This window comes from Bos mutus, chromosome 13 (genome assembly GCF_027580195.1).
Source record: "Bos mutus isolate GX-2022 chromosome 13, NWIPB_WYAK_1.1, whole genome shotgun sequence".
Taxonomy (NCBI): Eukaryota; Metazoa; Chordata; class Mammalia; order Artiodactyla; family Bovidae; genus Bos; species Bos mutus.
In genome coordinates this window covers 19,110,053-19,253,779 of record NC_091629.1, presented here as the reverse complement: position 1 = coordinate 19,253,779, position 143,727 = coordinate 19,110,053, and the positions used below count along the sequence as shown (strand labels likewise).

Sequence of the window (143,727 nt, the reverse complement as noted above, 5' to 3'; positions counted from 1 at the left end):
ATCTGTTGAATGATTTAGCATTAACTGCCCACTTACCTCACTTATTCACTTAGTCACTCACTCACTCTCTGAACATATTTAATGCATGCCGATTGTATATCAAATTTGTGTGCGCTGGGTGTTGGGATCACAGTGGAGGGCAAAAATGATCTTGCCCTCATGAAAGTTATGGTCAAACGTTGGAGGATCTGAAGGATAGATAGCCATTAATTAGGCAAAGAGGAAAGGGAAAAGCGTTGCGGGCAGAGGGAACAGTATGTGCTAAGGCCCTGGAGAGGGAGGGAGTGGGTGAGGCAGGAGTGATGCCTGAGATTCAGGTAGGCAGCGAAACGAGCAATTTACATCTGCTGCTTCAGTGGCAGGAGGGTTCTTTACTCCGTTCTTTACCATGGAGCCACCAGAGAAGCCCCAAGTGAGGACTTTTAAACTGTAATCATCAAGACAGCTCTCTCTCCACCTCCTCCATACTCCTTGCCTTGGCACCAGAAGGCACTGGGGAAGCATGGGCATTTGGGGGCAGGGTCAGTTAAAGAGAAGCTGGACTGGGGACATATTCAGTCAGGGTCCAGTAGATGTGATCACAGAGTTCAAAAGCTCTTCCTTGCAGAGAGAAAGTACTGCCAGCTGTCCTGGCATGGGAGTGGCTTCTAGAATATTCCCATTGCCCACACTCCTGATTCATCCGCTATCGAGACTCAAAAGTACAGGGCCAGAGGTCACACTGTCAAGGCCAGAGCAGAAAGAGGGAAAGAACCTAAATTCTTGGCAATATATTATTGATCCCTTAAATCAGTGGTTCCCAACATTTTTGGCACCAGGGATCAGTTTCATGGAAGACAATTTTTCCACGGAACGGTGAAGGAGGGAAATGGATTCAAGAGCATTATATCTATTGTGCACTTTATTTCTGATCTAATGCCTGATCTGAAAGGAGGTACTGGTCTGGACCTGGAGGTTGGGGATCCTAGCCTTAAAAGAACCAGCTTAAACACTGTTCTACATACATGTGTCTTCCAAGTAAATTGTATGCTTGTAGGCTGCATGTTTTGCGGCCCAAAGCATCTCAATAGGTACGATAATATACACTTATATATGTCTCAAGTTTACCTGGAAGGAGATCCGTAAGTGTGACTGTGAATGACTGTGGGGGAGGGACCAGGAGGCAGGCAGGGGGAAGAAGATGAAAGGAAGACTTGCTTTTTCTGGATATTTTCATTCTGCTTGAATGTTGTTTCTCTGGGGTCAGCTTTTAGCATTTCAAAAACTGGAAAATAAAACTTCAAAAGCCAGGGGAACAATTGAGTTTTACATTTCTTTTAAAGGCATGAAATAAATAAATTGGATCTGGCCAGCCCGGTCCTTACTAAAAACGGTAGGACAGCCAAAAAAGCGATGTTGACAGATTCAGCTACTGAAGGCCTGGAAGGTGATCTGGGACTCCCAGGGCAGAGCCTGAGGGGCGTTCAGAACGTCTCCTGCCTGCCTTCCTGCCGCCGAGCAGCGCCGCCAGCCCTGCCCCATGTTTCAGAGGGTTTTCAGGAACCAGGCACCAGTTGCACCCCCTTGAAGTTCTTTTTGAATATCTACTTCAAGTGCGTTAGCCTGCCTCTTCTTCAGTTCAGTTCAGTTCAGATCAGTCGTTCAGTTGTGTCCAACTCTTTGCGACCCCATGAATTGCAGCACGCCAGGCCTCCCTGTCCATCACCAACTCCCGGAGTTCACCCAGACTCATGTCCATCGAGTCGGTGATGCCATCCAGCCATCTCATCCTCTGTGGTCCCCTTCTCCTCCTGCCCCCAATCCCTCCCAGCATCAGGGTCTTTTCTAATGAGTCAACTCTAAAGACTACAAAATGCTGCTGGTGGAAAAAGAAAAAAGGGCTTCTCTGGCAGTCCAGAGGCTAAGATTGTGCGCTCCTGACACAGGTTGCAGGGGACGCAGGTTTGATCCCTAGTCCGGGAACTAAGATCCCACATGCTGAATGGCCCAGCCCCCCGCCACCCACCCCAGCAAAATGCTTCTGGTGGGCTGAGGAATCTCAAGACGGTTTCATCGTCTTTCATACAAGTCAGGACACGGAATTTTTTTTTCAAGGTCAAACACAGTCAGTTCGTGACAGAGTGGGAGTTGCCAAGGGTTCCCCTGCTGGTCTGAGTGCGCGAGGTTTGGCCCCTTCAAGATCCTGGCCAGCACAGGTTTCTTATCTCTTCTGAGGGAACTCCCTGGTTTGCAGTGTTAGCACTCTGGAGATCCCCTATGTGAAAATGACCTTGACATCCACATTCTATGAGTTTGGGGAATGCCGCCTTCTAGAAGCCCCACCTGGAGGCTTACAGAGCACGTTAGCAGGTTAAAGTCTCTGGAAAGTCCTGCGGTAAAGGAGACTACTATTTTAAAAAAATTTTCCCCAAACAGAAGCTCTGGAGTCAGCTGGCCTGGGTTCAAATCCTCACTCTTACTTCCTAGGCAGGTGGGCGGGGCAACACACACTGCGGGTCTGACCCTCAGGTTCCTCATCTATAAACTGAGACTGCTGATACTCACAGAGTTTTCATGGGGACTGAGAGCACGAGTCGACAAACCATTATCAGAAATCAGCGTTTCAAATTTTGGAAAGTTTTACATTTCAGAAAAGTAGTCAAACCCATTGATAGGACATTCCTGAATATTCACACCAAGTGGGTTCAACAAGCCTGTACATAACCTCAGATCACGTGAGGGTTTGTTTTCAGATGAGTTTTGGCACCAACCAGACTTTGGGAAGCAGCTGTTGGTTTTCATCGCTTTTTAAAAAAAAATTTCAGGATTGTGGCTAAGAGAATGAGGACTTGTGGTGAAAAGAATAGCTAATATTTATTGAGCATTTATTGAGCCAGGTCGTATTCCAAGCACTTCACATGAATTAACGTCACTGAATCCACAGAACCACCCACTGGGGTTGACACTGTCATACGTACCCATTAGGCAGATGTTCTCACTGAGGCACAGAGGCACTAAGTAACGCACTCAAGTGGCATAGCTGGGATTACACAAGGTAAGGAATATGCATTGTTTATCACACTGCCTGGCACATAATCACCACCCTGTAAATGTCACGTGTTGCTATATTAATCTCATCCTCATCAATGGTGTAAGAATTATGACTGATTTTTTAAAAACTTTGTGCATATGTGTTTAATTTCTAATTTTACCATAATGAAAATAGTCTATGTGTGGGGAAAAAATATTTTTCTAAAAAAACTCAATTTCTGAGCTGAGCTTAATCTCACAATTGTTCTGATTCCGTCTGTCAAGGCTGATGCTGATCTGGGCAAAAATAGATTTCTCACCTCAAAGTTGACTTTCTTATGATACAACCAGACCAGGTCCCAGGTGCCCTGGAGCAGTCCTGGAGGGACACAGCTTCAAGGAAGAGCACACTGCTCCCTTGTGAAGAGTGCAGTGAGCGGACAGCCTCCAGCGGCAGTGTCTTTGGGGTCGGTCTAAACTTCAAGCCAAGGCCAGTCTCTTCCTGAGTAGTCCCCAGGCAGTGATTGAGTACAGTGGGGAACTTGGGCTAGCCATCTCTCTCTCTCTCTTTTTAAAAAATATTTATCTATTTGGCTGCCTCGGGTCTTAGTCGCATCATACAGGCTCTTCCATCGCAGCACACGGGCTCCGTAGTTGTGGTGTGCATGAGTTTAGTTGCCCAGTGACATGTGGGATCTTAATGACCCACCAGGGATCGAGCCTGCGTCCTCTGCATTGCAAAGTGGATTCTTAACCACTGGACCCCCAGGGAAGTCCCCAGGCTGGCCATTTCTGTCCTACCTGGGGCTTTTCTAATCAACAGGCTTTGCTCTGGCGCTCCCCAAGGTGTTGACGAAGACTTTGTCAGATCTGCATTGGAGTCGGAAGCTCCCTCGATCAATTCTGCTGTCTCCCATACTCTGTCTTTCATAAGTACAATACTCCTCCCACTTAACTATAAACCTCTTGCCTTCTTACTCTGATTTATAAAAAAATTTTTTATATATTTTATTGAAGTATGGTTGACTTACAATGTTTCTGGTGCATAGCAAGTTGCTTCAGTTATACATACATACATATATTATTTTTCAGATTATTTTCCATTATAGATTATAACAAGATATTGACTATAGCTCCCTGTGCTGTACAATAAATCTGTGTTGCTTATTGCATATCTATTTTTTGAATTAGAAATATAACATTCTATTCATACTAAGTCAAACAAGTGGAATCAAAATGTGATGAATTTTTTAGTTAGGCAAAAATCCATAAGTTTTCTAAAATATGTGTATATTATACGTACTATTTATATTTGTTGTTGAAAAGCTTATGCCATTCTTTTAGAGGTTGCGCCCTACCCCTTTCCTATCTCACTGCCTCCTGGCTTCCCGGAGCAGATTCCTCATTCTGTGGCTCAATGATGCAAAGAAATGTAGCCCCTCAGAGAAGGCTCTGGGTGTCCTTTAATTTAAAATACAAAATAAGGCCCTCAACCTCTTGCCTTCTTAACTCCACTTGAGCATCTGCTTCACAGAGGACCTGAACAGATACAAATCCTCCCATGATCCACCTCTGCTCTTAGGACTGAGTTCAAATTCCTCATTATAAGGACCTGCAATCTGGCCCTGTCTTTGCTACCCCACAGGTATTTGCATTCCATTTCCACATCTTTCCTTCCCCAGAAATCTTGATTTGGGGCTTAGCTAAGGGACAGAAATCCCTTGATCTTTGAAAGATAGGTTGTTTTCCAGCCCCAGGTGATAAATCATGATCCGTCTTAAGTAATCCCATTCCCCGTTCAACAGTGATTGGTCCAGGATGGGCAATGACCTTAGCCAATGTAAGGTCAGGGGAAATCTGCGGGTTAACTTCATTAATAACACAGAATTCGGGGAGGTGAGAGTCTTTGGCCCCTGCCCCTTCCTTCCTGTTTTGATCAGTGTCCGGCAATCACTCGACACAGGGCACTGGAAGCAGCTGTTGTGGGCGATGAGTCTGAGGACAAAAGCCAACTGCTGGAGATGACAGAACAGAAAGATGAGAAGAGCCTGGGTCCCTGAGAACACCACCAAGCCACTGCAACAGCTTTGGAGCTGCCAACCTCCAGACATTTTGTTATAAAAGATAGTAACATTTGTTTCTTTACTTAAGCCACCATGAGTCAGGCATGCTGTAACTTGAAGTTGAAAATATCATAACCAACATGGTCACCTTCCCAATGTCTTATTGCCCACATTGCAAGGAAGGAAACCACAGCTAGCAAACCCTTGAAGATAAAGGGTTTTCAGAGTTCCAAGTGAAATATTTGGTCTTTTCCTAGAAAGGAGATGTTTAGAAAACCCTCCTGTCTCCAAATCGCCAGCGCTGAAATATAACACTTACCTCTCCCTTGCTACAAATCCTCCCATGACTCACCTTTGCTCTTAGGACAGAGTTTAAATTCCTCATTATAAGGACCTGCAATCTGGCCCCTGCTGGCCTCAAGCATGACCCCTAACCCTTCTTACTTCATACTTTGGTCCTAGCCAGATTAAATTACTTTTAGCTCTCTTATATCTTATCCTGGCTCTAGGCTCTTTCATGTGCTAATTCCTCTACTTCCCCTGCACCCCCCATTTCATCTGGTCCTCTCTTCATTCTTCAGGTCTTAGATCAAATGTTGTCTCCTCTAGGAAGATCTTCTTGATTTCTAGAGAGGATTCAGCAAGCCCTCAGGACTCCATTGCACCTTATGCTTTCCTCTGTTAAAGCACTTTTCAAACTAGATTGTAACTGTCAGTTTTTATGACTGGTGGACTTGTCCTTGCTCTCCACTATGGCGCTTCCAGCTCTTTTTCCTGACTGCTGGCCCTGCTGACCAAAAGGCTTAGGCCCATGGCCAGACTCGGCTACAGACTCAGAGGCAACTGTTTCCCATAGATCTCTCAATGAACTCCCCTGGTCTCTCAATTTGACTGATGACTCCTATTTGAACTGCTGAGTCCTCTGGCAAGCCTTCAGCCCCCTACTCCTCCCACACTTGTAGAAGACTTACTTCCTATACTAAATCTCTTATCCTATGGGATAGTCACTCACAGTGACTCTGTTCCCCTGATTGATACACAGTCGAGGACAGGCACTACCTTCTGGCTTTTGGGTGGAGTCATGATCCAGGCCCCCATCCAGGTAATCCTACTTTCCTGCCCTCAGTGATTGGTGCAGGTATGAGCTCATGACCCAATCCTGGCCAAAGAGAGCCCGCACCAGGATTTACGCTAGAACTGGAAGGTAGAAGCCATCTTTCCTTTTCTGTTACTGAGCTGGTTGTTTACAAATCTGGAGCTGCTGGCGACCATCTCCCCACAATGTGGAGAGAGCTCCCCAGAAAATGAAGCCAACAGAAAGAAAAGCAGGATGAAGACAAGGAGAGGCATAGATTCCATGTATTATCACCCAACTTTACCTGAAGCTAAACCTATCTCTGGAGAAGGAAATGGCAACCCACTCCAGTGTTCTTGCCTGGAGAATCCCATGGACGGAGAAGCCTGGTAGGCTGCAGTCCATGGGGTCGAACAGAGTCGGACACGACTGAAGCAACTTGACAGCAGCAGCAAACCTATCTCTGGACTTTTTCTGTTTATGGTTCAGACTAGTATGAATAAAGTTCCTTCCAACTGAGAGAGTCCTGGTCAACATGGGTAAACAGTAAATATTCATTGAATGAATGATTCCAAAATTGTCAGTGACTATTTACTTCTACTATTCTTTTTATTAATTTTTTTCCTGTTAGAAGAAAAGAAGGAAAGAATTGACAAGGTTGGTGTCATATGAAAAGTAATAGTAGAATCCTAGGAGGGGGTTCTAATCAACCCTCTTTTGTTACATATAAGGAAGCTGAGGCTCAAAGAGGAGTATAACTTGCTTAGGATAATACGGCCAGGTTCTATATTCCTGGGTTGGGAAGATCCCCTGGAGGAAAGCATGACAACCCACCCCAGTATTCTTGTCTGAGAATCCCATGGACAGAGGAGCCTAATGGGCTACAGTCCATAGGGTTGCAAAGAGTTGGACATGACTGAAGCGACTTAGCACAGAGGTAGATTTATTGGGATGCTTTGGGCTACAGATACTATATACTCTGTTAAGAGGGCCTTAAATTATGAAGATATTTTTTATCTTGGGTAACAATAAGCTAACAAGTAGGGTGTTTCAAGGTTGGATAATTCAGCATCTCAGTATTAGGACAATGAGTCACCTTTTGGAGGAGTCCTTTGATCTTTCCCTCATGATCTCAAAATGACTGCTGCAGCTCCAAATGTCACAACAACATCCAAAAGCTATAAGAAGACATCTGTGAAAGAAAAGAGACTGGGGGAGAAAGCTTCTCTTTCTTTTTTTTAAAATTAATTTTATTTATTTATTTTTGACTGTGCTGGGTCTTCGTTGCTGCTCAGGCTTTCCTTTAGTTGCAGAGAGCAGGGGCTATCTCTGGTTGCGGTGCACAGGCTTCTCATTGTGATGGCTTCCCTTCTTGCAGAGCATGGTCTCTAGGGCACGTGGGCTCAGCAGTTTCAACTCCTGGGCTCCAGAGCTCAGGCTCAGTAGTTGTGGCACATGGGCTTAGTGGCTCCTCGGCATGTGGGATCTTCCCAGACCAGGGATTGAACCTGTGTCTCCTGCATTGACAGGGCTTCTCTTTCTTTTAACAGGGGGGAAAATCCTTCCCAGAAGCCCTCAGCAGACTTCCCCTCCTGCCTCACTAACCAGGACTGGGTCCTAAGCTTACCCCAAGACCAAGACAAAGGGAGACAGGATAGTCGTGGCTGGCTTGGACCCATCAAAAACTAGGTTCTGTTGGCAAGGAAGAAGGGGAATAAAGAAATCCACAAAGCCTGCTTCATGCTCTGATGGTGTCCTGATTGGGCACCTTAGCTCTCTTTTCATGATCTGGACCAAAGGGCAGCTTGTACCCACCCTCGAGGGTGCCAAGAAGTCTAGAGTCCCTGGGCAGGTTGGGGAGGTATAGGACCTAGGACAGCGATTCTACACGGAAAACAATTGCCCTGCCTGTCCAGCATTCAACTCTTGTTTGCTCACAGCATCCAGTATTTCTTTGGTTAACTCCCCTCCCCCATGTCTAGTCCCTGCAATTCAGGTGAGGCTGTCTGTATCCCAACAGACATGTGACCAGACCTGGACAATCGAAGCACTGGCATCCTTGAGTGACAGGGATTCATTCTGAGATGGGCCATGACCTAAATCAATGCAATCAGAGTGAATGCTGGAACTTCAGTAGAGTTTCCAGGAAACGATCCTCTTTCCCACCAGACTTTTAACTGGCAAGATGAAGCTACTGGTTACCGTCTTGTCAAGTGGTGACTGAGAAGGGAGCCAATGTACCGAAGAGCGAAGCCAAGACATGGCAAGAGGCTGTAGCTGGCACCCTCACTTGGGCTCATGATCCAACCAGGCCTGAAAGCCAGAGCTCTTCTATTACTTAAGCCAGTCCTTTTTCGGTTACTAAGTCAATAAATTGCATTTTTCCATAAGCCAATATCAGATGGTTTTCTGTCATTTGCAAATAAAAGAATCCTAACTTTCTCAGCCTTCGGAGACACTTGTTCAAAAGGCGAATTCCAAAGTCCGATTCCCCAAAACTGTGAGTGGGTCACCTGCGCTGGGACCTGAGACTCCACTTTGGAACAAGCTCCTCCAGGCCCCTCAGTGTAGCCGGTTTTGCCCACCACAATCTGAGATCCTGACCTGGGGAAAGAATGGCCTGTAAATTCCATCCAGGGGCTAAAAAATATCCAGACCTTTCCATCACAAAATCCTGGCTACCTTCTGGGTCAAGAGTCAGGGAAATACCTTTCATTCTTTCCCAATGAACCCAGAGTTGGGGAAATGAAAAGCAGTTGATTTCTCATGTTATTTCTTCTTTAAGAATAATAGAAACCCCAGGTTTAGTTGTGCATGTGGACACTGGAATACAGACTACATTTCCCAGTCTCCCTTAGTAACTAGCTGTGACCATGTGACCATGATCTGACAAATGAGATGAAAGTAAGGATAGTGTGTGTAACTTTCAGAATATGTCCTCATAGATGGTGGTGAGCTTTTTTTTTTAACTGCTAGCAGGAATGGAAACATGATGGCTGGAGCTAAGGCAGACATTTTGGGCCATGAGGTGAATCCTTCACATTGTGAACCATGTTATTGTTCAGTTGCTAAGTCATGTCCAGCTTTTTGTGACCCCGTGGACTACAGCACACCAAGCTTCCCTGTTCTTCACCATCCCCCAGAGTTTGCTCAAACTCAGGTCCATTGAGTCGGTGATGCCATCCAACTATTTCATCTTCTGTTGTCCCCTTCTCCTCCTGCCTTCAATCTTTCTCAGCATCAGGGTCTTTTCCAATGTGCCAGCTCTTCACATCAGGTGGCCAAAGTATTGGAGCTTCAGCTTCAGCATCAGTCCTTCCAAGGACTATTCAGGGTTAATTTCCTTTAGGATTGACTAGTTTGATCTCCTTGCAGTCTAAGGGGCTCTCAACAGTTTTCTCCAGCACCATAGTTTGAAAGCATCAATTCTTTGGTGCTCAGCCTTCTTTATGGCCCAGCTCTCACATCCATGCATGACTACTGGGATAACCATGGCTTTGACTATACGGACCTTTGTCAGCAAAGTGATATCTTTGCTTTTTAATATGCTGTCTAGGTGAATGATGACTGAGGGGTAAACCAGCAACTTCAGAAAACAGAGTCACTTTCACTGAGCTGTAATACCACCTATGTATTAACCTTAAGCTTGCCACATAAGACAACCAGGAGTAAAGGCCTTGGCAACCCCTGGCGGGCAGCAGGCTTCTTCCAGTGGGTCACACACAGAGATTCTGGCACCACTGCCATCTCCCCACCAGCCTTTACACAGAATAAAAGAGCTCTCTCTAGCTCTCTGACCTTCTCCACGCCCCACTCTTAACTCTGTTTTACTAAACTGGGGAAGGTCTTCCCTGATAACTCAGCTGGTAAAGAATCCACCTGCAATTCAGGAGATCTGGGTTCAGTCCCTGGGTTGGGAAGATCCCCTGGAGGAGGGAAAGGCTACCCACTCCAGTATTCTGGCCTGAAGAATTCCATGGACTGTATAGTCCATGGGTTGCAAAGAGTCAGACTGAGCGACTTTCACTTTCGCTTTTCACTGAACTGGGGATGGCCTTTATGTTGTGGGCAGCTTTGTTGATGTGTGATAGTCGCTCAGTTGTGTCAGACTCTTGTTACCTCATGGACTATAGCCCACCAGGCTCCTCTGTCCATGGGACTCTCCAGGCAAGAATACTGGAATGGATTGTCATTCCCTTCTCCAGGGGATCTTCCTGACCCAGGGATTGAACCCAAGTGGCTTCTTTACCTTCTGAGCCACCAGGGTTGATGCTTTGTTTGTTCTAAGACAATTAAAAAGTCTCCTCGGGGGACTCCCCTGGCAATCCAGTGGTTAAGACTCGAATTCCAACGCAGAGGGTGTGGGTTCAATTCCTGATAGGGAACTAGGATCCCACATGCTGTGGGGCATGGCCAGTAAATAAATACATACACATTAAAAATAAATAAATACAATCCATCCATTAAAAAACTAGTCTCCTTAGTTTCACTGTCTGTAGAGCTCATGGTATGTTAATACACATACCATGGAGCTTCTCAGCCTCAGCACCATTGACATTTGGGACCAGACAGTTCTCTGCAGTGGAGGCCATGCTCTCACTGTAAGATGTTTAGCAGCATCTGTAGCCTCTGACCACTAGATACCAGTAGCACCATCCTTTCACAAACCCCCTCCCCGGGAATGACAACCAAAAATGTCTCTAGACAGCCACATGTCCTCTGGGGAACAAAGTCACCTCCATTTGGGAGCCACTGTTAACTCATTCTACAAACCACTTAGGCTGGTAATATCATTACTTTTTTACAGATGAGAAAACCAGGGCTTATGGAAGTAGGATGCCTTCCCCAGATGGTAAAGGGTAAAATCAGAGATTAGAATGAATCTCTAGAATCGGTGTTCCCCAGATTCTTCAACGGATTCAATTCTTGTTAACAGAAGCCCTAGCGCCATCCCAGACCCTAGCACATCTGGACCAATAGGGAGGGGGCCAGCCGTTCTGTATTTCCCACAGGCTGGCTTTCCAGACCCGGGCGATTTCCAGACACCCAGCAGATCTCCGTATTTCACAGCCCAAATCCTCCATCTTTAGAGTCTTTCTCCTCCTCAGTTCAGTTCAGTTGCTCAGTCGTGTCCAATTCTTTGTGACCTCATGGACTGCAGCACACCAGGCCTCCCTGTCCATCACCAACTCCTGGAGTTTACCCAAACTCATGTCCATCGAGTCGGTGATGCCATACAACCATCTCAACCTTTGTTGTCCCCTTCTCCTCCCGACCTCAATCTTTCCCAGCATCAGGGTCTTTCCCAGTGAGTCAGCTCTTTGCATCAGGTGGCCAAAGTAGTGGAGTTTCAGCTTCAACATCAGTCCTTCCAATGCATATTCAGGGTTGATTGCTTTTAGGATTGACTGGTTGGATCTCCTTGCTGTCCAAGGGACTCTCAAGAGTCTTCTCCAACACCACAGTTCAAAAGCATCAATTCTTTGGTGCTCAGCTTTCTTTATAGTCCAACCCACATCCATACATGACTACTGGAAAAACTGTAGCCTTTCTCCTCCTACCTACCCCTAATATTTTGAGATGAACTTGCTTATTGAAGAAAATGTGTTTATAACATGATAACTTATACATATTCCAAGTGGGAGTAGCAAATGGAGTTAATAAACTGATCGCCACACTGTTTCCTGTGAAAAGAACAAAGAAGCCCTCAAACAGGGCATTAAGTCAACAGGATTTGTCTGAGAACTGTTACTCTAACTCCTGCTGGATGCTGGGCCCTTGAGCTGGCTTACTTTTAAGGCCCACAGCAAACATTAGAATGCAAGGACTCTTCTCAATTTAAAGAAGAGACTCAGGCACCAAGAAATTAAGTGACTTGTCCAAAACCACACAGAAGAGAGTTATTACACCCTAACCCCATTACTACCAAGGGGATATTATGGAGTTAAATGATTCCCTTGGTGCTGCAATGAACACTGCGGTGCATGTGTCCTTCTGAATTATGGTTTTCTCAGGGTATATGCCCAGTAGTGGGATTGCTGAAACAATCTAAATGTCCATCAACAGATGAATGGATAAAGAAAATGTGGTACACACACACACACACACATATAGATATATAATGGAATGTTACTCAGCCATGAAAAGGAGATGTGGAGACGTGGGGTCATTTGTACAGATGTGGGTAGACCTAGAGTCTCTTATACAGAGTAAAGTAAGTCGGAAAGAGAAAAACAAATATCGTATATTCACGTATATATGTGGAATCTAGAAAAATGCTACAGATGAACTTATTTGCAGGGCAGGAATACAGCTGAGAAGTAAAGAACAGACGTGAGAACGCAGTGGGAGAAGGGGAGGGTGGGACACACTGGGAGGTTAGGATTGATGTGTATATACTGCCATGTGTCAGCTAGCTAGGAGGAGCCTTCTGTGACGCACAGGAAGCTCAGCTCAGTGATCTGTGGTGACCTAGCTGGGTGACACAGGGGATGGGATGGGAGCGAGGCTTAAGAAGGTGGATGTATGTATATGTATGACTGATTCACTCTGCTGTACAGCAGAAACTAACACAGCATTATAAAGCAGCTATACTGCAATAAGTGCATAAAATGATTCACTTGGACTACATAAGACGGGTGTGTACACAAAGATGCACACGTGTGTGTGCACACTCACTTGCACACAGAAACACTGGGAATGGGGAGAGGTCCAACCATCCCCTTAAACACATGGCAATCCAATTCCCCCCACCCCCCAGCCCCCACCACTGAGGTTTTGGAAACAAGGAGAAAGGGACAGGACAGTTACTAGACAGGCAACCACCAGTGTCTGCCACACCCGCCCCTCATTCTATGGATGGGAAAGACCCCACAGCAAGTTAATTGGCAGGACTGGATCTTGGGTTCACTGTCTGGGCCAGCAGTGTCTCCTTGCGGACTGTTACAACCAGGGATTGACAGTCCCCTGGAGGCTGATTGCTAGGGGACAGCATTCAGCCGCGGGTCACACAGGCACTCAGGAAGCCCCGTCCTTCACCAGCCATTTCTGAGACATCTACTCAGAACCCACCTGCTTGAGCAACAGGAGGTGACGCTCTGGTCACCAGGGGACTCTGTCCACAAAAATCCCCATGAGTCATTCTACGAGGCTCGGAGGGGAAAAGGACTCCCAGACAGGGCCCCAGTCTAAAAAGAAAGAAAACCTTGGCCCGAGGCCCAGCCTTTCAGGGAAGCCAGCTGGCCTCCTGGGGGCTGGCGGGGTAGGGGAGGTCACCTCGAATGGAGATCTCTCTGGGCCGGACTGTTCTCTTATTTAATCACTTGTTCATCAACTATTTTGGGTTGTGACATTTATTCCTTCATTCAACAAATATTTATTGGGAAGGGCAAGGTAATTTGCACTTTTAATAACTACACACTTTTGAATTGTTTGCGTTCGCTACTACAAAGAACATGAGCTGCTTTTGTTAGTTAAGCTTCGTTTTTCATTTTTGATAATAAGTGATACACAAGTACATTCTCCTTGTGACCGTCATGGAGCGAGGTAACTTATACCTTAATGCACAGGTGGGATCTTTCCAAAGATAACCTGTGCATTTCCATACAGACCTATAGAAAATTATAGATTCATTTTGTGTGTATCTGTGCATATGTTACTATGAATTAGTCTGTAATTTTTCTTTTTTTTGAGTAGCATATTACAGACACAATAAATATGAACTTCCTGGCTTTATCCCTTCTTGACTGCATCATTTTAAGAGATGTTAGCCGTAGTGGTCTTGATCCCCTAACTGGGAACTGGGCTTCTGCTTTCAAAAATGACCGTAATCAAATAGTTCCTAAAATGGTAAAAAAAAAAAAACAAAACTGTCATGTTTCTAAAATCTACAATGAGAGATAGAGGTTCTACAACCTCCCTTGGTTGGTATTTCCTTCTGATCTTCTCAAGCCCATTTGTTTTGGGCGGGTATTTTTTTTTAACGTATTTATTTATTTATTCCTGATCGTGTTGGGTCCTCATTGCCACACGAGCTTTTCTCCAGTTGCAGTCTGTGGGCTGCTCACTGTCGTGGCTTCTCCTGTTGAGGAGCACGGGCTCTGGGGCTCGCGGGCTTCAGTGTTTGCAGCACACGGCTTCAGTAGCTGCGGCTCCTGGGCTCAGGGCACAGGCTCAGTAGCTGGGGTGCTTGGGCTCAGCCGATCCGCAGCACGTGAGATCCTCTCAGATCAGGGGTCTAACCCATGTCTCCCACACCTGCAGGCAAATTCTCCACTTCTGAGCCACCAGGGCAACCCAAGCCCACTCATTTTCATTCTGTCCCTAGCAACAGACACACAAACAGGGTCCCACTTCCTGTTTACGAACAGTGCAGCCCCTTGCAGCTTCTCCAGACTGTCCCCTCCGGGGCACGTGGATGGTGTTTGGGAGGCCCTTCACTCAACATCTTTCTTGACTGAAGTGTTCTCAGAGTTCATGGCTGCACATTCTCATGTACAACGTCATGCTCTTCAGAGATTGGTTCACTGGGTCCCCATAACGCATTCCTCTCCAGAAGGATGGTCTAGTCTGGGAACTATGTCCCAAAGACTTTAACCTCTGGGTTTCTGGTGACCTTTCAAAATGCAGTTTGGAGAAGACTCTTGAGAGTCCCTTGAACAGCAAGGAGATCCAACCAGTCAATCCTAAAAGCAATCAACCCTGAATATTCATTGGAAGGACTGATGCTGAAGCTGAGGCTCCAATACTTTGGCCACCTGATGTGAAGAGCTGACTCACTGGAAAAGACCCTGATGCTGGGGAAGAAGAAGAGGGCGACAGAGGATGAGATGGTTGGATGGCATCACCGACTCAATGGACATGAGTTTGAGCAAACTCCAGGAGATGGTGAAGGACAGGGAGGCCTGGCGTGCTTCAGTCCATGGGGTCGCAGAGTCGGACACGACTGAGTGACTGAACAACAACAAAGGCCAGGATGATGAAACGCTATTCCCATCTGATGACTGGTGCCTTGGCTTAGTGGAAATCAATTTCTAGGGAGCAGAAAGTCAAATTCTTGGCCAGGCCCTCGGCAGGCATTCCATTCCATCGTGTTTACTAGCCCAGGAAACCTTCTTTCTGGGGTAGAGAGGACTCCTGTTGGGGCCCGTGTCCCCAGACCAGGAACAGAAGTTCCACAGACTTGTCACCTGTGCCCTGAACTCTTCCAGGCCTACCAGAGGTAGGAAAAAGTGAGCAGGTGGGAAGAACTTCCTGAAAAGGCTCTGGAACAGGCATGGGATCTTCAGCTAAGACATAAGCGTGGCTTGCTGTCTGACTCTGCTCAGTCATCTGTGGAGCCTTCTCTAAGGCGTGGTTTCTCCTCCGTGAAATGATCAGGGCAGGATCCGATCATCTTGATGGAAGGTCTCAAGACTGTTTTGCTTTCTCTCATTTTCAGAATTAGAGTGTTACCTTTTTATCCCAGGCTGCGATTGCAGCAGTACATTGATCATGATGATGGTTAACGAGTGTTTGCATATGAAAGTGATAGTGAAAGTTGCTCAGTCATGTCTGACTCTGAATTCTCCAGGCCAGAATACTGGAGCGGGTAGCCGTTCCCTTCTCCAGGGGATCTTCCCAGCCCAGGGACTGAACCCAGGTCTCCCACATTGCAGGCAGATTCTTTACCAGCCGAGCCACAAGAGAAGCCCCGTTTGCATATACCCAGACTCATCAAATTGTACACAGGCAGACTTAGAAGATACTGAGGGCTCGGTTATAGGCCACTTTTTTTTCTTTTGCTCTTATTCTAGTTTCACTGGCTCATTGGGTGCGGCGTGCAGAGACCTTGAGCCCAGCATCTTCTAGCGTAAAGTGACTGTGTGAAATCCCCAGGCTGTGGTTTTCTTTTTTTTTAAAGAAGCAATGAACACTGAATCTATTGCAGTGTTATCATGTGCTGGGCCTGGCTAGGTGCTCCAGATACAGCAGCAAACCAGGCACAGCGGCTCCTTGAGTCTCATGGGGGATACAGCCAAACAAAGAGATCATTAGAATGCAATCTAATAAATGCAAAGAAAATGGAGGAAATGGAGCTGTGTGAGAGCCCAGAAAGGGTATCCCAGCTGAAGGGTGTATATGGAATTGGGGAGAATTATTCACACGAAGAGTTGGACACGACTGAGTGACTTCACTTTCACTTTTCACGTTCATGCATTGGAGAAGGAAATGGCAACCCACTCCAGTGTTCTTGCCTGGAGAATCCCAAGGACAGGGGAGCCTAGTGGGCTGCCGTCTATGGGGTCGAACAGAGTCGGACACGACTGAAGTGACTTAGCAGCAGCAGCAGCAGCATTCAGGTGTGTCTATGTTGTAAGGCTTCCCAGGTGGCTCAGTGGGCAAAGAATCTGCCTGTAATGCAGGAGACTAAGGGGACACAAGTTCAATCCCTGGGTCGGAAAGATCCCTGGAAGAGGGCATGACAACTGACTCCAATATCCTTGCCTGGAGAAACTCATGAACAGAAGAGCCTGGTGGGCTACAGTCCATGCGGTCGCAAAGAGTCAGACATGACTGAAGCAACTGAGCACATACACACATATTTATGTTATAAGTGAAAGAATACCCACCGAACTAGTGAAATAAAAGTGGGAGAGGATTTTATACGAAATCAAGCTGCAAAACTGCCTGGAGGCATGACTCCAGGGACTCAAACGATGTCAAAAAATATATACCTCTGTCTCTTCTTTCATCTCTCCCTCCTCTTTTCGGCTTTGCTCTCCTCTGTTTTGGATTTACTCTCAGAGAGGCTTTCTGTAAGTGGCAAAGATAGCCAGCAGCAACTCCAAGCTTGCTAAATTCTTGTAACTGGCAACCCCAACAGTTGTCTTTCCCAACAATTCCAACAAGACTCCTGGGAAGGAGTCTCATTGGCCTCACTGGAATGATACACCCACCCAATTGGCTCCCACAGGAGCCAATCACTGTGGCCAGGGGAATCGGATATGCTCACTGGCCAGGCTCACCTATGGAGCCAGGGTCTCACGTCTGAACCCCACGCATGAGAGATGGGGCAGCAACGGCTCCCCAAAGAGAAATTGAGATGCCGTTTTCCGACCCAGAGGAAATAAGTGTTGCATAGGCAAGATGAAAGTGAAAGTGGAGAGTGAAAAAGTTGGCTTAAAGCTCAACATTCAGAAGACGAAGATCATGGCATCCGGTCCCATCACTTCATGGGAAATAGATGGGGAAACAGTGGAAACAGTGTCAGACCTTATTTTTCTGGGCTCCAAAATCACTACAGATGGTGACTGCAGCCATGAAATTAAAAGACTGCTTACTCCTTGGAAGGAAAGTTATGACCAACCTAGATAGCATATTGAAAAGCAGAGACACTACTTTGCCAACAAAGGTTCATCTAGTCAAGGCTATGGTTTTTCCAGTGGTCATGTATGGATGTGAGAGTTGGACTGTGAAGAAGGCTGAGCGTCGAAGAATTGATGCTTTTGAACTGTGGTGTTGGAGAAGACTCTTGAGAGTCCCTTGAACTGCAAGGAGATCCAACCAGTCCATTCTGAAGGAGATCAGCCCTGGGATTTCTTTGGAAGGAATGATAGTAAAGCTGAAACTCCAGTACTTTGGCCACCTCATGTGAAGAGTTGACTCATTGGAAAAGACTCTGATGCTGGGAGGGATTGGGGGCAGGAGGAGAAGGGGACGACAGAGGATGAGATGGCTGGATGGCATCACTGACTCGATGGATGTGAGTCTGAGTGAACTCCGGGAGTTGGTGATGGACAGGGAGGCCTGGCGTGCTTCGATTCATGGGGTCACAAAGAGTCGGACACGACTGAGTGACTAAACTGACTGACTGACTGAGGCAAGATGAAAGATTCCCACTGCAAAAAGTTTCATTCACACCATTTTTTTTAGATTCCACATATATGTGTTAATATAAGACGTTTGCTTTTCCTTGACCTACTTCACTATGTATAATAGACTCTAGCCTATCTAGACTCTAGAGCAGACATAGAGACGCAGACACAGAGAACAAACATGTGGACCCGGGAAAGGAAGAGGAGGGTGGGTTGAAATGGAAAATGAGGACTGACATAATATCCACTACCACGTGTGAAATGGATAGCTAGGGGGAAGCTGCTGTCCAGCACAGGGTGCTCTGTGATGACCTAGAGGGGCAGGTGGGATGGTAAGGGGGGACGGGAGGTCCAAGAGGGATGGGATAAATGTATACATATGGTTATATTACACAGCTTCATTATACTGCAGAAACCAACAATGCTGTAAAGCAATCATACTCCTATTTAAAAATTTGGGGGGGTAAAATATATGTAAACATAAAATTTGCTATTAAAAAAAGGAAAAAGATCCCCACTTCAGAGAGCTTCCTGGAGAAGTTCACCTCTAATTTGCAAACTCAAGGTTGAACCGGACTGTGCTAGGTAGCAGGGAGGAAAGGAGCAGAAAGGGCACTTCTGGGACAGGGAACAGCATGTAGGAAGGTCTGGAGAGCGTTGCTTCTTCCAGAAAAATGTGAATGATTTACTCTGACTGAAGGGCACTGTGGGAGGAATGAGAAGGAGAGGTGAGATCAGAGAGAAAGGAGGGATGCCTTCAGGGGACTGGGATTGTATCCAGCCCTCCCCCACCCCTTCCCCCACATCCCCACCCCCACCCCACTCACCAGTCATGAGGTTTCCACACTTTCCTGCTTCAAGCACAGTTTCTGTATCCAAAGGAGTGTGTCATTCATCAGCAGATCATGTCACCCCACTGAAACACTCTGTGTTCCTTAACGTCAGCTGATCACCAGAGATTAGGTCGCGAGTCTTCCAGGGTTTCGCAAGGCGAAAGAATTCCAACTTGCAAATCAAAGGAGCATTAATACGTACGATACAGTTTGGTGCATAGTACACAGATTCGCAGGCAAGTTTTGCTCAGCTGGAAAGAGGGAATCACGCTCTAAGTAGGTCTACCTATGCGTACTAAGTCGCTTCAGTTGTGTTTAACTCCTTGCATGCTATGTAGCCGGCCAGGCTCCTCTGTGCATGGGGATTCTCCAGGCAAGGAGTGAGTTGCCATGCCCTCCTCCAGGGGATCTTCCCATCTCAGGGATCGAACCCACGTCTTTTATGTTTCCTGTATTGGCAGGGGGGTTCTTTACCACTAACGCCACCTCATCTTGAGTCTTGCAGCTGAGTCCCCTTTCCTCCCCAGATGAACCCGATGAAGGAAATGCTTTTGCTATCCCCATTTCTGTGGTAAAATAAACATAAACATAAAATTTACTATTAAAAAAAAAAAGAAGAAGTCCAGAACTTAAGAGATTTGCCCTAAATCTCGTAGGCATGATCTCTTTTTAGTTGCCATATCACCCCGCCATGGGAAATCTTCGTTTCAAATGTGGGAAATCGAGGCAGGGAGAGCTGAAACGACTTGCTAGAGTTACACGGCAAGAGTCAGCTGGGGAAGCAGGGCGCTCACACGTTGCTGGTGGAGACGGTGAACAGTACAGGCATTTGGAAGACAGGATGACAGTTTCTCAAGAGGTTAAACATAGAACTGCCGTATCACCCAGCCATTCCACTGCCAGATACATATCCAAGAATGGAAAACATATGTCCACGTAAAAACACGTACATGTAGCTTCATAGCAGTATCCTTTATTATAGACAAGAGCAGAAACAACCCAAATGCTCAACAACTGGTGAATGTATACATAAAATGTGATACACCCTTACAAGGGCATCTTACTAAGCAATGAGAAACAATGAGTGAGTGAGTGAGCGAGAGTCGCTCAGTTGAGTCCGACTCTTTGCGACCCCAAGGACTATACAGTCCATGGAATTCTCCAGGCCAGAATACTGAAGTGGGTAGCCTTTTCCTTCTCCAGGGGATCTTCCCAACCCAGGGATTGAACCCAGGTCTCCTGCATTGCAGGCGGATGCTTTACGAGCTGAGCCACAAGGGAAGCCCAAGAAGGCATGAAGTAGTGGCAAATACTACAACACTGATGAACCCTAAAAATCCACTAAGTGAAAGATACAGAAGAGTGCATACTATATGAGGTCATTTATATAAAATGTCCAGTATACACAAGTGTGTAGAAACAGAAGTTATCTGCATATCTGAAGTTACTGATATTTCTCCAGGCAATCTTGATTCCAGCTTGTGTTTCATCCAGCCCAGCATTTCACATAATGTACTCTGCATATAAGTTAAATAAGCAAGGTGACAATATACAGCCTTGACGTACTCCTTTCCCAATTTGGAACCAGTCCGCTGTTCCATGTCCAGTTTTAACTGTTGCTTCTTGACCTGCATACAAGTTTCTTAGGAGGCAGTTAAGGTGGTCTGTTACCCCTATCTCTTTAAGAATTTTCCACAGTTTGGTGTGATCCACATAGTCAAACGCTTTAGAATGGTCAGTGAAGCAGAAGTAGATGTTTTTCTGAAATTCTCTTGCTTTTTCCATGATCCAACGGATGTTGGTAATTTGATCTCTGGTTCCTCTGCCTTTTCTAAATCCACCTTGAACATCTGGAAGTTCCTGGTTCATGTACTGATTAACCCTGGCTTGGAGAATTTTGAGCATTACTTTGCTAGCATGTGAAATGAGAACAATTATGTGGTAGTTTGGACATTCTTTGGCATTTCCCTTCTTTGGGATTGGAATGAAAGTTGACTTTTTCCAGCCCTGCGGCCACCACTGAGCTTTCCAAATTTGCTGGCATGTTGAGTGCAGCATTTTCACAGCATCATCTTTTAGGATTTGAAATAGCTCAGCTGGAATTCCATCACCTCCACTAGCTTTGTTCATAGTGATGCTTCCTAAGGCTCACTTGGCTTTACACTCCAAGATGTCTGGCTCTAGGTGAGTGATCACAGCATCGTGATTATCTGGGTCATGAAGATCTTTTCTATATAGTTTTTCTGTGTATTTTTGCCACCTCTTCTTCATATCTTTTGCTTCTGTTAGACCCATACCCCTTCTGTCCTTTATTGTGCCCATTTTGCTGATGCTGGGAGGGATTGGGGGGCAAGAGGAGAAGGGGACGACAGAGGATGAGATGGCTGGATGGCATCACTGACTCGATGGACATGAGTCTGGGTGGACTCCAGGAGTTGGTGATGGACAGGGAGGCCTGGCGTGCTGCGATTCATGGGGTCGCAAAGAGTCGGACACGACTGAGCGACTGATCTGATCTGATCTGATCTTGCATGAATGTTCCCTTGGTATCTCTAATTTTCTTGAAGAGATCTCTAGTCTTTCCCATTCTGTTGTTTTCCTCTATTTCTTTGCATTGATCGCTGAGGAAGCCTTTCTTATATCTTCTTGCTATTCTTTGGAACTCTGCATTCAGATGCTTATATCTTTCCTTTTCTCCTGTGCCTTTCGCTTCTCTTCTTTTCTCAGCCATTTGTAAGGCCTCCTCAGACAGCCATTTTGCCTTTTTCCATTTCTTTTTCTTGGGGATTGTTTTGATCACCGCCTCCTGTACAATGTCATGAACCTCTGTCCATAGTTCTTCAGACACTCTGTCTATCAGATCTAATCCCTTGAATCTATTTGTCACTTCCACTGTATAATTGTAAGGGATTTGATTTAGGTCATACCTGAATGGCCTAATGGTTTTCCCTACTTTCTTCAATTTAAGTCTGAATTTGGCAATAAGGAGTTCATGATCTGAGTTACAATCAGCTCCTGGTCTAATTTTTACTGACTGTGTGGAGCTTCTCCATCTTCGACTGCAAAGAATATAATCAATCTGATTTCGGCATTGACTATCTGGTGATGTCCATGTGTAGAGTCGTCTCCTGTGTTGTTGGGAGAGGGTGTTTGCTATGACCAGTGCGTTCTCTTGGCAAAACTCTGTTAGCCTTTGCCCTGCTTCATTTTCTACTCCAAGGCCAAACTTACCTGTTACTCCAGGTATCTCTTGACTTCTTACTTTTGCATTCCAGTCCCCTATGATATACACCTTAAATGGTGTACGTCATAGGTGAATGGTGAATGGTGAATTATATGGTGGGTGAATTATATTTCAACAGGCTTCCCTGGTGGCTCAGATGGTAAAGAACCTGCTTGGATTGCAGGAGATCTGGGTTCCATCCCTGGGTAGGGAAGATATTCTGGAGAAGGGCATGGCAACCCACTCCAGTATTTTTGCCTGGGGAATGTCATGGACAGAGGAGCCTGGCGAGCTACAGTCCATGGGGTCGCAAAGAACTGGACATGGAGTGACTTTCACATGACACATCACGAAAGCTATTGAAGAAAAAAATGTTTTTTAAAAAAGTAAGGGGATGGGCCTGTGACTATAAGCAAAACCACCACTGCTGTTTGAATATTTACTCCTAATATGTGCGTAACTAGCCTGAGCCAACAAAACAGGGGAGGAAAACAGAATATATTAGCTTATGTAATGGAAAAGCTCGTGGACATTTCAGGTATGGCTGGATCTAGGACTCAGGCAACGTCAGCGGGGACTCTGTCATGCTCAGACTGGTCTCTGTTGCCTTCCTTCTCAAGCAGGTAAGAAAGATGGTCTCAGTACTCTAGTCTGCTTCCGTCTTACCACCCCAACCGCCGTGAGGAGTACTTTTTCCATGTAGGTTTTTTTGTTGTTATTTTCAGTTTTTTTATTTCGCTTTTTTTGGCCATGCCACAGGGCAAGCAGGATGTGGGATCTTAGTTCCTGGGCCAAGGATGAAACCTGCAACCCCTGCATTAGAAGGAAAAGTCTTTAACCGCTGGACTGCCAGGGAAGTCCCCCATCCACATAGTTCTAATAAGGGTTTGAGGGAGGGTTCTCATTGACCCTACTGGGGTCACCTTTGTGTGTTTTTTTTTTCATTCCTACAGTGAAATGGTTTTTATTATATTCACGTAATCATGCAGCCATCACCACAACCAATGTGAGATCTTTCCATGATCCCTAAAAGAAGCCGCATACCCTGTAACCATCACTCTGCAGTTTTCTCCCACCACTCCCAGCCTTTTTTGTTTTGTTTTAGTTGCTAAGTTGCGTTTGATTCTTTCCAACCCCATGGACTCTCGCCCTCCAGGCTCCTCTGTCCATGGGATTTTCCAGGCAAGAATACTGGAGTGGGTTGCCATTTCCTTCTCCATGGGGTCACCTTTGAATTAATCACTGTGGCCTAGCTCTGATGGGCCAGGACTGGTGACATGATCTGCCCCAGAGCCAAGGGGCATGGTCAGCCTCACCCAAACCACGTGGTCCAAAGTGAAAGTGGGTGACTCTCCAAAGGAAAACTGGGATTCTGGGCAGGTGTGAGCCACAGACGCCCACAGTACTGGGGGACCCTCACTACACTGCCCAAGTTTGATTTTTGCTTCCTCCATGTGCCTGCTCCGTGTCCTTGGCAAAGTACTTAACCTTTCCATGCCTCAATCTCTTCATCTGCAAAATGGTGATAAAGGAGTGTGTCCCTTCAGATCAGATCAGATCAGATCAGATCAGTTGCTCAGTCATGTCCGACTCTTTGCGACCCCATGAATCACAGCACGCCAGGCCTCCCTGTCCATCACCAACTCCAGGAGTTCACTGAGACTCACGTCCATCGAGTCAGTGATGCCATCCAGCCATCTCATCCTCTGTCGTCCCCTTCTCCTCCTGCCCACAATCTCTCCCAGCATCAGAGTCTTTTCCAATGAGTCAACTCTTCACATGAGGTGGCCAAAGTACTGGAGTTTCAGCTTTAGCATCATTCCTTCCAAAGAAATCCAGGGCTGATCTCCTTCAGAATGGACTGGTTGAATCTCCTTGCAGTCCAAGGGACTCTCAAGAGTCTTCTCCAACACCACAGTTCAAAAGCATCAATTCTTCGGTGCTCAGCCTTCTTCACAGTCCAACTCTCACATCCATACATGACCACTGGAAAAACCATAGCCTTGACTAGACGAACCTTTGTTGGCAAAGTAATGTCTCTGCTTTTCAATATGCTATCTAGGTTGGTCATAACTTTCATTCCAAGGAGTAAGTGTCTTTTAATTTCATGGCTGCAGTCACCATCTGCAGTGATTTTGGAGCCCAGGAAAATAAAGTCTGACACTGTTTCCACTGTTTCCTCATCTATTTCCCATGAAGTGATGGGACCGGATGCCATGATCTTCGTCTTCTGAATGTTGAGCTTTAAGCCAACTTTGTCACTCTCCACTTTCACTTTCATCAAGAGGCTTTTGAGTTCCTCTTCACTTTCTGCCATAAGGGTGGTGTCATCTGCATATCTGAGGTTATTGATATTTCTCCCGGCAATCTTGATTCCAGCTTGTGTTTCTTCCAGTCCAGCGTTTCTCATGATGTACTCTGCATATAAGTTAAATAAACAGGGTGACAATATACAGCCTTGACTATAAGGAGGCCCCTCTGTCCAGGGGATTCTTTAGGCAAGAATACTGGAGTGGGTTGCCATACCCTCCTCCAGGGGATCTTCCCAACCCAGGGATCGAACCCAGGTCTCCTGCATTGCAGGTGGATTCTTTACCATCTGAGCCACCAGGGAAGGCCTTAAATGAGATAAATTCAGTAAAATCACACTTGGGATGCTAGCACACAAGTCTTCATTATGTTACCTAATACTGTCACACTATAGACCTACAGAGCTATCACCAGTTAACCCATGTCACCCAATTAATAAAAATATCAATTTCTGGTCAAATAGGAGATTGTGAGGAAATGGGAAAGACAGCCTGGGGACTTCTGCGTGACCAGATCAGGGCCCCCTACGGCACCTCTACTTCACCTAGCGGAGCACCCATCACTGTTGTAACTGCTCAACACCCCCAGGCTGTGAGCTCCCTATTCGACTCTCAGAGGTTTGGGTTTTGAAGTTCATGCAATTTTAGGAAAACAAACTATTCATATGAAACAGGTAAGAAAGTATTTATTGACAAAAAAAAAAAAAAAAAAAAACTCAGCTCAAATTATTGGACATTTACAGAGTCAGCTTCTGAAATCTGTTTGAGCAGTTTACACAGAAATGCTTCCTGATTGTCCCCTGGCTGCTCCTTACCCTGGAACAGTTTAGAGCTCCTAATACTTCCCTGTGCTTGTAAATCATGGTCATTCTGCCTTTGAGCCCAATAAAGATTTTCTATAAATGTGTGTTGAATGACTAATTGGTCAAATAGCTACACCCCTGATTAATCTTCACAGTGGACAAACCACACCCACAGAGTAAGAGCCAGATGCATTTTTCTCTTCCTTTAAACAATGAAGAAGGTTTTGAGAAACCTCTCTTGACAGGCAAAGATCCTGCTCAACTGACTTTGAGGCCTTTGAGATGAGACTGACCCAGCTGAATTCCTTATTCCGGGTTCTGCCGTGGGTGAATCACCTCTCTTTTTTGAGACTAAGTTTTCTCCTCTGTGCATGCTTATAGTAGAGAGGAAGAAATGAGAATTATCTGGAGTAGGTAAGAAGTAGCACAGTGTCTAGAACATGTATCTAATAAATGAACTTCTTTTTTTTTTACACTTTATATTTATTCGACTAGGTAATGTTCTAAAAAGTACAAAAGGGTAGAAAAGTGAATCTTCCTTCCTCCCTGTTCCTTTCTTCACCCCAGATGCAACCACAATTACAGGTTACAAGATAGTTTTGAATTTATAGAAATGTTGCAAGAATAATTCTGAGTATTTCAGGATGCCCTTTACCCAGATTCACCAGTTTTTCATATTTTGCTGCATTTGCTTTATCATCTTCTCTTTCTTCATGTGAATATTTATTCATTACTAACATTCATTTTTTTGAAACCACTTAAGAATAGATTATATACATCATGCCCCATTTACCCTTTAATATCTCAGCATATCTTTCCTAAGAACAGGATATTATTTTAAGTAACTAAGCACAGTTGCCATATTCAGGAAATTTACCTCAATATAATACTTTAATACCATCCATATTTCAATTTTGTCAATTGTTACAATAACCTTTACAGCATTTTCCCCCTCAAGTACAGGATCCAGTTCAAGACCATGTTATGCCTTTAGCTATTATGTCTCTTTAGTTTTCTTTAATTTGGATTGATTCCTTAGCTTTCCTTTGTCCTTTATGACTTTATTTTTTATTAACACTTTACTAACACTTTTGAAGAAAGCAGGCCAGTTAATTGCATAGAATGTTTCAGGAAAGCAGGGACCATGTCTGTTTCTCTACAGGGGCACAGTGCCTGGTGGGTGCTCAATTCCTGTTCATGGCATGATTGAATGAAACGTCTTTGTACCAACCACAACCGACTCAGTAGACATGAGTTTGAGCAAGCTCCAGGAGATGGTGAAGGACAGGGAAGCCTGGCATTCTGCAGCCCATGGGGTCACAAAGAGTCAGACACAACTTAGCAACTGAACAACAAAAATCAACCACAAACCTTGTGGAGAGCTACCTACATAATGCCTGGATGAATGAAATGAAGGCTGAACACTAGTCCCATCTATAAGATCAGTGAAATAAGGCTGCTGTTCCAGGTGACTTATTGAAGTTCCCCTGTCTCAACAAGTCTCTCCCACAGTCTAGGAGCTGATACCTTGGGCAGTCAGGCTGGCTGGCTCCAGACTGGCCCCGGATGTGGTAATGAGGCCACATTCCGGGGGAAGAGGTACTCTGTGGCCCGAGGCTCCAGCGGTAGAGGCTAGGTTGACGGGGAAGCCGAAACAGAAACTGTGGTGGCTGGCGAGGAAGGATGTCCCTGTCTGTGCCCCTCAGCCACGGCCGAGGCTTCTAATAGACCACAGCCATGCTTTGGAGGAAGCGTTTTACTGAAGGGTAACCTACGTATAGAAAAGTGCACACACCAGTGACAGCTCAATAAATTTTCACCAGGGCAACACAGCAGGGTAATCGGCCCCCTGACCAAGGGCCGGAGCTTTCCCAGTCCCCTCGAAGCTCTCTGCCAGTCTCTATTGCCACGCTGAATGGTAACCAAACTTTACGTGCTTCCCTGCTGGCTCAGTCGGTTAAAAATCTGCCAGCGTGCAGGGGATGCGGATTTGATTCCTGGGTCAGGAAAATCCTCTGGAGAAGGACGTGACAACCCACTGCAATATTCTTTGCCTGGAGAATCCCACGGACCCAAGAACCTGGCTACAATCCACAGCATCACAAAGGAAAGCGACACGACCAAAGCAACTGAGCTCGCGTGCACGGACTTTATGAATTGGCATAACACAGCATTAATTCTTTCACGTATGACTTCTTTGCACAAAATTATGTTTGCAGCAACAGCCTTTTAAAAAAAATCGCTTATTTATTTTTGACTGTGGTGGACCTTGGCTGCTGTGTGGGCTTTTCTCTAGCTGTGGCACATGCGCTCAGTAGCTGCGGCCCCCGAGCTCTAGAGCACAAGCTCAGTAGTTGCGGCCCACGGGCTTAGCTGCCCTATGGCATGTGGGATCTTCCTGGACCAGGGATCAAACCCGGGTCTCCTGCATTGGCTGGTAGACTCTTTACCACTGCACCGCCAGGGAAAACCAACAACAGCCTTTTGACCCTGCCTCTTGCTCTGCACGCTCAAAATGGGAAAGGTGACCTGATAATAACTCTTTGCTGCTGGTTTCAATGTGTCACCGATTCCTTGGAGCCTGAAAGCCATCCAGTGGGCTGGAACTGTTACTGCTCCATTTCACAGAGACGAGACTGAGTCAGAGCTGGACTTTGCCCAGCTAGGAAGTACAAGAGTCCACATTTGAACCCAGGCCTGTCTGATCTCTGAGCTCATCACAAATATCATACACATTTCTTATCAATATTAATGACCATTTATGGAGCACCCGCTTCGGGCTGGACATTGCACTTAAGCTTTATGTTCATTAATTTTTCCTGTGAACAGTATAACTTTTGCCGGGCTTGACAAATGATGAAAGCAGGATTCAGAGAAGTCACACAGCCTGGGAAGGCATGAAAATAGAGACTTAAACCCTCCTGTGTTGATTGCAAAGTCTAATGTGCTGTATTGGTATCCAGTATTTACATGCACCTTTCAAATTCACCCTCTGAGTTTTTCAAAGAAGAGACAACAATAGCAGTTATCTTTTGTAGAGCTTCTTTGAGTCAGATGCTTTGGGCAAAGATAATGGATGATCCCCTCAATATCAGTTCCGGCCCGCTCTTTCCTAATAACGGATCGCCTGGTTCTTAGCTGGACACACAGCTTCCCACATATCCCAGGCTTCTTGGTAGGGAGGTGGAGTCCTGGCACTAAGTTACAGCTAATGGAAAGCTCCTCCCTTACAAAGCCCCTGGATCTACTTCCGGGTCCTGCCCTTCACAAGGAATGGGCAATGTTCTGCCCTTCACTGCTCCCTTCCAGCTGGGCTGAAGTGACAGACAAGGTGCTGGGGAGCCGTCTGGGACCTTGTGACCAAGGATGCCTCTCTAGGGATGGAGGAGCAACCAGGGAGAAGGCGCCTGGGCCCCCACTCCATGGAGCCACGGCATCCTGGCCCTGGAGCGCTTACCCACGAAGACCCAAGATAAATTGAAAAAAGAAATTAAAAAACTGCTGTCTTCACTGCAGTATATATTTTGAAGTGGTTAAAATGGTGAATGTTGCTCTGTGTGTATTTTATTTCAATTGCAAAAACAATTTTTCCCTGGGCAGGCCATGGTTATTTTGTGTTCCCAGTTTTTACTCATTATACAGTACATATTATATAATATATATAATTATAATATAATTATATATATTTTAATATATTATATAATGTATATATTCATAATCTTTATTTCTCAGATTTTTAGTCTTGGAGAGAAGGAGCACGGCCTGCCTTTCATGGTTGAGGGCCTGGCTCAGAGATGCAGGGATTTGCTCTGGGAGAGCAGCAGAGTCCACCTTCTGGGACACCGAGGATTGCTGCTCTCCCACTATACCAAGGACGGACAAACTGGCCTGTGGGCCCTTGTAGCTGAAGATAGTTTTAACCTTTTTAAAGGGCTGAAGAAATGAGAAGGAGGAGGTGGAGAAGAAGAGGACGATGCAAGAGAGAGCTTCAGTGGCCTGCAAGAGTGAAATATCTACTATTTGATCTTTTACAGAAAAAGTTTGCTAACCTCTGAATTAATACCATTAAAAAAAATTCAGTTTCTCTGCCTGGAAAATGGGGGATTACATATTTATTTAACAGAAATGTGTCAGAATCACACGGGGCTGTCGTGGATTGAGAGAAGAAGCTAGGATGGGAGGATGTTAAAGGGTTTGCACTGGATAAACCAACCCTATTTATTGAGAGGCCACTGGCTTGTGGTGAACGATGGGGGTTAAGACGGGAAGCTAGGTTGCCACTGTCTCACTGAATGAGCCAGGGTAAGTCCCTTTCGCTATCTGGCGGCTGGTTCTCATCTATACATGGGGAGTTTGGACAGCACCTGTCCTCTTGGCTTACCTTCTCAGGATCCGGTGCCCCATCCTCTGGTATTTTCCCTGATTTTCCCAGGAGGCCCCTTCTTTGCTCCCTGTCCATATGAAGTACATGGGGCTAATCCTATCCTTGACTCCACTGGAGGCTCTAAAGCGCCAGTCAACACTGTACCCTCTGCCCACAGGGACTGGTTCAGGGGTGGGCATGTGCCACAGGTGGATCAATGCCAGTTTTTGCTGCAATCATTGGGGAGCACTGTTTTCCTTCTGCTGTGCTAGACCAGTATGAAGAGAGCCTAGTGCTCAAAGGTGACCACAACTGGGAGAGTAAGAGAGAGACTGAGTCCCTATAACTAATGAGCCCCTGAATTTAGCTGTCCGTGAAGCCGGCATATCCTGGGACATGTTATTCTCCATGAGCCAAATGTTTTTGATTTTTTTGTTTTTGGCTGAAGTCACTGTAGCGGATGATGTTGATGTCTATATCCCCTTGGCAATCACTGTTTTGATACTCAGTGACCTTATGGCTTCCAGTTCCCAGCTCTGGTGCTCTGAGAGTTTCGTCCCCCGTGAATATTTAGTGCAAACAGACTGAGAATGTTGGGGGCTCACCTTCCCCAAGGATCGACGGGAGTTGGTGGACAAATACCCAGACTCACTTGCCCCCTGAGTGGACAGTTCTGAAGTGTGTTCCACTCTGTGGCCCAGGGTCCCGCAGTGGAGTCTAGCCTCAGCTACGCAACACGAATCCCTGCTCAGTAACTCACCTTCTATTGGCTTCTTTCCCTCTTTCGTCTCACTTGCCACTCCCCGACAGCCAGCTTATCCCAGAATCATCTCCCAAATGAACTGCTGCTGCTGCTGCTGCTAAGTCGCTTCAGTCGTGTCCGACTCTGTGCGACCCCAGGACGGCAGCCCATCAGGCTTCCCCCGTCCCTGGGATTCTCCAGGCAAGAACACTGGAGCGGGTTGCCATTTCCTTCTCCAACACATGAAAGTGAAGTTGCTCTGTCGTGTCTGACTCTTAGCGACCCCATGAACTGCAGCCCACCAGGCTCCTCCGTCCATGGGGTTTTCCAGGCAAGAGCACTGGAGTGGGTGCCGTTGCCCAAATGAGCTACTTGCACACAAATCCTCATCTTAGATCTGCTTCTGCTGGAGCCCAACCTAAGCCTTTCCTGAGATTGGTTTTCTGTCATTCACAGCCAAAAGTACTCTGGCTGACATGCAGTTTAAGCTTTCTTAGAAAATATTTGGCTCCTGATTATATTTTTCTAACATGCTTTTCAGCTGAAACGCAGTACACGCACTGACCTATGGTGACCCCCAATAAGAGAACCCCCACCCCAAAGGACCTGGGACAGCTCAGTGATCCACCCTGCCTCTTCCCTCTTCCTCACACACTATCCTTCCCCAGAGTCCAATCATCCTCAGGCTCCAGCCAGCTCCCCTGCCAGCCCCTGGGGACAGCCCCAGTTCCTTCCTAGGAGTCTCTTTCATCTACAAGGCCTGCCAGTGATAAGACATTCCACGTCATCTTCCTGTCCCTGACCTTTGGAAGAACGGTAACCGTCCAGGGCTTTTGACGCTACTACTTGAGGATTAAATCAATGGGAACAGGAAAGTTGCCAAGAGGTCATCATTCATTCATTCACTCACTCACTCATTCATTCAACCAATATTTCTTGAGCAAGGCATTCTAAGTTGCAAACAACAGAATCAATGAGAGCCAGCTTAGGCAAAGAGGGACTTATTAAAGGTATTAAGCAGTACTATGGATGCTGAATAACCTCAGTGTAGCCAGGCGCATCAAAGCCAGGAGAAATAAACAACCTCACAGCCGAACTGTTCCAACAGAAACATCTCTGCCCCTGCTGCTCAGGGCGCAGGGAGCTGGGGCTGGAGCTAGAACTCCTCTATGACTCCCTGGAAGGACCCGATATCTCCACCATGGTGCTTGCCAGAAGATTCTACCACTTGGCACCCCCGCAGCTTGTTTCTGCCTCTAAGGCTTACCAGGGGAACCAGGGCCGCATGCATCACACCTGCTTCCCAGAAGTCTGAGGAATCTAGTTTTTCACTTCTAGCTGTTACAGCACAAGAAGCCACATTACAGGGGGATTGGGACAAGTGCTGAGCAAGCCGGTCTGTACTGCCTGCCACAGGCCAACAATAACAATAAAGCCAGAAAACTTCCCTGTTTTCCAAGAGCTACTGTTGAGTGGGGCAGATCAACACTGAAGCAGTAATTCCAGGAGGGAAAAGTATTACTTAAGGGACATTTGTTTAAAGTTATGACAACAGAGGGACTTCCCTGGTGGTTCAGCAGTTAAGACTTTGCAGAGGATATGAGTTTGATCCCTGGTCGGGGAGCTAAGATTCCACATGCCTTGGGGCCAAAAAAACACAACAACAACCATAAAACAGGAGCAATATTGTAAAAATTTCAATAAAGACTTTACAAAAATGGTCCACATCGAAAGAAAAAAAAAAACTTAAAAAACAGTTATGAGAATATAGAGCAGGAGGACCCCCCCTACTTCAACAGGGCCTCCTGAAAGAGGTGTCATTGCATGTAGCTGTGAAAATGTTTAGAGGCTAAGCAGATAAAACAAGAGCAGGTGGAAACAGCATTTCAGGTGAGGGAAAAGATGTGCAAAGGCCCAGTGGCAGGGAAGGTGAGGGGTGTAGGAGGGATTGAGAGAAGGCCAGTTGACTGGAGACCAGAGAACAAGGGGAAACAGGTGAATAAGACAGAGGGGTGGGAAGGAAAAAGACCATGACCTTATAGCCCACGATGAATTCAAACTGTCCCCTAAGGGCGATGGTGGCCACTGCAGACTACGAGTAGGGCAGTGACATCATAATCACTGTTGGCCTTTACTGAGCACTACGCAGCGCCAGGCCTTTCCCTGAGCTCTTACCGTATATCATCAACAGTATATTTGCAATAATCCTATAGGCTAAGTTCTACAAACCATGAGCAAACTTCTCAGCCCCATCTATGCCTCAGTTTCCACATGTACGTATGGGAGTAATAGTAGAATTTAACACAGATGGTTACTATGATGATGATAATAAGGGTTTGGCACATGGGAACTCTGCATTGTTCATTTTTGTTACTATTATTTCTGGGTTACAGATGGAAAAGCTGATGCCCAGAGAGATTCATCAACTTGCCCGACATCACATAGCTAATGAGCAATAGGACGGACAGGAGAGGAGCAGGGAGGCTGGGAGGGGCTTATGAACATGGAGAAGCCACTTCTGGACAGCCTGGTGGGGCCCACGTGGTCAGCCTCTGCTCTGCTTGGTCGGTGCCTGAGTCATGCCAGTTATTAAATGCTTAATATCACCCTGCTACTCCTGTTTGTATAATGTTTTGTGGCTTTAATATTTACATAAATGGTATCATACCAAGAGTTTACTTCTGAACGTATATTTTCTTTGCTTAAAATATATATATTTTTTTGACTGTTCTGGGTCTTAGTTGCAGCATGTGTGATCTATTTCCCTGATCAGGCCCCTATTTTCCTTTCCTGGCCCCTGCACGGGAAGCGGGGTGTCTTAGCCACTGGACCATCAGGGAAGTCCCTGAGAGTTTCTTTTCTCATTCAACATTATATTTTTAAGACCTTTTTGAAAAGTGAAAATATTAGTTGCTCAGTCGTGTCCAACTCTTTGTGACCCCATGGTCTGTATAGCCTGCCAGACTCCTCTGTTCATGGAATTCTCCAGGCAAGAATACTGGAGTGGGTAGCCATTCTCTTCTCCAAGGGATTGTCACTGACCCAGGGATTGAACCTGGGTTTCCTGCATTACAGGCTGGCTCTTTACCATCTGAGCCACCAGGGAAGCCCTAAGACCTCTTTCAGTTCAGTTCAGTCACTCAGTCGTGTCCAACTCTTTGCGACCCCATGAATCACAGCATGCCAAGCCTCCTTGTCCATCACCAACTCCTGGAGTTCACTCAAACTCATGTCCATCGAGTCAGTGATGCCATCCAGCCATCCCATCCTCTGTCATCCCCTTCTCCTCCTGCCCCCAATCCCTCCCAGCATCAGGGTCTTTTCCAATGAGTCAACTCTTCGCATGAGGTGGCCAAAGTATTGGAGTTTCAGCTTCAGCATCAGTCCTTCCAATGAACACCCAGGACTGATCTCCTTTAGAATGGACTGATTGGATCTCCTTGCAGTCCAAGGGACTCTCAAGAGTCTTCAACACCACAGTTCAAAAGCATCAATTCTTCAGCTCTCAGCTTTCTTCACAGTTCAACTCTCACATCCATACATGACCACTGGAAAAACTATAGCCTTGACTAGATGGACCTTTGTTGGCAAAATAATGTCTCTGCTTTTGAATATGCTATCTAGGTTGGTCATAACTTTCCTTCCAAGGAGTAAGCGTCTTTTAATTTCATGGCTGCAATCACTATCTTCAGTGATTTTGGAGCCCCCAAAAAATAAAGTCTGACACTGTTTCCACTGTGTGGACCAGATGCCATGATCTTCGTTTTCCGAATGTTGAGCTTTAAACCAACTTTTTCACTTTCCTCTTTCACTTTCATCAAGAGGCTTTTGAGTTCCTCTTCACTTTCTGCCATAAGGGTGGTATCATCTGCATATCTGAGGTTATTGAGATTTCTCTCAGCAATCTTGATTCCAGCTTGTGCTTCTTCCAGCCCAGTGTTTCTCATGATGTACTCTGCATATAAGTTAAATAAGCAGGGTGACAATATACAGCCTTGACGAACTCCTTTTCCTATTTAGAACCAGTCTGTTGTTCCATGTCCAGTTCTAACTGTTGCTTCCTGACCTGCATACAGGTTTCTCAAGAGGCAGGTTAGGTGGTCTGGTATTCCCATCTCTTTCAGAATTTTCCACAGCTTATTGTGATCCACACAAAGGTTTTGGCATAGTCAATAAAGCAGAAATAGATGTTTTTCTGGAACTCTCTTGCTTTTTCCATGATTCAGTGGATGTTGGCAATTTGATCTCTGGTTCCTCTGCCTTTTCTAAAACCAGCTTGAACATCTGGAAGTTCACGGTTCACATATTGCTGAAGCCTGGCTTGGAGAATTTTGAGCATTACTTTACTAGCATGTGAGATGAGTGCAATTGTGCAGTGGTTTGAGCATTCTTTGGCATTGCCTTTCTTTGGGATTGGAATGAAAACTGACTATTCATTTTTATTGCTCACTGGTATTCCTTTATGGGGATATGTCATAGTTGATTACCCTCACTCACCTCCTGACTCCTATTCTTGACCTACTATGGGTGAAGCTGCCACGCCTACTCTTACCTGTGTAAGAGCTGCTCTAGGGCCGATATCTGGAAGGGGGACTGGTCACAGGTTGCATGCCTTTCAAATGCCAAACAGCAGTATACGAAAGTTCTGTTTCCCACTTCCTCACCAATAATAATACCACCATCACATATGACAGTAAGTATGTGCCAAGCACCTTTTTCAACAGTTAACCTTTAGTGACTCATGTAACCTCACTAAGAAAGTTTAAGTTAAAGATAGTTATCATCCCCATTTGACAGAGAAATGGAGGCACAGAGAGGGGACGTAAGTAGCCTCAAATCGCCCAGCTAGAAATAATGGAGCATGGTACCAACCCGGATGAGCTGGTCTCAGAGCCTGAGCTGTTAACCACTCTTCTATGACTTGGTGTTTTTGATTTTCAAACTGTTGCCAGTCTACAGCTGGGCAATGTCTCTGGCGTTTCACCTGCACTGCCTGCTTTGGAGGGCTCTTGAGGAGGTTGTCATCCATTTGTTGGCTAGTCAGGCATCCTCTTTGGAAAAATGCCTCTCTATAGACTTGGCTGTCCCTGAAATTCTGATCTTCAAAGCAAATGTTCCTGGAAACCAGCACTCCAGGCAGGGCCTGGCACAGAACAGATGCTTGGTAAAAATGTATCAACTGGCAGGGTCTCTCATCTGCCCTTCCTCCCAGAAGCTTGATGCTAGTTAATAAACCTTCTGCTTGGAGTACTGGCTGCTCACCTGTGTTTTGGGCAGCTCCCTGTCCCCAAAGCCATTTCCCCCTCTGTGATCCGACTCTGCCTCCCTGACCACATCTCCTGCAACTCCCCTTTCCCTTGTTTCTCATGAATCCCACGGGCCTTCGCCCTAACCTTCCTATCAGCCAGCTTCGCTCCCACCTCAGGGCCTTTGCATATGCTAGTCCCTCCGCCTAGAATACTCTCCCAGTGGTGGTTCCATATCATCTTTCCAGCCTTGGCTCAAATGCTGCCTCCTCAGAAAGGCTTTCCTGACTCCTTGTGTAGAGGAAACAGAAGCACAAAGGGATTAAGCATAATTGTCAACAATTACACAGCTGGAATATTGGTACGATTTAAAAATCATGTTATCTTGCTTTGTGCCTTTATTTCCAATTTCTTTCTAAAATGGTAATGTATTCCCTACATGAATTTTTTAAACCAAATTTAAAATGAATTAAGAGTCAATTTCAAAAGAATTTCTGGGGCTCTATTTCCCGATTCTCCTGGCTCAATACTTCAGCAGAGTTGAAATAAGATCCTTGCATTTTACAACCTCCAGGATTTCCTTTTTCCCCAATCCTACTCCCCTCCCTTTCCACTTAACTATTATCTGCCCTTGGCTCTGAATCATAAACCCGAAAGGAAAGCCTCTGATCCAAAAGTCCATCTGCTAAACAACCTCCCCTCCCTTGTGGATGTTTCTGATCTGCAAATTGGGGATAATAAAAGCACTTACTTCACAGAATAGTTGTGAGGATTCAGCGTCTTGGTGCTTAAAAAATGTATCTAGCAGAAGGAAGGCTACTACCGTGTAGAAATCACACTATGAGATGAGTTTGGAATCAGACAAACCCTGGATTAAAGCCTGGCATGCTGTGTGACCTTAAACAACTCACTTGATGTCTCTGAGCTTCAGTCTCCCCATCTGTGAAATAAAGATTTAAAAATCCACAGTAAGTCCGTTAGAACGCCTTTTGCTAGAAAGAAGGAGTCAATAAAATTCAAACTGGCTTAACCAGAACAGGCTATCCTGCCTCCCCTCACTGGGTGTCCAGCTCAGATCAGCTGTAGGACAGAGGTAGTTCTAGTGACCTAATGGTATCACCAAGGACCCACGTTCTTTAGGTCTCTCTACTCTGCCATCCACAATGTTGGTTCTCCTTGTCATCGCAGAATGACTGCCAAGAGCTCTCAGAGCTACAGGCATTCTCTTTCATGTCCAGTAGGAAAACAGGGTCACTTCCAGACCCTCTCCTGAAAGACTGAGGAAGAACTTCCTAAGAAGCCTTTGGCAATTATCTCCTCACTTCCCCTTGGCCAGACCTAGGTCACATGGTGGTAATGGTGGTTTAGTAGCTAAGTTGAGTCCAACTCTTGCAACCTCATGGGTTATAGCTCTTCTGTCCGTGGGATTCTCCAGGCAAGAATACTGGAGTGGGTTCCCATTTCCTCCTCCAGGGCATCTTCCTGACCCAGGTATTGAACCCACATCTCCCGTGTCTCCTGCACTGGCAGGTGGATTCTTGACCCCTGTGCCAGCTGGGAAGCCCCATCTTATGTCATTACTGCGTGGCAAAAAGTGAATGTTCAGTCTGTGCTGATAGTGCTTCTGGGCTGGTCTTTTCCCCTCCTCAGTAGATGTGGTCCAGGTGAGGGAGACTCCATTTTGACTCCAAGAGTGGATGCATTATCCTCACCTGGAGTTTTGCACCCCTCAAGCCAACGTGATTGGTTCAGGGAAAGCATGTGCTCCAAAGTGAACCAATGACAGGCAGCTCGAGAACTTTGCCAGTGTTGCCGGGGAGAAGGGTGCTCTCCTCTCTTTGGGATCACGAGCTAGGAGGACAGAAGCTGAAGACGTCTTGGTCACCTCACGGGAAGAGCCTGCCTCAGAATGAAGCCAACCGAAGGAAAAGCAGAGATGGGGGATGAAGGGAGGCAGAGACATGTTGACATCATCGAGCTCCTGAATACAGCTGTGCCTGAACCCATGATAGCCCTGGACTTTTTCTTTTGTGGAATTAAAAGAGAATTTAAAAATTATCTTTTAAACTAGTTTGAGGTTCTGTTACTTGCAGTGATGAGTGTGGAGCCCAGCCCAGTCCAGCTGATGTGGGGAATGAGAAAAGGAGATAGTCCTCGGAGGCCAGGACCATACCTGCCTGAATCATCTTAGTGTCCTGAGAACTATTCTGTGTTTACAGTAAACAGACATATTCTCACACACGGAGGAGTATATTTCACACAAGTGGAATCACTGTATATTTTCAATTCAAACACCACTTCCTTAGAGAGGCCTTCCACAGCCGCGCCACCTAAGTAGTCCTGTCTCCTTCTCACTCTTGCATCACAGTAATTTTCATTACCTAGATGAACTTATGTTTTTCTTGTGAACTCTATCTCTTCTTCCAGAGTTTCTGCTCTGCAAGGGCAGGGATTTTTCTCTGCTGTGTTCCTAGTGCTTTGAACAGAGGGGTGAAGTATTTGATACTTGTTGAATAAATATCATTCTGTAGTTGGCTTGTTTGTTTTCACTGAGGGCAAGCATCTCTCCAGGGTAATAGATATGAATCAGTCTTGATCTTTGAGACGAAGCCATGAAATTCTGTTGATTGGGTGGGCCATGTTTGTTTCCCAATCCTGTTGAATGACTGTAAATGAAATAAATGGCCAGATGAACCAGAGGATGCATGAGTCAGTACTTCCTCCCCTGCAACAGAATCAGGCAGGGGAAAGGAGAACCTACCCAGCTTTTAACAGGCTGATTCACAGGGAGAGGAGCTGAGTAAACAAGGTTAACTTTCTGTTCTCGCAAAAATCTCCCAGGCAAAAACAGTCTTCAAACACAAAAGGCAAGGACAGGCAAATAACGCATCGATTGCCTCTGCAGTGGAGGGTGGAGTTGTTTATTAAGGCCCACACCCCCACATGGAATTAACTTGAAAAAATTTTTTTCTGGTTACAAAAGTAGTATTGGCTTATTAATATTAAATTTTTTTTTCCAGGCAATACAGGAAAGCATGAAGAAGGGTGTGGGAAACAGTTACCATTTTAGAGCCGTTTATAAAGTATCTCCTAGATTTTTTTCAGTGCATAGAAATATGTTTGAACCCTGAAGCTCATTTGCGCTACTTTTATTTTTTTATTAAGCAGTAACAGCGAAGGTTTTTTGAGCACCGACAGTGCTCGTGCTGGTTGCTTTCTGGGTTTGACTTCATTTTATCCTCACAGTGGTTGTGTGTGATAAGCACTATTATGATGATGACAAGCACTTACGTAAGCACTAACTCTGGGAGACAGTGAGGGGCAGGGCGGCCTGGCGAGCTTCAGTCCATGGGATTACAAAGAGTTGGACACAACTTAGCAGCTGAACATCAACAACCTTACAAATGGGAAAAGAGAGACCTAGAGAGACCTAGAGAGGTTGAGCGGGTTAGCCAAAGTCACACAGCTATAGGTAGTCAGGCTGAGATTCAGACACAGATGGTCTGGCTTCAAGGCCCATGATCTTAACCAAGGCAGAACACAGGCCCTTTCCTAACTGAATATCCATAGCTGTGAGTCATCATTTAAAGCGTCTGCATTTACTCTTCTATTAATGGATAATTGGGATGTTTCTACCTTTCTCCTACCAGGAAACAGAGACGAATTTCCCTTTTGGTCTTTAAATGAGGTTAAAAACAAAACCAAAAAAGCTTGTGGTTAGATGTCACCACAACCAGTATTTCCAACCCAGGAGAACCAACAACGAGCAGAGCAACATTACTTGCAACTAGCTGCCCCATTAGGTACACATATAGCATCTGGGGGTGTGTGTGTGTGTGTGATACATTTATTTAAGAAACATATACTTGGCATGGTTCTAAGACTTCCTGAATATCAGTTTATTTCATCTAAAAATAATACTCTAGTCTAAAAATATACAGTATAATACAGTATACTGAGGGAAACTGAGGCACAGGGAGGGTAACTTGCACAAGATGATAGAAGTAATAAGTGGCAGTGCTGGGGTCTAGACCCTGGAAATTTGGCTCCAGCATCTAGTTCTTATCTCCTATTCTAAGTAGCCTCTGGGTCTACCCTCCAGCCCAAATGAGCCAATCAGCCCTGGGATCCTCAAAGCAAGCCTACATTTAGGCAGGAACCACAGGCAGCAAAGTGAATTTTTTGTTGTTGTTGTTGTTGTCTTTTAAATTACATCCAGCTCAGAGTTCTTAGGTGCTAAGTCCAGCTGGCTCTGCTGTGTTCCACGCTCAGGTCCCAAAAGTGAAGTCTAGGCAGCAGCCTGTCTGTGTCTGTATCTGGAGGCTCTAGGAAGACTCCACGTCCGGCTCATTGAGGTTGTTGGCAGAATTCAGTTCCTTGCGGTTGTAGGAATGAGGTCCTAATTTCCTTGCTTATTGGTTGCGGAGGCTATTCTCTCTGCAGCCAGATGTCTCCTATATTCCTTGCCCCATGGTCTCTTCAAACTGTTATTTAATGTGGCTAGCTTAACAGCAGTGGCCACAGGACTGGAAAAGGTCAGTTTTCATTCCAATCCCAAAGAAAGGCAATGCCAAAGAATGCTCAAACTACCACACAATTACACTCATCTCACACGCTAGTAAAGTAATGCTCAAAATTCTCCAAGCCAGGCTTCAGCAATATGTGAACCATGAACTTCCAGATGTTCAAGCTGGTTTTAGAAAAGGCAGAGGAACCAGAGATCAAATTGCTAACATCTGCTGGATCATGGAAAAAGCAAGAGAGTTCCAGAAAAACATCTATTTCTGCTTTATTGACTACACCAAAGCCTTTGACTGTGTGGATCACTATAAACTGTGGAAAATTCTGAAAGAGATGGGAATACCAGAACACCTGACCTGCCTCTTGAGAAATCTGTATGCAGGTCAGGAAGCAACAGTTAGAACTGGACATGGAACAACAGACTGGTTCCAAATAGGAAAAGGAGTTCGTCAAGGCTGTATATTGTCACCCTGCTTATTTAACTTATATGCAGAGTACATCATGAGAAACACTGGGCTGGAAGAAGCACAAGCTGGAATCAAGATTGCTGGGAGAAATCTCAATAACCTCAGATATGCAGATGACGCCACCCTTATGGCAGAAAGTGAAGAGGAACTCAAAAGCCTCTTGATGAAAGTGAAAGTGGAGAGTGAAAAAGTTGGCTTAAAGCTCAACATTCAGAAAACGAAGATCATGGCATCCGGTCCCATCACTTCATGGGAAATAGATGGGGAAACAGTGGAAACAGTGTCAGACCTTATTTTTCTGGGCTCCAAAATCACTACAGATGGTGACTGCAGCCATGAAATTAAAAGACTGCTTACTCCTTGGAAGGAAAGTTATGACCAACCTAGATAGCATATTGAAAAGCAGAGACACTACTTTGCCAACAAAGGTTCGTCTAGTCAAGGCTATGGTTTTTCCAGTGGTCATGTATGGATGTGAGAGTTGGACTGTGAAGAAGGCTGAGCGCCAAAGAATTGATGCTTTTGAACTGTGGTGTTGGAGAAGACTCTTGAGAGTCCCTTGAACTGCAAGGAGATCCAACCAGTCCATTCTGAAGGAGATCAGCCCTGGGATTTCTTTGGAAGGAATGATGCTAAAGCTGAAACTCCAGTACTTTGGCCACCTCATGCGAAGAGTTGACTCGTTGGAAAAGACTCTGATGCTGGGAGGGATTGGGGGCAGGAGGAGAAGGGGACGATAGAGGATGAGATGGCTGGATGGCATCACTGACTCGATGGACGTGAGTCTGAGTGAACTCCGGGAGTTGGTGATGGACAGGGAGGCCTGGCGTGCTGCGATTCATGGGGTCGCAAAGAGTAGGACACGACTGAGCGACTGATCTGATCTGATCTGAGCTTAACTGTCCCATAGATTTTTCTTGAATAAGAATCAAAGGGACACGGAAACCCCTTAGAAGCAGGTGCTTTGTTGGGACCTGTTTTTTGTTGCAGTGCTGGTTGGGGCCCCCATGCTGATGTGAGGTGTCTCTTTCTGGAGGGAGCTGGATCATGTCTGGTGGATCAAGAAAGCAGAGACTTGGGACTTCCCTTGTGGTCCAGTAGTTAAGACTCCACACTCTCAATGCAGGGGGCTGGGGTACAATCCCTCGTTGGGGAACTAGATCCTATTTACCGCAACTAAAGAGTTCTCATGTTGCAACAACAAAAAAAATCAAAGATCCCATGTGCTGCGACTAAGACCTGGCACAGCCAAACAAATGAATACATAAACAAAAGATTTCTTATAAAAAGAAGGAGAAGACTTCCCCAAACCAGCCCACTGAGCCTTGACCCATCACACCCCTTGGGGATGTATGAGGGGAGGCTTAAAGACTACTTAGGAAAAAAGAAAGATTAAAGAGAGTTTTCTTGGAGACAATTTTTTGTGCTACTGTGTGCCTAACACATAATAGGTGCTTAATCCACATGTAATGACTTATACTGGCACTATTCTAGGTACCAAAGCTTCTGAGAATCTAAAGGAGATGATAAATAATAAGGAAGCAAAATTTTAAAAGAAACAATATCATGTTAAGTGAAAGAAGCCAGACACAAAAATGACACATCTATGATTCTACTTGTATGAAACATTCAGGATAGTTAATCCATAGAGACAGCAAGTAGATTAGTTTCTACTGCTAGGGGATAGGGGGAGGAAAGAATGACTGCTAACAGGTACAGGGTTCCTTGTTGGGGTGATGGAAGCAATTAGGAATCAGGCCATGGTGATGGTAGTAGAACATAATAAATAAATTAAAAGTCACTGAACTGTATGCTTTTGAATGCTAGAGTTTATGTTATATGAATTACATCTTAACACTATTTTAAAACATTTTGAAAAGAGAAAAAGAGGATAATTGCACATTGTGATGTGCTCATTGAAAGATAAGAAAGCGAAGTGTGCAGGAGATAGTAGCTGGCTGGGGCAAGTGGGCAAGCTGTTCCTGAAGGCCCCTCTGACGAAGTGACGTTTGTGTTTATTTTGGCCACGTCACACGGCACACAGGATCTTAGTTTTCGGAACAGGGACTGAATCCCAGCCTCCTGCCTTGGAAATGTGGAGTGTTAACTACTGGATTGCCAGGGAAGTCCCTAAAGTGACATTTGTGATGAAACCTGAATTATGACTAGGAGGCTCTATATAAACATCAACAAGAAGGTATTAATAGATGAAGGCTCAGCAAGTGCAAAGGTCCTGAGTTTGGGGGATGAGCTTGGCACATTCGATGAACTGAAGTCCATAGAGCTGGGGTGCAGAGGAAAGGACACAAGACATCAGAGACCTCTGCAGGCAGGGGCAGAAAGCAGCCCAAACTGGGCACTGTGGATAACTAAGAAGACTTTGGGTTTAGCTCACAGTACAGTGGGGAGCCAGGGATGGATTTGAGCAAAAGAGAAACGTGATCAGACAAACGCTTAAAAAGGACCACTCAGGAGACTTCGCTGGTGGTCCAGTGGCTACGACTCCACGCTCCCAATACAGAGGACCCAGGTTTGATTTCCTGGTCGGTGAACTAGATCCCACATGCCGAAACTAAGAGTTTGCATGCGGCAACTGAAGATTCTTAGTGCCGAAACTAAGACCTGGCACAGCCAAATAAATTTTAAAAAAAAAAAAAACTTTTAAAAAAAGGAGCACTTGGACTGCCACATAAAGTAAATAACAGGTGAGTAAAAGCAGAAGCATAAACTGTAAGCAAAGCCCTTTGACACTGCGCTGTGACTAGGAACATTTAGTAACTGCCAGTCATCTTTCATAAACTAGAAACATGCCAGCTTGTCATATTTATTTAAAAACAGGAAGTCAAGGCCATGGTTATTTGATATTTCTGTCCGTGACGCTGCCTCGCCTCCCCGTTCTATGAGTCATCAAGCTCTGACAATGCTTCCTCCCCGACCTGCCTCCTGCTCACCTTTGTATCCCTTTCACTGTCCCTGCTTTGAGACCTGGCGATAGACAGAAACACTGGTTTCCAGGCTGCCCTCAAGCAGACCCTTTTTCCCTTTCTCCTTTTAAAAAAAGCCTACTTTTTTTTTTCTCATTTCATGCCATATATCATTTGCAGACAAAAATTATTAAAACAATAATAAGTTAGGAAGATGGGGGGCATACCCAAGGCGCACAATGCAGAAACAATCATTATCAAAACAGCACTGTAGTGTATAATGCGCCTATCCTTTTTTATTTTTAGACTTTATGTGATCACGGTTATACACGCACCTGAACGGAAGTATCAAATTCCCTAAAAGACAGAAGTCCTCACTTCATTTCTCCCTCCCATTTTCCTCTCCCCAAAGGCAACGACTCTGACCACTTTTAGTTAAATTTTTAAATATTCAATTTCATCTCTCTAAATAACATGCTTCTACTGATTGCCACTTCTAAACTTGGCGGTTTTCAGAGTAATCTGCTTGAAACTTCCCTTGTAGTATATAATCCCCTGGCTAAGGCTCTGAGCTCTCAATGCACGGGGCCTGGGTTCGATCCCTGGTCAGGGAACTAGATGCCACATGCCACATCTAAGACCTAGTGCAGTCAAAGAAAGAAAGAAATATTTTTTTAAAAAATAATCTGCTTTCCCCTCTTGGATGTGAGGGCTCTGTTCTCCTTCCTTCTCTAAAGTTGGCCCATATAGTTACACCCTTCCCACTCCCCCATCCTCTCAGGATAGGTGTATGGTAATTTTGGTGGGACCAATGGTTACTATTTACATAACTGTGACTATGTAAATACCATTCATCATTGAACACTGTGGTAAACTGTCATGTCCTTTAGCTTTTCCCCAGTGTTTTGTTTTTTTTTAAGTTGGTTATCATCTTGTTCTCCACCCCCACCCCAAGCTGACCTCATTTTCTCAGTATTTGTTATCAGTTCAACTCCAAGTTCTTTGCCAATGGACCAAGCATCCTCCCAGCTCCTTCCAATACATCAGAAACTCTATGTGTTCACCTTTGTAAAGAAATCTCCCTGGAGCCTTCAGATCTGCAGAGTCTGGACCAGTTACCCTCTGGTGCACAGCTGTCATCCTAAGATGTCCCTTCATCATCATCTGGGAAATCCATCTGTTTCTCCCACGTGCTGGGTTTATTTCCTGGGTTCTATGTCTCGTTCTTCCTCATCTGACCACACACACACACCTAGGCAAGCATATACACACCCTTTTTGGTGTAGCACAGCCTCCAGTAACTCCCTGAGAAAGGGCGTGTGGGAAGTAGAAAATTTTCAACTTCCCATAACTGAAAATGGTTTTATTCTTTCTGCTCCCTTGATGACTGTTTGGCTGGGTAGAGAATTCTAGGTTGAAAGTCATTTTCACTCAGATTTTTGAAGGCATCAATCCACTGCCTTCTTATGTCTGCATTTTTGAGGAGAAGTCCAAAATTATTCTGCTTTCGTTACTTTAAACGTGACCCATTTCCCTGTCTCTTTGCAAGTCTGTTCTTGGTATTTTGAAATTTCACAGTGATGTTCCTTGCTGTGGATCTATTTTTATTCAGTGCGCTGGGCACTCAGTAAACATTTTCAATTTGGAAACACATGTCCTTTCATTCTGGAGAATTTTTGTGAATTATTTTATTGATGATTCCTCTCTCTGTTTCTCTTCTTTCTTGATAAAAATGACTATGTTTCAGATGTGGAATTTTTTTAGACTGGACCCCTAAACAACTTATCATTTTTCTCCTATTTTCTTTCTTTGTCTTTTTGTTCTTCTTTCTGAGACAAACCCTCACATTTATCTTCTGTTCCTGTTGTTAATTTTTTAATATCTCTGCTTTTCATTTCCAAGAAGCCCTCAAAATATTCCCACTTTTAACGGCATCTTTTTCTTGCTTCAGGGTAACTCTCTGAAAAGTTGTTTTTCAATTTTTGCTAGGTTTTTTTTTCCCTTTCCTGTATTGTCTCTATTTCCTCTAGTTACTTTTCTCTATTTGCTATGGTCTCAATTTTTCATTTAAGAGGGTGTTCTCAGATGTCTGATATTTCTTGATTTTCTGATCATATTTAAGAGTAGGGGACCAAGAAGCTGATCATTGTACATGTTGGGAAGTGGGCTGCTGACATTGAACTGGGCCATTTGTTGGGATTCTCCTGATGTTAAAACATACTTAGGTAATGATAGAAACTAACATGATATTGTAAAGCAGCTACGATCCAATAAAAGCAAATAAGTAAAAATGTATTTAGGTGATTCCTCTGAGTCTAGCCAGATTTTTTTGGAGAAGACTCTTCCAGTCTCCTACCTGGAGTGGAATGGCCTGGGGAAGACAGCTGCATATGATTTGCCTGGCCCCTGATGTGAGCCATGGGGCCAGCCCTGCAGATGTAGTGAAGGACCAGGAAGGGTATCTCAGCATGCAGGCCCCAAAAGACTCCTCCCAAAGATTCCATGTTAAATTCCTGTGAATGTTACCTCATTGTGAAAAAGGGTCTTTGCAACTATGATTAAGACTTTAAAAAAAAAAAAAAAGGACCATATATACATATTTTAATATGGACCACTTTTAAAGTATTTACTGAATTTGTTACAATATTACTTCTGTTTTATGTTTTATTTATTGGCCTCGAGGCGTGTGGGCTCTTCGCTCCCTGTGTTTTCAGTTTTTTACACTATAGCATCTGTGGGCTAGTATTGCAACCTTGTGCTGTGTGCTCAGTAGAGTCTGACTCTTTGTGATCCTATAGACTACAGCTGGCCAGGCTCCTCTGTCTATAGAATTTTCCAGGCAAGAAAATTGCTGTAGATTGCCATTTCCTCCTCCAGGGCATCTCCCGGACCCAGGGATCTTTCCTGGGTCTATCCACGTCTCCTTCATTGCAAGCAGATTCTTTACTGCTGAGTCACTGGCCCTGACCAGAAATCAAACTGGTACCCCCGGATTGGAAGATGAAGTCTTAACCACTGGACCACCAGGGAAGAGCCAAGTTAAGGCTCTTGAGACGAGGAGATAGTTCTGGCATGTACAGGTGGGCCCTATGTACCATCACAAATGTCCTGCTAAGAGACAGACAGATGCAGATGAGCTTGGAGGAGAAGACAGAGCCAAGATGGAGCAGAAAGAGACAGGGCCACAAGCCGAGGAGTGCTGACAGACAGCAAAAGCTGGGAGAGATGAGGGCTGGACTCTCTCCCAGAGCCTCTGGAAGAGGATGGCCCTGCCAGCACTTTGATTTCAGCCTTTCGGCCTCCAGAACTGTAACAGGATATACTTCTATTGTTTGAAGCCATTCAGTTCATGGTAATTTGTTACAGCACTCCCAGGAAATTAAAACACAAGATTTCACTTAATCCTCCTGCTTTCAATACAGTACCTCTGCCCTAAAATGTGCTGGGGTTCCCACCCCCAGACTCTCTGTTTTACTGCCTCCAAAGAAGAAACTGCCAGCCTTTTGCTGAGGCTGGTGCCCAGTCGCCTAGAGTTGGGAGGATCTGCAAATTGGACTGCTTCTCAAACAGACTTCTAGGCAATTTCTTTTATTTCCCAGCCTCTACTCAGGCCCACTCCCCTGCCCATTCAATTTTACTTTCAGAGTTACCTGGTGCCACCAACTCCCGACCCTTTGGGAGGAATTTCTGGGGGTAAATCAGGTTGGCCTTGACTTTCCCCAGTGCTGCCTGATGATTGGGTCTTCTCAGTTCTGCTGATTAATCTATGTACTTTCTCTTCTCCAAAATGTTCTCACTCTTGTCTCCTCTCCTGTCCTCCAGTCCTTAAGGGTTAAAAAAAAAAAAAAAAAAAAAACCACTTTATTGTCAACCTAGAGTCAAGGGGTATAGTAAAAGTGTAGGAGTCCAGCAACTTCCCTGGTGGTGCAGGGGCCCAAGTTCCATCCCTGGTCAGGAGGCTAGATCCTGCATGCTGCAACTGAAGATCTCACATGCCAAAACATCCTGCATGCAGCAACTAAGAAAGACCTGGTGCAGCCAAAACAAAAGTAGAAGTCTGCACTTAGCTGGCCCTCTTTCCCCAAGTCTTAGTGGGTTAACGTCTAGATGGTACTCTGAACACCTGCTGAAATCCCACTTCCTCCTTCCTTAGAGATCCAAGCCTGACTCATCTCTCTGTTCCCCATGCCAAGAGTGGGGTCCGCCACATGGTAAGCACAGGGATTTTTTTTAAAAACAGGATCATCCCCAGCAGTTGTTACAAAGTGTGATTATCGTAAGAAATTCTGGAAGGGGATGTCTTAGTTTGCTCAGGAGATGTCTTAAAGAACTAAGATTGGGAAGATAAATAACTCAGTATAGGTATCTTGTCTGTCAATTACAGTTCAATTAAAAAAATACATATATATTTTTTAAAGTCTATAGGGAGAACATCAACAGTCTTAATTTTAGGACTCTGAAATCAACATGGTTGTAAACTTCACAGACACAGAAAACAAATCTGTGATTACTGATGGGGGAAGGAGGGAGGGATAAATTAAGAGTATGGCATAAACAGATACACACCACTGTATATAAAATTGATAAGCAACAAGGATTTACTCTATAGCACAGGAAAGGGTCCCAGGTGGCACTAATGGTAAAGAATCTGCCTGCCAATTCAGGAGACCTGGGTTTGATCCCTGGATTGGGAAGATACCCTGGAGAAGGGCACGGCAACCCACTCCAGTATTCTTGCCTGGAGAATCCCAAGGACCAGAGGAGGCTGGCGGGCTACAGTCCATAGTGTCACAAAGAGTCAGACACAACTGAAGTGACTTACCATTCATGCACAGGGAACTATATTGGATATCTTATAATTACCTGTCAATTCAGTCCAGTCGCTCAGTCGTGTCTGACGCTTTGCAACCCTATGGACTGCAGCACACCAGGCTTCCCAGTCCATCACCAAGTCCTGGAGCTTGCTCAAACTCATGTCCATTGAGTCAGTGATGCCATCCAACCGTCTCATCCTCTGTTGTCCCCTTCACCTGTTTTCAATCTTTCCCAACATCAGGGTATTTTCCAGTGAGTCAGTTCTTTGCATCAGGTAGCCAAAGTATTGGAGCTTCAGCTTCAACATCAGTCCTTCCAATGAATATTTAGGACTGATTTCCTTTAGGATGGACTGGTTTGATCTTCTTGAAGTCCAAGGGACTCTCAAGAATCTTCTCCAACACCACAGTTGAAAAGCATCAATTCTTCAGTGCTCAGCTTTCTTTATAGTCCAACTCTCACATCCATACATAGTTACTGGAAAAACCATTGCTTTGACTAGACAGACCTTTGTTGACAAAGTAATATCTCTGATTTTTAATATGCTGTCTAGGTTGGTCATAGCTCTTCTTCCAAGGAGTAAGTGTCTTTTAATTTCATGGCTGCAGTCACCATCTGCAGTGATTTTGGAGCCCCACAAAATAGTCTGACACTGTTTCCACTGTTTCCCCATCTATTTGCCATGAAGTGATGGGACCAGATGCCATGATCTTAGTTTTCTGAATGTTCAGTTTTAAACCAACTTTTTCACTTTCCTCTTTCACTTTCATCAAGAGGCTCTTTAGTTCTTCACTTTCTGCCATAAGGGTGGTGTCATCTGCATATCTGAGGTTATTGAGATTTCTCCCAGCAATCTTGATTCCAGCTTGTGCTTCATCCAGCCCGGCATTTCACATGATATACTCTGCATATAAGTTAAATAAACAGGGTGACAATATACAGCCTTGATGTACTCCTTTCCCAATTTGGAACCAGTCTGTTATTCCATGTCCAGTTCTGTTGCTTCTTGACCTGCATACAGATTTCTCAGGAGGCAGGTAAGGTGGTCTGGTATTCCCATCTCTTTCAGAATTTTCCACAGTTTGCTGTGATCCACACAGTCAAAGGCTTTGGTGTAGTCAATAAAACAGAAATAGATGTTTTTCTGGAATTCTCTTGCTTTTTCTATGATCCAATGGATGTTGGCAATTTGATCTCTGATTCCTCTGCCTTTTCTAAATCCAGCTTGAATATCTGGAAGTTCTCAGTTCACATACTGTTGAAGCCTGACTTGGAGAGTTTTGAGCATTACTTTACTAGTGTGTGGGATGAGTGCAACTGTGCAGTAGTTTGGGCATTCTTTGGCATTGCCTTTCTTTGGGAATGGAATGAAAACTGACCTTTTCCAGTCCTGTGGCCACTGCTGAGTTTTCCAAATTTGCTGGCATATTGAGTGCAGCACTTTCACAGCATCATCTTCTAATAACTAATTCTCCTATAATGGAGAATAATCTGAAAAAATACATATAACTGAATCACTTTGTTGTATACCTGAAACTAACACAATACTGTATATCAAGGACACTTCAAATATGATTGTATACGTGTTCAGAGTCCCATTTATAAGTTGCATTTTTAAAGTATATAATTTTTATTAAACTAGGAAGAAAGGTATTTGGGGCATTGTCTATTATACAGAATGTTACTGTTTATCAAAGGTATTCTTTCATTTCGTATGCATTGAAAAGCTTCTTAGATCTAAAAACCTAATTAAATGTATATAGAATTTAAATAATATAAGTTACTATAGACACATCAATATTTTTACTCTGAAAGCAAAAATAAATTTTATTGTTTCTCTCTGTACTTCACAAAAGTTATTCATGAACTAGGCAATGAACTAAATCTCTGTGAAGCCATAAAAGCAGAACATGTTTAGTATATACTACTGGGTATAGTAAAATTAGAAATGAATAACAAAAGTTACTCAATAAGGACAAAATTCTAAAATGCCTCCTTGAGTAAGTCTTGTCTCAAAGAAGAAACCACAAAGAGAGAATCACGGGTCAAAACTCATGAGATACCCTCAAAGCAGGTTTTCAACACAAAGTAAACTCCTGGACATTTATATCATCCAAGAATAAATACGTAAACACACACACACACACAGAGTCTCCCTTGGTATCCTTAGGGGGACTGGCTCTAGGATCCTCACGAATACCCAAATCCACGGATGCTCAAGTCCCTTGTATAAAATGATGTAGCATCTGCACATAACCAAGGACATCCTCGGCGTACTTTAAATCATCTCTAGATTACTTTAATACCTAACACAATATATTAAATAAACGCTATGTAAACACTTTCCAGTGCACAACAAATTCAAGTTTTGCTTTTGCAACTTTCTGGAATGTTTCTTTTCAAATATTTTTGACCTACAGTTGGTTGAATCTGAGGAGGCAGAACCCACGATATGAAGGTGGGCTGGCTCTGGGTGCCTGTGTGTGTTCTAGTGGGTCACCACTGTGGGCAGCTTAATCCCACTGGAGGATTCTGGGACACTAGAATATAACCTCAGACTTGTCTTACCCAAGGGGCAAAGGACTGAGGGTGTTTATCTTCCAGCTCTTTCCATTCACTGGCCGAGGGCTGTTCTGGTAGCATCAGCTGCCCAGCACAGCTGGCTTGTGTTGTGCTGAAAGGAAGCCATTAGGCTGCAGAAGGACTCCCCAAGATGTTATGAGCAGGCACCAGTAGAGTCTGAGAAGAGTTGGGGAGAGCCAAGAAGAAATTCAGATTCTCAGGCTCCAGCCCAAGATCCAGTGGTCCGTGGATAGAACTGGAATCTGTACATTTTCACCACATCATAAGCATACCTGTTGCACCTGACTTTACTGAATTCTACAAGCTCAATTTTTTCATTTGTGCTGGTAACTCTAGTGCCTACTAAATGCTAAGTGGCCAGGGCCGGATTGAAACACTGATGTCAGCGGGCTTTAAGAAATTATCCACAACTCTCCCCAGTGTGCAAATGAATGTGAAATAATACCAAATAGTAAAAGAAAAAAAATTACAAGGAAAGCCAACACAGAATTTAATTTTTCATGGCATGGTAGGCAGAAAAATACCTCCCAAAGATGTCCACGTGCTAATTCTTGGCCCCTGTGAATGTGTTATGTCCCATGACAAGGGGCAATTAAGGTGGTTAAATCTGTTGACCTGGAGATGGGGAGATCCTTCCAGAGTATCTGGGTGGACTCAATGTAGACACAAAAGGAGAGAAGGCAGGAGAGTCAGAGATGAAGTGATGACCATGGCATTGTGGGGTGTTTTTTTGTTTGTTTTTTGGCTGCATCTCACGGCATGAAAGATCTTAATTCCCCGACCTGGGATGGAATCTGCACCCCCTGAGTTGGAAGCACAGACTACGGGACAGCCAGGGAAATCCCCCCATGACACTTCTAACCTACAAAAATCTGTGCTGTTTGCAGAAAATTCCTTACACTAAATCCCTCAATGAATATTTCCTATTTGTTCTGCTTCTCTGACTGAAACTCTACTGATAACCATTTGGTGGTAATCACTTTGATTTCCTTTCTTTTGACAAAAAAAAAAAAAACAACTTTTCCTTGGTACCTCAGTTTTATTGACAGCTTCAGCATTTTCTAAACTCTGGGAACAGAGTGATGAATAAAACTCCAAGTTTCCACATGTGTGAAATTGGGTGAATGAGTACCTCATGGGGTTATTGAGTGGATTAAATAAATCACTGAGGATAATGCACTGGGAATAATGCCTGGTACAGAGTAGGTGTTTAAGAAATGTTAGGAGAGCTAGAGGTCAGAAGAAAGACAGGAGAGACTACAAACAATAAATGCCGGAGGGGGTGTGGGGAAAAGGGAACCCTCTCACACTGTTGGCAGGAGTGCAAATTAGTACACCCACTATGGAGAACAGTGTGGAGATTCCTTACAAAACTGGAAATAGAACTGCCATACGACCCAGCAATCCCACTGCTGGGCATACACACCAAGGAAACCAGAATTGAAAGTGTACCCCAAAGTTCATCGCAGCGCTGTTTACAATACCTAGGATGCGGAAGCAACCAAGAAGTCCATCAGCGGACGAATGGATGAGAATGTTGTGGTGCATTTACACAATGGAATATTACTCAGCTGTTAAAAAGAACGCATTTGAGTCAGTTCTAATGAAGTGGATGATACTGGAGCCTATTATACAGAGTAAAGTAAGCCAGAAAGAAAAACACCAATACAGTATATTGACGCATATATATGGAATTTAGAAGGATGGTCACGATGACCCTATATGTGAGACAGTAAAAGAGACACAGATATAAAGAACAGACTTTTGGACTCTGTGGGAGAAGGCGAGGGTGGGATGATTTGACAGAACAGCATTGAAACATGTATATTACCATATGTAAAATAGATGACCAGTTCAAGTTCGATGCATGAAACAGGACCCCCAAAGCCTGTGCTCTGGGACAACTCAAAGGGATGGGATGGGGAGGGAGGTGGGAGGGAGGTTCGGAATGGGGAGACACATGTGCAACCATGGCTGATTCATGTCAATGTATGGCAAAAACCACCACAATATTGTAGAGTAATTAGCCTCCAATTAAAATTAATTTATTAATTAAAAAAAAAAGAGATGGTCCATGGAGTACACACACAAACACACAGATAAACTCAGGAAGAAAGGAAAGAAGGGAGGGAGGGAAGAAGGGGGGAAAATATCTGATGGCTATCAGTCCCACCAGGGTGGGACTTCCGTTGCAGTCCAATGGGGTGGGCAGAGGTTCGATCCTTGGTAGCGGAACTAGGATCCCACATGCCATGATGCATGGCTTGAAAAAAAAACACACAAAACTAGACCAGGGTTGGCAGCCCACAGCAGGCCAGATTCCAGACTGCCAGCTGTTTTTATATGGCCTGTGACTTAAGAATGCTTTCTATATTTTTAAAATATACTTTTTAATAATTTAATCAGTTAATTAATTTGGCAGTGCTGGGTCTTCCTTGCTACGTGGACTCCTCTCTAGTTGTGGCGGGCAGGGATTCCTCCCTAGTTGCAGTTCCCAGAGACTTACTGCAGCAGCTTCTCTTGCTGAGGAGCACAGGCTCTAGAGCATTCAGACTGCAGTAGGTACAGCACCGGGGCCCAGGAGTTGTGGCTCCCAGGTTCCAGAGCGCAGGCTTAGTAGTTGCCATGCACAGGCTCAGTTGCTCTGGGGTATGTGGGATCGTCGTCCCAGATCAGGGATAGAACCCGTGTCTCCTGCATTGGCAGGCAGATTCTTTACCTCTGAGCTACCAGAGAAGCCTGCTTTCTATATTTTTAAATGGTTGAGAAAAAATAGTAAGAACAGTTCATGACATGTGAAAGTCACAAGAAATTTAAATTTCAGTATCTATAGAGTTTTGCTGGAACACAGCCATGCCTATTTAAACTGGAGATGGCTGCTTTCCCACTGCGATGGCAGGGTTTAGTTGTTGCCACAAAGCAGAATGCCCACAAAGCTTAAAACATTTACTGTCTGGTTCTTTACCCAAAAAAGTTTGCTGACCCCTGCTTTAGACTGGTCAGGGAGGGACTCCCAGAAGAGGTGACATTTGAGCTGAGACCTAAATAGGCAAGAAAAAGGAAGATTAGGGGTAAGAGGGCACAAAGAACCAAGGCAAGAGTTTTCTCTCCAATCTTACAACAGCCTTCCAAAGAGGGGCTCTGTCCAAAACTAAGATAGGAACTTGCAGCTCTGAGGGTGTTGGACGGGTCTCAGGGTTGTGAAACAACAGGTCCTGAGTTGGGGTGGAGAGCCAGGAATGCCTGACCCCAGAGCCTGCCCCCGCTCTGCTGGCATGGACGCACGAGACCAGAACTACATGCTGAAATTCTTTATTTACCTTCCTGAGGGCAGTGACCGGAGATTTTAGATTCATGCCCAGGAATCGGTGAGAAGGACCTGGGATTGGCCCACAGTCCTGAGAATGGGTGTTCTCCAGCCTCCCAGTTGGCAGTAGGTCCATGACTGGCACGAAGCCTGGATCTGGCCCTGTCAAGAGCAGTGGGTGGCACGGTGACTATTGGGTTGGCCAGAAAGTTCGTCCAGGTTTTTCCATAAGATGTTACAGAAAAAAAAACAAAAAACCGGGCAGCCCTCGATGAGTTCAGGGCCCTGTGTTCATCGTGACTGGCCCACAGCCTGCAGCCTGATGCAAAGAAACCTACCTCCAGCCCTGGGGAGCCCAAATCCAGCCAGGTGGGGTTTTCTGGGGCTGGAAGAAAAGTGGCAGCCTTGAGGTCTCGGCTAATGAATGTGACTCAGAGAGATCCCCGGCTCAATGGACATGAGGTTGAGCAGCTCCGGGAGTTGGTGACGGACAGGGAAGCCTGGCTTGCCGCAGCCCATGGGGCCACAAAGAGTTGGACACGACTGAGCGACTGAAATGAACTGAACTGAACTGACCTGAATCCCAGCTCAGTATTTGCTAGCTGTGTGACTTTAGGCAAGTAGCTTGATGTCTCTGTGCTTTGATGATAATACCTGCCTGAAAGAAATGTAAGGAATCGAGGAAATGATAGCCCAGCACCACACCCACAGGAAGGACAGAAAACGTCGGCTGATTATGAGCCCATTCTCTCAGTGAGCTTGCACAAGCGTCGAGAGAGCTTAAATCCTTTTGGCAGAGAATTTGAGCCAGATAGATAGATCTTTTCTCCACCCAGTTCAAGTGCCAAAAACTTGACATCATCCTTGACTCCTTTCTTTCTCCCAAGTCCATCCTCAAATCCTGCCTTCAGCACCCACCCACAGCCCAATCATTCCTGCCATACCGAAGGTATCACCTTAGTTCAAAGCGCCACCAGCTCTCGCCCAGATTACTGCAAAGGCCTCCTAGTTGAGACCTTCCATCCTCCCCCCGCTTCCCCACCCCCGACTCTCCACAGCACTCCTCTTTTCAAATCCTTCGTGTTTCCTAACACTTCTGGAGCTAACAAACTTTATTTTTGGAGTATACTTGATTTACAATGTTGGGTTAGTTTCAGGTGTACAGCAAAGTGAGTCAATTCTACATATACATATATCCACTCTCTTTTTCAAATTATGTCTTTATTTGCTCTGTTGGACTCAGTAGTTGCAGTGTGGGCTTAGTTGCTCTGAGGCATGTGGAATCTTACTTCCCCAACCAGGGATTGAAACTGTGTCCTCTGTACTGCAAGGCGGATTCTTAACCACTAGACTACTAGGAAAGTCCTTCCACTCTTTTTAAGATTCTTTTCCTCTATAGGCTGTTATCGAATATCTACGCTATACAGCTAGTTCTTACTAGGTATCTATTTTACAAATAGTTGTGTATATATGTCAATTCCAATCTCCTAATTTATCCCTCCCCTACTTATCCCCTGGTAACCATAAGTTTGTTTTCATTACCTGTGACTTTACTTCTGTTTTGTAAATAACTTCATTTGTATCTTTTTTTTAAGATTCCACATATAAGTGATATTATATTCGGTTTTCTGTGTCTGACTTCACTCACTATGACAATCTGTGTTGCTGCAAATGGCATCATTTTGTTCTTTTATGGTTGAGTAACCTCAAGTGATGGAGAAGGCAATGGCACCCCACTCCAGTACTCTTGCCTGGAAAATCCCCTGGACAGAGGAGCCTGGTAGGCTGCAGTCCATGGGGTCGCTAAGTCAGACATGACTGAGCGACTTCACTTTCACTTTTCACTTTCATACATTGGAGAAGGAAATGGCAATCCACTCCAGTGTTCTTGCCTGGAGAATCTCAGGGACAGGGGAGCCTGGTGGGCTGCCATCTATGGGGTCGCACAGAGTTGGACACAACTGAAGTGACTTAGCAGCAGCAGCAGCAACCTCATTCAAAGAGTTGACTCATTGGAAAAGACTCTGATGCTGGGATTGGGGGCAGGAGGAGAAGGGGACGACAGAGGATGAGATGGCTGGATGGCATCACTGAATCTATGGACATGAGTTTGAGTGAACTCCGGGAGTTGGTGATGGACAGGGAGGCCTGGCGTGCTGCGATTCATGGGGTCGCAAAGAGTTGGACACGACTGAGTGACTGAACTGAACTGAATATTCCATTGTGTATATACATGTACCATGTCTTCTTTATCCATTCCTCCACTGATGGACATTTAGTATGTTTCTATGTCCTGGTTATTGTAAATAATTGAACATCGGGGTGCATGTATCTTTTTTGAACTATGGTTTTCTCTGGGTATATAACCAGGAATGGCTGGATCATACAGTAGTTCTATTTTTAGTATAGTGAGTGTACCAATTTATATTCCCATGAAGAGAGTAGGAGGGTTCCCTTTTCTCCGCACTGTCTCCAACATTTATTGTTTATAGATTTTTTGATGATGGCCATTTTGATAGCACATGATAACACCTCACTGTAGTTTTGATTTGCTTTTCTCTAATCTTTAATTCATCCCAACCCCAAAGAAAGGCAATGCCAAAGAATGCTCAAACTACCGCACCATTGCACTCATCTCACATGCTGCTACTGCTGCTGCTAAGTCACTTCAGTCGTGTCTGACTCTATGCGACCCCATAGACAGCAGCCCACCAGGCTACCCCGTCCCTGAGATTCTCCAGGCAAGAACACCGGAGTGGGTTGCCATTTCCTTCTCCAATGCATGAAAGTGAAAATGAAAGTGAAGTCGCTTCAGTCATGTCCGACTCTGTGTGACTCCATGGACTGCAGCCCACCAGGCTCTTCGGTCCATGGGATTTTCCAGGCAAGAGTACTGGAGTGGGGCGCCATTGCCTTCTCCGATCTCACACGCTAGTAATGCTCAAAATTCTCCAAGCCAGGCTTCAGCAATACATGAACCGTGAACTTTCTAAAACCAGTTCAAGCTGGTTTTAGAAAAGGCAGAGGAACCAGAGATCAAATTGCCAACATCTGCTGAATCATCGAAAAAGCAAGAGAGTTCCAGAAAAACATCTATTTCTGCTTTATTGACTATGCCAAAGCCTTTGACTGTGTAGATCACAATAAACTGTGGAAAATTCTGAAAGAGATGGGAATACCAGAACACCTGACCTGCCTCTTGAGAAACCTATATGCAGGTCAGGAAGCAACAGTTAGAACTGGACATGGAACAACAGACTGGTTCCAAATAGGAAAAGGAGTTCGTCAAGGCTGTGTATTGTCACCTTGCTTATTTAACTTATATGCAGAGTACATCATGAGAAACGCTGGGCTGGAAGAAGCACAAGCTGGAATCAAGATTGCCAGGAGAAATATCAATAACCTCAGATATGCAGATAACACCACCCTTATGGGAGAAAGTGAAGAGGAACCAAAAAGCCTCTTGATGAAAGTGAAAGAGGAGAGTGAAAAACTTGGCTTAAAGCTCAACATTCAGAAAACGAAGATTATGGCATCTGGTCCCATCAATTCATGGGAAGTAGATGGGGAAACAGTGGAAACAGTGTCAGACTTTATTTTTCTGGGCTCCAAAATCACAACAGATGGTGACTGCAGCCATGAAATTAAAAGATGCTTACTCCTTGGAAGGAAAGTTATGACCAACCTAAATAGCATATTCAAAAGCAGAGACATAAAAGGTCCATCTAGTCAAGGCTATGGTTTTTTCAGTGGTCATGTATGGATATGAGAGTTGGACTGTGAAGAAAACTGAGCGCCAAAGAATTGATGCTTTTAAAGTGTGGTGTTGGAGAAGACTCTTGAGAGTCCCTTGGACTGCAAGGAGATCCAACCAGTCCACCCTAAAGGAGATCAGTCCTGGGTGTTCATTGGAAGGACTGATGCTGAAGCTGAAACTCCAATACTTTGGCCACCTCATGTGAAAAGTTGACTCATTGGAAAAGACCCTGATGCTGGGAGGGATTGGGGGCAGGAGGAGAAGGGGACGACAGAGGAAGAGATGGCTGGCTGCCATCACTGACTCGATGGACATGAGTTTGGGTAAACTTGGGGAGTTTGTGATGGACAGGGAGGCCTGGTGTGTTACGATTCATGGGGTCACAAAGAGTCAGACACAACTGAGTAACTGAACAGAACTGAATCTTTAATGATGTTGAACATGCACTTTTTGGTCATCCTTATGTTTTCTTTTGGCCATCTTTATGTCCTGAATGTTCATTAGAAGGACTGATGCTGAAGCTCCAATGCTTTGGCCACCTGATTCGAAGAACCGACTCTTTGGAAAAGACCCTTATGCTGGGAAAGACTGAAACAGGAAAAGGGGGTGACAGAGGATGAGATGGTTGGATGGCATCACTGACTTAATGGACATGAGTTTGAGCAAATTCTGGGAGATGGTGAAGGACAGGGAAGCCTGGCGTGCTGTTTGGGTTGCAGCACCCAAGTCTGTTGGGTTGCAGAGTCAGACACGACAAACAGACTGAACAACAACGTCTCCTTTAGAACTTCTGCCCATTTTTTGATTTGGTTATGTGTTTTGCTTTTTTTTATATTAAGCTGCATAACCATTTGTCTATTTTGGAGATTAATACCTGGTTGGTTGCTTCATTTGCAAATATTTTCTCCTATTCTGAGAATGAAATTAGAACACTCTCTAACGCCATACACAAAAATAAACTCAAAATGGATTATTTGTTCATTTTTAAATTAAATTAAATTACTTTTGGCTACGCCAATACATGTGGCATCTTAGTTCCCTGACCAGGAATCCAACTCTTGCCCCCTGCATTGGAAGTGCAGTCATAACCACTGGAGTATTAGGGTCTGAGGGTCATTTTTCTCTCTAGTAGCTGCTTTATGCCAGGTACTATGCTAGGCACTAGAAATAAAAAAGAACAAAACTTTGGCATTCAGAAGTTTATGTTCTCATGGAGAGAACAATAAATGAACATATAAGTAAAACATATAATATGTTCAGGGTTATGGAGGAAAAGAACGCAGTAAAGGGAAGAGCACTTGGATTTTAGACAGGTCGGTCAGGGAAGGCATATTGGACAAGAAAAGGGTAAACAGAAAGTGGGTGTCAAGGAGCAACCGAGGAGCTGAGTATTCTTTTTTAAAAGGTTTTATTGATTTGACTGTACCAGGTCTCAGTTGCAGCATGTGGGATGCAGTTCTTTCACCAAGGCTGGAACCCCAGCCGCCTGCATTGAGAGCCCAGAGTCTTGGCCACTGGGCCACCAGGGAAGTCCCAGGGCTGAGGATTCTTGGCCAAGGGCTTGGCCAGCGCAGAGGTAGAAGTGATCCTGGTGTGTTTCAGGTGCCCCCAAAGAAGTCACTGTGACCACAGTGGAAAGTGTGAGTAGGAGGGGAGGGGATTGACCTCACAAGGCAGAGGGGCCGGGGTTGAGTCCTGGAGCTTCTCCACCTTTTTTTCCCTCTGATTGAGACTGGAAGCCAGGGTACCTTTTAAGCAGGGGAATGACTGAAGTTTAAAAGGTTCACTGGGGCCTCTGTTGTGTGTGTTTAGTCCCTCTGCTGTGGGAAAAGCTTAAGGAAGAACAGCAGAGCCAGATAAAGGGTTTAAACAGCTATCACAGCTGCTGAGCTACGATGGTTGCCACCAGGAAGGGAAGTAGCTACAGAGCTGGCATCAAAGCCAAAGGCCTCACAAGAGGGTACCAGCTCTCCGGGTGGGGGCTTTCCTACCCCTCCAACTTCACTTTGTTCTTTCCTGTTTCCCCAACCCCACAGATCACTGCTAACTGTGGTTTCCCAAGGACAAAAGAACAGAAAAAAAAAAAAACAACCAAGGGGGGCCTTGGAAATAAACTTTATTCTCCTTTCATTCTGCCTGGTGTCTGGAAATTCTTTTCCAACCCACACAGACCACGACACAAACCATGTGCCTTCATGCTCAGTCCTGTCTGACCCTTTGCGACCCTCATGGACTGTAGCTCACCAGACTCCTCTGTCCATGGGATTCTCCGGGCAAGAATATTGCCCTTTCTTCCTCCAGGTGATATTCCCCACCCAGTGATCAAACCGGTGTCTCTTGTGTCTCCTGCGTTGGCAGGCGGATTCTTTATCACTGGGCCACCTGGAACCACGTATAGGCGTCTTATTATTTGTTGAGACAATGAACGAATGAATGAAGGATTCATTCTTAGATCATCCTCCTCTGTTTTAAAGACAGGAATACAGTCAGAACTCAATAAATGTTTACAGATAGAATATTGCTGCTGCTGCTGCTGCTGCTGCTAAGTCGCTTCAGTCGTGTCCGACTCTGTGCGACCCCATAGATGGCAGCCCACCAGGCTTCCCCGTCCCTGGGATTCTCCAGGCAGGAACACTGGAGTGGCTTGCCATTTCCTTCTCCAATGCATGAAAGTGAAAAGCGAAAGTGAAGTCGCTCAGTCGTGTCCGACTCCTAGCGACCCCATGGACTGCAGCCTACCAGGCTCCTCCGTCCATGGGATTTTCCAGGCAGGAGTACTGGAGTGGGGTGCCATCGCCTTCTCCGAATACTGCACAATTCTGCAAAACCCAGGTGGCTAGTCCTCTTTCGGGCTGGGGAAAACAGAGACTGGGGGAGTATACCCCTGGGGTCCCTCCGCTCAGCTTACTCTAGAAGCTTCCGACCCACTTTAACTATGGTCAATTCCTGGACACCGGGAGGAACGCGCGTGCTTTCAGGATGAGTCACAGTCACCTCACAGGAGTTTCCCCAAAACGTCCCAACCCTGTGGAAGGGAACAGCCGGAACTTCGCAGGGCCAGAGGGGCCAAAAGAAGTGCGGCCACACATCTTGAAAGTTCCCCGCGGTCCTCCCACGCGCATCCTCCCACCCTGCGGCCATAGAGACGATGGGACAGAAATGCCGGCCTCGTGCAGCCGAGACTCCGCCCCCCCTGCCGGTCGGCCCGCCCGCGCCTCCAGCGGAAGCCGGAAGCAAAAGCGGGCCCTGCTAGCCCCGCGCTCGGTGGTCTCGGAGGCTCCGCGGGATTGGGGAGAAGATGGCGGAAGAGGAGTGAGTGGGCTTTTTCCTGGGCGGCTGAGGCGGCAGGGCTGGGCCCCGTCGGGTGACAGCGAGCCCTTCAGGCCGCCCTCCGGCCCCAGAAGGCGGAGCTCCTCGCGCTGGTTGGCCGGGACTGACCATGCTGGCGCCTGCGAGCAGGGGGAGGGGCGGGCCTGGGCGGCGCGGCCCCCTTGAGGTTGGACCCTCTGGCTAGTTATCGGCCGTTCGTCGTCGATCTCGGAAGCTGCCTTGCGGAAACCTCAGCCCAGATTTCACTTTCCCATTTTTCGTTCATCTGCTGATTACGCAGCGCTCCGCCGCCTCCAGCAAGTCCCCCCCACCCCTTACGTAGCCAGTCCCCTCCTCCGTTGTAACGATCATGTTTTCTAGTTTCCTTCAATGAAATCCATTTATTCATTAAACTGGTGGCCATCTACTGTCGATCAGGCCCTGGTCACATGGTAGAGATGGAGACCGACCAGGAGTCCCTCTCAAGGAGCTTTCATTCTAGTTTAAAGAGAAGACCATGAATAGACAAGATGATTTCAGGGCTCTGAAGGAAGCCGAATGGTACTGGGGTGGAGGAGGCTTCTCAGGAACAGGTGACGTGCCGGATGAAACCTTAGAGACCAAAAGGAGGAATAGGAGAGGGAAAACAGGTGCCACAAAGAGCTTAGTGTCTTTTGAGGGACAGAAAACAGGGAAGGCTGGAGTGTAGAAAGCAGGGGAGCTGGCTGTATAAGATAAAGGGAGTGAGGTATCTCCGTCCTTCAGTTGCCTCTGGCGAAGGACCACTCTTTTAGTCTTTTCTGCATACCTGCCAGGCACAGTCTGTTGCATGTTATAGATGCCCATCTTTGTGGAAGGAGTGTATAAAAATTAACAAGGAACCAAGCCAACAGTTGAAATTTGACTCCCTTGCCTGACAAGTTTTCTATATGTCTTTTAGCCTAGTGGTCATTTCATTTAGTTAGTTTACTTACTGAACATCTTGGCTGTCACAGACACTAAACTGGGCCTCAGCAGCACAAAGCAGAAGAGGTGGTATGGCTCAGTGATTTCAAATTTGGATTCAAATCTGGCTTGATTCTGCCACTGACTGACTGAGATACTGGCCAAGTTAAGCCAACAGGCATAACAAAAGGCTCTCTGAGCCTGTTGTTAACAGGTAAAAAAGAGAAAGTAGCAGTGTCCACCTCAGGCTTGTTAATGCCTGTTAAATGCAAGTTTGTATGTTACCTGGTCCCAGAATGAGGCTGTACTCAAAAAACATCAGTTGTTACAATCACAGCTGCAATGGTTACTACGTCAATATCACACTGGTTTACAATCCCAACACAAAGTGAGGAAGTAGCTGTGAGGAACACAGTGGTGGGATGGAGTGGGGGTGTTACAGAGGGGATTACTTTTGGGCCACTGAACTGAGGTTCTTGTAAAGTAGGGTGGGGCATTCAGACTTAATCAACAATTGAGTAAAAGTGGCTTCTTCGACTTGCACATTCGATCTAAGGAAAGAATGTAAGCTGGAGAAGTAAAGGCACTTAGTAAATGATGTTGGATCTTGGAATTTCTGCTGTGCTTAGTCCTTAAATCCCCCATTAAGGGCCAAAGAGCAGGCAGCATTTGGTTCTACACTGGCCCTGACTCCCCCTTGTCCCTGACCTCTAAGTGGTTGTGTTCAGTGCACCTGAGGCCACCCGTACCCTCATGCAGCAGCAGGCAGGAATTTTCCTAACCAGCTTCTCTCCAAGGCTTGCCTCTTGGTTGCGGGCCTTGTGAATGCCATAGAGCTCTATGCCAAAGTTCTCTTTCTGGTTTGTGTATGTGTTGATAACTCCGGGCCCTCTTTCCTTTGTCTAATTCTGCTGCTTTTTATGTTCTCCAACAGGTTCCCCAACACGACTCATGAAGGTTTCAATGTCACCCTTCACACCACCCTGGTGGTCACTACGAAACTGGTGCTCCCGACCCCTGCCAAGCCCATCCTCCCGGTGCAGACAGGGGAGCAAGCTCAGCAGGAAGAGCAGTCGAGCGGCATGACCATTTTCTTCAGCCTCCTCGTCCTAGGTGAATGCGGGTCCTCGGCGAATGTTCACAGAAACACCAGCCCCTGGCATTTTGAGCGTCTGTGTGCGCTGTCTGTGTGGTCAACCCCGGGTCAGCTACTGTTGACTGTGTCAAGTCTGCCTCTCATTTGACTTTCAGTTCATACACGGAGGGTCACTGATCAGTTCCTGATGCCATAACTGTTTCATCTCATAGTCCTCTTTCTTTATAAAATCATTGAGCTTAGTCATTCTGAAGAACATCTTTATTGTAGATGTCCTTTGAAACAAAGACTTCAGGAATTCTTGATCTGGAAAGAGCCTTGAACATCTTCTAGTTCATTGTATTTCAGATTCTGCTCATGAGTCTCTGGGTGTGTCTGTATGACGCCGTGGGTGGGGGTTGGGGGTCACACGGCAGAGCGTCTGACTTTCTGACCAGAGCCGCATTTTGTCTCTTGTGTCCGTTCGGCTTCCGTGTAAACTTTCCCTTAGTTAAGAGTTTGCTGTGAGTGAAAGACCAGACCCCCTGTGTTAGCACACCGCTTTCTGTGATCTCTGTCGCTCTTGCCAACTGTGGTCACCGCTTTTGCCATGTCTGTGTAGCACCTGTGCCGCTCTTTACTCACGCGATATTTTTCTTCAAAGAGATTCACTCTCTCAGGCTTAAGATCTCATTTTATTCAACGTACTTATTTCACAGGTGAAGAAATTTAGGCCCATAGAGTTTAAATTAATTGACAGATCTGTTTTAAGGGAGACTGGAGGCTAATATTGGAGAAGGCAATAGCACCCCACCCCAGTACTCTTGCCTGGAAAATCCCATGGACAGAGGACCTGGTAGACTGCAGTCCATGGGGTCTGTAAGAGTCGGACACGTCTCTGTAGCTTTCAAGTAGACAACTTGAGCGACTTCACTTTCACTTTTCACTTTCATGCATTGGAGAAGGAAATGGCAACCCACTCCAATGTTCTTGCCGGGAGAATCCCAGGGATGGGGGAGCCTGGTGGGCTGCCATCTCTGGGGTCGCACAGAGTCGGGCATGACTGAAGCGACTTAGCAACAGCAGCAGAGGCTAATACTGGAGAAGGCAATGGCACCCCACCCCAGTACTCTTGTCTGGAAAATCCCAAGGACGGAGGAGCCTGGTGGGCTGCAGTCCATGGGGTTGCTAAGAGTCAGACACGACTGAGCAACTTCACTTTCACTTTTCACTTTCATGCATTGGAGAAGGAAATGGCAACCCACTCCAGTGTTCTTGCCTGGAGAATCCCAGGGACAGGAGAGCCTGGTGGGCTGCCCTCTATGGGGTCGCACAGAGTTGGACACGACTGAAGCGACTTAGCAGCAGCAGCAGCAGAGGCTAATATTCAGGTTGCCAGACATCGGTCAGGAAGTTTAGATAAAAGACAATTTCTTAGCTGCCTCTCAGACACTATGGACAGGAGACAAGTGTCTTAGACCAGAAAACCCAGTTAAAACTGCATAACCACTTTGGATCAGCTAAGAAAGAAATAACTTCGAATAGGATTCTCCAAACTTGTTTGTAAAGTGAAGTTGGCACGTTTACATTTTATGCTCCTCTTTAATTATATTGTCATATTTCTAATTAGATCTTTTCAGAAGAACGGAAGGTACAAAAAATATAAGAGTGCAGAGTATTTCTCTGATGGCTGTTAGGGTTGTTTTGGGTTTAATTTTTTGCAGAAAAGTGTAACTTCTTTCACATTTATATTTAGACTATTAAGTAATTTTACTAAGTAATTTTATTTCATTTAAAATCTCAGAACTCATCCTTGTCTTTTATAGGTTTTTTGCCATGCAGCGTGGTTTGTGGGATCTTAATTCTTGACCAAGGATCAAACCCAAGCCCTTGGCATCACTGCAGAGCCTTCTCCACTGGATCGCCAGGGAATTCCCATATAGTTTTAAAAAAGCTTTTTTCCAAAAAAGTACACAAACCACAAGTGTACAGTGTCCATTTAGATTGGATATGCCCAAGTAATTTTTACTCTGTCAATGTAATTCTACTTCTCAGGGATTACTTCAACAATCAAGGACTCTTGTTTTCTTTTTCCCCCCTTTTGTTATAGTACTTGAATACTAAGAAGAAAGCAGTTGTTTTCTTGACCAAGAAGTCTTTAGTTACCGGATCCTTAATCCTGAAGGAGTATTGTTAGACTGTTTACACTGTGGTCAGCATGATATGTTAGGGGATATAAAAGGCAAGCCTTGGGAAAAAACTTCTGTTTTGTGATCACCTTTTTCACAGGAGGGTGAGAAATAAGACTTTCAAAGTGACTTTCAGGGTGTGGAGCATCCCGGATTAGCTTGTGCCAGTGATCACAAAACAGGTTTTTATGATGTGCTTTTTAATCCACATAAAGTGCTGCCCAGTGTTTGTACATCTTTGAAGCCAAAAAGGGCTGAGCTGTATTTAGCAGTGCTGCATACTTCTCTTGGATTGTCTTCTCTACAAACCCGTCATAAGCCTCTGACATTGGTCAGAGGGTTTCTGTTTCCCCTAATCAGTTGACGATTTGCATCCGTAGGTTAGCATGTGTTGTGGGAATGGAATGCTTTCTATGTCAATTTGAAGGGAGGTTTCCCCTCTCCTTCTGTATCAACAAATTATTACATATCTTGTGTATTTACTCCTGATTAGATGTCCACACAATGTAAATCTGATAAGGAAAACAATGTCTATTAATAGATAACTTGCCAGATCACTTAATACATAGACTAGTGAATTGAGGGAAATAGTCCATAAGTTATTCTAGACTTCAGGAGTTCCTAACCTATAACAGATTTACCGCTTTTGTTTACTATTTTAGTCAAGTCAAATGAGATTGTGACTTTTGTGTGCAAAGGATGCCAGAATTCTTATTTTGACTTCAAGAAGTTTGAGATCAGTTGACCTGCACTTATCCTTTGCTGGTCTCTGACTCCACAGCGACAGTGGTGAGTCCCTGTTGCTGATTTACACCATTAGCGTCATTTGACACATTTTATGGGCCATAGAGTTTAATGGAGTTGTTAAAATTGACATCTTATGTTTCAGTGTATTAAAACTTCAGGCATGAAAAATTGGAAATACGTTAACTTGTGGTGCTCATACCATCCATATCACACAGAAGGTTTTGTCCCTCCTTGCTCTGTATTTTCTCAGGTGTACTTGAAAATGTGTGCTCGGATGTGTGTGTATACATATGTACATTCATAAGCACTTAGGCAGCGATAGGCACATACTGTCTGGAGTTTGTTTTAATGTAAGAGGGGTCCTATAGCTCGGCTTTTCCTCTCACAGAATGGCTTGGAGATCTTTCCATGTTAGTGCTTTTTGCATATACCTTTTTTTTTTTTAAGACAAAAATCTGTGTGTGTGGTAAAATAGACATAAATTTACCATTTTGAAGTGTATAATTTAGTGGCATTTATTACATTCACAGTAATGTAATTTGAATCTGGGCAACCATCACCATGATCTAGTTCTAGAACATTTTCATCACCCCTAAAGGAAACCCAGTTCCTGTTAAAAGCAGCCACTCCCCATTCCCCCTCCCTGCAGTCTCTGGTGAACACTGTTGTGCTGTCTCTAGGAATTTGCCTGCTGAGGGTGTTTCATACAAATGGGACCATGCGGTCTGTGGCCTTTTATGTCTGGCTTCTTTCACTTGATACAATGTCTTCGGGGTCCATCCGTGTTGTGGCATGTGTCAGAATCCCCTTCCTTTCCGTTACTGAATAATAGTCTGCATGTTTATCCATTCATCAGCTGATGGGCATTTGGATGGTTTCCCCCTTTTGGCTATTGTGAATAGCGCTGCTGTGAACATTTTTGTCCATGTACTTAGGAATGGAATCGCTGGGTTAAGTGGTTACTCTGTGAGGAGCTTTCTCAGAAACTGCCGAACTTCCCACCGTCGCTGCCCAGTTTTACATTCGCCCCAGCAGTGCACACGGGCTCCAGTTGCTCTCCATCCTTGTTACCATCCTAAAGGCTGTGAAGTTGTGTCTCATTGTGGTTTTGATTTGCATTTTTCTAATGATTGATGAGGATGAGTACCTTTTCGTGTGCTTATTGACCATTTGCATATCTTCTTTAGAGAAATGTCGACAATGTCTTTTGCCCATTTTAAAAAAGTGTGTTGTCTTTTTGTTGTTGAGTCGTAGGAGTTCTTTATATACTGCGGACACAAGACCCTTACCAGACATATGACCAACAAATATTTTCTGTCGTTCTGTGGGTTGTCTTTGCAGATCTCCTTTTTGTCTCTGAAGACCATTCTTCGGCATTGCTCGTCCTTACATGCAGCTCTCTGTTGATGGACAGCTCTTCTTTGGCTCTTGTTTGGGGTGGGGTGCTGCACCCGGCCTGAGTTGCTGCGTGCTGCAGGACCTCAGTTCCCCGACCAGGGACGGAACCCGCGCCCCCTGCACTGTGTGTGCAGAATCTCAATCATTGGACCACCAAGGGAGTCCCTCTTTTCCTCTTTAGCTTCAGATAGTTATATGATTTACGAGCAGAAGCTTTTAAATTTTGTCATCCAGATTGGTGCAAAGAGAGAGCAGCAACTGATTCCACTCCTTAGAGCTGTATATTTCTGTCTACTTATGTGCTCGTGTGTCTACGTTTTTATACAGTAGGCATTCTCATTGGTTCCATGTTGAGCTCATGCATTGGAACTTTTTTCTTGCTCTTAGTATTTAATGTAGGACTTTTCTAACTAGGCTAAATATTTATAATAAAATAACACCACAGATTGACAGTTTAAAGCACAGAATGAAAGGAGGACAAAATTTCCATATTTACAACTGTTTCCTTTCTCTGGCCACCTGGTGCTTTTTGGTGGGACTAAAGATAATCTAATTTGTCAACGTGGGCTCTGAGGGTGGCCCATTCACAGTCATGCAGATTGTTTGAACATTTCCTTTTACAAAAAAAGGCAACTCATTTATTTTTAGTACTATAATACTCTGATGGGATGGCATACCACCCAGGTGCCTAGTAAAAGAAAAAAGACATGCACAGTAACACTTGGGCCTTGAAATTACATTCAGGAGTTATTTATGTGAAAGTGTGCTTTTTTTGGTCTGAAATACCTATTCCTTTCAAACAGTTTTACATCTTTTTGGTTCTTTTCTTTCATGACAACACCCCTGTGAGGAAAGTCAGACATTATTCTCGTTTTCCTGGTTGAGGATGAAGGCCGCCAGGAGTGGGTAGTGGGTGCCAAGGATTAAGGGGACAGGGTTGGAATCGAGCTCGGGCCGGTGGCACCCAGCGGCGGTGTGACCTTGCTCAGCCTCAGCTTTCTTGTCTTTAATCAAAGGAGGCAGAAGTGATGGCAGCTCATTCAGAGGGAGTGTTGGCAGTCAGCTGAGAGGGCACTTGGGAAGTGCGCAGGGCCGCCCCGGCTCGTGGCGAGCCCTCAACTGGGGAGGCCCCGGTGCCTGGCTGGGGAGCAGGCACCCCGTCTCTAGGTCTCTATTCTTATCACCAGATTAGGATTAACTTTTTCCTGTTTGTAAAACACCCTGACTTCCTTCTGTGTTGAAAGAGAACAGATCACACGGCTGCAAAATACTTGTTTGTCAACATATATTCTGATGCAGCTGTCTTTGTGTAAAAGTGATTGAGTTCATTGACTTCTTCCTCACTGTTGAGGATCATTTCTCAGAATAAGGGAAATTTGAATAATTTTAAATGGTTGTATGAGATTTAACCACTCAGAAGAAAGATAGGTGTCTGTGGCTCTTTCAGCAACTGGAAGGCAGCAGCTAGGTCGAGTGTGTAAAGAATAAGTAAAATGTAATGAACTGCCTCCAGACTCAGAAATAAATTGAAAACACAGCTGGGACTTACCGTGTTACTGCCAGCTGTCCACACCCTGGCGGCCTCCCGGAAGTAACTGCTGCCTTGGGCTTGGGGTTTCCATTCAAAGCTGGGTGGTTTTAACAGTGTCTTATTTTTTCCCACAGCTATCTGCATCATATTGGTGCATTTACTGATCCGATACAGATTACATTTCTTGCCAGAGAGCGTTGCTGTGGTCTCATTAGGTAAGTGCTTAATGGCGATCCTGTACTTAAAGCAGTAACAGTACCATTTTCTGAGTGCCTCCCAAGTGCTCCTGAGCACGAGAGATGTGGTGTACACCCGACCTCATTTCATCTTCTCTGCCAGCTGCCATGAGGGTGTTATGATCCTATTTTACAGATGAGTACACCGGGGGCTCAGAGAGTGGTGATGACCTCCTAAAAGTCACATGGAAGCCCCACTATATGCTTAAGATCCCTTTCTACTTCTGGAACCAGGGCACAGCCAAGGCTTTCATCAGTTTAGTATATTGTGGTTACTTTATTTCTAGTTTCCAGTAGCCTGCTGCTGATATCTGTGTCTTATCACCACTGCTTTATAAGTTAATTTTGTGTATATATTTCTACATGACAGGCTTTGCAGTTGGTACAGTGGTAAACAATCTGCCTGCCAGTGCAGCAGACGCAAGAGACACGGGTTCAATCCCTGGATTGGGAAGATCCCCTGGAGTAGGAAATGGCAACCCACTCTAGTATTCTTGCCTGGGAAATTCCATGGACAGAGCAGCCTGGCAGGTTACAGGCCATGGGCTCACAAAGAGGTGGACACGACTGAGCATCTGAATACACATGCACGCACAGTTGTATGTGCTTTATAAGTTTTCTTTTCCTTGTAGATCTGGTTTAGTATATTTAGAAATTTTTCCCGATGCAGCATAGGTTTAGGTTAGGTTTGGAAATAAACATTCATGCTGTTCACTCTAAGGCCCACTGCTAGGCTGCGCTGTCACTCCACTGAGGCGAGTAACTGACACTTAATTCATAGAATCACTGAATTTTACAGCCAGAAGATATTCTCACTTTAAGGTTTAACGTTAGTCAGATCTAAAGTCGTCAGAGGGCATTCCCTTCTACTTCACTTACGTTTCCCTCTTTTGTTTCCTGTGGCAATTTATTGAAAGGTAATTAGCCTCAATTTAGAGTATGTGAATCAGTGTAATAACAGTTGAGCTCACATGTGAGTTCATTGAAGTGTTTAAGAAGGAAGAAGCAACGGCCTCACTCTTCAGTGAGTGTTAAAGTCAAGACGTGGGTGGGGGCGCTTGCAGGGTAGTAAATAGGGTTTCACTAAGGTTGGCTAAGGTGAGTAGGCAGCTTACTACTTTGCCGTTCCTTTCTGTAATTTCCACTCGCCTCCTGATGATATTTAATATTGCCTCATCACCTTTAGTGTTCTGTAAGTTAATTTTCCTTGCCTTAGATCTGCTTTAGAATCCACCTGCAATGCGGGAGACCTGGGTTCAATCCCTGGGTTGGGAAGATCCCCTGGAGGAGGGCATGGTGACCCACTCCAGTGTTCTTACCTAGAGAATCCCCATGGACAGAGGAGCCTGGCAGGCTACAGCCCATGGAGTTGCAAAGAGTTGGACAGGACTGAGCGACTAAGCATAGCACAGCACAGCTTAACTTTAGAAATGAATGAGCAAGGACTCCCTGATTAAAGTGGTTAAAGATTTTACCAGGGATGCGAGTTTGTTCCCTGGTCAGGGAGCTGAGGAGCCCACATGCCTTGAGGCCAAAAAACCAAAACAAAACAGAAGCAATATTGTAACAAATTCAATGAAGACTTAAAAAGTAGCCCACATCAAGAATATCTTAAAATAAATGGAATGATCAGACTCTGTCCATTCTTCTCCCACCAGCACTCCCACAACTCTGGTTCAGCCCTTCCTTTGTCTTCCCTGGACTTCATGGTACCTTCAGTGCCAGGTTCTGGGCTGTGAGCTTTCACAGTGTCATCTCATTTAAGCCCCATAGCCCCAGGTGATGTCATGTTTTAAGGAAGAGGTACCACTAGAAAGTTTTGATCTTCAGTGAAGAGTTAGAAATAAGTTTTACTCAGAGTTCCTGTTCTCTATTGAACAGGCTCTTCATATGCACATCCTGGCAGATTCTACAAGAGCCTTAGAGCTCTAAGAAGACGAAGATCATTCATTAACATTCCTTTCCTGATATTGGGCATGTTGAAAATAACCTATTTAGCTAATACCTGTTATTCTTGGGCATCCAGTAAAGGCTTAAAAAACCGCTCAAGGAAGTTACAGTTCTGTGGTCAGTTTACGTAGTTGCTGGGTATCTGGTCTGGTGCTCATGGAAGTTGAAGTGGCGGTTTGTATGATTTGGTTTGGAATGTCAGGGTCCTCACTGACTTCTGAATGTTTGAGGGACGGCAGGCCGTTGAGCACCGGCACTTAGAAGACGACTTACGGAGGTGGTGGTAGGCGCCTGGCCTGGGCCACCCCCTCCGTGGAGACAGAGTCCTCGCCTTGAACCTGGTGTCTCGCCACAGTGCACGTAAGGAAGGGAGGCCCCTCCGAGTCAAGACTGGGCTTTGCCATCATGAAAAGTGCGTTATCTTTTACCAGTGAGTGTCTGAGGGGGGGGAGGCAGTGGACAGCGTGAGACCCAGTTCTGGCCAGTGAGATCAAAGGGAAATAGGCCGGGGTGGTGAGTTTTGGAAAACTTTTTTCTCTCTGGTAAAAAGAAATTTCTCCTTCCTTCGATACTGTTGTATGAAGATATGATGTCTGGAGCACTGGCAGCCATCTTGCAGTCATTGTGGCTCAAAGACAAAGCCAGAACGCTAGGGCCTGCCAAGGGGACAGATGGAAAACCCAGATTCTCAACTGCACTGTTGAATTGATAGCCCTGAAACCACCTGTCTCAGAGCTGCCTGTTATAGGAGATAATAAACATCTATTGTTTAAGCCATTCCTAGTCAGGTGTTCTTTTCCTTGCAGAGGAAAACATCTTAACTGATACAGGACTCTTTCCATTCTGTGGACAATATCAATTCAAAAGGGTTCAAAGAACACAAATGGGTGGGGGTGTGGTTGCACACCCATTGGCTCAGGGCACGAGAAAAGCTACAGGCAGTGCCAGCTTCAGACTTCAGTGGATCAAGTCTCCTGGACTCAGTTTTCTCCATTTCTCAACAGTGCTTCCCTTTGTTTTGGCTTCCCTGTCAGGCTCTCTCCACGTGGCAAGCCTCTCCAGCTTCAGGCTCACTCCCCTTGCAGTGGCAGTCACAGTGGGAGAGGTGCCCTCCTCTCCTCCCAGGTTCCACCAGAAGTTGTAGGATGAACTCACCAAATGGCCACCCAGAACCGGACATGGAGTGGAGTGATGGTGGGGGTCAGCCAAGGCTGTTCGGCCACAGAGTTTATTTCTTCGCTGATGTTACACAAATAACTGTAGCCAGAAGAGCCAGGTCTTAGGAAGGGGTGATGGAAAGTCCATCTTACTTTCAGTACAGATTTTCTAACGCAGGTGATTGGAATGCTAAGAGCACTTCTAGGGACCATGCTGGGGTCCAGAAAATAGTTTTTGTTATATTAGAGGACATTTGGTTAGAATTTAGAAATGCTGACAAAGCTTTCAAAAGAGTCCTGTAATTCATAAAGCTATGTAGATGAGAGGAAAATTTTTTTCTCCTATTGGAGCAAAGTGTAACAAAATACTGAGATAGCCACTATTTCAAGAATTTCCAATTTTTGTGCCAAAACAGCTGCCAGAGAAAATGAGGTTTTCATTCTCTCAGGGATAAGTTTTCCTAGCCTACTACTTCTAACCAGAAGTTACTTTTTAGTCCATAGTCATTTAGAGATATTGTTGACCTTTTGTGTCAAGCATTCATAGTTCCTGAGAAACTGTTGGTATGGACAAGGGCTGTCCGGGAACTTCTCTGGTGGGCCAGTGGCTGACTCCGTGCTCCCAGTGCGAGGGGCCTGGATTCAGTCCCTGGTCAGGGCACTGGCTCCCACATGCCACAACTAGAGTTTGCATGGCGCAGCTAAGACCTGGTGCAGGCAAGGAAATAAATTTTTTAAAATATTAAGAAAAGAAAGATAAAAGGACTGTCTGTATTCTAAACAGCACATTTCTACTCTTCTGTTTTATTATATTTTAAGTGAATCCTGAGACTTTGATTCTTTATAAAAACATAGTACCAGCATAAAGCTCTGAAGATGCTTCCTTGGCCCTTGTTCACAGCTTTCAGATGCTTTCTATACTTAGGGAATTCTGTAGTTCGGGCCTTTTCAAGTAAAAATTTTTGGGCACATTTAAATAGCTATACCAAAAAAGAAAAATCCTCTTTTTTTTTTTTTTGACAACCAGCTCCTCTTATCATGCCTCTTTCTCTCCAAACTACTCTTGGAAGTACACATATCCATCAGATGACTTGACTTGGTTTGAGTTGATACCATTTTTTATGTTCTTTACTTTTTCCTGTTCTTTCCATGTATTAGTAAAGTTCACATATTTATTTTTATTGGCCATATAGTACTGATTCATTGTTTATATATTTGGGACTGAAATTGATAAAGAATGAAAATAAATACCCTGTCCACTGTCCTGATATATACAGCAGAAACGGGAGTAGATTTCTTTTCTTAGTCATACTTTACTGTAGAGTGAGGAAAGGCCAGAATGGGGTTAAGAGTGAAAATTTGACTACATGTGCCAGGGTTTAGCCTAAATGCTGCTGCTAAGTCTCTTCAGTCGTGTCCGACTCTGTGCGACCCCATAGACCGCAGCCCACCAGGCTCCGCCGTCCCTGGGATTCTCCAGGCAAGAACGCTGGAATGGGTTGCCATTTCCTTCTCCAATGCATGAAAGTGAAAAGTGAAAGTGAAGTCACTCAGTCCTGTCCTACTCTTAGCGACCCCATGGACTGCAGCCCACCAGGCTCCTCTGTCTGTGGGATTTTCCAGGCAAGAGTACTGGAGTGGGGTGCCATTGCCTTCTCCGAGCCTAAATACTGCTGACAGACAAATCAAGTTTTAACTTGTAACTGGATTTGATTGAATCATTGAGTAAATAGAAATACACAAATGTGCTTCCTTGTCACAGTCTTCTTAACTTTGTGCTTTTAGTTATGTTAACTCCTTGTGTTGATTAAAAGATTGTAATTTTTTAAGAGTAGGGCTCTTTTTGTCTATGGAAGATTTCAGTGGAAGTTGAAAAAATACCACTCAGTTCCTGCGTTGTTGACCCTGAGTAATTCTGAAAATAGCATATATAGTGATTGTAGTTCTAATTTTACTTAAGGTTTTGTTTTGTTTTGTTTTGTTTTTGGCGGGGGAGGGGAGGATAAAGTCTTTATTTCACCAGCAAATAAATTCAGGTCATCTCAGGTTTAGTAACCAAACAGATCATAAAAAAACATGTTTGCCCTCAGATTTTTTAAATTGTAAAATTTAAAAAAAAGGGATTGTAGACATATATGTATACACATAGGCCTTAGAAATTTATACAAGTATAAATGTATAAATAGATACCTTTGTGGTCGTTTAGTCACTAAGTCGTGTCTAACTGTTTTGAGACCCCATGGAGTATAGCCCGCTAGTCTCCTCTGTCCATGGGATTTCCCAGGCAAGAATATTGGAGTGGGTTGCCATTTCCTTTTCCATCTAATTTTACTTAAGTTCTAAAAAAAGTTTTGTTTTTTTAAAGAAAACTTAAAGCAAGAATCCCGGCTGTAACTGTTAACAGCTTTAATGAGAGTTTGACAGTGATGCAGCTTGAACTGTCCCGTGGGTAAACTCTCCCTGAACCTTAGATACTTTGATTTATATTAGAGAAAGAACAGGCATTCATTTGTTGGCATTAAAGTAGCTGTCTTAGAGGTAGAGGCCAAAACTGGTTGTCAAATTGACAAAATGATCGCATTAGAGTCTCAAGATTGTCCAGGCTGTTGCATTCCAAGAAGAATGCTAGCAGAGACTTTTAACCTCCGCGTTTCTGGAACGTGGATCAGAGGTGACAGTTTATTCTTGGAGCGTCTTGTTGCTCTTTCACAGCCGTTAGCGCAGTGTGATACTTGCCCTTTTGCCTGGACTCTTGCCCCTAGTTTTCTGACCATCTTCTCTTGGCTCAGCATTTTTTCCATCTTAAAGTTACATTTTACACTTTAATCTTTCAGATATGTCAGAATAGTGAAGTAGTCTCAACTTCAGAAGAGAAAGGTTGCTAAAGGATTGCATTCTGAAACTTGCTTTTCTGGGCTGACTTCTAGACATTTCCTCTTTCATCACATACGTGCTCTCAGTGGGTTAGAAAGGAATAACATTCCACTCAAGAAGTAAGCTACCTTTGAATATATACGTGTTTAGGGCTTCCCTGGTGGCTCAGTGGTAAAGAATCCACCTGCCAGTGCAGGAGACATGGGTTCCATCCCTGGTCTGGGAAGAGCCCACAGAGGCAACTAAGCCCGTGTGCCCCAACTACTGAGCCTGTGCTCTACAGCCCGGGAGTCACGACTACTGAGCCCAATTGCCACAGCTCCTGAAGCCCAAGTGCCCTAGAGCCCGTGCCCTGCAACAGGAGAAGCCACTGCAGTGTAAAGCCTGCACACCGCGACTAGAGAGTAGCCCTCACTTGTTACAAAAGCAAGCCTGGGCGCAGCAACAAAGACCCAGCACAGCCAGAAACAAACAAAAACTTTATCAACAGCACTTCCCCAGGAAACAGACAGACGGCCCTGAGGACCCCCTCTCCCCTTTCTGGCAAGTCTTCTGTCTTTCAGAATACTATCTTTGGAGTATTTATTTTAGTACAGGTGGCAGCATCAAGGACAGGAATTTCAAAATTAACCTTATTATAGGATAAGTGGTTGTATGATTATAGCTGACAAAATGTGCTACTGCTGCTGCTGCTAAGTCGCTTCAGTCGTGTCCGACTGTCGCTTCAGTCGTGTCCGACTCTGCGACCCCATAGACGGCAGCCCGCCAGGCTCCCCCGTCCCTGGGATTCTCCAGGCAAGAACACTGGAGTGGGTTGCCATTTCCTTCTTCAATGCATGAAAGTGAAAAGTGAAAGTGAAGTCGCTCAGTTGGATCTGACTCTTAGCGACCCCATGGACTGCAGCCCACCAGGCTCCTCCATCCATGGGATTTTCCAGGCAAGAGTACTGGAGTGGGGTGCCATTGCCTTCTCCGAAAATGTGCTAACAGTATTTTAAAAAATCATTTGTGGTTAAAAACGTATTGCCTCAGTAATTGTATTCTTTTCCACCCGTTTATGTAGTGGCCAGACCTGTCTCCTCATGGTGATCAGCCTCAGTCATCCCTGCCAGTGTAGGAGGTTTCCAGGCCTGCTGGTCTCTTGGCACAAAGAGCCCAAACTGATCAGGCAGTTTCTGCTGTTAACTCTTACTGTGTGAACCCTGGTAGCCACGTCCCCTTCTTAGGTCCTTTCAAGACACTGAGCCTAAAGTTTCAGGCTAAGGGAAGTAGAAGTCCTTCAAGTAGGAATCTCCACTCCAGAGGGAGTCCCTGAGAGTGGTGTTGGGTGGTGCTCCTGTTGTGTGCTCTACCCACGCTTGCCTGTTGGGTATGTAACCCCACGTAGTGGTTTAAGAAGTACAGTGCATCTTAGAGGCGGGCTCCGTTCCTCACAGACGTCATCTCCAAGCTGGTTCCTCAGGTTCGTCTTTAAGAGGCCGCCTAGCACTCCAGCTGGTAGCTTCCAGATAGGACTGTGTGACGTCCACGGCCGCAGCCCACTTCTGCACCTCCTTTGTCATAGAGTGAGTCTCTTGGTTTGACGTGTGGTTGTGCAGTACCCCAGTACTTGTGCCTTGTGGACCCGCACAAGTTTGGTCTTCAATGTCATCTTAAAGTGGGTTGTTCCTGGGCCCGTCTGGCCTCATAACTCGGTAGATGTGGCATCCCAGCTTGTGAAGGACAGTTCTGGCTGCGTGGGCACTTGATGCCTCATACTCAGGGGCTCTGTCTCTGCCACGGCCCAAGAGCATGCCAGGAGCTGTTGGGGTTCTTTCCCCTTGGGGGTTTTCCGAGGGGTGTATGGTTCTCTTCTGCATGTGGCATCACCTTGCTTCAGAACCCCAGGGATCTATGCTGAGAGACCCTCCCCTGGGGGCTTGCTGGCCTCCCTTTCTAGCAGATACTTCCAGTCCCCTTGGAGTCAGCCAGATGGTATGGCAGAAGCAGCAGAGCTGCTCGAGCTGCGACTGGTGGTTCTTGTCCTCACTCAAAACCATCGGCCTCTTAAACACCAGTGAATGGGTGGGAGCAGTTTTCTCAAGTGTGGGATGTGTTGCCTCCAAAACCTGGGGGAGGTCTCCCAAGCACTGTGCTTCTTTATTAGAGTAGAAGTTACTGACCTTGTCCTTTACTTGGAGGCAGTGGCTTGGTGTGCTCCAGACCACTTGATCCCCGAAAACTTCCCAGATAGACAGGCCCCCAAAACTCTCCATCCTCTGAAGCATCTGTGTCTTACAAGACATCTCCTTGCCACATTGTGCTTAGCAGATTAGCATGAGGTCAGTAGTGGACCAGTGTGTTGTCCTGAACACCCGAATGGTCTGTGTCCATGGGGGCTACATTATGACAGGAAGCAGGAGTTAACCTAAGGCCTCATTTGGGGGCATCTGTGTAATCTTGAAGTAGCCTGGGAACTCTGTATTCCAGCAGGGTGGTGGGGCCACTTCTGGAAAATTCTGGAAGGTCCACGGGAACCTGCAGGTTAAAGGTGCTTGTGTACATCTCCAGGCTCCCCAACCCACACGTCTGAGTCCCACTTCTCCCATATCGGAGCCCTGCTACGAGAAGGTGTGGGAGGTTTGTCTTCCTGAGTTCACCTTTCTCTGAAGGTCTGCCACTCTTGCAGTTCAGACTTTCCCAGTCTTCAGCTCTGGAGACCGTCCGACTGCAGGAGATGAGGGTCGATTTCAGTGCTGCCAAGGCGGCCCTCTGACTCTCACCCTTTGCTTGAGGTTGGTGATTGTTTCAGCCTTTCGTGTTCTCTTTTCAGAGCATGAGTGGCACTCAGCAACAACCGCAGTTCCTCTGTTCTTTTTATCTTTGTTTTTTGGCTGCTCTGCAGCATCTGGGATCTCGGATCCCCATCCAGGGATGAAACCTGTGCCTCCTGCATTGGAAGTGTGGAGTCTTAACCGCTGGACCACCAGGGAAGTCCCACTGCTTTTCTTACAGTTACTGTTTCAGCCGTAACCTCTGTAACACCAGAGATGTTTCGTGAGCCCCTGCCTCCTCCAGCAGCCATGACCCAGTCCACCACAAGTGAGAGTCTCAGCACTGGCCCTGCTGCCCTTGGTGAGGGACGAGCAGTGTTCTGCCTCCAGTGTTGGGGCCCTTTGCTGGGCAGCTGTAGAGGGGTCCAGCTCCAGAATCCCGTCCTTCAAGTGTGCTTCCCGCGACCACCCTACTCCTAGAACCGCTGGTCCCAGGTGGCTCCCTAAACACAGAACCTGAGACGGGCTTGGGGACAGGTGGTGTATTGCGGGGTGCTCTTTAGGAGTAAATCCGTAAGGAGGGAGTCAACAGGCTAGGGAGGGAGCGTGCCAGACGGTGGGCGTGACCTCAGGGGAGCCCTCGCCTGGCCTCGGCACACGGCTCTGGGGCAAGTCCGCCCAGCAGCCTCTGTTTTTCCTTCAGGCAAAGGGGTGGGACTTCTGTACCCCCATCAGGTGGTCAGTGGCTGTGAGCGGGTGTGGGGTGGGCACAGCTTCCAAGATGAGGTGCCTCGAGGCAGCTAAGCACAATTATCTGCACAAGGGGACAGCTGTGAGCCCTTAGTAGCCGCACAGCTGGGCCCAGTGCAGGGGACTGGGCTGGCCCCAGGGCCCAGGGTTTACCATGGTAAGCTCTTCACGACATTTAAAATGCCTGGACTCTTGAGCCAGCAACCCCTCTTTCAGGGGTTTTGCCTGTGGATACCCTTACACATGTGAAACGATGTGTTTGCTCAGATGGGAATGGCAGTGAGAGCGAAGCCTGGAAGACACCTGTGTGTCCATTCCGAGGGGCAGATCACTGGATGGCACAGTGGAATACACTGCAGCCACTAAAAACACAAAAAGCCTGAGGAAGCTCTTCATGTGTTGATATGGGATAGTTTCTCAGAGGTAGTGGTAAGTTTAAAAAGTTGATACCGTACTACCATTTAACTTAAAATCTATGTTACATGTGCATGCCTGTGCACGCATATGCTTTGATTTGGTTTTTAAATTTTATTTGTGTATTTTTGGCTGTGCTGGGTCTCCGTTGCTGCACAGGCTTTTCTCTCGTTGTGCGAGTGGGGCGCCGTCCTCTAGTCGTGGTGCTCGGGCCTCTCACTGCCATGGCCTCTTGTTTGGAGCACGGGCTCCAGGGCACGCGGGCCTCAGTAGTTGGGGCACGTGGACCCAGTAGGCGTGACGCACAGGCTCCGTTGCTCCGTGCGTGTGGGATCCTCCCGGATCAGGGATCAAACCCGTGCCTCCTGCACTGGCAGGTGGATTTTTTTTTAACCACTGAGCAACTAGGGAAGCCTTTTGCATGATTTTAAATGTACAGACACTCAGCAGAAATGTATAGTATAACCAAGAAACTGGTAACATAGGTGGCCTCCAAAAAGGAGAAAAGAAGCCAGGATAGGACAGAGACTTAAGTTTTCACTGCAGACTCTCTTGGAGGTTTCAAGTTTTAAAACAAGTCTAGACCTGCTCTTTACTAGCTGGGTGATGCTGGTCCTTGGCCTTTGGTTTCCTTTTCAGGACTGACGATGCTAAACAGGGCAAGGCATAGAAATCACGTAGTGTGATGCCTACGTGCTAAGCAGTCAGGAACTGTTACCTGCTGTTGTTAATATTATTATCATTTGTATTATTATGGTCTATTACCTTGTAGGGTAATGGTGAGAATGAGCTTAAGTAATATACATTGTATGCTGTAGGACAATGCCTAACACCAGTGTGTGTGTTTCTTTTTAACACAATGCAAATAAATACGTGTGTGTGTGCATATACATACATATATATATTTCTACTTTTTTGTCGCGAAGTCGGACATGACTGAGCGACTGAACTGAACTGTGCATATATATACATATATATATTTCTACTTTTTTAAGGGAACTGGGATCATGTCCCTGGAGAAGGCAATGGCACCCCACTCCAGTACTCTTGCCTGGAAAGTGCCATGGACAGAGGAGCCTGGTGGGCTGCCGTCTGTGGGGTCGCACAGAGTCGGACACGACTGAAGTGACTTAGCAGCAGCAGCAGGGATCGTGTCCTACATCCTGTTTTGTAACCTGATTGTTATACTTAATGTATTTGAAGCATTTTCCGATAATGCTCATATTCACGAGCGCTCATGGTTTACAGTGATGATGGTAGACCAGCAGTGCGCCCTGGGAGAGAGGGTGGCGGATGTTAGTCTGTGGCAGCGGGGCAGGTGGGCTGCCGTGGTGTGGTCTCCCCGTGTCTCAGCCTCGAGAGGTGGTAGAACGCACCCGGGAGCCAGCAGTCCACGGTCACTCGCTGGCCCTGAGCTGTCAGAAAACCTGGGAAACTCTCTGAGCCTTCCTGCCTGAAGCATTCTCTTGAGGATTAAGAATGACTTAAAGTGGAGACTTCCATGGTGGTCCAGTGGTTAAAACTTTGCAGGGCCCTGGGTTCGATCCCTGGCCAAGGAGCCAGATCCTATATGCCATGGCCAAGAAGCCAGATCCTATATGCCATGGCCAAGAACGAAGATCATGCATGCTGCTACTAAGGCCTGGTGCAGCCAAATAATTTTTTTTTTTTAAGGATAATTTAAAGCAACAAAACCTGGGAGAAGGAGCTTAACAAATAATTATGAATTGCTCCTGATCCTTTGAATTAATCCAGTGGTATCCATAATCAGGTGTATGTATGAAGATTCATTGGGGCAAAAGGAGATAATAGAACTTATATTTCTATTTAATTTGAATCTCTTTCACAGTCTCTACTTTTGGTGTTATTTTATTTATTTATTTTTGGTTGCACTGCACAGCTTGTGAGATCTTAATTCCCTGGACCAGGGATTGAACCTGGGCCCTCGGCAGTGAAAGCGCAGAGTCCTAACCACTGGACTGCCACGGAATTTCCTGTGTTATTTTAAAATACAGTGATGAAGCAGCACTTTTTTAGTAATAATAAAACAAAAATTTGTAGCTTGGAGGTGCATGCTTAAATTCTTTTTACTGATAGGGATGTTCAAAATTGCAGCTAGAGTGTTATTTCTAGGGTGTCTGGTTGTGCAGTATAAATTAATTTCCTCTGTATACTAGATTGATTTGACCTAACTTTGAACCTCAATCTCAAAAGGTAAAGGAGGAGTTGGCCAATTTGATGCTGCACCATAGTTAAGTCCTAGGACACTTCAAAGGATTACTCATGTAATAGTATTAGTAGTAATAATAACATCATACTGTATTTTACAAAGCTTCCAGTTCCTCATAAATAGTAATACAGAAACAAGCTTAGGCAATGGAATAATCACTGATTCTCGGATGTGATTGCTTCATGTGTAATTATAAAAGCATTTATTGTAAGTATTAAAGTTTGTTATACATTTACAAGGGAAAAAGAAAGTTGAGGTTTTAATAACAGCGACAACAACAACAAAAACACTAGCTTTGAAAATGAAATCTGAAATCATGGAAGAAGGATCAGTCTCCCTTGTGATCAGGAACAGTTCCTGAGTGCAGAAGGCACTGTAAATTCGAACTGAAACCGTAAAAGTAGTTTCTTGCCTGTCGCATCGGCAGAAGAGGCTGATGGTGTTCCAGGGTTGGTGAGGATGCTTTGGTGCAGGGGTTTAAATCTGCATAACCACTTTGGAGGATAGTTTGGCAACAGTTGCAGAGATAAAAGTGCTCATGCCATTCATTGTCTTTGGGTCTGCCCTAGGGAAATAAATATCACAAAGAGGCATGTACATGCATGCTCACTGCAGCTGTTAATGGTAAACAGCTGGAGATAGCCATCATGGGAGGAATGTTAAAAAAAAACGAGTGACTTTCAAAAAATACAGGGGGAGGGATAAATTAGAAGATTGGGATTAACACACTCCTATAAATAAAGTTGATAGCCAACAAGGACCTGCCGTACAGCCTAGGAGACTATACGCAGCATTTTGTAATAACCTGTAAGGGAAAAGAATCTGTAGAACAATGTATATGTGTGTAACTGAGTCACGTGCTATACGCCTGAGAATAACATGACATTGTATATCAGCTCTGCTTCCATAAAATTAAAAAACATTTAAAGTAGAATTTACATACCATAAATTTTAAATTGTACAGTTCAGTGCTTTTAAGTATATCCACAGGCTTGTGCAACCTCACTACTATCTTCCTTAATTCCAGAATATTTTTATCCCCTCAAAAAGATACTCTCTGAGGCTTCCCTGGTGGCTCAGTGGTGAAGAATCTGCCTGCCAGTGCAGGAGACACGGGCTCAATCCCTGATCTGAAAAGATCCCATATGCCCCAGACCAGCTAAGCCCGTGCCCCACAGCTGTTGAGCCTGTGCTTTGGAGCTCAGGAGACACAACTGCTGAGCCCCTGCTCCACAGCAGGAGAAGCCACTGCTATGAGAGGCCCGTGCAGCGCTACTAGAGAAAAAGCCCACACAGCAGCGAAGACCGAACACAGCCAAAAATGAATGTATTTATTAAAAAAAAATACTCCCTACACATTAGCAGTCACTCCTCATTTTCCCCTTCCCTTGTCCCCTGGCAACCACTAACCTCCCTCCTATCTCTAGATTTGTCTATTCTAGACATTTCATATGAATTGGAACCATGGGACTTATAGTTATTAGAATCTGGCTTTTGCAGAGTGGGGAAAGGGTAATCATTTTATGAGATGTAAGTCACCATACAAGTTACTCATCTTAAATGTAACCTGTATTTAAATGTAACCTTTAAACCCTATAAAAGTTCAGGGATTTAGCATAATATATTCACAGAGTTGTGCAACCATTACAGCAATTTTAGAACATTTCTTCATCCCCAAAAGAAATCCCATACCCTTTAGCTGTCATCCCTGATACTGTCCAGGAAAACATTTCTGTCTCTGTAGATTTGCCTGTTCTGAATATTTCATATAAGTGGATCATGAAAGATGTCTTTTGTGTCTGGCTTCTTTTACTTCGCATGTTTTCAAGAATCATCCGCATTGCAGCATGTATGAGTGGTTTATTCCTCTGTATCGCCAGGTAACATTCCATTGTGTGGATATACCGCATCTTGTGTATCCACGCCATCAGTTGGTGGGCGTTAAGGTTGGTCCCCTCTTTGGGCTAAGAATGCCGTTATGAACATCCAAGTTTTCTGTTCTCTAGGGTGGAATTGCTGGGTCATGTGGGAACTTTCACTATTTGAGGAATTGCCAAACTTTTCTGTAGCAACTGTGCCATTTTTACATGCCCACCATCGATATATCAATGTTGCGTGTTCCAATTTCTCTACATCCTTGCCGACACTTGTTATTTTTCCATTTTTTAAACAATGATAGCCATCATAGTCGGTGTGAACTGACGAATCACTGCGGTTTTCATTTGCGTCTTCCTGATGACTAACGATGTGAGGCGTCTTTCCTTGTGCTTGTTGGCCATTTGTGTACCTTCTTTGGAGAAGTGTGTGTTCAGCTTCTGGCATGTTTATGCTGTGCTGTAGAGCTGTTAAAAAGGAATGAGGCAGATCCGTGTGTAGTAACCCCTGATCCTAACACTTAGCAAAATAGCAAATAATAGAAAGATACAGTACATTTTATATAAATACTCACAGGTGTGCCTTGTGTGTACATATACACACACGCTGTAGAACTGTGTGGTTAATGTAAATATGTAAGAGGGTGGAGAAAGGGTCTGCTGGAATATTCCCCAGACTTATCAAGACGGTTGGTTACCTTGGAACCGGAGACAGAGAGCTAGACAGGGTGGGATTTCATCAAGAGACTTTTTTCTTATTTATAATGTTTTACAACGGATTCATAAACTATCTGGTTAATAAAAAAAATTGTATGGAAACTCCTTAAAATATACACACAATTTAAAAATATAAGAAGAAGGAAGCAACTGGGGAACTTTGAGAAAGACTAGAATAAGTGCTCACATGGCAAGTGAGCGTCTGATTGGAAGTGGAGATGATAGTTGCTCGATCGTGTCTGACTCTTTGTGACCCCATGGACTGTAGCCCGCCAGGCTCCTCTGTCCAGGATTCTCCAGGCAGGAACACTGGCGTGGGTTGCCGTTCCCTCCTCCAGGGGATCTTCCTGACCCAGGGACTGAACCCAGGTCTCCTACATCACAGGCAGATTCTTTCCTGTCTGAGCCACCAGGGAAGCCCATAGGAATGTATGATTACTGTCCTGAAAATATCATTGATCATTATTCCCTTTATAGCTCAAATCTATCAGATTTTATCTTAGTCCATTTGATCAAAAGTTTTATTGTTGTTTTATTAATATATAAACAATGTACAAATAGTACAGAGATATATAAAGTTAAAATGAACTTATTTCCTCTCTTCACCTCAAACCCCTCCTTTCCCTTATCAGTTAGCATTTGTGCAGCTTCTTCTCCTAATAAAATTCTATGTTCTCGTATTTTCTCCTCACCTCTACCCAATAAGGTATGTTTCTTCAGCTCTCTGTTGTTGATGGAGAAAAGCTTCTTCCTCTAGGGAAAAGAAAAGTCTTTTTTATTTATTTTTGGCCACAAGGCACGTGGGATCTTAGTTCCCTGTCCAGGGATCCAGCTTGCACCCCCTGCCTTGGAAGCGCAGAGTCCTAGCCGCTGGACCGCCAGGGAAGTCTTCACGTGTCTGTGGCGGTGGTCTTCAGCCTTACTTTGTGTCCCCTGGACCAGAGATGGTGGTATGGCAGGTCCCGAGTTCTGCTCAGACGTCTTTATTTCATAAAAATTTCCCCTGCTGATTCTGATGTGCCCACGGGGTCAAGAATCATTTATCTAGCGAGGGACAGAGCAGTCATAAATTGTACCTGTGACGCTTCTTCGAGAATTGTTTTTGGTGGGTTCTTTATGAGAGAGCAGTGAGCCTGTCAGCTTTGTGGAGACGTGCCTGAATTTAGATGCTCTGTTTTATTCCAGGAATTTCACAGAACCTTTCCTTTAGGTTATTTTCAGCATCAGGACTTTATCTCTAACTAAATACTCTACGTGGCGCTGCCATCTGAGCCTGAGAACGTGATCTTTAATTCCTTTGTGAAATGGTAGGAATAAGCAGTAACAGGGCAAATTTAGCTTTCTGCCATTTTACATCGAAAATGAGCGGATAAAGCAAAATGAGCAGATAAATAAAAAATGAGCGGTGTTAAGTCTTCCATGCCAGGCAAACTACCCTTTGGTCTTGGTTTTTTTTTTTTTTGGTCTTGTTTTATAAAGCTTTTTTGCCCCTCTCCGCCCCCTCCTCCCCACCCCCAGATTTTTGTAGACTTTGTTATGGGAGGTTTGCCTGAGATGCAGGTGGGAAACTCATATGATTTGTAAAACTCCACACTAATTTCCATTCTTATGTTTTCAGACACAAAACTTGCAGAAATTCATAAAAGCCACTCAGAGACGTAATAGTAATCAGTTTCTTTAGAATAATAAACTCAAGAAATCTTTCTTATATCTTAAATTTTTTGTTAATCTGTACATTTTCTCTTCTAGGTATTCTCATGGGAGCAGTTATAAAAATTATAGAGTTTAAAAAACTGGCAAATTGGAAGGTAGGTTTACCCAACTGTTCTTTTTTTAACATAAGTACAAGTTTGATTGGTTCTTAGTTTTAGTGACAGTGAAGGTTATGTGGCCTTCTTATCATTACTTGACTGTCTATGAAGTTTATATTGTCCCGTTGATTTTAGTAGATTAGGGTTGATATCTTTACATCTGAGTTTTCTGAAAAAGCATAAATCTCAGTTTTGAGTTAAGAAGCATTCAGTGCCATGTTTTGTTATTTGTGTGCATTTTTACAGTCTTAGATTACCTTACTGTATGCTAGTCACTCAGTCATGTCTGACTCTTTGTGACCCCATGGACTGTAGCCCGAAAGGCTTCTCTCTCCATGGAATTCTCCGGGGAAGAACGCTGGAATGGGTGACTATTCCCTTCTCCTGAGGATCTTCCCAGCCAGGGGTTGAACCCAGGCCTCCTGCATGGCAGGTGGGTTCTTTACCGTCTGAGCCGCTAGCTGAGCCGCCGTCTGAACCTCCAGCGAAGCCCTTGCTGTATACAGCCCTCTAACCAGCGTTAAATGCTGAACAGTGTTTGTTTCTCCTGATTCTATTGTAACAGCTGCAGCTAATGAGACTTACCTATCCAGCACTTAGACCTTAGAGAATGCTTTACACGCCAGCTTCTGTCATCCTCATGACAGCCATGGAGTTAGATGGACCTCATATTATCTCCATTTTTACAGGTGAAGAAAGTGACCTCTGAGGGGTTGGGGCATGTCCAGCATCACAGAGCCAGAGAGCAGTTGACTTGGCACTTAGGTCCAGGCCTTCTGGTTCTGTGTGTTCCGTGTTTTCTCTGCCACACCACGCTGTCATCACTCTGTGGATGTTCATATCCCTCCGTTCCCTCAGGGGTCATTAGCGCGTGACCATCATCTGTGGGCCACGGACTGATTGAAACTTGAGTAGGAAGCTTAGCAAAACTGATTTTGCGAAGGGAAAGAAGGTCCATTTCAAAATATTAAAAGAATTGTATGATAAAAATACACATTTGAGCCCCCCCCTACTTTGAGCCAGCTCCTAGGCGTGAAGATTAATTTACTTGTGGAACTATTGAGTATAAAATTTGTAAAACGAGCCTCATAGTCTGAGGTAAAATGCAATTTGAAACTGTTATAATTAACACTCAGTATCTTATAATAATCTATAATGGGAAAGAATGTGAAAAATATATATATGCACATATATGTAAAACTGAGTCAGCTTACATCAGAATCAAACACAACGCTGTGCATCAACTGTACTCCAATGAAAAAGAGAAAGGCTACGTTTATAAAATGATAATAGTGCTCAGGACATACTGTATGTGTGAAATGAATCTTAGGATGTGGATTGAGCTTGGAATATTTCTAGAACTCCCCTCCGCCTGGGAAGGGACTGGGCAGGCCCCACTGGAGCGCGTTGTGTATAAAGCTCGGCCTTCCTGCAACTGGTTCACTTTAACCTCCTCACAGTGGCTCATTTTCGGGCAGGGAGCACAGACCGTACACCCTTTCTCTACTCTTACCCTGGATAGAGCCTGATGTGTAAGTACCACTCCCGACACATTTTGTTTGATTTAAAATCAGTTGATCAAAACTGGAATCAATTTAAAACCAGTTAAAAAATCATTAGTTTTCTTTTAAATATTATTAATCTATATAAAATTCTAGAAACTTCATGTAAAAATGTGAACTTCTGGCGTCTGGAAGAAGCAGATGCTCTCTCAGCCCCAGGCCCACACTCTCCCGGCTGAGTGCAGCTGCTCCCTAGGGACTGCGGGGTAGCCCAGGGAAGCCTGTGAGTGGGTGAGCCTGCTCTGAGCAGGACGAGGAAAAGAGTTATCTTTTAATTTTCTATGCTTCAGAGTTATTAAATATATTTTTCAGCAGGGGTTGGTTTTCAAGGTAAAGAATAGTAACGTATTTAATAGTATAGACAAGTGAACCACATTCAGGCAGCCAGTGCTTGACCTCAGAAAGGGGTGAGGTTTTTAGGCTAAGACAGTAGGGCAGGCTCTCTAGAGGAGCCGTGTTTGTGGAAAGCCGCAGGAGGAAGCAGGGCCTGTTTGGAAAGCTGGTGCTGTGGGGGGCGGTGGGAGGTGAGAAAGCAGTGACAGAGCCGTGTTTCCTTCCCACACTCTCCTGCTGGGCGGCCTTCTACCTTGGTTGTCATGTGCTGGGTGTATTTCTGTAAGTCAGCCTGCTTGTTTATGTACACGCATTTTTACAACAGTTTTTTAAAAGCTTTTATTGTGGTAAAATGAGAACATAAAATTTAGCATTTGAGCGATTTTTAAGTGTACAGTTCAGTGGCATTAAATACATTCACAGTGTTATTTAATCGTCACCACTGTTTATGCCCAGAACATTTTTCATCATCCCAGACAGAAACCCTACCCATTAAACAATTCCCCATTCCTCTTTACCTACTTTGTATTCCACTTTCTGTTTATCTGTGTTTTTTTTAACATTTTCTGTTTTTTCAGTGGCCCCATTCCACTTTCTGTGTTTATGAACTTAACTATTCTAGTACCTCAGATAAGTGGAATCATGCAATATTTGTCCTTTTGCATCTAGCTTATTTTCTTTACCATGATGTTTTTAAAGTTCATCCACACTGTAACCTGTAGCATCACTTCTTTCCTTTTTACGGCTGAATAATATTCCATGGTAGGCATATACCACACTTTGTTTATCCATTCATCTGTTGATGCGCCCCGGGGGTGTTTCCACCTTCTGACTGCTGTGAACACTGATGAACGTTCATTTTAAATAAGGAAACTTTATAATACTGTTTGAAGTGGGAAACCAAAATTGTTTTTATAAATTAAAAACAGAGTAGTGCATTTGCTTGCTGAAGCCTCTGAGGCCAAGCCTCTCCTCTTTGTCAAAAAGAGGGATCAGCACATTGGAGAGAGGCTTAACACGGTAGCCTCAGACTGATGCGTCTGACTTAATTGGGATTCAAAAAGAGTCAGAAAGGGCTGACTTTCTCAGTCTTTGGGGTGGGTGGTATTTGACACACATTGCTCAAGTACCACCTCAAACCACCTCAGACCACTTTAGGGGAGATGTTGCCCAAAGGAACCTGGGATCTTTCTGTAACACTGTTCCCCGTCAGGTGGCGTGTGTGTTTCCTATGGCTTCTGTAACAGATTACCACAGATTGAGTGGCTTGAAACAGCAGAGATTGTTCAGGCATAGTTCCAGAGGCCAGAAGTCTGGAGTCAAGGTGTTGGCAGGGCCACACTCCCTCAAGGGAGCGAATCTGGGCCCTCAGGAGAATCGTTCATTACCTCTTCTAGCTTCTGGTGGTCCCGGGCGTTTCTTGGCTGTGGCAGCATAACTCCTGTCTCTGCCTCAGTCTGTTTTCACGCGCCTTCATCTCTGTGTCTAAGTGTCATTTTCTGTCTCTTTTAAGGACACTCTCATTGGGTTCAGGGCCCACCTAATCCAGAAAGATCTCAACTGGATTCTGCCCTTAATTCCATCTGCAAAGACCCTATTTTCCAATCAGGTCATTTTCGGAGGTTCCAGGTGGACGTGAACTGGGGACCGAGGATGCTGTGAGCCCACTGCAGGCGGGCTCTCTTTTCTCCCAGGGGAAGTATAGTTTCTGAAACTCCAAGAGTCTCTGCTGTGTTCCTACCACACAGAGCCTGCCAGTAGGGTGCCCCACAGATCACAGAGGTCGGCCCATTTCTTTCACATGGCCCTAGTCTGAGTCATGAGCTTGTTACACAGGCTGTTATTTTAAGACTTAATAAGGCATTTTCAGAAGTCATCATTTGCTTCTATTTTGAGCCTTTTTCGAATGTCATGTTAAGTCTTTATGGTAACAGCCATACATTTGTAAGGGTACATTTATCATTCTTTTGACTAGGTATTTTGACAGGAAATCAGATTGTTGAGATTGTGGCTTGGGATTTTCTTTTGAAAAGGTCCTGATTTTGCAGTTTTAAGCGGGTGGTGTTACCGTCACCATTGGGTTTAAGAACCAGCATGCATTTTACCTCCAGTCCATCGCAGTGAGAGCTTCCTTCCTTCCTTCGTCCTTTCCTTTCTTCATCCCTTCCTTCCTTCTTTCCGTAGGTTTATAAGAAGAGAGCTGTATTAATGTAGAAGATGAAATTATTATTTCATCCCCCAAAGTTACAGTAACTTTGCCCCCGAAGATTTTCATATTCTAAAAATATATTTCATAATGGTACTTAATATTTGAATCTGAAAGCATGGCAAGGGGCTCACTTTATAGCCATGTCCCAAGTTGCAGGGGCGTCAGGTGAGAATTGTTTCATCACAATCAGATTTAGGAAAATGGCATAGTTGTCTGTGATAGGCAGAGAAAAGGCAGGGCTATTTTAAACATGAGTGGGGTTTACCCTCCCTCTAAGTGGATTGTTTTAGGGCTTACCATTACCTTTTCCCTGGAGGAATTCCAATTTGTGGACTTGTTTTTGAAAATGTTCTTTTTGAATCGAAATGTTTTCTATATTAAAATTAATTTACTTTCCTTAGTAGAATGAAGAGCCTACTGCTGTACATTTGGAAGCAGTTCATTCTGCTGTTTATTTTTCTGGTCACCTTTTAAAATCATTTGTTCTACATTTTTAAATATAGGTTTTCTTCTGAAGTCTTTGTATGTTTGTTTGTTTGTTTTGTCACTGCTTTTGTTTGGTTTTATCATCAAGGTAGTGATTTAAACGTATGTTTCCACTGGGCCAAGTTCCAAGAGAAGAATGACTTTGGCTCTTCACTGATGGATTTATTTCTTAATCCCATGCCTCTGAAAATACCCATTTTATGTTTACAGGAGGAAGAAATGTTTCGTCCAAATATGTTTTTCCTCCTCTTGCTTCCACCTATTATATTTGAGTCAGGATATTCGTTGCACAAGGTAAGACTTGGGCGTGCATTAGTGCTTTTGGTCTGGGTGACTCCCTGTGTTTCCTTAAAAGCTTGGGTGTTAATTTAGTAGCGATAGCTCTGTGTGAACAGCCTAGGGTATGAGGTGGAATCTGGACCATCACACCTGACTGGTGAAGAGGAGCAAACACCATCCGTGGGCTGCTTTCATGATTTCAGGCAGTGTGGCTTACTAGTGTTTTCCTTAGAGGGGTTCTTTGCTTAGAGATGACTAAGGTGATTTTTTTAGAAATATGTATTTATTTGGCCACGCCAGCCCTTAGTTGCTGCACGCGGGATTGTCATTGTGGCACGTGGGTCTTTCGTGGTGGTGCACGGGCTTCTCTCTAGTTGACACTCAATAGTTACAGCACAAAGACTTAGTTACCCCGGGGTATGTGGGATCTTGGCTCCCCAAGCAGGGATCAAACCCACATCCCCTGCATTGGAAGGTGGATTTCTGTACACTGGACCACCAGAAGTGAAGTGAAGTCGCTCAGTCGTGTCCGACTCTTTGCAACCCCATGGACTGTAGCCTATCAGGTTCCACCATCCCTGGGATTTTCCAGGCAAGAATACTGGAGTGGGTTGCCATTTCCTTCTCCAAGACCACCAGAAAAGTCTCCCAAAGTAATTTTAATGGCACATGGACGTTATACTGACTCCTCTTGGAGGCAGAGTGACCCATGTTAAAAAGTCAGACTGTGTCCTGCGATGACAGGATGGGGGCCCCGGGCCTGCTGGTTCTCTCCCGCTCCTGTTTCTCCCTCTTTCCCTCCTTGGGCCCACCCACCCTTCAGACACCCGACTTAAGCCCCCGTCCCTGTACCTTCCCAGCCCGTCCCTGGCCCTGCTTCTCCTCTCCAGAGGAGAGCGCAGCCTTCCCCCCAGGCTTCCAGCTCCTTCTGGCCTGTTCCTTCCCGGACTCCCACAGTTTGCTCCGCCCATTCTTGGCTCCTGACCCTGCAGCGCAGCATCTGGCCCCGCCCGGTTCTCTGCTTTGCTCTGACATTTCTGGTCTCTGTCCTCCAGCTTCCAACGGGGCTCTTTCTGCCTGGGCAGGAGCTTATCACTCTGTGTACCATAGGCTTTTCTTTGTGAGTTCTTTTAAAATATTCGTGTATTTAAGTTTTGGAATAAGAAAGTGATTCAACTTAAAATACTAGTAGTACAACAGTTATTTTGTAAATGTGATTTTTAAAAAAATATGAGAGTTGGAAGGACTCAAGGTTTGGCCTGTCCTTGGAGAGGGGAAGAGCCTGGATTTTGGACCCAGAGACCCAGGTCTAGTCATGCGCTGCCCCCTATGGGTTCCTTTTGAGTAGTGCCTGCGTGCTAAGTCACTTCAGTCGTATCCGACTGGGACCCTGTGGACTGTAGCCCTCCAGGCTCCTCTATCCATGGGATTCTCCAGGCAAGAATACTGGAGTGGGTTGCCATCCTGGAGATCTCCTCTAGGAGATAATCCTGACCCAGAGATCAAACCCGTGGTTCCTGCGGCTCCTGCATTGCAGGTGGATTCTTTGCTGCCGAGCCACGGGGGATGCCCCCTTTTGAGTAGAGTAGAAATTTTAAAATAATGAACAAAAAGATCCCCAAAACCCTACCTCCTAGGTTGCTTTGAGATTTACATTAGATGAAAGAATGTAAGCAACTCACCACTCACCACAGTAATTGGTAGTGCTGCTTGTATTCTCTGTTATAACCTGACTAGTTGTTATTTGGCAAAGGAAATGGCAACCCAGTCCCGCATTCTTGCCTGGGAAATCCTATGGACAGAGGAGCCTGGCGAGCTTCAATCCAGGAAATCAAAAAGAATGAGGGCCTCTAAGCAATGTTACTATTAATAAGAATTTAATAGGGGATATGTTTATACATATAGCTGTTTCACTTTGTTCAGCAGAAACTAACACAACATTGTAAAGCAATTATACTCCAATTAAAAATAAATACAGATTAAATAATATTAATAACATAATAAACTTGAAAATTAAATTTGTCATGAGAGTTTTGGCAAAAACATACAAATTAAATCTTTAGTTTTCTTCCTGAATAGTAAAGCAAAATTAAGATGTTCAGTCCAGATTTTTTTAGTTACCATTTTACTGTGTATTAATCAAAAGGAAAAAGAAATTTAGTGTTTAAAAAAATCCTATATCTTTTAAAACTGACATCAGATAATTGTTAGAAAAACAAGCAAGAAGGATTTGAAGGTCAGTGTCTTTTACTCTTTAATTTTGTGGACAAATATTGAAAGAACTGAGAGCAGACTATGAAAATACTTCACAACAGTACTGAAGAAAGTGATGTGCGTATTATATTCTTTTTGGTGTGCTGCTCGGTGTGTGGGATTTTAGTTTCCCGACCAGGGATTGAACCTGAGCCCTCGGCAGTGAGAGCATGGAGTCCTAAGCATTGAACTGGAACTCCCGAAAATGATTGTTTGATTTAAAAACATAACACTGGTTATTATATTAGCACATGTAAAGTTTTTGTCTTTTAATTTTTTTGGAGAAGAGGGAAATAAACTTATTCAGAATTTGAGGAAAAGAGTTTCTTGAGAAAAAACTTCTTTGAAGATGACTTTCCAGCGGAAAATGTGACAGTTTATGTGAAAGGGACTAATGTGAGTTGAAAGTGTGAATTTAGAGACTTCTGTCCACTGCCTGCACTTGTCCCTAAAGAATAGAAAGTTGACTTTGTTTTATTTTAATATTGCTGTGTTTGCTGGTGTAAATTTGGGTTTGGACTAAAAATTTCCATACGATTATCATCAGCTGATATGCATTAGGTAGGCAGCTGTTTGGTTCTTTGAATTATTAGTATCATATAAAGAATAGAACATTAATTATGTCAGAAAGAAGCAGATGAATTTGCCTTATGTAGCAAAGGGAAGTTCTTATAGTGGGGTAAATTGAATTTTGGTAAATTTTCAATATCCAGATTAATATTAGCCAACTACATAAGTTATAGCAGAATTAGATCCCTGTAAACAGACAAAAGTGTTAGTCGCTCAGTCATGTCTGACTTTTTGGAACCGCATGGACAGTAACCCACCAGGCTCCTCTGTCCCCATGGACCATAGCATGCCAGGTTCCTCTGTCCATGGAATTCTCCAGGCAAGAATACTGGAGTGGGTACCCATTCCCTTCTCCAGAGGATCTTCCTGACCCAGGGATTGAACCTGGGTCTCCTGCCTTGCAGGTGGATTCTTTGCCATCTGAGCCACCAGGAAAGCACCAGGAAAAGACCTTGATGCTGGAAAAGATTGAGGACAAGAGGAGAAGGGGGGGTGACAGAGGATAAAATGGTTGGATAGCACCATCGACTCAATGGCCATGAATTTGAGCAAACTCTGGAAGATAGTGAAGGACAGGGAACCCGGAGTGCTGCGGTCCATGGGGTCACAGAGTTAGACATGGCTTAGCAACTAAACACACACAAACAGACCAAGAGTTAGTGTAACCTGTTCTTAAAAAGACAAAACAGCTCTTTGCAAAGAAAAACTCATAGATGAAAGTCTTTTGTTTAGGAAAAGAACCCAATCATTGTGTTTGCCTTAAGTTATTTTAAAGTTCTTTGTATGCTAAAGATTGATATGCCAAAGTAATTGAATGTCAGATCGTGGGCAGCCAAGTCAAAATTGCAAAAAATTAAGCAAAGATACTTCCTGAAGGAGATAGGCTTAGTGGGCTCTACATGTGGAGTGAGGCAGTCTTTTGAAGTTAGATTTAAAGTATCCGATGGTTACGACTCGGTGCCTTCACTGCCAAGGGCCAGGCTCAGTCCCCCGCCAGAGAACTAAGATCCCACAAGCTGCATGATGCGGCCAGAAAAAAAGTATCAGTTCCTTTTGTCTGTGGCTTGACCATTTCTGACTAAAAAAAAAAAATAGGATTCCTTGCCCAGGCCCACAGTCAAAGGCCATCAAGATTCCCTGGCCTTGTCCCTAAGTAGAGTCCACAGGATTCTAATAAACAGCTTGTTTTTCTTAACTTTAATGGATATGTGAAAGATGTTACTACTGCTTGGACTCAGATATTTTCTCTTAAATGCTGTAAAGTATAGATGGGAATATATTTGTCATATTTATTTCACTCTATTTCACTAATAGAGTGGAATAAAATTGCTTAAAAGACGTGGACAGCACAAAGGAGTTTCTGATAGTATAACCTATTATCTTGATATTCTTTATAGTAATGTACCTCTTCTTAATTAATTGAAAAAATTATCGTTATATAGATTTTGGACTTTGATCAGACAGAAACACAGTTAATTCCTTCAGTACCTGTTCACTGGGCATTATCCATCTGATAGGCATATGCCGGTGACTGTGTCGTACCAGAGCAGACATGGTCATTGCCCCCCCGAGCCTGCAGCCTAGTGGGAAGGACAGATAGCAGTCAGGTCATGACATAAGTAAGTGTCACATTTCAGCCGCGTCAAGCGCTACCAAGAGAAGAGGCGGTGTGCATCAAGAACAGAGGCTGCGTCTGACTTGGCGGAGGGGTCAGAGGAGACTTCCCTCAGGGAAAGTGAGAATGATGAAAGGTCACTAAGCAGAGGGGAAGGAAGAGTGGTCCAAGCCCAGAGAGTATGACGATGTGTTTGAAGAACAAAAAGCTCCCAGTGAGGAGACTTCCCTGGTGGCCCGGGGGCTCAGCTCCCGAGCTCCCAGCGCAGGGGGCCCAGGTTCCGTCCCTTGTCAGAGAACTAGATCCCACATGCTGCAACTAAAGATCCTGCGTGCCACAACGGAGATCAAAGATCCTGTGTGCGGCAGCTAAGACCTGGCACAGCCAGATAAAAAAATTAGGGAAAAAAAGCTACCAGTGTGACTGGGAACCCAGAGAACACGGGAGGTTGGAGACTTTGAAGGAATCAAACCATCCAGGCTTTGGTTGCGTTTTATGTGTGTTTTCAGTGGAAACGGGGGTCAGAATGAAGGCAGCACTGTTAGGTTTATCTTTTGCAAAGATCATTCTGGAAGCCCTTGAAGAGCAGAGGGCAAGGCCAGGGATGGTTGAGACTTATTATTAACAGAAGCTGTGCAGTGGTCCATGGGAGAGATGCTGGCTGCTGGCAGGGGCAGTGGAGACAAGCAGAGAGACGTGAGTGACGAGGGGAAGGCAGAGGCCGCGGGACTGGCTCTGCACTGCAGGTGGGGGTGAGGGAGGGCGCCCAGGTTTCCAGCTTGCCCACCCTGCGGGGTGACGGTGCCCTTTACAGAGATTCAAGCATATAAGGAGGGCCAGTTGTGGGGCCATGACTTCACTGACCAGACCAGCCTTTCTAATCATTTCTCTCATCTCTGCTCTTTCAAACAGGGTAATTTCTTTCAAAATATTGGTTCCATCACCCTATTTGCTGTTTTTGGTACAGCAATTTCTGCTTTTGTAGTAGGTGGAGGAATTTACTTTCTGGGTCAGGTAAGGAAAATATCTTTGAAAAACCTTGAAAACCTTACATTCTTTGAGCTTGTGCAGGGAAGTGGGGTAGGGACACCTGATGGGGCCTGGGTTTCCAGTCGAGGTAAATGCTCTCCTGCCAAGAAATCCAGAGTCAAGCAGGCACAGTAAAGGCATGCTCAAGTTGTTTCTCAGCGTCCCCGAGAAGCTTTGCTGTCTGGAATTGAGTGAATCTTTTCCATAATCCCCCAAAGTATTTGATTATATTTGCAAACCAATATTGTCTTAAGTTGGAATACCTAAAAATAAAACAGAATATATACCATCAAGATCTTCAAATTATAACAATATTGATTATGTTATCAGACTGAAGCAAAGTTAAATTTCTGTTTCTTTAATAAAAATTTGCATTTTAAAAATCAAAAATGGTTGTGAATGTGTTCACTCCATTCCAAACTGTCCTGTAGAATTATTTTCCCTGGATTCTCCACCATTCCTAAAGCAGTTCCCAGTGTCATCAATTGAGTGCTTTGTATTTTGAGTTCAAATTAATTTGAATTAACCCTGACCTGCCTAGGAAGGCAGTGTCTGTGACTTTGCCTCACGCATGCCTATCGCACGTCCCCGTTCTTTTCCAGCCGGTCAGCCGTAGACCGTGTGTCGGCCCCAGTCATGCGAGTGCAGTCTGAGGCGCAGGCCTTGGGCTGACTGGCAGATTCCTTTATATGTGTGTAAGATGCGTTTGCTTCTTTTGATGGCTCTGTCTGATTTTCACCTTTACCGCTGCCTCGATGGCACCAGAATAAATCTGTCTGTCATGCAGCCTTCTTCATTGCTCAGCTTCCAGCATCAGAGGGGAATAAACTTTAGAGAAGAAAACTAGTTAATTTGGCTTGACGAATGTAGCATTCTCTGTCATACTTTTGACGTATGATGATCAGATGCATGCCTAAACTAAAACTTAGGAGTTTTCTGTATTTTGCAAGTGGTTTGGGGACTGAAGATTAATGTCCATAAAGTCTGTAATAAAACACTAATGGACATTTCAATCTTCTTGGCTGTTCTCCAGGGGTTTTTTTTGTGTGTCTGTGTGTTTGTGTGTTTTATTTTACAGGCTGATGTAATCTCTAAACTCAACATGACAGACAGGTAAACCTTTCATCCTGTAACACCCATGTGGCTATACTTTTTTACTGGGGAAAGTTTTCTCCGTATTGATTTCCTGACTTCTCTATTGTGTCTCTTGGTTTGGCTGACGATTTCTGCTGTAGAATCTATTCTGAATTGATGTGTATCTCCAAAATGAATCAAACTGTCTTGAAGAATTTTGAAGATCTCCAGTCAGTTGCTGACAGGAATGATTTAGTTTCAGCTTTCAAGGGAATAACTCTTGGTTCGTTAATTGCCCCCGCCTCACACACACACACACACACACTGCAGGCTACACATTTGTCCTTTTATTATTAAAGATCACCTGCAGCTCATTTCTAAAGCTTTTCAGTGGCCATAATGGAAACTTGTCTCTTTGATAGGTTGGGGATGGAGTCAGGGGTGAGGTGTCAGCCTTTACTCTGGGATTCCCACTAAGGGAGCGGGGAGGGGGCGGTGGAAGCAGACAGGGCCGAGGCCTCTGTTGTGGGCACCCTCCCCAGCCTGAAGCTACTCCGTCGGACACTCAGAGCTGCTGTCTAGGAGCCCAATCCAGAAATTTCCATAATCAGCTTAGCAGGAGGCAGCCTAGGCAGCTGTCTCTTGGAAGGTACCAGATCTAGTGCTAAAGAAGTGCACACAGAGTGTGACCTGGTTTCCCCTCACTGAGACGGCCAGTGAGTCTGCAGCCCATCTCTCGTGTTTCTCTGCCAGGAACACTGGGTTCTGTCCTCTGGCCCGGCTGGGGCGCTCAGAAGTCAGACCCAGTGCTCAGCCCTGGGGTCCCTTTCACTGGATCGGTGAGAATTTACAGTCTTTACAGCAGCACCTTGGAGCCCTTTTCTTGAGAAATGTGCCTTTGGTAACATCAAGTCCAATCTTGTTTTCTCTCCAAGGACATAGATCTCAAAGCTTTTGTTGTAAGATAGTCTCGATATATAAATAAGTAGGGAAAGACGCATTCTTGTTTCACAGGGAGCAGGAAGCAGAGCAGAACTGACAGTCTGTATTTTGAAGGTATTTTGCAACTGAAAAGAAACGCTCAAAACCCAGTGGCTATAAAGGCAGATGTCACAGCATTCATTCCTTCAGCCTGTTTAGGAACAGCTGGTTAGAGATGCAAAAAATGCTCGATAAATCCTTGTGAAATTGAATGGAACCGATGGATGGGATGTTCAGGAAGAGAGGAATAAAAGAATTGGCCCTTAGACAAGCAGAGTAAGACCCAGGTGGAGTTTCTCTGTGGGCAGACACTTCCTTTCCTGTTAGAAAGTGACTGTCGCACAGATTGCGGGGGTGGGAGGGGGTGTCCTCTGGGGGAAATTAGCCAGTGGTTGTAAACCACACAGCTGCAGGGCCTGGTGGAACCCTTCACAGAAGGAAGCTGGCCAGGTGTGTGTCTAGAGCTGGTGACGGTGGTGAACCAGGGAGCCCGCTCTCTCTGAAGGGGGCCGCCACCTCAGGTGCATCTAGTAATTACTATGTAGAAACGTGGGCCCGGAATGACCAGATACCTAATTGTTTAATTCAAAAGAGGCCAAGTTTCTAGATTTTAATAGGGGATTTTTCCAGTTTTAAATGTTGACCACTTAGTCCTGTTTAAAACACCATGCCTGTCAAGCATGGACCCCTGCACTGTAGAAACATGAAAATAACTTTGCTGGACAGAAGATTTTACGTTATGGGTGTTTCTACCAGAAAGCTAGTTCCCTCGTAGATAACACCCGGTATTATTTCACCACCCAGTCCATTTTCTTTCTGTTTTGTGGACCTTGCTGTCATTGGGGATGACGGACTCAAGAAAAGGCATTGTTCAGTTGAACTTCTGGCTCCTGGCCTTTGAAAGACTGGGTCGTAAGGTGTGATGTGGAGAAGCTGAGGGCAAGATCCAGTGACCGCTTAGAGGCAGGGCCCTCCGTGATCCAGACAGTTCATAGTTCAGCCTCTCCGTGTTCTCTGTCAGAAACACTGTGCCCTAGTTTAGATTCACAGCCAAAGCCACATGTGCTATGTTCGTGCCGAGCACGTCTCCCCTGACTTCTTAAGGGAATGTCAGACACACAGGAAGGGGAGGCGCTGCACACACACGACCCCCTGGATTCCACAGTCACTGTTAAGCTAGATTTGCTCAACACGGGTCTTGCCATCTCTCCATCCCTCTGTCCATCCATCAGTCCGTCTTCTCATTCCCACTCTTCGATTTCCAGGTCAGGATGCCACGGGGACTGTTAGAAAGAGCAGCAGTCAGTCCTCTTCAGTGCAACTGAAACCCGGCACAAACTCATTTTAGCAAAAAAAAAAGGAGTTTGTTGACTCGTAGAACTGAAGTGTCCCCAGAGTCACGGCTTCCTGTACGACAGCCTCTGGGGACCTGGTGTCCGGAACCCCTCCTCTCACGGTCTTAGCCTTTCCCTGGTCAGCCTCACCACGGGCATGCTCACCCCACTTGGCAGCACCAGTGGCTCCGGGCTCACGGTGCCCCTCACTTCAGCCACCCCTGCCATAAGGGCCAGCCTGATGCCCGGTGACCTGATAACATGCCTGGTGACGGTCCTCTGACCAGGCTCGGGTCCCCTGCCTACTCCTTGCACCCCATGCAACTCCGCAGCTGGAGAGTCGGGGGGGCCAGGCTCCACAAAGGAAAACTGAAGGTCACTGGATCTGGGGCTGTGGGTGCTCCCTGAGGGGTGGGAGGAGGGGCCAGCCGAGCCACACGAAGTCAGTGCCGGACGCACGACCTGCCACGGCTCCCAGGTCCCCACCCCGCTTCGGGACGTACTTTCCTTTTTTAAATTTTTGGCTGCAACTCACTGCTTTCAGGATCTTAGTTCCCCAACCAGGGATTGAACTCAGGCCTTTGCAGTGAAATCGAGGAGTCCTAACCACTGGGCCACCAAGGAAGTCTCCAAGATGTATTTTTTAGACACTCATCTTCCTTCAAGGCCCCTTTTATGTGCTATGGGTGAGGAGAGTGGGACTAAAAGAAGAGAGAATCTCTGTGGGTTTCAGAGCGAGGGCCTTAAGGCCAGCCACCAGCAGGTCACAGCCTCCCGGGTTGGTGGAATCCCCTTGCCCTCCCTCCTGCCTGCCGCCTTCCCCAAACAGCAGCGCAGACCCTGAGAACACCCGTGACTAAAACATGGCACTCACCGCCTGGGCGCTCCTGGCGGGGCAAGAGGTAAGGTCACAGCTCACAAAGTGCATGACTGTCTGTGGGGGCAGAGCAAGTCTGCGAGCTGCAGTCTGAGCTGAGAGTGTCCCAGGGCACTGTCGTGGAAACCAGAAGGCCAGGTTATTGATTTATGAAGAGCTCTGTAGCTGGCCGGGCAGCCAGGAGTCCGCTCCTCCGGCACTCCTCTCCCTGAGCTCAGAGCTGGATGATCACGGAAGCTGCTGGGGACATCCAGGGGACAGCACACCCTGGTCCCCAGGCCAAGTAGCCCCTCTTCCCTCCTAGAAGGGAGGACGGGAAGCGGGTGGATAGGCTCTGGCTTACGTCTCTACCTGAGACTGTCCCGTGACAGCAGCAGGGAAACAGTGCCAGGTGTAGCCTTCTGAGGGAATCGAAGGCTTGCAAGAACTCTCAGGGGAAAAAGACAAATGGGTGAGAGAATAATCGTCCCAATTCCTTAGGCAGCCCCCAGGGGTGACCTGGCCTTGCCTCCCTCCCAGCCTCCACATCTCCAGCCACTCTGGTTCACTACACTGCTGCCAGGCTCACTGTTTTGCCTCTCAGGCAACCAAGCTTGCTTCACCTCCAAGGGGGCTCCATCTCCAAGCTTGCTCCACCTCCAAGGTTGCTCCGCCTCCAAGGGGGCTTACTCTGGTCACTGCCCCCAGTGCCTTGGCTTGGCCACCCACTTCTTGTCACGTAGGCCCTTGTTTCAATAATCCTCATCTCTTCAAAGAGGCCTTTCCTGACCACCCAATCTAAGTGGTCCCCACCCACACCATCCTGCCATGTTCCTCTCTCATCAGCCTGACCACCTGTGTAGCACTGGCCGTTTCCTGAGCTGGTCTTGGCCTCTGGGCATCACTGTGTCCAGCGCAGTGGCTAAGGTCCCCCACTGCGAGTCAGCTGGCCTGTGTTTGGATCCTGCTGGGCAGGTTCCTTAGCCTCACTGTCCCTCGGTTTTCTCCTGTGTAAGCGGGGCAGTACGAGATGCAAGCCGGTGTCATATGGTTGCTGTGTAAATTATTGAGTTACTATCTGTAAAGCGCTTAGAACAGTGCCTGGGACGTGGTAAATGCCACATACGTATTTGCTGTTATTAGCCTCAGTGCTTGAAACATACTAGGCGATGCATGTGCATTGGAGGAATTAGACCTTCACGGGTGCTGAGGTGAGCACTCTGGCCTGGTGAGAGGCAGCCCTGGTTTTGATGTCTGCCACCCGAGCCGCCCGGCCCCTGTAGCACGCTGGAGGTGCTGCTGACTTTCGGCACTCCTTAGATGTTGCAAATCTGAGTGGACGCTGGTGACGTCACAGACGGTACTCCGGTGGCCTGGTGACGGGCAAAGCACAGGTCAGACCCAGGAGCACATGGGCCCTTTGGGTTCACGGCTCCAGCTGCCCTGACCAAGAAGGCTGGGATGTCCGTCATGTATTTAAGCAGAAGCCTTCCCTCAGTCACTGCTCAAGATGAAGTCTCTGTACTTGTGGTGGAAAACCAGGCCATTCCTAACAGCTCCTTATAGAGTGGGCCTTTCACTGCTCCACCCACAGTGTCAATCAGCAGGTATTTTAAGTGGAAAACAAGACACCATCTTCTGTAGTTCCTTCAGCTACAGGGTGTCCTGTTATGTTACACTAAATAGTCTTTGACTTTTACTCTCTGGACCAGGTGTTAAGCATTACAGAGTTGCCCCTTCCTTTTCTCTTCTTGACAGTTTTGCATTTGGCTCCCTGATTTCTGCTGTTGATCCAGTGGCCACTATTGCTATTTTCAACGCCCTTCATGTGGACCCAGTGCTCAACATGCTGGTGTTTGGAGAGAGCATTCTCAATGACGCAGTCTCCATTGTCCTGACCAAGTAAGTGTGCTTTCTTCAAGCGGCGGAACTAAAGGGCCTCATATCAGAGGGCAGATATCCGCGTGCAGCTGCACGTACGGCTGCTTGTCCTGTGGGTGATTTGTTCGCCGCTTCTCTGTCCTTCTGTCCCGACAAACCTTGGTGTGCCTCAGGAATACTGTCAAGGCCCAGGGTGATTAGAGGAGAATCCTTGCCCTGGAGGACCTACCTCCTAGCAGTGCTTTTATTTATTTATTTAGGCCGGGCCGCACAGCATCAGGGATTTTAGCTCCCCGACCAGGGATTGAACCTGTGCTTTCTGCATTGAAAGCACAGAGTCTGAACCGCTGGACTGCCAGGGAAGTCCTTAGCAGTGCTTTTAAACTAAGCCCAGCTTGTCATCAGCATCACGGGGTGCTTATTAAATGTCGCATTGCCAGGCGGCACCCTCAGAGCTCCTGATCCAGTAGGTCTGGGGTGAGTCCCCAGAGGACAGCTGAGCAGCCAGTTGAGGGATCAGTATTTGGACAGGATTATTCCAGACGAAAGCAGTCAGCAAAGGCCCTGTTCTCCCACTTGTGAGCCGGTGCAGGGCACCCTCCTTTTCTCCGCTGTAAGACATCCTGCCTTAAGCTGCTCTAGTGTGAAGGCTGCTTTGGAAACTGCGGGTCTTTTCAGTTGTTTGTTGGTATCACTGCCCATGTTGACAGTAGCTGAGAAATTAAAGGTGTGTCATGAAATGTCAGGAAGTCACTGTGGGTACTTCCCTCGGGGTCCAGTGGCTAAGACTCCTTGCTTCCAAGGCAGGAGGCCTGGGTTCAGTCCCTGGTCAAGGGAACTAGATCCCACATGTGGTAACTAAAGATTCTGGATGCCACACCTAAGACCCAGCACAGCCAAATAAATAATAATAAATATTTTTTTTCAAGTCCTTGGGCAAAGGAAGTGAGTCTGAGTTATCTCAGATGCATTTCTTGGATGCAGGGCTGTTTCCTTGCCTTTGCACTCTGCAGCTGGGGTGTTTGTTAACAGGTCCTGCCAGGAGGGCCCGACGGTCCTGCCAGAAAACCGAGAAGGCACAGACATCAGAGCGGCTAGAGAAGGGAGCCCTGTGCGGGCGTCAGAGACGAGCGAAGAGTGTTCGAGGGGCCGCTCTGCGTTCTGTTAGAGAGTAGCTTCTCCTTTCTCTGATTTTGGACTTGCTTTCTTTGTTGTGGGATTCCTTGCAAAGCATAACCACTCAATATAGACTACATTGACAATTCTTGTGTTGGAATAAAAGAATATTTTTGTAGTGGAAAGAGCCCAGATCTTGGAGTCAGACTGACCTGGGTTCAAGCTCCAGTGATGGCCACTCATAGCTGTTTGACCCTGGGTCAGCTCTTTCACCTCTTGGAGCCACTGGTGTCTCAATATTAGAGTGAGGGTGATAACGCCTCAGCGTAGGATTCGATTTGGGAATTTACTAGATAAATACACTTACATGAAAAGCATCTGCCATTAGGGACTTCCTGGTGGTCCAGTGGTTAAAAGAGTCTGCCTTCCAATGCAGGGGATGCGGGTTTGATTCCTGATTGGGGAACTAAGATCCCACATGCCACAGGGTAACAAAGTCTGTGTGCCCACACACCACAGCTAGAGAGAAGCTAAGGCCCAGTGCAGCCATGAATAAATATGTTTAAAAACAGAAGCGTCTGCCGTCATGCGAGGCAGTGACGGCGTCTGCCGTCATGTGAGGTCCTCTCATCTCCTCCTGTCCCCCAGCTGCTGTGTCTTGTTTGTCCCTTTTTGTCCTCCTTTTGCAGAAAGAACTTACCAAATGTTGTTTAATTGAAAGAGGGGCTCACCAGACCTTAAAACAAAAATATATGTATATATTCTAAAATAATACATATATTTTGCATATAAAATTTAGAAAACTCTAAAAGGAAGAAGAAAAAAGAAAAAACAATACATACATTGTAACTCCCAAGAGATAATTACAGGTAACGGTTTGGTAGATGTATACATGTGTTTTATTTAGATGGGAATATATTATAATGTTTCCATTGAGCAGAGTTGATAAAATAGTCTTCTATAACATCATTTTATCAGTTGTAGAATGTTCCTTCTATGGATTTACCGCGCTCTCTTTGACCAGTTCCCCATTGTTGGCTTTTTTACATTTCTCTTAAAACTTTTTATAGTTTTATTAGGAGATCATCATATATCATGCTTTAAGAGCTTTAAAAAATAATCTGATGGCAATATTTTTTTTTTTTTTTAAGATCTGCTTTGAAAACCTCTTAGCTTTCTGGTCTTTACTTTTATCTTGTGTCCTGGCTGTGCATTTGAACTTTTGTGATAAAGCGTTTTGCCGAGGGACTTCCCTGGTGGTCCGGTAGTTAAGGATCCGCCTTCCAGTGCAGGACACATGGGTTCGATCCCTGGTCAGGGAACCAAGGTCCCACATTGTAAGGAGCACACGCACTGCAGCAAAGAGCCCGTGTGCACAGCCAAGACCTGATGCAGCCATGAGTAAATGATCTTTAAAAAAAAAGAATTTTGCCTAAATTGGAGGTGACGTCAGGAGTTATTTTTATAGATTAGGAGCTAAACTCAACTGATTTATCTCTGATTTATTTTTTTCCTAAATCTCTCAAGGTAGAATCTTAGTTTTGAGCTTTTCCAGGTCTCTTTGCCACAAAAAAAGGCCAAAGCTTAGGAGATACTTTGTTTTTTTAAATGAGAAAGGATGGAGTCACTGTACCTAGCCACACATTTTTTCTGGAAAAGTACTTTTGAAGGCCAGGATCACCTCTGATGACAGTTCCCAAAATTGGATCAATGGGCCACGTGCATTTTCCAGCTTTCACCTCCTCTGATGCTGGTACACAGGCTGGGGCGGGAGTCACTGACCTAAGTCAGCCTCTGACTTGGCCGGTTATCCCGTGAGCCCGTTGGCATTTTCAGGGAGAAGAGGGAGGTGGGGGAGGGGGCGTGGCAGGTCTGCCTTGTGTTTGTCGTGTAGGAGGGAGGTGTTGTCCAGCTTTCCTTGGTTACAAGGAAGAATCACATCTTGTTTTTAAGTGTATACTTCATAAATGACTGTTTTCAAAGTGATCCGATGATGATGCATTTATCTTTGTAACTGAAGATGTTAATGAACTACCCCCTTTTTTTAATGTTTTCACTTTCATAAATGCCAGAAAAGCTAAGTGTCTTCTGTTTTCTTCATTAAGCTTAATTATTTTTAGCTTTGATTTGTTACTTTGACAGTCTATTCTTAAAATAATTGCCGTAGAAACCTTTTGTTCTCTCCAGCTGCAGCTAAAGCTCATGAAATGGATCCTGAATCAGTATTACTTTTTATTCTTTAAGGTATGAGAAACATGGCCTGAAGAAAAATAAAATGCACAAAATCTCCAGGCCAGAAAAGGTCTGAATCCTCCCTTCATTTGTCCTGAGTTGGGAAATCACTGGCCGTGGCCTGGGGTCTGCTGTTAACCATTGTTGTGACCTCACCCGTTAGCCACTGTCTTTGGCCCTCAGCCTCCTTTGCATGAAAAGAAAGCAGTGATGCCAGCTGGCACCCTGGCTGTGGTCATGAAATGGGGTGAGGGTGGGACGCTACTCAGGTCATCTGTGGGTCGGTCGTTTGAGGCTAGAGGTGCCCTTCGCCTTCAAAAGCACTTCCCCAGTAGGAACCCTGTTGGTTCCCAGCATTCCCCTGGGTGGGATGTTAACCCATGATCTGCTGGGAAAGAACAGGAATGGGGGCGATTGGAGTGAGTTTGGAAAACATTTATGTGAGAAAAGTTAGTTTTCTTTTTCTGCAGGACTTTTTAAAACCTTTACTGTGTTATATTGTGCTGTGAATCTCCACAAAAGGCTGAGGTTATCTGACCAAGCCATCCTTTTATCAGAGATTATCCTGCCCTTTTTTTTTTTTTTAATTGGCTGTACCACATAGCTTGTGGGATTTTAGTTCCCTGATCAGGGGTCAAGCCCCAGGCCCTCAGCAGTGAGAGTCCAGAGTCCTGGCCACTGGGCCTCCAGGGAATTCCTGAGATGATCCTGTTTTAAAGGTATACTAGTTTGGGGCTTCCCTGGTGGCTCAGTGGTAAAGAAAGTGCCGCCACTGCAGGAGACACAGGTTCAATCCACGGTCTGGGAGGCCGTGCGCCACAACTGTTGAGCCCGTGCTCTAGAGCCCAGGAGCCACAACTGCTGAAGCCTGCGTGCCCCAGAGCCGGTGTTCCGCACTGAGAAGCCCATGCCCCACAGCTGGAGGGCCGCCCCAGCTCGGCGCAGCTAGAGAAGAGCCCCACAGCAACGAAGACCCAGCACAGCCAGCAAAAAAAAGAACCCTCCCCACACCAAAAAATTATACCAACTCGGGACTCCCCTGGTGGTCCAGGGGTCAAGAATCCGCCTGCCAATGCAGAGGACACGGGTTCGATCCCCGGTCCGGGAAGATCTCCCATGCTGCAGGGCAGCTCAAGCCCATGCACCACAGCTACTGAAGCCCACTCACCCTAGAGCCAGGCTCTGCAGCGAGAGAAGCCGTCACAGTGAGAAGCCCGCACACCGCAACTGGAGAGGAGTCCCTGCTCACACAGCCAAAAATAAATAAATTAAAACGCTTAAAGAAAACGAAACCAGTTCATGAAACACTGGTTAATGAGGCCAAATGTTACTCTAGACTAGTCTTTGTTTTGTTTACTGATTCAGCAAAAGTCTGTTGAGTACCTTCTGTGTGCTGGGTTCTGCCCTAGGCCCTGGACATACGGCAGTGAGTAAGGTGGGCACAGGCATGGTCCTCATGGGATGATTCGCTAGTTCCGCGTGCTGTGCAGGGGAAGTTAGGCACCAGGAGAGCCTGTAAGTGCGCCGGCCTGTGTGAAGGCAGATGTCCCTGAGGGAGGGTCACTGACCCTGGGTTCTGAGAACAAACGAGTTGGCTGGAGCCCAGGAAGAAAGACAGGTGACCTGCAGGGAGGTGCCGGTGGTGGTGGGGCCCGACCTGAATAGGAGGAAATGAGGTGAGAGGTGTGGTGGGGAGGATCAGGGTCAGACTGGGTTTCCTCTTAAACATAGCAGTAAACTGAGGATGGGTTTTGCTTGGGCTAATAACCTGATCAGGGCTTCCCAGGTGGCTCAGCAGGAAAGAATCCCCTTGCAATGCAGGATACCAGGTTCGATCCCTGAGTCAGGAAGATCCCCTGGAGAAGAGAATGGCAATCACTCCAGTGTTCTTGCCTGGAATCCCATGGACAGAGAGGAGCCTGGTGGGCTACAGTCCTTGGGGTTGCAAAGAGTGGGACACGACTGGATGACTAACACACACGGTAACCTGATCAGATATGCGTTTTCAAGGGATCATTCAGGCCCCTGAGTGTTGGGTTCTCCTAGAAAGAGCAGGGTGTTTATATGCAAAGATCAGAGAGGCAGAAGCCCTGGACTGGAGGAGGATAGCAGAGGGAGGGAGAGAAGTGGATGGATTTGAGAGAAGGTGTAATCAGCAGAAGGAAAATACTTAAGGAGAATAAATATTTTAACGGTAAAATGGTTTTACCTTTGGGGATGAAACCAACAATTGCATTTAACGGCTGCTGACATTTTACCTTGCTGTCTAACAGTGAGAGAAAAGTCCTTTCCGTTCTTCCTCCTAATACCCTCCAATCCCCACTCTGAGCCTTACCCACAGACATGTCTTCTTGAGGCGGCTCCATGCTACCTGGCTTCATACCACAGCCTCAGTTTCAGGTTTGTATCTCACAGGAGCCCCACTCCCCCACCCCCACTCCATCCTGAAAACACTCCCCGTGAATCCTCCGGGCCTTCCAAATAAAAGACCGGCTCCTTAGCTGGGTTCATCAACAGCGTTTCACAGTCTCGCCCTGTCTGCTGCTCTGGCCTCACCTCTTAACATTATCCTCCCCATGGACCTCTCCCCCCACACCCTGTTCCTATGTTCTATCCACAGTCATCTGTGTGATTGCAACGTGTTGCTGGGCTTCCCTGGTGGCTCAGACGGTAATGAATCCTCCTGCAGTGCAAGAGACCTGGGTTTGATTCCTGGGTCAGTAAGATTCCCCTGGAGGAGGGAATGGCAACCCACTCCAGTATTCTTGCCTGGAGAATCCCATTGACAGAGGAGCGTGACGGGCTACAATCCTTGGGGGTCGCAGAGTCGGACACAGCCGAACGACTAGGCACAGCACAGCACCTGTGTGCTGCTAACCTGGAGGCTCCGCGCCTCCGCACATGCCATTCCCTCTGCCCTGAGTGCCTTCCCTCATTTCTTCACCTGGCTAACTCTTCTTTAGCCTAAGTCGAAACCCAGCCCGTGTGTCATAAAGAGCCTGCTTCTACAGCCCCACCTGTCTGAGTTAGATGCCTCCACGTGTTTCCTCTGCTCTTTCCTGATGTTGACTGAAAATAATGCACAGCCTGAGAGTTGCGAGTTCAGTTTTATTTGGAGCAGAATGAGGACTGCAGCCCGGGAGACGGCACCTAAGCCAGCTCCAAGAAACTGCTCCGAAGAGGTAGTGGAGGGAAAAAAACTCAAAAGAGAGGCATGGGGGGAAGGTCAGCTTCTATGATTTTGGTGAAGGGAGCATTCAGCGCAGTCAAGCACTTACTTGACAAAAGGCTTTCTGCTACTAACGAGGAGCTGATGTCATCATGAAGGGATTTAGTGCTCTAGATACGAGGAGATGCAAGGATTGGGATCATGCAGTCAGTTCCTGTAAATAACTATCCGAAGACCTGTTCCACCAGTTTCCCTGGAGCACAAAGTGCATTCTCCACCGTGAAGTCCATGCAGGGGATGTGTGTTGAAGGCCAGCAGCGCAGGCTTCAGTCTGCACAGAGGCATGTGGCAAATGCCCTTGGCAAGCGCCCGTTTGTAGTTGACAACTGAGGTGGCCCTAGTTCCCGTCTGTGTGTTCCTGTGTCTGTTTCTTCTTCTTTTGGGCCATGCTGAGTATTAGTTTGTATTCATGGGATCTTTCTTGTGGTGTGAGAACTCTTAGTTGAATCTAGTTCCTTGACCAGGGATCAAATCCGGGTTCCCTGCATTGGGAGCTTGGAGTCTTAGCCACTGGTCCACCAGGAAAGTGCCTCCATCTGTTTTTCTCCCTTATTAGACTACAGCACTCCCTTAGGGCAGGGACCTGCTCTCATCTCCGAACCCTTAGAAACTAACACGGTGCCTGGAACAAAGTAGGTGAACAAATAAATGTTTGGCTAACAGGTTGAATGATTGAATGAATGAATGAAAGATTAAGCAAGAAGTTAAGTTTTGAGTCCTAAGTTAATTTCTGATAACTTTGTCTATAACATTTTAACTTCTTTGTGTTTTTCTTTTATTTCCTAGCACAGCTGAAGGTTTAACAAGAAAAAATATGTCAGATGTCAGTGGGTGGCAGACGTTTTTACAAGCCCTTGGCTACTTCCTCAAAATGTTCTTTGGCTCCGCGGCACTCGGCACCCTCACTGGCTTAATATCTGCATTGATATCCTTTTAATATGATGAACACGCGTGGCCAGGAAGATTATTCCTAATTACATCCATCTCTCATCATTTTCTCCAGTTCCTTAAGGGGACCAATTGTAGTCTAAAGTCATACTTAAGGAGGATTTTTATGCTTAGTTTTGGTTTGAAGAGCACTTTAAACTCAAGGATTTTAAAATTTAACATGTGAAATGTAGCATGTCACTTTTCAAAGCTTAAAAAACATGTACATGGTTGAATATCAGGTCTGATTTTGGGGTCTTCTCAGTTCCCAGAGTATGGAAACCGCATTCAGATGAATTTCATTTTCCGCTGTCTCACTTTTCACATTAAGAAAATTGGAAATTAATTTCCTTTGAAAATGTCAAATTGAGCAAATCTCTACCCCACTGAAAGTATTTATCTGGATGAATCAGGAAAGAGGCTTTCAAAATGAGCTCCATGTAAGTTATTTGCACTGATTTTGTGGCTTAACGACCCACAAGCTCTTCCAGCCAGAGAAACAAAGAAACTTGTTAAGGCCGCTGACACCTTTATTGCTGTAGAAAATGCCGTGTTTAAGACAGGAACAGGCACCAGACCATTTCTGTGTGCGCCTGAGCCAGGGAGATGGCCACCTGGCCTTCCTCCACGAGCAGTCTGTCTCGCAGACGGCCAGAAGAGCTGCTTCTGCCTCAGACAGGCACATGTGTCTGCTGTCCTGTTAAATTTTCCCTTCAGTTCCTACGTCCAGAAGTCTCAAGGTGCTGTTGAGTTGGCTGACAGCTTCTCATATTGTACCAATAAACAGAATGGAAAAGAAGACTTTTTCCAGTTCAGTATTTTCCTCTGCATTTATCTCTTTCTTTAGAAGGGTGGAGGAGAGGGAGAGCCTCTACCTTAATGAAGCCGAGTAGATGGGTGCCAGCACAGGCCTGCGAACGACAGTAGAGCACGTAGAAGACTCTCCTTTCACAGGAGCGTGGGTTTATAAAGGTCCAGGGATGGGAGAGAAGGTCCTGCAGTAGCGCACTGATGCCCACGGTTCTGGAAACCCCGTAGTGACCTCGTTTGATGGAGCAGGAGGCGTGGAAGGGGGACGCAGTGCTGGAGGCAACCTGGCAGAGTGGACTGTGCTCAGGCTGTCTGCCGGCCCAGCTCTGCCCCCGCTGCTCCCAGGCCCTCCAAGTCAGCATTTCCAAATGAATTGACTTGGATGACTTTAATGTTCCCCGTTGCTTGTCTCAGGAATTTACATCTTTCAGTATTTTGTCAGATTCCCTGCCTTAAAACAAGAGTCCTCCCTACAGAGGAAAAAGTCTGTAATGACAGATTTTTCACTCGTTACCTTGGGTGTTCCCACATCTTTGTATCCAGTGTTTACCCTTTCTATTTGGAAGGCCATGGTTTTGTGACTTCTCTAGATCACCCATAGGGTCCTTGGGTTCTTTTTCCTTGACAGTTGTCATTTACGTGCTAAAGCACATTGACTTGAGGAAAACACCTTCCTTGGAGTTTGGCATGATGATCATCTTTGCCTACCTTCCATATGGGCTCGCAGAAGGGATCTCGCTGTCGGGTAAGTGATGGAGAGTGTTGAAATGCTGGGGCACTTTGTCCTGCCTGGTTAAAGAGCTTCTGTCGCTTGGGTCACTCTCAGTCACACGACACAGCTTAGAAGAGCTCGAGCAATGAACAGGGCTTCCTGGATCTCTAGGGAGAGTCTGGATTTAGACCCGGCTGGGTGCAGGGACTCAGTGTTCCCGTGGTCACCTTTTTCTCTTTACCGCTATCTTGTAGCAGAGATCAAAATACCTCTTCCAAGGTTGCCTCTTTCTCAAAGCAAGCCCTCTGCAAGGCCTTCACTCAAAGCATGGGGTCTGACTTCCAGGGGCAGTCACCAGGCGCTGTCACCCACTGATCTGCATTCTTTCACTGTGGTTTTGCCTCTTCCAGAATATAAATGTCATATGAAGGGAATCATGTAGTATGTAGTCTTTTGTGACTTATCTGTTTCAGCTATCATAATCTTGAGAGACACCACATTTTTGCTGTATCCATAGTTTATGCATTCTTACTGAGCTGTTTTTTCCATTCACCATCCGAAGGACATTTGGGGTTTTCCAGATTTTGACTGTTACTGTGTATATGTCCGTTAATCTTGGATAAACAGGTAGAAGTAAAGCTGCCTGGCTTTACGGTAGGTGTATCCTCTACTTTATCAGAGACCGCCAGGCGTTTTACAGAGGACTGGGCCGTTTTGCATTCCCACCAGAGTGTATGGGAAAGTTTCGGCTGCTTCACATCCTCACCAACACTTTAGTTTAATTTTAAAAGCTAGCCGTGTTTATATCGGTATGTGGCAGTTTGATTTTGATGTGCCTCGACATAGTTTGCCTCATGTTCCTCTTGGGATTTCTTGAACTAAATGGGTTTATAGTTTATGTAAAGTTTATGGCTTTTATCAAATTTAGTACATTTCTATTGGTTTCTTGAAATTTTTTTCTGTTCCTCCTCTGCTGTTGAACAGAATCCTCTTTGCTTCGGGTCACTGTCTGGTGTCACGCATGGGTTCTCTGTGAGAAGGTCTTGCCAAGGAGGAAGGAGAGAGAGGACTCTGGCCGTTTTCCCTGGCGAAGCTTGTGAGCCTCAGGGTTTCCTTTGTTTTGAACCCCAAGCCAGTTCTCTTGGATAACTCCATCCCGGTCTCTGCCGTCCCATGCCTCTCTTATCTTTTGGCTCTTACATGAATACTACCTGTGAGTCACTTGGCTCTAGTGACTCACTGTGTTTACATGGGTTTTTCTAAATCGTGTCCCACCCTCCTTGAGAGGAACACTGAGTACCTGTTGGCAAACATACATTTCATGCATCCTTTGGAAATTTGTGATTAAAATGAAGGGATGTTTTTCTTGTCCTTTCTTCAGAGAGGCAGTGTTTTCTGTTTGTAGGGGTTTCATTTCCTTAGAAACTTCTGCTCTGTACGCTAATGGGGCCAAAGAGAGCCCATGCAAGCCAAGAACACGCTCATTCACCTCTGAGTAACAGGCTGGCTCTGCCCACGCTCTGTGGGTGGGATGTTTGTCACGCAGGGTTTTCAGAGAAGAGGGGATTGGCCTGTTACTGTAAAAGCAGCAACGGGAGGGGTGACTTCAGTGCTGCCCCCCCTTTCTCTTTGTGCTCTGCTCTTCCTGTCGCCGAGGTCACCAGGACCACCAAACAGCACACTCTCCCTGTGTAAATGTGTGTGTTCAGAACACAGCGATTAAGGGCACCAGACAGACCTGGTTGGAATCCTACCCCCACCTTTCATTAGCTGCGTGATCTCAGACAGCAGACTTGAAGTGGACATGATAATACAGGTGTCCCCCGGACTTCCCTGGTGGCGCAGTAGGTAAGAATCTGCCTGTAACTCGGGACATGGGTTCAGTCCCTGGTCCAGGAAGATTCTGCGTGCCTCAGAGCAGCTAAGCCCGTGTGCCACAGTTACTGAACCCGAGCTCTAGAACCCGTGAGCTGCAAACTGCTGAGCCCAAGTTCCACAACTACTGAAGCCCGGATGCTCTAGGGTCCGTGAGCTGCAGCTGCTGAAGCCAGAGCACCTGGAGCCTGTGTACACAGCGAGGAGTCCTCCCTGCTCCCTGCAAGTAGAGAAAACCCAAGCGAAGGAACAGAGACCCAGTGCAGCCGTAGATCAGTAACTTTTTAAAAAAGAAATGATGCGAAAAAGAGAAATCAGAGTGACGTAACAGAGCAGCAGGGGGGCAGGAGCATCCCAAGGCGGGGGGCAGGAAGCTGTCCTCGAAGTGGTGCCGTGGGGCTGAGACCCACGTGGCAAGAGGGAGCTGGCTGCCAGGGAGGCTGCAGGAGGTGCCAGGGAGGCCGCAGGAGGTGCCAGGGAGGCCGCAGGAGGCGCCAGGGAAGGTGGGTCGGCAGCAGATGCTGAGGGTCCCAGGTGGTGGGGGCGGGGTGGGAGGAGCTGGACTTGCTCCAGGAAGAGCAGGAAGACTGGGTCTGGGCCAGAGGGGCAAAGGCTCCGACCCACACAGGGTTCTTAGACCTGGAAATGAGTTGGGATTCTGTTATACAGGCAAAGCTAAGTGTTGAGGGACTTTTTAAAAACCACTGTGCTAGGAATACATGCCATATCTGTAATACGACCCTGTTTATTACTTTTTAGAGATAGATAAACTTTACGACAGCACATGGTAAAAGAGCTGGCAGTCTGCACGTCCAGCTATTAATAGTAGTTGCCTGTGGGCAGGCAGTGTGAATGGAGAGTCTCTTGTTTGACTGTTTACCTCTGAGTCCGGATCTTATAGCGCAATATGTTTCTGATTGGGTCATCAGCAAAACTGCCTAGGGCTTGACTCGGCCTTGGCCTTCAGGAAGTGCAGTGTGTTTTACCCACAGTAAAGGTCAGTGCAGCAGAAATTACACACGATACTCTTTCAACTCCTGCCTTTTGGACTTGAATCCCTTTAGTCCTCAATTACATTCGAAGCCATAGTTCTAACTAAGACTAGAAACGGATTTCCTCCCACCTCCCTCCCTCTCTCCCTCCCTCCTGTGAGGCTGATCATTGGCTGCACTGCGGTCCACTTCCGTAAACGCTGCCTTCTGAAAGAAGTGAACACATCGGGATTCTTCATTCCAGGTCATGTTTTAAGTTCCCAGGTCTTTTATCTCCAGGACAGAGACGGCTGGCACCGTCTTCCCCTTCAGTATCTTTGAGCAGCTGCAGTGGGTGAGGGTCTTCTGGGGGTGACGTCATCCAGGCTTAGGGAGGGCGTGCGAGCTGACCCAGGGGCTTTGGCACCCACTGCTGACCCTGACTCTCCTTCAGCCCCCGGAACTTGGGAGTTCCCCTGACTCCAGACTGGATTGGCATGGGTTGTGGCTGGCTGTCCACCCTTTTCTTGGCCAGAGAGCCCATTTCTATATGGTCCAAATTCAGCCCCCAAATGGGGTTTATCTGTTTAGAAAGTTTTAAACATTTGAGTTAGTAGATGTCATTAAAAGTTGGATGATGTCTGGGAATTCCTAGAGGTCCAGTGGTTAGGACCCAGTGTTTTCACTGCAGGGGTGTGGGTTTCAATACCTGGTTGGAAACCTAGATCCACAGGCTGTACGGTGCAACCAAAGAAGGAAAACATTGGAAGGTTTCCTAAGAAGCAGCTTTCTGGCATCCCTCAAAAACCAGAAGGAAACAAAGATTGGTTGGCACTTGGTCCCCATCCACAGAGCTGCTGTCTTCCCTTTGCAGATGGGCCTGTGCCTTCTCCCTACACGTGCCACACACCCACTTACTGTTTTTATCTTTGTTTTTATTGTCTGGCCCCTGAATTAGGGTTTCCAACCCCTGGCCTAGTACACCAGACTCATGGGGCCAGCCTGACCCTTTGTGCACTGAGCCTGTCTCCTTGTTTCCCAGGGGGCAGTGGCCTCAGTCCCAAGGGAGCTTCCACATTTTGCTGTCAGATATGACTTCCTGGAGCCTTGGACTTTCTGCAAAGTCAAAGTATTAGGCGCTCAATTCAGTTCAGTCGCTCAGTCTTATCTGACTCTTTGCGACCCCATGAACCGCAGCACGCCAGGCTTCCCTGTCCATCACCAACTGCCGGAGTCCACCCAGACCCACGTCCATTGAGTAGGTGATACCACCCAGCCATCTCATCCTCTGTCGTCCCCTTCTCCTCCTGCTCTCAATCTTTCCCAGCATCAGGGTCTTTTCAAATGAGTCAGCTCTTTGCATCAGGTGGCCAAAGTATTGGAGTTTCAGCTTCAACATCAGTCCTCCCAAAGAAATCCCAGGGCTGATCTCCTTTAGGCTGGACTGGTTGGATTTCCTTGCAGTCCTAGGGACTCTCAAGAGTCTTCTCCAATACCACAGTCCAAAAGCATCAATTCTTCGGCGTTCAGCTTTCTTTATAGTCCAACTCTCACATCCATACATGACTACTGGAAAAACCATAGCCTTGACTAGACGGACCTTTGTTGGCAAAGTAATGTCTCTGCTTTTTGATATACTGTCTAGATTGGTCATAACTTTCCTTCCAAGGAGTAAGCATCTTTTAATTTCATGGCTGCAATCACCATCTGCAGTGATTTTGGAGCCCCCAAAAATAGTGTCACTGTTTCCACTGTTTCCCCATCTACTAGTCGCTCATTTGTCTCCAACTCTGCAATCCCATGGACTGTAGCCCACCAGGCTCCTGTGTCCATGGAATTCTCCAGGCAAGAATACTGGAGTGGGTAGTCATTCTCTTTTCCAGGGGATCCTCCTGATCCACAGATCAGATCCAGGTCTCCTGCACTGCAGGCAGACTCTTTACCATCAGAGCCACCAGGGAAGCCCAAGTGGGAGGCTTTCTGGAGTGACTATTTAATGTCAGGCCTCCCGAGGGTTGTGACAGCCTTTGTCTGTGGGCAGAATGACAACATGGGCGCAAGCCCACTCCTGTCACAATTTACGTGGTTGTGATTCACAGTTTACATGGTTCAGGCTCCTCTGGGGTTGACTTTCCTTCAGGGTAAGAACCCCGAAGTCTCAGCTTTGCAGTGAATTTGCAGTGAATTTGCAGTGAACCCTTCTTGAAGCTGGCTAGCGAAACAAAGCCCTTTGAGAGCCCAGACCCAGAACTGTCTAGCACTGGATTGCGCTGAAGAAAAAGAGACCCTTGGGACAGTTGCACAGAAACCGAAGTGAGCTGTGCTGCGTGCCCCCCACCGCGGCGGTTCCGGGCTGTCCCTCTGTCACCTCACGTTGCCGGTGGCATCCATGGTTTGGGTGCAGAGTCAGAAAGAAGCTCTCCCGGTGCTCGCCTGCAGGAACTTCCCAAGAGGAGCAGATGAATCGAGGGGACAGTCGGAGGGTTGAGGTCGTGCTTTATCTAGTGGAGCAGAGGCTCAGAGTGGCTTCTGACTGCCAGAGGCTCGCCATTGCTCTGAAGTCGCCAGTAAGGAAGTCTGCTGCCCTCTCCTCTCCCTTCTCCAAGCTCGTCAGGTGTGGCTCATGGGCAGCGTTGCTGGAATTTCCCAGCCCGGTCTCCTTTTGGAGCAAAAAGGAAAAAGCAGACAAGAATTTGCTGTTTTCCTAAAAGGGCCAGGGGATGAAATGTTCCAGCTTGTGCTCTCTCTCCGGCCAGCAAATACCTTTTCGGTGCCACAAAGAGTGGGGTTTTCCTATATTTTGTAAAGTGTCATTTATACAGCAAGCTTACCGGTTGAAACATCTCCAGTGCAGTTCTGTTTTTCACTCATTTTTAACTGGAAAGTTAGCTGGTAATCTGTTTCTACAAAATGGCAGAAGTGAGTTAAGTTTTTGCTTATAGACTTTGACTTGGAATTCATGTATCTTGGCAGCTTTTTTAAAGGCTTTGTAAAAATCTCAGCTTATTTACATGAAATAAAGGCCTCTTTGCTGCTGCCTCAGCAAGAAAGCACGGAGAGGAAAGCCTGTGTTAAGTGGCTTCAGCAGTGATTAGGGCAGTGGACAGAAGCTGAAACTCGCATGCTCAGAGCACAAGAAAAGTTGTGGATGCTCTCATGGAGACCGTTAAAGAAAAAACACGTCACTTAGAAAAAAAGAAAAACGTCTTTCTTTTCATATTATAAGGTTAATCCATGGTGACGGTGGGAAAATCAAAAATCACAGTACAACAGGGACTTCCCCGGTGGCCCAGTGGTTAAGAATCTGCCTTGCATGCAGGAGGCCTGGGCTCGATCCCTGACTGGGGAAGTTAGATCCCACGTGCCACTAAGCAACTGAGCCCATGCACCGCAAGTACTGAGCCTGGTGCCTTAACTCGAGGGTCTGTGTGCCACAACAGAAGGTCCACACGATGCACTGAAGGTCCTAGGGGCCACAGCTAAGTCCCGATGCAGCCAAATAAATACATGCTTTTTAAAAAATTAAAGTACAGCAAAGTAAAAATCCACCCATTCTTTATACCCAGATTCTTATGTCCCCTTTCTGCCCCAAGAATGTTACCTGCCCCCCTTCTATCCACGGATGACAATGACGGCTCACACCTGCTCCGCCCTGGTCTCGTGAGGGGCCCTTGACATGGCTTCTCTTCATTACCCACCTAAGAGTTCCATGGGCAGGCACTGTTAGTCCCACTGTACAGTTGAGAACACTGAGGCTTGGGGAGGGAAAGAAACTTGACCCAAGGTCACCCAGCTGGTAATGAAGCTGCCAGAGAGCTGGGCCCGTAACATTTCTCTGGGAAGCCTCAGGTATTACTTCTCCTTTTTCTTAAAACACCTAATACTGGAGGCTGCGGGGACTTGTAGGAAGTGTGAGACATGATTGCGTGTCACATGGCAGGTGCTTTTCTGCTCTGTTCATGGCTGTGCGCTTCGCCCCTCTGTCCCTCTCCAGGCATCATGGCCATCCTGTTCTCCGGCATTGTGATGTCTCACTACACACACCACAACCTGTCCCCAGTCACCCAGATCCTCATGCAGCAAACCCTGCGGACCGTGGCCTTCTTGTGCGGTGAGTTCGGCCTCTGCAGTCCCGTGCGGGCCTCCCAGAGCTGCTTGTCCTTCCTTTCTCTGTTCTAGGAGTCCCTTGAGATCTTCCCTGGCAGAAGAGGCAGCAGAATCCCTCAGGGCCAGATACCGCACTCCCTTATTTTGTGTTAGTTCCTCTGGCTTTCACACATTCCATAGAGCTCTAATAACAGGTGGAATTTTTGAACCCTATAACTTTAAAACTGAAAATAATGAGAACTGCTATAATTACGAACATTTGAGATGCGTACATTTAAAATATGTGAAAGTGACATTTCCAAAAGTCTGTTCCTTGGAACTGAGATTGATAAGAGATTGATAAGAGATTGATAAGACTCCATGGGACTTCCGTGGTGGTCCAGTGGTTAAGACTCCATGCTTCCACTACACAGGACGAGGTTCGATCCCTGGTCAGGGAAGTTCCACGTGCTTTGAGGTACGGCCAAAAAATGAAAAAAGACTCCGTAGTCAAAAAAGAATTTGGGAAATCCTGGGGTAAATAAAGTTTAACAGGGACTTCCCTAATGGTTCAGTCCACTTTCGCAGGGGACTTGGGTGAGATCCCTGGTCGAGGAACTAAGATCTTCATGTCGCCCGGCAACTCAGTGGATACACCGCAACTAGAGAGCTCGTGCACCGCAACTCAAAATCCTGCACCATGCAGTGAGGCGATCACGTGCCACAGCTGAGACTTGACACAGCCAGAGAAATAAATATATAAATAAGTATTTTGAAAAAATAAAGTTTAACAAGTTTCCGAACTGTGAGACTTTTCAGCTAACATGCATTGTGAATCTCTACGAGAGAGAGAGTTTGAGCATTTCCCAAAATGTCCCAAGTATTTCTTGGTTCACAAGTCTCCTGAAGGACGTGTCGGGCCGATCCTGCATTAGAGGAGGGAGTCAGGGCCACACTGACATTTCTCTCCAGCAGTCTCAATGAGGCACCAAACTCTGATGAAACCTGGACCCCGCCAAGTTTATACCTGGGAGTGAAGGCCCCAAGTGACTCCCCTGCTTGTCATCGTCAGCACCACCCCTGGCATTTCTAAGGGCCGTCTCATATCCAAGCGGTAATTCCACACTGTCATGGGCTAGGGGTCAGGGGCAAGCTGTACAGAGACTTCATTCCACAGACAGGGAGGCTCAGGCCCAGTGGTTTGAGCACGATCTCGTAGCTAAGAGGTGAGTCTGGTAGCTGGTCTGTCCCTTCCTAGCCCAGTGGGTATTGTTTGCACAGCACTCTTCTCGGAAAGTAATGGCCAATGATTCTGAGTCTCACCACAAAGAAATGTAAAGCAAAACATCCGTCAGATTCTATTTTGAACCCATCAGATTTTAAATTTGGTGATTCCCCACTTCTGGCATGAATGTATAGAAAATAGGCCCTGATGATGGGCATGTACATTGGTGCCATCTTTTTAGGAGAGTCATTTGCAGTATCAGTCAGAATTTCAGAGGCACATGTTCTTTGGACCCAGTGATTCTACCATCAGGAATTTAGCTTGTGCACAGAGGTATTTGCAGTTGCTTTTTCTTTGGGGAAGATCGAGGGAGGTGCGCCCAGAAGTATGGGATCCTAGTTCCCAACCAGGCCTGGAACCTGAGCCCCTGCATTTGAAGCATGGAGTCAACCATGGTCCGGCAGGGAAGTCCCTGTTGTAGCTTTCTGAATACTAGAAATAGAATCAATCTAAATATCCATCACGGATTCATTTTTAACCATGACTTATCCACATAATTGTATTCGTGCTACCAGAGAACAGCATTACCTAGATCGGAATGTTTTCTAAATGAGCTGATTTCAAAAGGTGACAAAAATATTTGATAAGAAAAATATTCGAGGAGGAGAAGGATATGTATACTGTCCAGCTTGTAGACTTGTTCGAAAGGGATACACATTTGAAGACGGAAAAAAAAAAATACCATTGCTAAATGTTTTAAAACAGCCTTGATGTTTTATGATGTTCAGCTTTTAAAATAGAGTCTTTGTCTCCCTGGCTCCAGCGCTCTTCTGGAGGATGTCACAATCTAAGCAGGGAGCCTAGTGCTAGAAATTTATAAGGTGCTTTTTCTTAGAATACACAAGTGGCTGCTTGTACAGCAAGAGTAAATGTCAGCTTCTCTTGGATTTGTGGAGGGGAGCCAAGAGTTGAAACGTATCTCTTCCTGCAAATCCTGCAGGGTGTAAGCCTTCTAAACTTGTGGTGGCATTAAATATGTGAAGTCAGTGGGCTTTGTCCGCTCTGGCAAAGAAGTTGACAAAGGGCCCTTTCACACGGGTTGTGTGGTGTCTGCAGCCACTTTGCTCTGAATTTCTGCCACTGTGCCGCAGTCAGGATCCTTGCTAATCACAGTGTTCAGCAAATGGACAGATTCATATATTTATCCTTGTCCCTGGGTGGGAAAGTATTTATTTGCATGGGTGTTTGACAGCTGGCTCATTAAATTAGGAGATTCTGCATAGCAAGCACATGTTGCTTGTTGTGATAGGGAAAAAAAGAGAGAATCAAAGGACAAGCTTGACCAGGATTTTCCAGAAAATAAGCAGTGTTATACTGGATTCTGATTGACTTCTGAAATGTTTGTTTGCATAATGAGCCCATCCTGTCTTAGAAGAAAATAGTTGAGGCTGAATAATCCATTCTTTGGTTTGTTTCAGAAACATGTGTGTTTGCATTTCTTGGCCTGTCCATTTTTAGTTTCCCTCACAAGTTTGAAATTTCCTTTGTCATCTGGTGCATAGTAAGTATTTTCCTTGTTTTTTTATTTAATGACTTATTTGTAGATCAATAACCACATATTCTGGATTCATTTATGTAACTGTTAACTGGTCATAGTCAACAGCTACATAGACAACCTCTGTTGCAAGTTTCTTTTCGTTAAAAAAATCATAAACATATAATAAATGGGAAAGGGTGAAATAAAATCCCAAGAAAAGCATTTTTGCTTGGTTTTTAATTTTACGTGACCTGTTGCATTGTATAGTTGCTAAGTCGTGTCAGACTCTTTGCAACCCCATGGACTGTAGCTTGCCAGGCTCTTCTGTCCATGGAATTTCCCAGGCAAGAACTGGAGTGGGCTGCCATTTCTTCTCCAGGGGATTTTTCTGAGCCAGGGATCAAAGCTGGCTGCATTGGCAGGCGATTCTTTACCATCTGAGCCACCAGGGAAGCCCTGAATTGTTACAGTCTTCTTCAGAAATTATCAGTTCTTTTGTGTCTTCCCTGATGGCCCAGTGGTTAAGACTGCACGCTTCCACTGCAGGGGGCACGGGTTTGATCGCTGGTTGGGGAACTAAGATCCCACGTGCTGTGTTGAGTGGGACACACGTGTGTGCACACACATAAAATACAAGTTTTAATGTTAGATGGGAAAAGCAGATTTCAGAATTGAATGTGTAATTGATTATAACCATGCAAAAGCAGTATGCCTAGAAAAAAAAATCTGTAAGAAAATACACCAAATATTCATAGTGGTTGGCAAACTGGGGATGATTTTCTTTTTCTTTTCTGCATTTTTTGGATGATTATAATGAATACACTGAATTCTTACTACAGTTTCCTTTTTACATGTCCATTTATAAGAGTGACTTTGGACACTTGTTCAAGGTGAAGAATCCAGGGCCCTTCCGTCCTCTGGAGATTCATCCTGAAGCATCATCATCCCCAGTGATTCTTACCATCAAGTAGACTTGGGAAAGTGTTACAACTGGACAGGAGAGGGGTGCTGGCAGTAGAAGACGAATTAGGATATGCCTTTAAGAAAGGAAAATAGAAGTTTAATGATTTGAATTAAAATCAGATTTGGGAAACGGGAGAAAAACAAATGTTTCAGCATTTGAAAGAAAGGCCCAGCTCCCTCAGGCATCTGATGAAAGTGGCCTCAGTGGTGAGCGTTCAGGCATCTCGCCTCGTGTCCCAGGCCCCTCGCCCGTGGCCCTCCTGAGTCTCTGCTCCCTCCGTGTGAACCCAGGGTCCTCCTGCTGAGTCACACGCCAGCCCGAATTGGGTCTCTGTATTGTCTTTTCAGATCCTCTGTTAAGACACTTGCAAAGCACACCTCGTTGAGTTAGTGTAATTCATCCTGAGTTAACTTTTATTACCAGCTCCACTTAACAAGACCCAGATGTTGAGAGGCAGGCTTTTTTTTTTTTTTTAATCACTGTCACCTACCATGTGCAGGCCAGTGAGGCCTTCTTCCTATTTGCATATGGGGGACCTGAGGCAGAGAGGATAAGGAGCCTGTGAAAGATAGATGTTTTTCTTTTTGCAGTCTGGGTGCTTCTGCCTTAGTCAGCACAACCTCATGGCTTTTGTTACTGTTATGTGTCCTCCAGACGCAGGACAAGAGAACAGGAGCCCAAGTCTTTTACAGCAAGTCCGATGGCCTCTAGTGTGGTCACTGGGTGGAAGAGGCCAGTTTGGTCACACCTGGAACACAGACCTGGGGGTGGAGGACTCGCCTCAGAGGGTGAGACAGGGACATGGCGATCTCAGCCATGGGCCCGGAGGGAAGGAGAAACGAAATGGGTGCCTGGGATGGGGACTCAGTTTCCCCCCAGCACCTGGTCAGTCTGGCCCTCCTGCCCCTGGAGGTAGCCTGTGCCATTCAGATGGAACACCTTAGGCTCACTCAGCAGTCAAGGGCGTGGGCACTGGGGACTGAGCCAGGCTTGGGGGATTTGGCTCCACCACTTCCTGCCTGTGTCAGCTTGGACCAGTTACTTCATACTTAACCTCTCTGTCTCGGTTTCCTTGTCTGTAAAACAGAGACAGTAATACCTACCTCATAAGACCTTTGGAAGGATGGAAATTGAACGAGATAATGCATATAAAATCCTTAGAACATTGTCTGGCATGTAAGTGTTAGGTGATTGGGGGCAATTATTGTTAACTTGACTTGCCAGGACACACAGTCCAAAGCACCTCAATTCATGCTGGTTAAAAGGACAAACTTAGATTCCCCATAATACAGCTTATGGCTGTATTGTTCTGTTCAAGTTAGTGGTAGTGAGAACCAGGATGGAGAAAAGAGAAGAAAATAAATGAGTAGTTCTAAAAAGCCACTCAGATAAGATTTGGACTTTACATAATCCTATATTTTGTTAAAATTGACCTGCCTTTGGAGATGGCTAGGATCTGGCAGGGTGTATGTGACCTCCTGTTAGAACCTACCTGCATATTCCTTGTGCTCAGGGAGCAGCATTTACGGGCATGGGTAGGCCATCTTCCCTCCTTTCCCCGGGGAGTGGGGCCCTGATGGGAGAGGCAGGAGCACCTTGTCTGTCTCCCCAGAGCTAGCTCATCCCACAGCCGGGCACCTTCGGAGGAGCCAGGTGGCCCTTAAATTAATCCCTCTTGGTGTTGCTGAAGCCGTCATTGATACCTTGTTAGTCCTCTCTTTCTGACAGTAGAATCATAACATACAGAGCTTTATTCCTTGCCACACATAGAAACTGGCATCCCCGCGTCTGTGCCTAGCACCAAGTTCACGTCTTTGATGACAGAGGGATGCTGCCTTCATCACGGTGTGTTAGCAAGTCTGTGTTCATCTCAGTAAGCTTGAAGAACCGGAGGTTTCCGTGTAAGACTCCATCTGCTGCTGTTTGCAGGTGCTTGTGCTGTTTGGCAGAGCCGTGAACATTTTCCCCCTCTCCTACCTCCTGAATTTCTTCCGTGATCATAAAATCACCCCGAAGATGATGTTCATCATGTGGTTCAGTGGTAAGTCCAGTCTCAAGTGAGCCGTGGAGGAGACTGTGTCATTAAGGCACAAACTGGCCTTTTGGAGAGTGGACACAGCTGTCCCCGGAGTCTTTCCAAACTGAGGGGGCCTCATCAGCCCTCAGAATCCACGCAAGGCCCTTCACGGGCCACACCCCTCCCCACAGGCCCCCAGCAGGGGAGTGTGTCTGCCCTACAGACGGGGAGACCCAGGTCTAAGGGCAGAGGGCTTGCTGGGGGTCGAGCTGCCTGGGGGGCAGGGCCCCCTCCACCCCCCTGTTCCGAGGGGCCCCAGAGGGCAGGGCCGGGGTTTGCCCACCCCCCTCTGCCCCCTGTTCTGAGGGCCCCCGGGGGGCAGGGGCCGGGGTTTGCCCACCCCCCTCCACCCCCTGTTCCGAGGGGCCCCAGGGGGCAGGGGCTGGGGTTTGCCCACCCCACTCTGCCCCCCTGTTCTGAGGGGCCCCAGGGGGCAGGGCCGGGGTTTGCCCACCCCACTCCGCCCCCCTGTTCCAAGGGGTCCCGGGGGGCAGGGCCAGGGTTTGCCCACTCCCCTCCACCCCCCTGTTCCGAGGGGTCCTGGGGGGCAGGGCCAGGGTTTGCCCACTGCCCTCCACCCCCCTGTCCCGAGGGCGGCAGCACATGCTGTGCATGGCGTCGTCGCTCTACCTGCATGCTGTCCAGGCTGAAGGGACAAGGGGCTCAAATACTTTGAAGTTAACTTTATGTATTTATGTTTCGACCACACTGGGTCTTCGTTGCTGCTCACAGGCTTTCTTTAGTTGGGGGGTGAGGGCTTCTCATTATGGTGGTGTCTCTTGTTGCTGAGCGCAGGCTTTAGGTCTGGCATGTGGGATCAAAACTCAGGTCTCTTGCATTGGCAGGAGGATTCTTAACCACTGAACCACCAGGGAAGTCTAGGAGCTCAAAATTAAAAGGTTAAAGTTCAAACCTTTTTGTACCTCAGGCTACATTTGGATTTTTTTTTTTTTTTATTCAGTCACTAAGTTCTGATAGTTTATTTGACCATTTCAGTTGCCATTCAGTCTCATTCCCCTTTAGTAAAGGATGGATAAATAAATCTTTGGCTCCTAAAGCACCAGATCTGTAGACATTTTTAAATTTACTTATTTCTTTGTGGGTTCAGGGTATAGCAATATGCTTTATAGGCTGTTTTCTATCCAACAACATATCTCTACATTCCTTGAAGATTTCTTTTTCAAAAGATCTTGTTTAAAGTATATGTGTGTGTGTGTGTGTGTGTGTGTAGGACATGCAGGTAGTTAAGTGTGTATTTATGTGTAGATAGTGAAGGATACTTTTTTCTTAAATCCTTTTTGCCAGTGAGGGGAAAAAAATTGTTTAAGGGAGTTAGTTGATCCAAGGTCTTCAAAATCCCCCCCTAAAAAAAATCTAAGAAATGTATGAGGCATTGTCCAGTTACGTGAGCTCTTTGGGGGTAGGGACGTGTGGAGAGAGACCTCTAGGGGACGTGGGGGTGGTTTAAACTGGGAGGCATTCTGGTTCTAGGCATTCTGAGGCGATCCAGACCGTCTCAAGTCTGGGGCTCCTTCCTCCCCAGCCTGCGTTGACCTAGGCTCCCTGCTTCCCCTCTTCTCTGGCCTCCAGGCCCGCTCTGGCCTCCCTCCTCTTCCCAGGGGTCTCCCCTCTTCCTGCACCAGTACCTCAGTCACACTGGCCCCCCCAGGACTCCATCTCAGACCCGCCTCGTCTCTTGAGCCCTCACAAGCCCACCTGTCCTGTGGCCTCAAATTCCCACCCTCCTCAAGCTGGTTCCTCTGACCCGGCCTTTCCTCTGATCCAGACTGCAGTGTCTGCATCTCCTTGGGTGTCATGGAGCCCTTGTGAGCTCATTGTCTAGGACTGAATCTACCTTCCTGCCCAACCTACTTATTTTCCAGCAGCCCCTTTCTTCCGCGAGAGACAGTAGCTTGTTTTATAGCAGGTGTGGCCCCTCGGTGTGCTGTGAGCGCATGCTGCCCTGTGCCAAGGCGCTTCATCCTCGGCCACCGGCAGGGCAGCCCTGCTGTGTCTGGTTCCTTGGCCCGGCCTGAGAGGCTGCGGGGACAGACAGGGCCGGGCTGAGCCCAGGAGCCAGACTCCTGACCGCGTGCCCGGTGCACTGGGCATCCTCCGGGCCCTTCCCGGGTTAGCCACACTTCCCCTCTCCTGGGACCTGCTGCTTCCACTCCCCGTGTCTCTCTGAGATCCACCCTTTGCTCCTCTCTGCTGTGTCCCCGTGTCACGTCCATGCTGCAGCAGCCGGCCCGGATGGCGCTGTGATGCGCCAGCCACTCCTGGGTCAGATCCTGTCCGTGTGCTCCGCCCTCCCTCTCCTCCCCGCCCTGCTCCTTAGGGCCCTCACCCTCCCTTGAGTCCTTCTTTGGTGTCTCTGCTCCAAGCCACTCAGAGAGCTCCTGTTCCCTCTCCAGGGCACCAGGAACTTTCTAGTGAGAACTTGCCATTTCTCAGCACATTCATGCCCCAGTCCAGCCAGCAGGCTCCTGGGGACCAAAGCAGGAATCAAGGGGAGGCTCCCCCGTGGTTCCCCGCGCGCAGGCACAGCATCGTCGGGCCCAGCGGGCACTGGACGGATGGTATCCTGGGCTGTTGCCCGTGGAGCACGGGCCCTGGGAGGACATCTCCTCCGCAGCCCCAGCCCCTCTTCTGTGTGCCGTGAGTGTGTCAGGACCAGCTCTGAGGGCTTCCTGTGGGGCTCCGATGAGGTTGTGCACGCAGAGCACAGTGCCGCCCCCCCGCCCCATCCCCCCACTGCAGGGAGGGCTCTTCTGTACCAGCGTGAGTGCCGGGCGGGATGAATCCCCACCACGACGCACCTGGCGCCGCCCGGCTGGGACAGGGCCCCTCACCTCGCCCGGCCGCCCGCCCTGTGAAGCGGGGGGCGGAGGAGAGCGTCTCCCAGGCCCCGTGTTTGCACCCCCTCTCCTCACCGCCCTGTGCCGCACGGGCTGAGTCTGCGCGCTCAGGTGGACCCAGAACCCCCGAGAACCATGGCGCCCCCTGCCCCCCTTTGTCCCCTCCCTGTCGCCCAGGCCTGCGGGGCGCCATCCCCTACGCCCTGAGCCTCCACCTGGACCTGGAGCCCATGGAGAAGCGGCAGCTCATCGGCACCACCACCATCATCATCGTGCTCTTCACCATCTTGCTGCTGGGCGGCAGCACCATGCCGCTCATCCGCCTCGTGGACATTGAGGGCGCCAAGGCACGCCGCCGGGGCCGCAAGGACGTCAACCTCAGCAAGACCGAGAAGATGGTCAGTGCCGGGCGGGCCAGGCGGGAGGGCGGGGGGTCCCTGTGCACCGCCAGGGAACGCGGGGGCAAGACACGCTCTGAGGGTGCACAGGCGCGCATGGCGCATGCACACTCGAGCTGTGTACACATCAGCTTCCTACACCAAGGAGGAGGTTGGACTCAGGGTCTGAAACCTGGCTCTTTGGGGTGGGTTGTCTGCCAGCCTCGCGGAAACCCCGGAGGTGGTGATGTGTAGGTGGCAGCCAGACCTGAACCCCCTCTCAGGGTCTCCCAGTAGCGCCCTCCCCCCCAGTAACCGCCCCACCCCCTCGGCCAGGACTGGAGGGATGTTTGAGAGTCACCAAATGACAGAATCACCTCACTCCCCAGCATTTAGTTGAAGCCTCCTCTTGGGGCGTGAGAGGAGGAAGGCTCTCACAGTGGTTGGGAGGATCGGGTGAGCAGACACTCTGCCCAGAACAGGAGAGGGCCTGATTTGGGGCTGGGGGTGCTCAGGGCAAGTTGCAGTGAGCCCAAGGCCCCCAGACCCCTGCTCGCCCCTGCCTCCTCCAAGCCCCTGTGCCCGGAGTCACTGAGGTGGTGTCTTTCCTGCCTGTGTTTCCCTCAGCCTGGGTGCAGAGCCCTGGCTGGTGGGGGGGCGGGACACGCCTTCCTGCACCGCCCTCTGCTCTGCACACACATTTCCAGAAACACATCATTTTCTAGTTCGCTTATCCCAGGCCGTCAGTAACTTGACTTAGTCACAGAAGGCACAGAAGTCCTCAGCCGGAAGATGGGGAAAGGATGTGCCCATGTGTCACTTAGCAGAGTCCAGCCAGTCTGGGGGGGACCTTGGCCCAGTCTCCGCCCAGGGCCTCTGCAGCCAGGGTTGTGTCCGGCGGCACCTTCAGGTGCCCTCAGGCTCACAGAACGCCCCACCCTCTCAGCAGCCCTTCTCCCCACCCCCTCCTCCACTGTCTTGTCTGCTTTTAACCAAAGCCTAAGTGTAGGTTCTCAGACCTTTTAGTGGGGGTCATAATTAGTGGAGGGCTCCAGGGTCTTGTGGGTCTGGGGCGGGGCCCCAAAGAATTTGCATTTCTAACCCATTGCCAGGAACTGCAGCCGCATTTGGCCAAGCCCAGCTCAAATAGAACCAGGATGTGCGCTAGGAGGGGAAGCAGCTGCCGTGCGGGGCTTGTTTGCTGTGGTGCCTGTGCTTTGCGTGGACTGCCTTGAGTCTCCCTGATAACCTGCAGGAAGCAGGTGGTCACCGTTCGTGATCCCCACTTTGCAGATGAGAGCACTGAGGCACACAGAGGCCAGAGCACAGCTAAGGTCCCACAGACTCTTAACCACACTTGCCACCCCCAGTCTTCAAGGTGGGGGTTCCTGGACCAGCCGCATCAGTGGGAGCTCATTAGAAATGCAAATTCTTGGGTCCCATCCTAGACCTGCTGAATCAGGAGCTGCAGGAGGGCCTAGTGGGCCCTGTGTTCTATGGCTCCCCAAGTTCCAGGCAGTTCTGGCGGTGGCCCCAGTGTGAGAAGCACTGTGCCCTCGCTCTCTCCCACCTCTTATGCCTGGGGGGCACTGTGCTTGGGGGCAGGGGTGCAAAACTGCCTTTGGTGGCCCCTGCAGAGGGTAGGTAGTCCTTCTGCGCCTCCATCTCCAGGTCCCATCAGGATTGTTCCTTCTGCCCTCTCTCCACTTGACCAGCAAACTCCCCACAGTGGGCCACTGCAGGCAAAAAGGCAACAAAAGCCACCTCCTTGTTCAGTTCACTGGTACAGAGACAGTCCAGAACGGCTCCCGGTCCTGACTGCACAGGACAGGCAGCCAGAGAACGTACAGGCCGAGCCCCAGCCCTGAGCTGCCGACTTAGTCACCATCTGACTTCCCTGGGTGTCCACCGTGTTCCTGCACACCTTCCTGCTGCCCTTCTGCTGCAGTTAGAGTTGGAGACCCAGGGGCCCGGGGCACAGGCCTGCGAGCTAGGCTGGGTGGTGTGTGGGCTTCCCGGCAGGGCCAGCTTGATGCCTCCTGGGCTGCCTCCGCTCCCCCTGCAGGGCAACACCGTCGAGTCGGAGCACTTGTCGGAGCTCACGGAGGAGGAGTACGAGGCCCACTACATCAGACGGCAGGACCTCAAGGGCTTCCTGTGGCTGGACGCTAAGTACCTGAACCCCTTCTTCACGCGGCGGCTGACCCGGGAGGTGGGACGCAGGCTAGGGGCCGGAGCGGGGCGGGCAGGGAAGGCCCACGTGCCAGGTGGGGTGGGGGTGTCCTCCCACTCAGCTTTCTCTCCTTCCCAGGCTTGAGGGCTGGATACGCTTGTGGGGCTGGGCATCTGCTGTCTCTCTTCTGCTGCCTTATTTAGTGTTAGTTTAATAATAGGCTTCTTGACACAGTTTGGTTTCCCTGGATGGTAGTCTTGGGATATTGATCAGCTTCTGAACCTGGCTGAGGAATCTCAGCCCTGCTGTGGCCCGAGGCTCAGGGCTTTCGCTCCATCCATCCCTCCGGGCACCACTGGCCTCTGGGTGACCAGGAGTGACGCCCGTCTCGGGCCAGCTTGGGCCTGCTCTAGTGAAACGGTCACCCCGCCTGTGCAGGCTCGGGCTGGGGGTTCCCCCAGCGGCGGCTCCGCTCTGCTTCTGAGCCCCGCCTTCCTCCTGCAGCGTCAGCGTGCCTTCAGCACGTGAGCTTTCAGTGGGAGCCAGGCGCTGCGCCATGATGGCGTCATTTCCTTCTCCCACCAGCCCACGCGGCAGACGCAGTGAGCTGCCTCACCTGATAGCCAGGGAGGCTGAGGCCCAGAGAGGTGGAGTCCCCGTCCTGGGGTCACACAGCCAGTGTGGGGCAGGGCTGAGAGCAGAGCCCAGGTGTGTCTGATTGCAGAGGCCAGGTTTTTTTTTAACATCGAGCCATCCTGCCGCCTCCTGTTCTGAGTGAGACCTTCTGTTACCTCTGCCCACAAAGAAAAATCTCAGCCTGCCCTTAGTCAGTTAGCACTTTGAAGTTGCCTGTGCGCCCTGCCTGCCACAAGGCACAAAGCAGCTGTCCCTCCCTGCCTTGCCCCTGACCCTGACCCTGACCCACTGACAAGGGGCTTGCCCCGTCTCCCGCCCCAGGACCTCCACCACGGACGCATCCAGATGAAAACGCTGACCAACAAGTGGTATGAAGAGGTGCGCCAGGGCCCTTCGGGCTCGGAGGACGACGACGAGCAGGAGCTGCTGTGACCGAGCGACGCCCGGGAAGGACCCCCGCAAGGCCCCCAGGCGCGCGCACAGGCAGCTCTCCGCTCTTCAGGGCGGACAGAAGGAGGGTGACACCCAGGCCGGGGTCATCCCAGCCCAGGACTCCACACACTCGGGGCCGGCTGGCTGCCCTGCAGCGCCCCCTCCCCGCTCCTCACTGGACCTGACCGCGGCCCGCAGACTGGAGGGGCCCCGTGCAGGTAGATTTTTCGTGCTGCTTTCAGAGCCAGGGAGCAGCCATCTGTCCGACGAGGTGTCCGTGACAAGGTGCCCGAGAGGACCCGCCGTGCGGGGTGTTTCGGGAGCGCGGTGCGCAGTCGCCGCCGTCCCTGGCCGCTGCCTTCATCACGGAGCCCTTCCCTGCTGGGTGGGCGTCGGGACCCCCGGGGTCGCAGCCGGCCGCCGCTTCCCTGCTCCTCATCACGGTGCTGCTGGCCGCAGCAGCAGCAGCAGTTCTCATCCAAGCGGCAGGCTCAGAACCCTCGGACCCTCGCCCGACCCTTAGTGATGTTGCTCGCGCTCCGTGAGAAAGAGAAACCGAGTGACCTTTTTTGTTATACCTCTGGCACCTCACAGGCTGTCTCCCCGGGCGGCAGGCGGCTCCCGCCTTCTCTGGGAATGCTGTGAATGTTTACACTGGAACCGCGCGGGCACAGGCCTTCCAGCCCGTTGGAAGCTGCAGCCCTGGTTGGGGGGTGAGTGAGCCTCTCTGCAAGGTCAGAGCGCCCTCTGGAGGGGAAACCTGGAGGCGCGGGGTTTATGCGGGCCAGCAGCTGCTATCTTAATTCAGTTTAAACTCATGCACTTTGACGGAGCAGTGAGAGCCTAGCAGTGGTCCTTTTTTGCCCAGGCCTCTTTCCCTGGGCTCCGCCCGCGGTTTACCCGTTGCGCCGTCAACTCATGAGCATTTCTTCTTTCCCGCTCCCTGTTCTCTGCCGTCTTGGGTCCTGTTTGTCCTCCCTGGACCCCCTCCCGGGACTCCCGCGGCCTGGAGCCGGATACATCGGCTCCTCACCTGCCGTGCCGGAGCAGCTTCGGCTACCGGGACTCACTCACAGGGCCTTTCCACGTGCTCGCGCGCACGCCTCTCTCTCTCACACACACACACAGCACGGTGGTCCGGCCCCTGGGCCATCTCAAGGGGTGAGCTGTCCATCATGACCAGATGACTGGAGTTACTGACTTACCCGCATCCACCCCCCTCACCGGCCCTTGAACACGTCTCTACCTGCTTGCTCTGTGCATCCCCAAGCCAACGGCAATTTCTGTATGTGGCTCAGGGTCGCAGCTGGAGCCTCGAAACTCGGCACCCCCTGGGGTGGTGTAATTCATCGCGAGCACATCCCTGGCTCTGCTGGGGACCCGGTGGGCCGGCGTGGACCTTGGGCTGGCAGCAGAGCTGTCTCCATCTTTTCCGCCCCAGGCAGGGTGGCTCAGGGTGTGAGGAGGGACGGACCTCAGGACCTTCCAGGACTCGCGTGCCCTGTGTGCAAGGCCGGACCCCTGCCCTCCCCCCTCCCCTTTCCCCAGAAGTGTAGGTGTGAAGCCAGGCAGGCAGGCAGGCAGCCCGTGGCTTCCTTTTTGGGCATGAAAAGTAAATCTACTTGATTGCTAAAAGGTGATCACTTCCTTTTGTCACGTCCCACGTTAACCTCATAATTTGAGCCAGATAGGATTATTTTACTTCACCTAATCTCCCCACTGGGAGATTAATGCCAGGCTTGATTCTGGTCTCCATCATTTCCGTTTTTTTTTTAGTGGAAAACTAAAAGATCAAGCAGAGGGGACCTTTGTCCATACGTGGGGTGGGGGGAGGGCAGCAGGGCTCAGAGACCGGATCGTCCTCTCATTCTTCAGTTCATCAGTAACGTGCTCCCCCTGCCCGCCTTGAAATTCAGTCAGATCTTGAGGTGTAAGTTACATTGTAAATTCAATAGCGTGCCAGAGAAGAATATTTTTTGGTTGTGAGTTCATAGACAATGGAAACAGGTTCTTCTCAGTTCATTGGGCGCTTGGTCACCAAGTCTCACCTGGCCTCCCACTTTTAGCTGAGACTTGAGAATGACGTTAAGTAGAGAAGCACGTGAGGGGCTTGGCGGAAGGTGTCTGGGGCTTGGCTGTGTGGAGGTGCTTGCCGGGGAACCTTTCCTGGTCTGGACGGCACCAGCCTGGACCTTCCGTGAGCCGGTGCTGCCCTCTGCTGGCCGAGTCGAGGTTTCGCAGTGTGGGAGAGCAGCCCCGCGAGGATACGGGGAGCCCGTGTTCCTCAGCTCCTGCCGGTTCACCTTTGCGTAGGCCAGAGCTGGTGGAGAGGTTTTTCTGGTGGACTTCTTTCAGCTGTCATTGCCTGAGAATCAAAAACTGCGGTCTACCTTTACCATTCCTGGGGCTTCCCTGGTGGCTCGGCTGGTAACAAATCTACCTGCAATGGGGGAGACCTGGGCTGGATCCCTGGGCTGGGAAGATGCCATGGAGAAAGGAACAGGCTACCCACTCCAGTATTCTGGCCTGGAGAATTCCATGGACTGTATGTATAGTCCATGGGGTCTCAAAGAGTCAGACACAACTGAGCAACTTTGACTTTGTCTTTACTGTTCGTAATAGTTCTATTGTTTGGGGCAGTAAATGCTTAGAAGATTTTTTAAAGCCCAGCATGACTATAACTTCCCACATACTTCCTTTTAGGCCCAGGACATGGGACAGGACATCTATAGCACACAGAGAAGGCAATGACTTTAGAGAGAGGTGAAGGCTGCAGAGTCAGTGAGTGCCTCTGGGGAAGGTGGTCAGTCAGCCAGTGAACTCTGAAGACATGCTGTCTTGGGGAGTTCTGTAGCAGTAAGCCCACACCCCAAGGCACCCCGAGCATCCCTGTGGTTGTAGAACCCCTGGGCACAACCGTACTTGGAGGTTTGGGGTGTGAGGCCTTACAGGGGAAGAAGCTAGCTTTTCCTGGGCCTCCGGAGGTCAAGTTTGGGCTGGGCTGGCGCAAGGCCAGGCAGAAGGTGGCTCAGTCCCGTCGTCTGGGGCTCAGACCCTCGGCCCAGGAGCCGGGCAAAGGGCCCACCCCAGGCAAGCCACCTCTTCAGACTGGGGTGCTGGCGGGGCCCTGGCAGACCCTGTGCGCCACACCCCCCCACACACACGTCGGCCTCATTTGCCTGCAGACTCCTTTGTGTACAGCGGCATGTGGAAAAATCATTGAGTGGGGCGCCTTCTCCTTGAAGCCTGCATCAGAGGTGGCCTCGTGGGGTCTCAGGTCCACATGCCCCCAGGGGCCCACACATTTGGCAGAGCCCGCAGCGGGTAGGCCACAGTGAGGATCGTTCTGCTTTGGTGAGAAGAGCCAGGGTGGGGTGGGCTGGGGGCGGTCCGAGGCACAGGCCTGGCTGAGGGTGGGTCTGGCCTTGGAGCTGGTCCCCGAGTCTGGCGTGAGGACTCTCAGCAGTGACTGACCGTCAGTTAGCCTTTAAATGCCAAAAAGAGCAAAAGATCCTTCGCGGCTTCCCTGTTCACTGGCTCCAGGACGCAGGCACATGTGTCCCCTGCTGGGTGGTGGGTAGGAAACCAAATCTGAAAGGTTCCCGATGGAGCAGCCAGGATCATTAAGAAGCTGTTGTACCGGGAGCCCAGTCTCCAAAGCCCTAGACAATATGTGTTAAATGAAAACACCACAGTCAGAATGAAGGCTGAGAAGGAGCAAGCAGCTCCCTTCTGCTCAGTCTCCCGCCATTTCTCTCACAAATGGAGCCAGACCTGCAGGGACTCCACCGTCTTGCCCTGTGTGACAGACGAAGGCAGACTTTCTAATGGGCCCTGGCCCACCCCACGTCACCGATGCTCACCCCAGAGGACATGGTCCCTAATCCCAGTAGGAAACAGAATGCGTGGTGCTTCCTACCCGGGAGCAGGGCCTCTCCCAGCTGCTCTGCAGGAGCATCCTGGCTTCCAGGCGAGAAGGTTGAGTGGTTGGCGCACAGCCGCGGGCCCCTGAGGCTGTGGGGCTGACGAGGAGCGTGCAGCTTGGTGGTCGGAAGGGAAAGGTCTCCTGCCGGCGCTGGGGACCCATCCAAGGAGCCGGCCAGCCATGCACGAGAGCCGCTTCTCCGGGCCCAGCCCTGCTCTGCGGAGCTGAGAAGGCGCCTTACTCGCTGGGCCTCCTCGAGGTGTGTGGCTGTGTGTGTGCTCAGTCATGTCCGATTCTTTGCCACCCCATGGACTATATGTAGCCTCCAGGGTTCCTCTGTCCATAGAATTTCCCAGGCAAGAATACTGGAGTGGGTGCAATTTCCTCCTCCAGGGGATCTTCCCCACCCAGGGATGGAACCTGCGTCTCATGAGTCTCCATGCCAGGCGGATTCTTTGCCACTGCACCACCTGGGAATGTAGAACGTTTTCTGCAGTACAGCTCCTGCAAAACTTGGTGTGTTCAAGGTTAATCAGAATCTTGTATTCTTTTGACTGGTTTTCTTTGTAAAAAAGAAAGGACCGTGGGGAGGCCACCTTGTTCCTCTGTCCTCCCCCAGGCACTCCCGGTCCTGGTCTCTGAAGAATGATTTGCTGCTCTTCTCGGTGGGGCTTCGGGTTGGGGGGTGGGTCAGAGGTGGAGGGGCCTGCGGCTGCTGTGCTGGAGCCACTGCCTCATCTCGCTGGGCTCTTAAAGAGTTCAGAAGTGGATGGAAAACGGTAATGTCACTGGATGTTTTTTTAGAAATAAAGACGAAAGCTGCTGAATCTGAGCCACTTTCTGTGTTTGAGTTCTGTGGCTTTGCAAAGGCAGGGGTCGCGCGCCCCTAGGCCCAGCTCTGCCAACATGGCTCGGCTCTCTCTGCCACAGGTGGGTGCAGAACGCAGGGGGTGATGAGCAGGAGCGTGGGCTCTAGGGGCCCAATTCCTGCCTCTGTCTCCGTGGGGCTGCACCCCACAGGCCCACAAGCCTTGAGACCATCGCCCAGAGGCAGCAGCAGAGGCCCTGATGGTTTGCTGTGTGTGCTGGTCGCTCAGTTGTGTCCGACTCCTTGTGATCCCATGGACAGCAGCCCACCAGGTTCCTCTGTCCATGGAATTCTCCAGGCAAGAACACTGGAGTGTGTTGCCCATCCCTTCTCCAGAGGATCTTCCCAACCCAGGGATCGATCCCAGGTTTCCCACATTGCAGGCAGATTCTTTACCGTCTGAGCCACCAGGGAAGGTTTAATGGTTTGGCAGACGGACGGAGGGCTCTTACACAGAGGTCGATACACAAGGTGGAGTGATACCCCACCGTATACAGCAGCTGATGGGCAGAACACTGCGGTGGCCTTCAGTACCCCAGGGAGGAAGCAGCTACCTTTAATAGGTGGGGGAGATTGATGTCAGATGGGCTCAGTTACCAGGATCTGATTAAACCCTGTAATTAAGAGGACTGGACAGTCATGTGAGGGAAGCATGGGCTGGTCGAACAGGAGATGTACCAAGAGCAAGAGAGCAACCATCTTGAGTGGCCGAAGCGTACAGTCCCTCTGTGGGAACGGCTCAGGCCGTGCCCAGCCTTCAGCCAGCCCACGACTGCTTTCGCACAGATGCAAGGGACGCGTCCTCACCAGGCCCCTGGGGTTGCAGGCCAGCCCCTGGTGGGCCTTTGCCAGACTGAAGCCAGGCTCTGAGCCCACATGGCTGCAAGAGTTGGATGGACGGTGGTGGCAATGTCTGTTAAGTGGGAAGTCTTGAGGCTCAGTGTGCTGTTACCCTCTCATACTTCCAAAAGGCATCCTAAGCTGCTTATGGTAACAGGCTGTGCGTGTGTGCTGACTCTTAGCGACTCGATAGACTGTAGCCCATCAGGCCCCTCCGTCCATGGGATGCTCCAGGCAGAAGACTGGAGTGGGTTGCCATCTCCTTCTCCAGGGAATCTTCCCAACCTAGGGATGGAACCCGTGTTTCCTGAGTCTCCTGCGCTGGCAGGCAGATTCTTTACTACTGAGCCATCTGGGAAGCCTTTGGTCACAGATGCAAACAGAAAACACATGTGAGATAAACGAAACCAGGCAAGAGAACCTGTCCTGACCCCAGGGAGCAGCCTTCTGGCGGGAGGCCAGAACTGGACCTCTCGGTCCCCCTCAACCCTGCAATGCCTCCCGCTGCTACCCCACCTCCCCCGCCCCTGGCCAAAGGAGGCAGTGGGGAAAGCATCTATCACATGCTGGCCCCTTCGGTTCCTGAGCTGCCAACCGTATGGCCGATCAACGCCTGCTGGTGTCAGCGGGGAACTAGGTCGGGAGCAGGGCTGGTGGAGTGCCCTCGGCCCTCAGCTCCCATCCCCCTGTGACAGAGACTGGGCTCAGAGAAGGGGTTCTCCTGCCTAGTGAAACTGCGCAAGGGTGATGCCAGTGGGCCCGGGAGCAGTGGGGACTCTGGCAGATAGGGAGCAGGCTCTTCCAGGCCCCGGTGGCTGCGCGGAGGCTGGGAAGTGGAGTGTGCTGAGCCCGGTCAGCCTGGAACAAAGCCCCAGAGTCAGGGCGAGGGGAGCCAGAGCGGCACCTAGGGAAGCTGGGTGTTGTCATTCACATTTCAACCTTCTCATCACCCAGAAAAAGCACTCACTCGGGGTGACGGGGATGCTTTTGAACTGTGGTGTTGGGGAGGACTCTTGAGAGTCCCTTGGACTGCAAGGAGATCCAACTGTGCAATCCTAAAGGAAATCAGTCCTGAATATTCATTGGAAGAACTGATGCTGAAGCTGAAACTCCAAATCTCTGGCCACCTGATGCAAAGAGCTGACTCATTGGAAAAGACACTGATGCTGAGAAAGATTGAAGGCGGGAGGAGAAGGGGACGACAGAGGATGAGATGGTTGGATGGTGTCACCGACTCGATGGACGTGAGTTTGAGCAAACTCTGGGAGTTGGTGATGGACAGGCAGGCCTGGTGTGCTGCAGTCCATGGGGTCGCAAAGAGTCGGACACGACTGAGTGAACTGAACAGGGTGAAGGGGAGCAAGCCAAGGAAGAAGGGTTTTCCTTGAGAGGCCGGAAAGCTGCAGGGGAGGGTCACGCACAGAGCTGAAGGCCCTGTGACCAGCATAGGACGCCCAGAGGTGCCGAGCGGAGGTAAAGCCGTCCCTGGTCATTCCGCTGTCTCACCTGAAAAGGCTAAGGAACAGGCCTCTGACCCAGTCCCGGCAGGAGAGGGAAGCAACGTCTTAGGGAATTTCCAGCTGTTTCCTCACACTCACAGCAGGGAAGCGCCCTCTTCCCATTGTCTGGCCTTGGTCTCCCATCCTGTGGGGATGCAGTGCTCCTCGGACCTGTGGCGGCAACTCTAACACGAGGTATAGCCTCGCCGACCTGCCGGGGCCCCGGTCCTTAACGCCTCTGTCAGACAAGGGGATTAACCGGTCCTGGAACTGACCTCCCTGCGGAGCTCGCGGCAGGTTACGTCACTTCACAGGGAGAGGACCCAGGGCTCTTTGGAGAAACCTTCGATTCCAGGACTTGGACAGGAAATGTATAAGGTAAACCTGGAGACCCCATTACAGCAGATGGTGAGGAAGCAAGTGGGGTTTCAGGGTCAGGTCAAAAGGACTCGGGAGCCAGCCTGAGGAGGTTCCCACTGAACAAAGATGGGACTTGAAAGTCAGTAACAGTAATAATGGAATGGGTTGAAATACTTAAGATATACTGAAATCAATGAGTTCAGAGTAATACTTGTTAAAAATCAGTCACTGGATCTAGAGGAGAGTGAATACATGTTATATGTTCAGCTGACTCCCTTCAGTGTTCTGAAGCGAAACTATCAGCATTTTTAATCGGCTGTACCCCAATACAAATAAGTTTAAAAAGAATCAGTCACTGTTAGGGGATTCTAAGGCATCAACTCATTATTCTAAGTAAAAATAAAGGGAAAGAAGTAAACATCTATCCTGCTTTTCATAAAGATGAGGGATGTTTCTTTTTAACTTTTTTTTAAGTCCTAGATTTATAGGAAGTTGCAAAAATAGTACAGAAGGGTTCCGTGTACCCTGCACCCAGTTTCTCTCAGAGGAACATCTTGCACAGCTATAGAGTGATATCACAGCCGGAAACTGACTTTGGCACAACTGGTGAAATGCACGGGCCTGCTCCCATGACATCAGTTTCACATGCTGTCCTGTGTGTGCCTGTGTATTTAGTTTTATACAGTTTTGTCCCGGGTAGAGATTCACAGCGCCACAGAAAAGTTTCTTTTTATAGAAGTATTCCAGTTGCCAAACGATTAAGACTAAGATTGGAATATCGTTTAAGATTGGAATATCTCCATTTTGCAGTCTCCAGTTAAATAACGGATCTAAGTACTGAGTAACAGCCTTAAAGGCTATTCATATCCCAAAGGGACAGAACTCGATGCCATGTGCCTCCTGAAAAAAAAAGACAACATCTATGAAGTGTTCTTACAACAACAAAAAACCCAACCCACAAATGAGCAAGCCTCAAAAATCAACTACTGAAAAGAAAAAAAAGTCAACTACCAGGTGATACAGCACGCAGGATGAAGGATAAAGACCACATGATCGTTGCAATTCACACGTAAAAAGTGTGTGCCAAAATTCAGCACACTTTCATGGTAAAAAAAAAACCAGCAAACTAGGAATGGAAGGAAACTATCTCAACATGATAAAAGCCATTTCCAAAGCGCATGTGCCACAGCTAACTTCATGCTCAGCGGTGAAAGACTGGAAGTTCTTCCTCGAGAAGAGGCCAGGATGCCCACTCTTGCCTCTTCTACTGAACATAGTGCTGATAATCTTAGCCAGAGCAATTTGGCCGGAAAAAAATAAAAAGGCATTCAAATTGGAAAGAAAGAAGTAGAATTATATCCGTTCTCAGATGACATGATCTTACATGTAGAAAACCCTAAAAATTTTACACACACACACCTGTTAGAACGAATGTAAGAATTAGTTGCAGGATACAAAATCAACACATTATTCTCTATGATTCATTGTTCTATACCCAAATAATGAACAATCTGAAGAGGAAATTACAAACCAAATTCCACTTACAATAGCATCAAAAAGAATAAAATATTTAGGAGTAAATCTCACCAAGGCAGTGAAGAACGTGTACACCAAAAACTACAAAACATTGCTGAAAGAACACACAAATTAAGGACATCCTGTGTTCACAAGTTGGAAGACTGAACATCATTAAAAATGTCCATACTACCCAAAACAATCTACTGATTCAATGTAATCCCTATCAAAACCCCAATGGCATTTTTGCACAGATGGGGAAAAAAGTTCCTAAAATTTAAAAGGGATCTCAAGGGACCCCGAATAGCCAAAACGGTCTTGAAGAACAACAGAAACTCTGGAGGGCTTATCAAAACACATTACATACAAAGCTACAGTAATCAAAACAGTGTGGTCCTGGCACAGAGACAGACATAGAGAACAACAGAAGAGAGAGGCCAGAACTAAACCCTTACGTATGTGGTCCGAAGGTCTTCCACAAGGACGCCAAGACCAGTCAGTGGGGGAAGGACCGTCTCCATAAATGGTACCGGGAAGACTGGACATCCAAATGCAGAAGAATGAAGCTAGACCCTTCCCTTACAGCATACACAAAATGGAAAATGGATTGAAGATCCAAATTTAGTTTTAGTCTGAAACTAAAAAACAATTCCTAGAAGAAAACAAAAGTTTCATGAAGTTGGATTTGGCAACAGTTTCTTGGATTTAATGTCAAAAGCATAGGTAACAAAAGTAGCAGTAGAAAAGAGGGCCACAGCGGACTTTAAAACTTCTGCACCTTCAAAGGATGCCCCTTCTCTGCCGCTCAGGCAGACTTACCCACCCCCTCTATGTCCCTGCCCCAATGTGAGAGTCAGTTTCCCATCCTTCCACCAGCGTCAGCCTCCTTCGGGGGCTCCCCAAAGTCAGTGAGCTAAAGGCATTCCCCGGAGTCCTAACCCAGAGTCTCTCTGGGCAGGGGACTTCTCAGAAACAAAGTTCTCTTCTGCAACTGAATCTGTCTCTCATTCCTTCCTGGCACAGGCCCCAGCTCACCTGGCTGGGCATCTGGCCCCACCCACTCCCCCCTCTGTAGTCCAAGTGGAGATTCCTATTTCCCTTTGCCTTTTCACTTGGCACACATCAGCTGGGCTTGCACGCGCCTGGCTGAAAGCAGAGCCCTGGGGCCAGACAAGCTGTTGAGATTTAGCCGTGGCTGCAGCTTGGGTCCTGGTGTTGCTGATCGTGAGGCTGGACCTGGCTGGACCTGGCCAGAGCAGGCCCTGTCCCCACATCTAAGCCCACCGTGGCAGGGATGGGCTGCCACGGGGGCCGGTTCCCTTCCCTGTTGCCACAGGAGCCGGAGGGCTTCAAGAGAGCCAAGCATGCCTTGGCAGAGTCACTCTCGCTGAAGAACGGGAGCTGCAGCTCTCGCCTCTTCCCCGGGACCCAGGACCTGAGGCGGATGCAGGTGTGGAGCGCCCTGTGGCCTGGAGGGAGAGCTAGTCGTGATGCTGAAGGTCCTGGGGGCCGTGGTCCACTCGTCCCTGGGGGTCGTCCTTGACCGGCCATTGCACATGCCGTGCCACATCTGCCTGGAGCTCCAGGCTTGCATCCGGGCTCGGCCCAGGGCGGGACTGCTGCCCCAGGGCCGCCTGCACCACTGCTGCATCCCCAGGAGGCCCGAGGGGTCCCAAGGCTGCCTCGAGGCCTCTGTCCCGTTCAACCCCTTCAGTCTCCTTATAAGAACCTGAGGTGTTGCCAGTGGAGACCTGCGCGTCTGCAGACCTGGACCCAGCCCTACCCCGTCTGGGACCCTGACCCTCTTTATCCACTAAGCCCCGATTCTGCCTTGTGACTTTCTCTCACCCCTTATTGATGGAGCTGCAGAAGAAATGTTTATTTTTCTACTTTTGAACAATATGTTCAAATAAACAGAAAGGAGTTGAAAAAGAAAAGATCCCACTGCCAATTTTCAGGAGGCTGAGGGAACAGAGGAACTCGATAAACAGCAGCAGGGACTGCCATCAGCAGAATTTAGACTCTGGCAAACTCCAAAAGACGAACAACCCGGTCTCTTCAACAAATACATTCCAAGAGGAATAAAAAAGAAAAAGAATGAGAAGTGTCCCTCCGTGGGGACAGCCTTTAGGATTAAGGTGATTTAAAGATCTATCCACTGGAGTGTGAGACCTTATTGGGACCCCAGGGTGAGCAGTTTTTAAAGTATGCAGTTAGGAGACAACCAGACCTGGGAACACTGGCTTGATATCTGTTGCTTAATTAAGGAATTGTTATAAAAATTCAAATACGGTCAGGGTATTAGAAGTCCTTGTCTTTTAGATATGCAAACTGAAATGTTCCTAAATGAAACAGATGTCTGAATTTGCTTCCAGGGAATTTAGGAGTCAGGGAAGTGGATGGACAGGTACAGAAAATATCAGGTTGGCCGGAAGTCGTTAACCATTCAACCACTGAAGCCCTGGGTTCAGTGTACATGCGGCATCATTATTCTCGTCTGGCTTTCTTTGTAAATCAAGTTTTCTAAAATGAGCAAATGGAAAAATACAAATGTGGGTTTAAGCAAGAGAGTAGGTTATTTCTTGCATATAAAATCTGAAGATAGGTGGGGCAGGCCAGGTGAGATGCTGGCTTCCTAAGTGTCAGGGAGCCAGCCCCTTCCAGCCAGTTGCCATGCCCGCCTTGCCTTGACCTTTGCCTCAGAGTCGCACAGAGCTGCTCCGTTCCAGCAGCACAGTCAGGGTGGGAGGCACAAGCTTCTTTCTTTGAAGGACGAGTCTTAGAAGTCACAGCACTTTTCCATCCTACGGACCAGACCTACCCATATGACTGTGCTCAGCTCCAGGAGAGGCTGGGAAAGGCAGTCTTTATCCTGCTGGCCAGATGTCTAAACCTCCCGGCTTTTATTAGCGAGGGAGGGTGGGTGAGCAGCTACCAGAGTTTAATTGGCAATGTCTGCCACGGCTCTATCCCTCTGAGTGTGTGGGGTACCACAGGTTGGTGCTCAGAGCTGGCAGCAAGGCTCATGGTAATGCTGTACAGCTGGTGGGCCTGGTGATGCTTAAATATGCTTGTCATTTACATATGCAAATCAAGTAAGCTGCTCAGAGTCTCTGCTCCCCTTCAGATAGATACAGGAGCGTCAGGAGCAAGTATCTGGCTTCCTTAGCTCTCCCAGGCTGGGTGTTCATCTCCAGGAAGCCAGGATGGCAGTGCCATTTCCCATGCTGTCGCTAAAATCAAACCCAGCACCTGGGCCTTCGTCTGGCCCAAGGCCTGGATATTTGTTCAGCCAGTGAGTGAGCTGGAGAGAAGTGTTTAGTCTCTTCCTGGACAGCTGAGGAGCCTCGTGCGGGCCAAGTCCCCAGAGTGGGCAGCGTGGTGGCACAGACACCCCACCAGGGGATAAAGCCAGGATGTCCCCGAACCACAGCTGCTCTTCCATTGCCCTGAAGATTTTTGCCACGTAGGTCAAGTCAACCTTCATCATTTATTTATTATTTTTATTGAAGGTGATTTGCCATGTTCTATCAGTTTCTGGAAACTTCATTTAAAAAAGAAATCTTAAATTGATTTTTAAAGTAATCTCCTATTGTTGCTATAATGGGTAAGTAGTATGGTCTGCCCTGAATAGAGGGGACTGAAAAGCCAAGATTCTGCTAAAGATTCTTGGCCCTGCTTTCTCTTTCTTAGAGACAAGCTAGCATTACACTGACCAGGATCCTCTTGAGGCATTTAAATGAATCAAAACATTTTTAAATGGGATTGCTTTTTTTTTTTTTTTTAACACAACACCCTTCACTGTTATTTAACTCCTGTCTGTCACCACTAACAATCATTTCTCCTGGAGTCTGCAGTCCCACTCCAGAAGCATGGCTGAACTCTGCACACCTTGGTTTCCCCATCTGTAAGATGGGATTTAGGTTATCTTCCAGGAGGACCGAGACTATTACATGAGATCTCAAAAGTCTCAGCATATAAAATGCCTGGCTTGGCTTCCCTGGTGGCTCAGTGGTAAAGAATCCACCTGCCAATGCAGGGGACACGGGTTCGATCCCTGGTCCAGGAAGATCCCACGTGCCAGGGGACAACTCAGCTCCTGTGCTGCAAAAACTGAGCCAACCCACCAAAACTATTGAAGCGTGGGCACTGAGAGCCTGTGCTTG

At 47.0% G+C, this 143,727-nt stretch overlaps 1 protein-coding gene across 3 annotated transcripts; it reads left to right on the top strand.

The window, feature by feature from the left end:
• The first annotated feature begins 61,049 nt into the window (after positions 1-61,049).
• On the top strand, positions 61,050-132,189 carry SLC9A8 (solute carrier family 9 member A8). Of its 3 annotated transcripts, none has more exons than XM_070381056.1 (16): positions 61,050-61,207; positions 63,084-63,262; positions 69,224-69,304; positions 85,794-85,852; positions 90,656-90,739; positions 96,075-96,176; positions 97,270-97,304; positions 102,195-102,338; positions 109,681-109,819; positions 111,271-111,376; positions 118,184-118,300; positions 120,979-121,061; positions 123,931-124,042; positions 127,114-127,334; positions 129,379-129,525; positions 130,444-132,189. In XM_070381056.1, the coding sequence occupies exons 1-16, from the start codon at positions 61,194-61,196 to the stop codon at positions 130,552-130,554; spliced, it is 1,734 nt and encodes a 577-aa protein (XP_070237157.1). In that variant the 5' UTR covers positions 61,050-61,193; the 3' UTR covers positions 130,555-132,189. The 3 variants fall into 3 exon arrangements, with proteins under 3 accessions (XP_070237157.1, XP_070237158.1, XP_070237156.1); XM_070381057.1 differs by having other exon boundaries at positions 97,225-97,304; positions 129,379-129,485; XM_070381055.1 differs by having other exon boundaries at positions 97,225-97,304.
• Positions 132,190-143,727: the final 11,538 nt, after the last annotated feature.

Coding starts and splice junctions, on each gene's coding strand:
- SLC9A8 (XM_070381055.1), top strand. Junction 85,853..90,655: donor AAAAACTGGCAAATTGGAAG/GTAGGTTTACCC, acceptor TTATGTTTACAG/GAGGAAGAAATGTTTCGTCC. Junction 124,043..127,113: donor GTTCATCATGTGGTTCAGTG/GTAAGTCCAGTC, acceptor CCTGTCGCCCAG/GCCTGCGGGGCGCCATCCCC.